This window comes from Aquarana catesbeiana, linkage group LG01 (assembly GCF_042186555.1).
Source record: "Aquarana catesbeiana isolate 2022-GZ linkage group LG01, ASM4218655v1, whole genome shotgun sequence".
Lineage (NCBI taxonomy): Eukaryota > Metazoa > Chordata > Amphibia > Anura > Ranidae > Aquarana > Aquarana catesbeiana.
In genome coordinates this window covers 970,896,072-971,007,605 of record NC_133324.1, presented here as the reverse complement: position 1 = coordinate 971,007,605, position 111,534 = coordinate 970,896,072, and the positions used below count along the sequence as shown (strand labels likewise).

General features: G+C 46.2%; 1 protein-coding gene across 1 annotated transcript; it reads right to left on the bottom strand.

The window, feature by feature from the left end:
- Window positions 1-1,458: 1,458 nt before the first annotated feature.
- Window positions 1,459-77,640, bottom strand: LOC141122958 (uncharacterized). The gene is made up of 9 exons (XM_073612019.1): window positions 77,496-77,640; window positions 57,574-57,861; window positions 55,088-55,138; window positions 41,036-41,086; window positions 40,732-40,776; window positions 37,927-37,977; window positions 23,660-23,753; window positions 4,581-4,696; window positions 1,459-1,638 (listed from the first exon to the last, which is right to left on the bottom strand). Exons 1-9 carry the CDS (start codon window positions 77,536-77,538, stop codon window positions 1,625-1,627), a joined length of 753 nt encoding a protein of 250 aa, XP_073468120.1. The 5' UTR covers window positions 77,539-77,640; the 3' UTR covers window positions 1,459-1,624.
- Window positions 77,641-111,534: the final 33,894 nt, after the last annotated feature.

Sequence of the window (111,534 nt, the reverse complement as noted above, 5' to 3'; positions counted from 1 at the left end):
CTGTGAGCAGGACGCACTGCACTAAATGTAAATAGTCTAGAAGATAACAGGAACGGATCTAGCTAAACTGAATACAGTGTATATATATATATGCAACACCTGGGATGCATATATATACACAATACACTTTAAGTGCAGCTAACTGACTGACTGTCCTGTCTAATCTAGCTAACTCAAATGAAATGACACTGTCTCTCTCTCTCTCTAAGCACACCGGAACACACTGCACAGGGCCGCCGTGCAGGCGGCCTTATATAGTGTGGGGCGTGTACTAAATCCCCTGAGCCATAATTGGCCAAAGCCTCCTTGGCTTTGGCCAATTACGGCTCTCTGTTCAGGCGGCTCTGTGATTGGCCAAGCATGCGGGTCATAGTGCATGCTTGGCCAATCATCAGCAAGCAATGCACTGCGATGCCGCAGTGAATTATGGGTCGTGACGCGCCACATGAATTTGGCGCGAACGGCCCATATCGTTCGCAATTCGGCGAACGACCGAACAGCCGATGTTCGAGTCGAACATGGGTTCGACTCGAACACGAAGCTCATCCCTAATATATATATATTGTCTCATTCTATTGGGGACTCTTTTCTGGGTCTTTTGGGGTGTGGCTGTATTCCATTGTTCTATTGTGTCTGTCTGCCTTGGGTATTATGTGATGTGTATGTGTGATTGCTGTGAGGAGGGAGGGGGGAATTCCTCCAACAGCTCTCCTCTCCCTGCTCATTGTACAGCCTGAATGCAAAGGGAGGGTTACCTCTGTGTACCTGTGTTTCAGAAAACAGTTCATGTTGAGCAACCAAAACAAGTACTGCCTCACGCGGAGTGTGGGACGTTTCATTACAGATTTTATGACAATCAAATATTTTTTTACAGAGAGGTATGGTTTCTGTTTTATATGGCTGGTATTACCTGTGAACATCCACGAAGGAGAGAGCTGAGCTGTGAAAGCCATAAGGATATCCATCCATCCACACGCACAGATCTCCATTTATCCCTCAAGGGGAACTGTATGCTTTGACTCTCTGGTAAAGCAGGAGCTGTAGGTGAGCTGCTAGAGAGCACTGGTGGTGGATTTCAAGAGCACCTGTTTTTGATTTATTGTGATCGTTGATCTAAGGATTTATTTGATTTTTCTTTCTAGTTTTGAAAGGTTTTGTTGTTTTCACATTTCTGGGAAGAAGACGTGAATTGTGTTGATATGATCGAATATTAAGAGACTTTTTCTTTTTGTTACATTTATATTGTGTTTTATGTATGTTATATTACTACTTTACTGATGATTGCGCTGTACTAAATTTATCCTATACAGATAAGAATGTTCACCCAACACTAATTGTTCTTCGCGTATTCGAAAATTAGGAAGGTCGAAATATGAGGGCAGTTGCTCACGCTGACCAACACATATGACCACCTAAAGTGATTGAATGGACTATCTCGGTACTGATACAATGACAAGATTAATGTGATAAAAATCAAATTTTAATACATAGAAACCATACAAAAATATTATTAAAAAAGTATACACCACAAATAACTAACTACTAAAGGTTTCCCCCGTAGAGTTTCTATTGGAATGGAGTATAGGTTGTTTCCTCTACCGGTTTCACGGTCTAAACCGCTTCTTCAGGAGGAGTGGTCTATGAAATAGATAATACATTAAGACAAAACATATTTATGGAGCAAAATAAATTTTAACAACATACCACAATCAATGTTAAAGTAGAAAGACCTGCTCATCCGATTGGACAAAACCGACTAGCGACAGGACCCGACAAATTCCCCCCGCGGCGGACAAGGGGGATTGTGAATGACAATCTCTGATTAGAAGGTAATAATAAAGGTTGGGGTATAAAAAAGTTTTTATAAAAAGGTGGTGTAGTACAGTGGTGGAGGAACCAAGATGGTGCTGCTGTGGGACCGAATGGGGGAGGGGAAGGGAGGGGGGAAGAGGGAGGGAAAGGTGGGGAGGGAAGGGGGCGGGGACAGGATGAGGATGACAAAAGAAGTGAGGGAAGGGACAACTGGGATGAGGGGGAAGGGAGGTGGGAAGAAATTACCAAGGGAAAAAGGGGGGGGGGGATGAAGAGGGAAGGAGGGGGAAAAAAGAAAGGAAAGACAAGAGGGAGAAGGAAAAGGAATGAAAAAAGGAAAAGGGGGAAGGGGGGAAAGAGGGGGAAAAAAGAGAAGGAAGAAGGAGAAGGAAGGGCCAGAGGAGGGGAGAGTGGGGACAGGGGGAGGGGAGAGGAAAACAGCAAGCCAGGGAGGAAAGGGTAGGAACCAGAGAGACAGGGGTAAAGGGAAGGGGATAATGGAAGAGGAAGGGGCAGGAGGAAGGGGATAGGGGAGAGTACTGGGACAGGACATAAAAGGGAGGGGAAGGGGAAGGGAGGGAAACCTAAACAGAAAGGGGACAGAATATGGGGTGAAAAAAAAGGGGGGAGGGGGGAAAAGGAAAGGGAAGAGGTAGGGGAGGACAGGACAGGGAGCAACAGAAAATAAAGAAGTGAGACTATGAAAGTGAGGAAATAAGTGAGGACAAAAAAGGGGGGGAGGAAAGGGGGAGAAGAGGAAAAGGGGAAACCAAGGGGTGTGAGGGAAGGGGGGGGGTTAGATGGTGATGGAGTAATAGAAGTGAAAGCAAAGTAGTGTGGAGGAGGGGGGGGAGAAGAAAGAGGAAGTGCGGACAGTGTGGAGGGGGGGGGGGAAGAAAGGGGAAGTGCGGACAGTGTGAAAGGCAAAACACCATGCCCACCACAGTGGCATATGTTAAGGTAAAGCAACTCACCAGGTTGTAAAAATAACCATAGTAAGGTAGTTGCAAGGGCTGGATGTAATATAGGGCGGAACAGAGTTAGATTAGATGGGAGCACAGTCAAAGGTATCTCTCCTCTCCCTGTTGATTGGACAGTCTGAATGCAAAGGGAGTGTTACTTCTGTGTACCTGTGTTTCAATAAACAGTTTGTGTTGAGCAACCAATACGAGTACTGCCTAGTTATTGGTTGTCAGCAGTTTGGAATATCTGATATCTATATTCAGACTGGAGTTATATGATGAAAGCACTCACACGGAGTGTGGGACGTTTCATTTAAAATTTTATGACAATAAAATATTTTTTTACAGGGAGGTATGTTTTCTGTTTTATATGGCTATTACATGTGAACATCCACGAAGGAGAGAGCTGAGCTGTGAAAGCCATAAGGATATCCATCCATCCATCCATCCGCACAGATCTCCATTTATCCCTCAAGGGGAACTGTATGCTTTGACTCTCTGGTAAAACAGGAGCTGGAGGTGAGCTGCTAGAGAGCACTGTTGGTGGATTGTACAAGCGCCTGTTTTTGATTTATTGTGATCGTTGATCTAAGGATTTATTTGATTTTTCTTTCTAGTTTTGAAAGGTTTTGTTTTTTTTCACGTTTCTGGGAAGAAGAAGTGAATTGTGTTGATATACTCGAATATTAAGAGACTTTTTCTTTTTTTCCTTTTTCTTTTTACACTTATATTGTGATTTATGTATGTTATATTACTATTTTACTGATGATTGCGCTGTACAAAATTTGTCCTATACAGATAAGATTGTTCACCCAACACCGATCGTCCTTCGCGTATTCATTTTATACGCCCATGGATACCGTCAAAGAGCGACCATGATGTGTGCCGCCATCCATATTACCCAATCCAAAATCAGCTCTTATCTTAGATGAAATGAACCCCAGTTTGGTTGATATGATTGTCGCACTGCCAGTACTGTCACCAGTCTGCTTTTGCGTTCATTAGTGGGACTGTATAGTAGACATGTGCACTGCTAATAAACAAGTTCAGATTATTCGGAATTTGTAAATTTCGTAAAACCCAAAAATAAGAAAGGAAAATTCGGAAGAACGAAAATCCCAAAATTCAAAATAATAACTAACTAATAATAACTATTAAATTATAGGTATTGGAATTTCCTTTCAAATTTGTCTGTTAGTGAAAATAACGAAATACAAATATATCTGAAGTTATGAATTATCCGAAATAAAGAATGCCGCATCTAAACAAATGGAACGGAACAAAATAATAATAAATAATTATACGTTTTTATTATTGTTATTTATTATTATTAATTTGTTACATTCCCTTCGTTTAGATGCGGCATTCGTTATTACGGAGGATTCGTAACTTCAGATAAATTCGTATTCGTTACGCTCACTAATGGACAAATTTGAAAGGAAATTCCTATACCTATATTTAGGTATATATATATCTATATATATATATATAGATATATATATATATATCTATATATATATATAGATATATCTATATATATATATAGATATCTATATATATATATCTATATATATATATAGATATATATATATAGATATCTATATATATATACCTAAATACTTATAATTTAATAGTTAGTTAGTTATATACCTAAATACCTATAATTTAATAGTTAGTAATAGTTAAGATATTATTAGTTAGTTATTTTTTCAGATTTTCACATTTTTGAATTTTCGCTCTTATTTTCGTTCTTTTGAATTTTCTGATTTTCTAATTTTGGAAGAACATCCGGCATTTCCTCCTTACTTTGTGCGTTTCTCTTTGTCCTTTGACCGAGGGAGTAGCCAGCCAGAATGAGCAGAAGCACAATGAGGGAGACCATGATGGTGAAGGTGGTGATGGTGGTGTACAACGGTGCCGAGCTGAAAGAGAGGAACGAGGAGAACATTTACCTCATTGTACCAACAGGATACGATTTCTGTGAATATAGCTGAACTCAGATATAATAGGACACAAATTCATGTAGTTCTGTAATTATCTATACATCATTAGAGGCCTATTTACACGTCCACAATGTGGAGACACATACACAGCAGCTCTTGTTACATCCATTGCTGCAATGAACGGCATCCCAATGCACGAAGACAGGTCACCTTCCTTGCAGCATATGGTGGTGCTCTGCGGTGAATTGCATAACAGAAAAATGTTCATGGATTTCTCTCATTGCAGTAACAGACCCCTTACCATTCATATCCACATTGCACAGCAACACACGTTAACCAATTCCGGACCGCCGCACGCCGATATACGTCCTAACTTTGAAGAGGAATATCGTTGTTATGGCAGCAGCTATCTACCATAACCCTGGTATCCTCTTCTTCGGGTGGCGATCCGGTCCGTGATATTAGTGGTTTCTGCAGCGGATTCGCCGCAAGGTCACTTTTATTGGCGGCGGGGTAGGGGCCCCCCTTCCACCGCGCTCCGGTGTCCTCCACCGCTTACCAATGCCGCAGGCAGTGGCGGAGGAGATCGGATCAACTCACATTAGTGGCATGGAGAGGAGTGAGGGGAAGATGGCCCCCAGCCGTATTCATACCATTGCAGAGTGGAAGCGACGTCATAACTTCACTTCCGCCCGTAGCTCTTAAAGGGCCATTTTTTTTCAAATGACAAATTTTTTCTTTATATTGCATTTTAGTGTAAATATGAGATCTGAGGTCTTTTTGACCCCAGATCTCACATTTAAGAGGTCCTGTCATGCTTTTTTTTCTATTACAAGGGATGTTTACATTCCTTGTAATAGGAATAAAAGTGACACATTTTTTTTTTAAAAGAACAGTGTAAACATAAAAAATCAAAAAGGTAAAATAAATAAGGAAAAAAAAAATGTAAATGCGCCCCGTCCTGTCGAGCTCACGTGCATAAGCGAACGCATACGTGAGTAGCGCCCGCATATGAAAACGGTGGTCAAACCACACATGTGAGGTATCGCCACAATTGGTAGAGCGAGAGCAATAATTCTAGCCCTAGACCTCCTCTGTAACTCAGAATATGCACCTGTAGAATTTTTTAAACGTCGCCTATTGAGTCGAGCGGGCGCAATTTTGAAGCGTGACATGTTGGGTATCAATTTACTCAGCGTAACATTATCTTTCACATTATAAAAAAAAATTGGGCTAACTTTACTGTTTCTTATTTTTTAATTAAAAAAAAGTGTATTTTTTCCAAAAAAAAGACTTGCGCTTGTAAGACTGGTGCGCAAATATGGTTTGCCAGTAGGTATTGCAGCGACTGCCATTTTATTCTCTAGGGTGTTAGAAAAAAATGTATAATGTTTTAGGGGTTCTAAGTAATTTTCTAGCAAAAAAAACCTGATTTTAACTTGTAAACAACAAATCTCAGAAAGAGGCTCAGTCCTTAAGTGGTTAAATGCATTGGTGCATTGTGAATGAATGGCACCCCCACACACCTGCAGGTGGACATGCATTGCAGAACAGAGCAACACACTAATGTGCATTGCAATGTGTTGAGCTGTCAAAAAACAGTGCATGAACGTCATTTGGCAGTACACAGATATACATTTTATTGTGTTACTGCATTCGCAACATCCACCATTCATTATAAATGCAGAAAGAAGCACAGGCACCTTCTAAGTGTAGCTACTAGACGGTATTTATTAAAAATGAAAAAATACTCACAAATGTAGCATAAAAAGCAAGCATGAAGCTCATGGCACTGGGTAGGGTGGTCCTCAGCAGCATAGTCTGGGGGATCCACAAGGGACGTGACCGTATGTCAGGTATTGCTGGAGGCCGGCGCCGGTGGATACCAACGCTTCCTGGTCCCTGGAATGCACTGGCAGAGCGGGGGGTGGCATCACTTCCCTGATGCGGCGGCGACACGTTTGAGGAGCATGTGCTCCTTCAGATATGAAGAACTCCTCTCCAAAAAAAGACTTGCTCATCCATGTCTTTATGGACCTTGCTTTGTGCACTGGTGGGCAGTCATGATGGAACAGGAAGGGGCCGTCCCCAAACTGTTCCCACAAAGTTGGGAGCATGAAATTGTCAAAAATGTCTTGGTATGCTGATGCCCTAAGAGTTCCCTTTACTGGAACTAAGGCCAATCCCAACATCTGAAAAACAACCCCACACCATAACCCCCCTCCCTCCACCACATGATTTGGACCAGTGCACAAAGCAAGGTCCATAAAGACATGGATGAGCAAGTTTGGGGTGGGGGAACTTGACTGGCCTGCACTGAGTCCTAACCTCAAACCGATAGAACACCTTTGGGATGAATTTGAGTGGAGACAGCGAGCCAGACCTTCTCATCCAACATCAGTGCCTGACCTCACAAATGCCCTTCTGGAAGAATGGTCAAACATTCCCATAGACACCCTCCTAAACCTTGTGGACAGCCTTCCCAGAAGAGTTGAAGCTGTTATAGCTGCAAAGGGTGGGCCAACTTAATATTGAACCCTACGGACTAAGACTGGGATGCCATTAAAGTTCATGTGCGTGTAAAGGCAGGCGTCAAAATACTTTTGGCAATATAGTGTAATTTGTCACTTTGTTTTGCACAATAATGGACTACATAAGGAGTATAGACTTATGAAATATGTTTTATTATGTACTATTTACACATGGATTTCTCTTTTAATTAGTCGGTATTGAAGTATATTTATTGCAGTTTGGTCTGCCTTGTTTCATATATTTGTGGGGTGTGGAATGATATTTTTGTTTATTTTTGTACATGTGTCTATTTTATGAAATGAGTGTCATTTAATAAAACAGAACACCTTCGTTTGATTTATTGAGTGTATAGGACATACTTGAGATATCGGTGACACTTAGTACACAGGGAATACAAAAGGAAGAGGAGAGGCTCAGTATAGAGGAGATCCTGGAGGTAGAGGAGAGGCTCAGTATAGAGGAGATCCTGGAGGTAGAGGAGAGGCTCAGTATAGAGGAGATCCTGGAGGTAGAGGAGAGGCTCAGTATAGAGGAGATACTGGAGGTAGAGGAGAGGCTCAGTATAGAGGAGATACTGGGGGTAGAAGAGAGGTTCAGTATAGAGGAGATACTGGAGGTAGAGGAGAGGATCAGTATAGAGGACATACTGGAGGTAGAGGAGAGGCTCAGTATAGAGGAGATACTGGAGGTAGAGGAGAGGCTCAGTATAGAGGAGATACTGGGGGTAGAGGAGAGGTTCAGTATAGAGGAGATACTGGAGGTAGAGGAGAGGATCAGTATAGAGGACATACTGGAGGTAGAGGAGAGGCTCAGTATAGAGGAGATACTGGAGGTAAAGGAGAGGCTCAGTATAGAGGAGATACTGGAGGTAGAGGAGAGGCTCAGTATAGAGGAGATACTGGATATAGAGGAGAGGCTCAGTATAGAGGAGATACTGGAGGTACAGGAGAGGTTCAGTATAGAGGAGATACTGGAGGTAAAAGAGAGGCTCAGTATAGAGGACATACTGGAGGTAGAGGAGAGGCTCAGTATAGAGGAGATACTGGAAGTAGAGGAGAGGCTCAGTAAAGAGAAGATACTGGAGGTAGAGGAGAGGATCAGTATAGAGGAGATACTGGAAGTAGAGGAGCGGCTCAGTATAGAGGAAATGCTGGAGGCAGAGGAGAGGCTCAGTATAGAGGAGATACTGGAGATAGAGGAGAGGCTCAGTATAGAGGAGATACTGGGGGTAGAGGAGAGGTTCAGTATAGAGGAGATACTGGAGGTAGAGGAGAGGCTCAGTATAGAGGACATACTGGAGGTAGAAGAGAGGCTCAGTATAGAGGAGATACTTGAGGTAGAGGAGAGGCTCAGTATAGAGGAGATACTGGGGATAGAGGAGAGGTTCAGTACAGAGGAGATACTGGAGGTAGAGGAGAGGCTCAGTATAGAGAAGATACTGGAAGTAGAGGAGAGGCTCAGTATAGAGGAGATACTGGAGGTAGAGGAGAGGCTCAGTATAGAGGAGATACTGGAGGTAGAGGAGAGGCTCAGTATAGAGGAGATACTGGGGATAGAGGAGAGGTTCAGTACAGAGGAGATACTGGAGGTAGAGGAGAGGCTCAGTATAGAGGAGATACTGGAGGTAGAGGAGAGGCTCGGTATAGAGGAGATACTGGAGGTAGAGGAGAGGCTCAGTATAGAGGAGATACTGGAGGTAGAGGAGAGGCTCAGTACAGAGGAGATACTGGAGGTAGAGGAAAGGCTCAGTATAGAGGAGATACTGAAGGTAGAGGAGAGGCTCAGTATAGGGGAGATACTGGAGGTAGAGGAGAGGCTCATACTGGAGGTAGAGGAGATACTGGATATAGAGGAGAGGCTCAGTATAGAGGAGATACTTGAGGTAGAGGAGAGGTTCAGTATAGAGGAGATACTGGGGATAGAGAAGAGGTTCAGTACAGAAGAGATACTGGAGGTAGAGGAGAGGCTCAGTATAGAGGAGATACTGGAGGTTGAGGAGAGGCTCAGTATAGAGGAGATACTGGAGGTAGAGGAGAGGCTCAGTATAGAGGAGATACTGGAGGTAGAGGAGAGGCTCAGTACAGAGGAGATACTGGAGGTAGAGGAAAGGCTCAGTATAGAGGAGATACTGGAGGTAGAGGAGAGGCTCAGTATAGGGGAGATACTGGAGGTAGAGGAGAGGCTCATACTGGAGGTAGAGGAGATACTGGAGGTAGGGGAGAGGCTCATACTGGAGGTAGAGGAGGTACTGGAGGTAGAGGAGAGGCTCAGTATAGAGGAGATACTAGAGGTAGAGGAGAGGTTCAGTATAGAGGAGATACTGGAGGTAGAGGAGAGGCTCAGTATAGAGGACATACTGGAGGTAGAGGAGAGGCTCAGTATAGAGGAGATACTGGATATAGAGGAGAGGCTCAGTATAGAGGAGATACTGGAGGTAGAGGAGAGGTTCAGTATAGAGGAGATACTGGGGGTAGAGGAGAGGTTCAGTATAGAGGAGATACTGGAGGTAGAGGAGAGGCTCAGTATAGAGGACATACTGGAGGTAGAGGAGAGGCTCAGTATAGAGGAGATACTGGATATAGAGGAGAGGCTCAGTATAGAGGAGATACTGGAGGTAGAGGAGAGGTTCAGTATAGAGGAGATACTGGAGGTAGAAGAGAGGCTCAGTATAGAGGACATACTGGAGGTAGAGGAGAGGCTCAGTATAGAGGAGATACTGGAGGTAGAGGAGAGGCTCAGTAAAGAGGAGATACTGGAGGTAGAGGAGAGGATCAGTATAGAGGAGATACTGGAAGTAGAGGAGCGGCTCAGTACAGAGGAAATGCTGGAGGCAGAGGAGAGGCTCAGTATAGAGGAGTTACTGGAGGTAGAGGAGAGGCTCAGTATAGAGGAGATACTGGAGGTAGAGGAGAGGCTCAGTATAGAGGAGATACTGGAGGTAGAGGAGAGGCTCAGTATAGAGGAGATACTGGAGATAGAGGAGAGGCTCAGTATAGAGGAGATACTGGGGGTAGAGGAGAGGCTCAGTATAGAGGACATACTGGAGGTAGAAGAGAGGCTCAGTATAGAGGAGATACTTGAGGTAGAGGAGAGGCTCAGTATAGAGGAGATACTGGGGATAGAGGAGAGGTTCAGTACAGAGGAGATACTGGAGGTAGAGGAGAGGCTCAGTATAGAGAAGATACTGGAAGTAGAGGAGAGGCTCAGTATAGAGGAGATACTGGAGGTAGAGGAGAGGCTCAGTATAGAGGAGATACTGGGGGTAGAGGAGAGGCTCAGTATAGAGGAGATACTGGGGATAGAGGAGAGGCTCAGTATAGAGGAGATACTGGAGGTAGAGGAGAGGCTCAGTATAGAGGAGATACTGGAGGTAGAGGAGAGGCTCAGTATAGAGGAGATACTGGGGATAGAGGAGAGGTTCAGTACAGAGGAGATACTGGAGGTAGAGGAGAGGCTCAGTATAGAGGAGATACTGGAGGTAGAGGAGAGGCTCGGTATAGAGGAGATACTGGAGGTAGAGGAGAGGCTCAGTATAGAGGAGATACTGGAGGTAGAGGAGAGAATCAGTACAGAGGAGATACTGGAAGTAGAGGAGAGGCTCAGCATAGAGGAGATACAGGAGGTAGAGGAGAGGCTCAGTATAGAGGAGATACAGGAGGTAGAGGAGAGGCTCAGTATAGAGGAGCAACTGGAGGTAGAGAAGAGGCTCAGTATAGAGGAGATACTGGATGTAGAGTAGAGGCTCAGTATAGAGGAGATACTGGAGGTAGAGGAGAGGCTCAGTATAGAGGAGATACTGGAGTTAGAGGAGAGGCTCAGTATAGAGGAGATACTGGAGGTAGAGGAGAGGCTCAGTATAGAGGAGATACTGGAGGTAGAGGAGAGGCTCAGTACAGAGGAGATACTGGAGGTAGAGGAAAGGCTCAGTATAGAGGAGATACTGAAGGTAGAGGAGAGGCTCAGTATAGGGGAGATACTGGAGGTAGAGGAGAGGCTCATACTGGAGGTAGAGGAGATACTGGATATAGAGGAGAGGCTCAGTATAGAGGAGATACTTGAGGTAGAGGAGAGGTTCAGTATAGAGGAGATACTGGGGATAGAGAAGAGGTTCAGTACAGAAGAGATACTGGAGGTAGAGAAGAGGCTCAGTATAGAGGAGATACTGGAGGTTGAGGAGAGGCTCAGTATAGAGGAGATACTGGAGGTAGAGGAGAGGCTCAGTATAGAGGAGATACTGGAGGTAGAGGAGAGGCTCAGTACAGAGGAGATACTGGAGGTAGAGGAAAGGCTCAGTATAGAGGAGATACTGGAGGTAGAGGAGAGGCTCAGTATAGGGGAGATACTGGAGGTAGAGGAGAGGCTCATACTGGAGGTAGAGGAGATACTGGAGGTAGAGGAGAGGCTCATACTGGAGGTAGAGGAGATACTGGATATAGAGGAGAGGCTCAGTATAGAGGAGATACTTGAGGTAGAGGAGAGGTTCAGTATAGAGGAGATACTGGGGATAGAGAAGAGGTTCAGTACAGAAGAGATACTGGAGGTAGAGGAGAGGCTCAGTATAGAGGAGATACTGGAGGTTGAGGAGAGGCTCAGTATAGAGGAGATACTGGAGGTAGAGGAGAGGCTCAGTATAGAGGAGATACTGGAGGTAGAGGAGAGGCTCAGTACAGAGGAGATACTGGAGGTAGAGGAAAGGCTCAGTATAGAGGAGATACTGGAGGTAGAGGAGAGGCTCAGTATAGGGGAGATACTGGAGGTAGAGGAGAGGCTCATACTGGAGGTAGAGGAGATACTGGAGGTAGGGGAGAGGCTCATACTGGAGGTAGAGGAGGTACTGGAGGTAGAGGAGAGGCTCAGTATAGAGGAGATACTAGAGGTAGAGGAGAGGTTCAGTATAGAGGAGATACTGGAGGTAGAGGAGAGGCTCAGTATAGAGGACATACTGGAGGTAGAGGAGAGGCTCAGTATAGAGGAGATACTGGATATAGAGGAGAGGCTCAGTATAGAGGAGATACTGGAGGTAGAGGAGAGGTTCAGTATAGAGGAGATACTGGGGGTAGAGGAGAGGTTCAGTATAGAGAAGATACTGGAGGTAGAGGAGAGGCTCAGTATAGAGGACATACTGGAGGTAGAGGAGAGGCTCAGTATAGAGGAGATACTGGATATAGAGGAGAGGCTCAGTATAGAGGAGATACTGGAGGTAGAGGAGAGGTTCAGTATAGAGGAGATACTGGAGGTAGAAGAGAGGCTCAGTATAGAGGACATACTGGAGGTAGAGGAGAGGCTCAGTATAGAGGAGATACTGGAGGTAGAGGAGAGGCTCAGTAAAGAGGAGATACTGGAGGTAGAGGAGAGGATCAGTATAGAGGAGATACTGGAAGTAGAGGAGCGGCTCAGTACAGAGGAAATGCTGGAGGCAGAGGAGAGGCTCAGTATAGAGGAGTTACTGGAGGTAGAGGAGAGGCTCAGTATAGAGGAGATACTGGAGGTAGAGGAGAGGCTCAGTATAGAGGAGATACTGGAGATACAGGAGAGGCTCAGTATAGAGGAGATACTGGAGGTAGAGGAGAGGTTCAGTATAGAGGAGATACTGGAGGTAGAGGAGAGGCTCAGTATAGAGGAGATACTGGAGGTAGAGGAGAGGCTCAGTATAGAGGAGATACTGGGGGTAGAGGAGAGGTTCAGTATAGAGGAGATACTGGAGGTAGAGGAGAGGCTCAGTATAGAGGACATACTGGAGGTAGAAGAGAGCCTCAGTATAGAGGAGATACTGGAGGTAGAGGAGAGGCTCAGTATAGAGGAGATACTGGGGATAGAGGAGAGGTTCAGTACAGAGGAGATACTGGAGGTAGAGGAGAGGCTCAGTATAGAGGAGATACTGGAGGTAGAGGAGAGGCTCAGTATAGAGGAGATACTGGAGGTAGAGGAGAGGCTCAGTATAGAGGAGATACTGGAGATAGAGGAGAGGCTCAGTATAGAGGAGATACTGGGGGTAGAGGAGAGGCTCAGTATAGAGGACATACTGGAGGTAGAAGAGAGGCTCAGTATAGAGGAGATACTTGAGGTAGAGGAGAGGCTCAGTATAGAGGAGATACTGGGGATAGAGGAGAGGTTCAGTACAGAGGAGATACTGGAGGTAGAGGAGAGGCTCAGTATAGAGAAGATACTGGAAGTAGAGGAGAGGCTCAGTATAGAGGAGATACTGGAGGTAGAGGAGAGGCTCAGTATAGAGGAGATACTGGGGGTAGAGGAGAGGCTCAGTATAGAGGAGATACTGGGGATAGAGGAGAGGCTCAGTATAGAGGAGATACTGGAGGTAGAGGAGAGGCTCAGTATAGAGGAGATACTTGAGGTAGAGGAGAGGCTCAGTATAGAGGAGATACTGGGGATAGAGGAGAGGTTCAGTACAGAGGAGATACTGGAGGTAGAGGAGAGGCTCAGTATAGAGAAGATACTGGAAGTAGAGGAGAGGCTCAGTATAGAGGAGATACTGGAGGTAGAGGAGAGGCTCAGTATAGAGGAGATACTGGGGGTAGAGGAGAGGCTCAGTATAGAGGAGATACTGGGGATAGAGGAGAGGCTCAGTATAGAGGAGATACTGGAGGTAGAGGAGAGGCTCAGTATAGAGGAGATACTGGAGGTAGAGGAGAGGCTCAGTATAGAGGAGATACTGGGGATAGAGGAGAGGTTCAGTACAGAGGAGATACTGGAGGTAGAGGAGAGGCTCAGTATAGAGGAGATACTGGAGGTAGAGGAGAGGCTCGGTATAGAGGAGATACTGGAGGTAGAGGAGAGGCTCAGTATAGAGGAGATACTGGAGGTAGAGGAGAGAATCAGTACAGAGGAGATACTGGAAGTAGAGGAGAGGCTCAGCATAGAGGAGATACAGGAGGTAGAGGAGAGGCTCAGTATAGAGGAGATACAGGAGGTAGAGGAGAGGCTCAGTATAGAGGAGCAACTGGAGGTAGAGAAGAGGCTCAGTATAGAGGAGATACTGGATGTAGAGTAGAGGCTCAGTATAGAGGAGATACTGGAGGTAGAGGAGAGGCTCAGTATAGAGGAGATACTGGAGTTAGAGGAGAGGCTCAGTATAGAGGAGATACTGGAGGTAGAGGAGAGGCTCAGTATAGAGGAGATACTGGAGGTAGAGGAGAGGCTCAGTACAGAGGAGATACTGGAGGTAGAGGAAAGGCTCAGTATAGAGGAGATACTGAAGGTAGAGGAGAGGCTCAGTATAGGGGAGATACTGGAGGTAGAGGAGAGGCTCATACTGGAGGTAGAGGAGATACTGGATATAGAGGAGAGGCTCAGTATAGAGGAGATACTTGAGGTAGAGGAGAGGTTCAGTATAGAGGAGATACTGGGGATAGAGAAGAGGTTCAGTACAGAAGAGATACTGGAGGTAGAGAAGAGGCTCAGTATAGAGGAGATACTGGAGGTTGAGGAGAGGCTCAGTATAGAGGAGATACTGGAGGTAGAGGAGAGGCTCAGTATAGAGGAGATACTGGAGGTAGAGGAGAGGCTCAGTACAGAGGAGATACTGGAGGTAGAGGAAAGGCTCAGTATAGAGGAGATACTGGAGGTAGAGGAGAGGCTCAGTATAGGGGAGATACTGGAGGTAGAGGAGAGGCTCATACTGGAGGTAGAGGAGATACTGGAGGTAGAGGAGAGGCTCATACTGGAGGTAAAGGAGGTACTGGAGGTAGAGGAGAGGCTCAGTATAGAGGAGATACTGGAGGTAGAGGAGAGGCTCAGTATAGAGGAGATACTGGGGGTAGAGGAGAGGTTCAGTATAGAGGAGATACTGGAGGTAGAGGAGAGGCTCAGTATAGAGGACATACTGGAGGTAGAGGAGAGGCTCAGTATAGAGGAGATACTGGATATAGAGGAGAGGCTCAGTATAGAGGAGATACTGGAGGTAGAGGAGAGGTTCAGTATAGAGGAGATACTGGGGGTAGAGGAGAGGTTCAGTATAGAGGAGATACTGGAGGTAGAGGAGAGGCTCAGTATAGAGGACATACTGGAGGTAGAGGAGAGGCTCAGTATAGAGGAGATACTGGATATAGAGGAGAGGCTCAGTATAGAGGAGATACTGGAGGTAGAGGAGAGGTTCAGTATAGAGGAGATACTGGAGGTAGAAGAGAGGCTCAGTATAGAGGACATACTGGAGGTAGAGGAGAGGCTCAGTATAGAGGAGATACTGGAGGTAGAGGAGAGGCTCAGTAAAGAGGAGATACTGGAGGTAGAGGAGAGGATCAGTATAGAGGAGATACTGGAAGTAGAGGAGCGGCTCAGTACAGAGGAAATGCTGGAGGCAGAGGAGAGGCTCAGTATAGAGGAGTTACTGGAGGTAGAGGAGAGGCTCAGTATAGAGGAGATACTGGAGGTAGAGGAGAGGCTCAGTATAGAGGAGATACTGGAGATACAGGAGAGGCTCAGTATAGAGGAGATACTGGAGGTAGAGGAGAGGTTCAGTATAGAGGAGATACTGGAGGTAGAGGAGAGGCTCAGTATAGAGGAGATACTGGAGGTAGAGGAGAGGCTCAGTATAGAGGAGATACTGGGGGTAGAGGAGAGGTTCAGTATAGAGGAGATACTGGAGGTAGAGGAGAGGCTCAGTATAGAGGACATACTGGAGGTAGAAGAGAGCCTCAGTATAGAGGAGATACTGGAGGTAGAGGAGAGGCTCAGTATAGAGGAGATACTGGGGATAGAGGAGAGGTTCAGTACAGAGGAGATACTGGAGGTAGAGGAGAGGCTCAGTATAGAGGAGATACTGGAGTTAGAGGAGAGGCTCAGTATAGAGGAGATACTGGAGGTAGAGGAGAGGCTCAGTATAGAGGAGATACTGGAGGTAGAGGAGAGGCTCAGTATAGAGGAGATACTGGAGGTAGAGGACAGGCTCAGTATAGAGGAGATACTGGAGTTAGAGGAGAGGCTCAGTATAGAGGAGATACTGAAGGTAGAGGAGAGGCTCAGTATAGAGGACATACTGGAGGTAGAGGAGAGGCTCAGTATAGAGGACATACTGGAGGTAGAGGAGAGGCTCAGTATAGAGGAGATACTGGAGGTAGAGGAGAGGATCAGTATAGAGGAGATACTGGAGGTAGAGGAGAGGATCAGTATAGAGGAGATACTGGGGATAGAGGAGCGGTTCAGTACAGAGGAGATACTGGAGGTAGAGGAGAGGCTCAGTATAGAGGAGATACTGGATGTAGAGGAGAGGTTCAGTATAGAGGAGATACTGGAGGTAGAGGAGAGGCTCAGTATAGAGGACATACTGGAGGTAGAGGAAAGGCTCAGTATAGAGGAGATACTGGAGGTAGAGGAGAGGCTCAGTATAGAGGAGATACTGGAGGTAGAGGAGAGGCTCAGTATAGAGAAGATCCTGGAGGTAGAGGAGAGGTTCAGTATAGAAGTGATACTGGAGGTAGAGGAGGGGCTCAGTATACAGGAGATACTGGAGGTACAGGAGAGGCTTAATATACCGGAGATACTGGAGGGGCTCAGTATAGAGGAGAGGCTCAGTATAGAGGAGCAACTGGAGGTAGAGAAGAGGCTCAGTATAGAGGAGATACTGGATGTAGAGTAGAGGCTCAGTATAAAGGAGATACTGGAGGTAGAGGAGAGGCTCAGTATAGAGGAGATACTTGAGGTAGAGGAGAGGCTCAGTATAGAGGAGATACTGGGGATAGAGGAGAGGTTCAGTACAGAGGAGATACTGGAGGTAGAGGAGAGGCTCAGTATAGAGAAGATACTGGAAGTAGAGGAGAGGCTCAGTATAGAGGAGATACTGGAGGTAGAGGAGAGGCTCAGTATAGAGGAGATACTGGAGGTAGAGGAGAGGCTCAGTATAGAGGAGATACAGGAGGTAGAGGAGAGGCTCAGTATAGAGGAGCAACTGGAGGTAGAGAAGAGGCTCAGTATAGAGGAGATACTGGATGTAGAGTAGAGGCTCAGTATAGAGGAGATACTGGAGGTAGAGGAGAGGCTCAGTATAGAGGAGATACTGGAGTTAGAGGAGAGGCTCAGTATAGAGGAGATACTGGAGGTAGAGGAGAGGCTCAGTATAGAGGAGATACTGGAGGTAGAGGAGAGGCTCAGTACAGAGGAGATACTGGAGGTAGAGGAAAGGCTCAGTATAGAGGAGATACTGAAGGTAGAGGAGAGGCTCAGTATAGGGGAGATACTGGAGGTAGAGGAGAGGCTCATACTGGAGGTAGAGGAGATACTGGATATAGAGGAGAGGCTCAGTATAGAGGAGATACTTGAGGTAGAGGAGAGGTTCAGTATAGAGGAGATACTGGGGATAGAGAAGAGGTTCAGTACAGAAGAGATACTGGAGGTAGAGGAGAGGCTCAGTATAGAGGAGATACTGGAGGTTGAGGAGAGGCTCAGTATAGAGGAGATACTGGAGGTAGAGGAGAGGCTCAGTATAGAGGAGATACTGGAGGTAGAGGAGAGGCTCAGTACAGAGGAGATACTGGAGGTAGAGGAAAGGCTCAGTATAGGGGAGATACTGGAGGTAGAGGAGAGGCTCATACTGGAGGTAGAGGAGATACTGGAGGTAGAGGAGAGGCTCATACTGGAGGTAGAGGAGGTACTGGAGGTAGAGGAGAGGCTCAGTATAGAGGAGATACTGGAGGTAGAGGAGAGGCTCAGTATAGAGGAGATACTGGGGGTAGAGGAGAGGTTCAGTATAGAGGAGATACTGGAGGTAGAGGAGAGGTTCAGTATAGAGGAGATACTGGAGGTAGAGGAGAGGCTCAGTATAGAGGACATACTGGAGGTAGAGGAGAGGCTCAGTATAGAGGAGATACTTAATATAGAGGAGAGGCTCAGTATAGAGGAGATACTGGAGGTAGAGGAGAGGTTCAGTATAGAGGAGATACTGGAGGTAGAAGAGAGGCTCAGTATAGAGGACATACTGGAGGTAGAGGAGAGGCTCAGTATAGAGGAGATACTGGAGGTAGAGGAGAGGCTCAGTAAAGAGGAGATACTGGAGGTAGAGGAGAGGATCAGTATAGAGGAGATACTGGAAGTAGAGGAGCGGCTCAGTACAGAGGAAATGCTGGAGGCAGAGGAGAGGCTCAGTATTGAGGAGTTACTGGAGGTAGAGGAGAGGCTCAGTATAGAGGAGATACTGGAGGTAGAGGAGAGGCTCAGTATAGAGGAGATACTGGAGATACAGGAGAGGCTCAGTATAGAGGAGATACTGGAGGTAGAGGAGAGGTTCAGTATAGAGGAGATACTGGAGGTAGAGGAGAGGCTCAGTATAGAGGAGATACTGGAGGTAGAGGAGAGGCTCAGTATAGAGGAGATACTGGGGGTAGAGGAGAGGTTCAGTATAGAGGAGATACTGGAGGTAGAGGAGAGGCTCAGTATAGAGGACATACTGGAGGTAGAAGAGAGGCTCAGTATAGAGGAGATACTGGAGGTAGAGGAGAGGCTCAGTATAGAGGAGATACTGGGGATAGAGGAGAGGTTCAGTACAGAGGAGATACTGGAGGTAGAGGAGAGGCTCAGTATAGAGGAGATACTGGAGGTAGAGGAGAGGCTCAGTATAGAAGAGATACTGGAGGTAGAGGAGAGGCTCAGTATAGAGGAGATACTGGAGGTAGAGGAGAGGCTCAGTATAGAGGAGATACTGGAGGTAGAGGACAGGCTCAGTATAGAGGAGATACTGGAGTTAGAGGAGAGGCTCAGTATAGAGGAGATACTGAAGGTAGAGGAGAGGCTCAGTATAGAGGACATACTGGAGGTAGAGGAGAGGCTCAGTATAGAGGACATACTGGAGGTAGAGGAGAGGCTCAGTATAGAGGAGATACTGGAGGTAGAGGAGAGGATCAGTATAGAGGAGATACTGGAGGTAGAGGAGAGGATCAGTATAGAGGAGATACTGGGGATAGAGGAGCGGTTCAGTACAGAGGAGATACTGGAGGTAGAGGAGAAGCTCAGTATAGAGGAGATACTGGATGTAGAGGAGAGGTTCAGTATAGAGGAGATACTGGAGGTAGAGGAGAGGCTCAGTATAGAGGACATACTGGAGGTAGAGGAAAGGCTCAGTATAGAGGAGATACTGGAGGTAGAGGAGAGGCTCAGTATAGAGGAGATACTGGAGGTAGAGGAGAGGCTCAGTATAGAGAAGATCCTGGAGGTAGAGGAGAGGTTCAGTATAGAAGTGATACTGGAGGTAGAGGAGGGGCTCAGTATACAGGAGATACTGGAGGTACAGGAGAGGCTTAATATACCGGAGATACTGGAGGGGCTCAGTATAGAGGAGAGGCTCAGTATAGAGGAGCAACTGGAGGTAGAGAAGAGGCTCAGTATAGAGGTGATACTGGATGTAGAGTAGAGGCTCAGTATAAAAGAGATACTGGAGGTAGAGGAGAGGCTCAGTATAGAGGAGATACTGGAGGTAGAGGAGAGGCTCAGTATAGAGGAGATACCGGAGTTAGAGGAGAGGCTCAGTATAGAGGAGATACTGGAGGTTGAGGAGAGGCTCAGTATAGAGGAGATACTGGAGGTAGAGGAGAGGCTCAGTATAGAGGAGATACTGGAGGTAGAGGAGGGGCTCAGTATAGAGGAGATACTGGAGGTAGAGGAGAGGCTCAGTATAGAGGAGATACTGGAGTTAGAGGAGAGGCTCAGTATAGAGGAGATACTGGAGGTTGAGGAGAGGCTCAGTATAGAGGAGATACTGGAGGTAAAGGAGAGGCTCAGTATAGAGGAGATACTGGAGGTAGAGCAGGGGCTCAGTATAGAGGAGATACTGGAGGTAGAGGAGAGGTTCAGTATAGAGGAGATACTGGAGGTAGAGGAGAGGCTCAGTATACATGAGATACTGTAGGTAGAGGAGAGGCTCAGTATAGAGGAGATACTGGAGGTAGAGGAGAGGCTCAGTATACATGAGATACTGTAGGTAGAGGAGAGGCTCAGTATAGAGGAGATACTGGAGGTAGAGGAGAGGCTCAGTATAGAGGAGATACTGGAGGTAGAGGAGGGGCTCAGTATAGAGGAGATACTGGAGGTAGAGGAGAGGTTCAGTATAGAGGAGATACTGGAGGTAGAGGAGAGGCTCAGTATACATGAGATACTGTAGGTAGAGGAGAGGCTCAGTACAGAGGAGATACTGGAGGTAGAGGAGAGGCTCAGTATAGAGGAGATACTGGAGGTAGAGGAGAGGCTCAGTATAGAGGAGATACTGGAGGTAGAGAAGAGGCTCAGTATAGAGGAGATACTGGAGGTAGAGTAGAGGCTCAGTATAGAGGAGATACTGGGGGTAGAGGAGAGGCTCACTATAGAGGAGATACTGGAGGTAGAGGAGAGGCTCAGTATAGAGGAAATACTGGAGAGGCTCAGTATAGAGGAGATACTGGAGGTAGAGGAGAGGCTCAGTATAGAGGAGATACTGGAGGTAGAGGAGAGGCTCAGTATAGAGAAGATCCTGGAGGTAGAGGAGAGGTTCAGTATAGAAGTGATACTGGAGGTAGAGGAGGGGCTCAGTATACAGGAGATACTGGAGGTACAGGAGAGGCTTAATATACCGGAGATACTGGAGGGGCTCAGTATAGAGGAGAGGCTCAGTATAGAGGAGCAACTGGAGGTAGAGAAGAGGCTCAGTATAGAGGAGATACTGGATGTAGAGTAGAGGCTCAGTATAAAGGAGATACTGGAGGTAGAGGAGAGGCTCAGTATAGAGGAGATACTGGAGGTAGAGGAGAGGCTCAGTATAGAGGAGATACCGGAGTTAGAGGAGAGGCTCAGTATAGAGGAGATACTGGAGGTTGAGGAGAGGCTCAGTATAGAGGAGATACTGGAGGTAGAGGAGAGGCTCAGTATAGAGGAGATACTGGAGGTAGAGGAGGGGCTCAGTATAGAGGAGATACTGGAGGTAGAGGAGAGGCTCAGTATAGAGGAGATACTGGAGTTAGAGGAGAGGCTCAGTATAGAGGAGATACTGGAGGTTGAGGAGAGGCTCAGTATAGAGGAGATACTGGAGGTAGAGGAGAGGCTCAGTATAGAGGAGATACTGGAGGTAGAGCAGGGGCTCAGTATAGAGGAGATACTGGAGGTAGAGGAGAGGTTCAGTATAGAGGAGATACTGGAGGTAGAGGAGAGGCTCAGTATACATGAGATACTGTAGGTAGAGGAGAGGCTCAGTATAGAGGAGATACTGGAGGTAGAGGAGAGGCTCAGTATAGAGGAGATACTGGAGGTAGAGGAGGGGCTCAGTATAGAGGAGATACTGGAGGTAGAGGAGAGGTTCAGTATAGAGGAGATACTGGAGGTAGAGGAGAGGCTCAGTATACATGAGATACTGTAGGTAGAGGAGAGGCTCAGTACAGAGGAGATACTGGAGGTAGAGGATAGGCTCAGTATAGAGGAGATACTGGAGGTAGAGGAGAGGCTCAGTATAGAGGAGATACTGGAGGTAGAGAAGAGGCTCAGTATAGAGGAGATACTGGAGGTAGAGTAGAGGCTCAGTATAGAGGAGATACTGGGGGTAGAGGAGAGGCTCACTATAGAGGAGATACTGGAGGTAGAGGAGAGGCTCAGTATAGAGGAGATACTGGAGAGGCTCAGTATAGAGGAGATACTGGAGGTAGAGGAGAGGCTCAGTATAGAGGAGATACTGGAGGTAGAGGAGAGGCTCAGTATAGAGAAGATCCTGGAGGTAGAGGAGAGGTTCAGTATAGAAGTGATACTGGGGGTAGAGGAGGGGCTCCGTATACAGGAGATACTGAAGATACAGGAGAGGCTTAATATACAAGAGATACTGGAGGGGCTCAGTATAGAGGAGAGGCTCAGTATAGAGGAGTAACTGGAGGTAGAGAAGAGGCTCAGTATAGAGGAGATACTGGATGTAGAGTAGAGGCTCAGTATAAAGGAGATACTGGAGGTAGAGGAGAGGCTCAGTATAGAGGAGATACTGGAGTTAGAGGAGAGGCTCAGTATAGAGGAGATACTGGAGGTTGAGGAGAGGCTCAGTATAGAGGAGATACTGGAGGGGCTCAGTATAGAGGAGATACTGGAGAGGCTCAGTATAGAGGAGATACTGGAGTTAGAGGAGAGGCTCAGTATAGAGGAGATACTGGAGAGGCTCAGTATAGAGGAGAGGCTCAGTATAGAGGAGATATTGGAGGTAGAGGAGAGGCTCAGTATAGAGGAGATACTGGAGGTAGAAGAGAGGCTCAGTATAGAGGAGATACTGGAGGTAGAGGAGAGGCTCAGTATAGAGGAGATACTGCAGGTAGAGGAGGGGCTCAGTATAGAGGAGATACTGGAGAGGCTCAGTATAGAGGAGATACTGGAGTTAGAGGAGAGGCTTAGTATAGAGGAGAGGCTCAGTATAGAGGAGATACTGGAGAGGCTCAGTATAGAGGAGATACTGGAGAGGCTCAGTATAGAGGAGCCAGAAGGAATGTCCCTACCGTGCAATGCAGACGGCCAGGCATGGTCACGCCCAAGGGGCTCAAGGAGGTATTGAACCTATGACTGCCTGTTTATTGCTCCTGTTACTTTGCCTCTGAGCCACACCTCAGTTCATTTCAGCCTGCTTTCCAGCTATGCCTAGTTCTGCATGAAGTACTGAGGGCGATACTCTGATTGTACCTGTCACTCCTGGTTCAGCTGAGGCAGTTTATCCAATCAGCTGAGTATAAAACACTACCTCACTCTGAGGGCTTTGTCAGTTCATTGTCTCTTGTTTCCTGTTTTGCCTGTTTTCTGTTACAGCGTTCCAAGACTGACTCCGGCTTCTGACCCTGGCTCTGCTTATCATTTACTCTGTCTTCTGGAATCCCTGACTACGACTTTACCTTGACTATCCTTTGGCAAATTCCTGTCAAGCCCCCGTGCACAGATTCACAGCCCAGGTAGCTTATTACCCTGTTACCGTGGGCTGTGTGTATTAGCAAGGGTGAGAATACATCTCTGCATCATGGACTCCAACCTAGGTAAGCCCTTACAGTCAGCAAAGCAAGTCTTTAAACAAGAAAGCAGGAGATAGTTTCTGTGATGTTGACCAAGGTGAAGGCAGAGATCCTTTGGGCTGGATGGCTTAAGTAGGCAGGACTGACGAGCAGGATATCATCAACAGCTGAGTAACTGTGGAGAGATAGGAGCTGGCAATTAGCCGACAGGTGAGCTGCCAGCTTTGAGAAGGAAGGGCTGAGCCCAGCCCTGACAGGAAGAGGAGAGGTTCATTATAGAGGAGATACTGGAGGTAGAGTTGTGTATTTAATACATTCCTCTGCCACCCTCCCAACCCCTTCCAACCCTATTTTTAGCTCAACTATTCTAACTGGCCTGTGGACCTGTTAGAAGATCTTGTTGCCTTTTTATGTATTTTTGCCACCTATGAAAAAGTAATGGAAAAATATTAGTGAGATATCCACAGCTTCTCACCTATTGTTTTTATCATTACGATCATCATCCTTCTTCTCATTCTCCTCATCATCATCCTCATCATCATCGTCGCTAGGATCGCTGGTTTCCTTATCTTAAAAGAATTAAAACAAAGCAGAGTTTACACAGCTCCTCCACACGTTGGTCTGTAGTTCCCCTGAAAGTCATTTTACCAGATCAACAAGATTTACTAACATTTTGTAAGCCATCTTTCCTTTTCTCTTAAAGCCCCAAATCATAGAAAAGGACAGAACATCTATCTCAGAGAGCTCTTTGCTGATCCGGCCTTATATCTGCCTGGGCAGGAGACGAATGTCATATAGAGTAATGTTTTGTCTACTGATATATGTGAGAGCTTCATTCTTCCCCTGTTAGAGGTTGTGAAGGAAGCAGCAGGCACCAGCCATGTCTTTAGCAGTCAGTGACATCATCGAGCCCCATTCACTTGCTGGCCAGGAATTTCCAGCCATGTAATCAAAGGGGCGGAGATAGCACTGACATCACTGACCAAATATGGTCATGTCAACAGCTACAGGAGATGACCTCATTTCCCAGATATAGCCACCTGGCCATATTTTGGGAATACCCCACCCTATTGTTTACATTTAGTAGACAGGACCAGAGCTGCCATTGTTGTGAGTGTAGCGATGGGATAAGACAAGCCCATCAGTTGGCAGGTTTTTTTCTTTTAGCAAGTTGGCGGGCAATGTTCATCTTGATTGTCCCTGGATGATGTGAGTGACAATGGATTTTCATAATGGGACATTTTTTTTTTTCATAAAACACTTGTCAAAAGGTGTGTTTTTATTTACATGTGTTTTGTGACTGTGTACCCCTTTCTCTTTCACATGGAGGGGCTGGTATTTAGGGGCCCTTTTATTGTTAACCACTTCAGCCCCGGAAGGTTTTACCCCCTTCCTGACCAGAGCACTTTTTACAATTCGGCACTGCGTCGCTTTAACTGCTAATTGCGCGGTCATGCAATGCTGTACCCAAACGAAATTTGCGTCCTTTTCTTCCCACAAATAGAGCTTTCTTTTGATAGTATTTGATCACCTCTGCCGTTTTTATTTTTTGCGCTATACACGGAAAAAGACCGAAAATTTTGAAAAAAAATGATATTTTCTACTTTTTGTTCTAAAAAAAATCCAATAAACTCAATTTTAGTCATACATTTAGGCCAAAATGTATTCGGCCACATGTCTTTGGTAAAAAAAATGTCAATAAGTGTATATTTATTGGTTTGCGCAAAAGTTATAGCGTCTACAAACTAGGGTACATTTTCTGGAATTTACACAGCCTTTAATTTATGACTGCCTATGTCGTTTCTTGAGGTGCTAAAATGGCAGGGCAGTACAAAACCCCCACAAATGACCCCATTTTGGAAAGTAGACACCCCAAGGAATTTGCTGAGAGGCATGTTGAGCCCATTGAATATTCATTTTTTTTGTCCCAAGTGATTGAACAATGACAAAAAAAAAAAAAAAAAAAAAATTACAAAAAGTTGTCACTAAATGATATATTGCTCACACAGGCCATGGGCATATGTGGAATTGCACCCCAAAATACATTTAGCTGCTTCTCCTGAGTATGGGGATACCACATGTGTGGGACTTTTTGGGAGCCTAGCCGCGTACGGGGCCCCGAAAACCAAGCACTGCCTTCAGGATTTCTAAGGGCGTACATTTTTGATTTTACTCCTCACTGCCTATCACAGTTTCGGAGGCCATGGAATGCCCAGGTGGCACAAACCCCCCCCAAATGACCCCATTTTGGAAAGTAGACACCCCAAGCTATTTGCTGAGAGGCATGGTGAGTATTTTGCAGCTCTCATTTGTTTTTGAAAATAAAGAAAGACGAGAAAAAAAATTTTTTTTTTTTCTTTTTTCAATTTTCAAAACTTTGTGACAAAAAGTGAGGTCTGCAAAATACTCACTATACCTCTCATCAAATAGCTTGGGGTGTCTACTTTCCAAAATGGGGTCATTTGGGGGGTTTTTTTGCCACCTGGGCATTCCATGGCCTCCGAAACTGTGATAGGCAGTGAAGAGTGAAATCAAAAATTTACGGCCTTAGAAAGCCTGAAGGCGGTGCTTGGTTTTCGGGGTCCCGTACGCGGCTAGGCTCCCAAAAAGTCTCACACATGTGGTATCCCCATACTCAGGAGAAGCAGCAGAATGTATTTTGGGGTGTAATTTCACATATTCCCATGGCATGTTTGAGCAATATATCATTTAGTGACAACTTTGCGCAAAAAAAAAATAAAAAAAATAAAAAATTGTCTCTTTCCCGCAACTTGTGTCACAATATAAATTATTCCATGGACTCAACATGACTCTCAGCAAATAGCTTGGGGTGTCTACTTTCCAAAATGGGGTCATTTGGGGGGGTTTTGAACTGTCCTGGCATTTTATGCACAACATCTAGAAGCTTATGTCACACATCACCCACACTTCTAACCACTTGAAGACAAAGCCCTTTCTGACACTTATTGTTTACATAAAAAAATAATTTTTTTTTGCAAGAAAATTACTTTGAACCCCCAAACATTATATATTTTTTTTAAAGCAAATGCCCTACAGATTAAAATGGTGGGTGTTTCATTTTTTTTTTTCACACAGTATTTGCGCAGCGATTTTTCAAACGCATTTTTTGGGGAAAAAACACACTTTTTTACATTTTAATGCACTAAAACACACTATATTGCCCAAATGTTTGATGAAATAAAAAAGATGATCTTAGGCCGAGTACATGGATACCAAACATGACATGCTTTAAAATTGCGCACAAACGTGCAGTGGCGACAAACTAAATACATTTTTAAAAGCCTTTAAAAGCCTTTACAGGTTACCACTTTAGATTTACAGAGGAGGTCTACTGCTAAACTTACTGCCCTCGATCTGACCTTCGCGGCGATACCTCACATGCATGGTGCAATTGCTGTTTACATTTGACGCCAGACCGACGCTTGCGTTCGCCTTAGCGCGAGAGCAGGGGGGACAGGGGTGCTTTTTTTTTTTTTTTTTTTTTTTTTTTTTTTCTTTATTATTATTATTTTTTTATCTTATTTTTAAACTGTTCCTTTCATTTTTTTTTTTTTAATCATTTTTATTGTTATCTCAGGGAATGTAAATATCCCCTATCATAGCAATAGGTAGTGACAGGTACTCTTTTTTGCAAAAATTGGGGTCTATTAGACCCTAGATTTCTCCTCTGCCCTCAAAGCATCTGACCACACCAAGATCGGTGTGATAAAATGCTTTCCCAATTTCCCAATGGTGCTGTTTACATCCGGCGAAATCTAAGTCATAAAATGCTCGTAGCTTCCGGTTTCTTAGGCCATAGAGATGTTTGGAGCCACTCTGGTCTCTGATCAGCTCTATGGTCAGCTGGCTGAATCACCGGCTGCATTTTCAGGTTCCCTGTTGAGACAGGAGAGCCAGAGAAAAACACGGAAGACGTTGGGGGGGAGGGGCATTCCCTCCCACTGCTTGTAAAAGCAGTCTAGAGGCTAATTAGCCACTAGGATTGCTTTTACATGAAAGCCGACCGCTGGCTGAAAAGAATGATACCAAGATGATACCTAAACCTGCAGGCATCATTCTGGTATAACCACTCAAAGTCGTGAATGGCGTACCTGAAGACAAAAAAATGGTTAACAATAAAGCACAGTAAACGGTAAGGTATAAAAAATTGCATACCTGAAAAGCAAACATGATAAAACATAATAACAATAAAACATTGCAGAATAGAATACAGTAAAAAAGAGCAGAACAATAGAGAGAGAATAGAGAGAGAGAGAACAATAAAACGACAACTATTTTTTTTTATTTTATATTTTTGTATGTGTTTTTTTTTTTTTTTTTTTTACACTTTTTTTTGTAACTAACTTTTATAACTGTAACCGGTTCCAGGTTCGGGTCTCTCAAAATGCGATGGCATCTTGGGAGAACCTGTGAAAGTGTGCCTAGTCTGTGCAATGCTGTACCCTACGCTAATACTCAACTAGTGTATGGTAGCGTTCAAAACATTCACCAATGCAAAGACCAGGATTGTCAGGACAGGAGGGACAATAATAGAGGGTGTCACGCCTATATCCGCGCTTGCTGCAGACACGACATCTTTTTTGGGGGGGTTCGTTGGGTAGGGGTACTCGGGAGGACATAAAGAAAATGCCTCTCATGCAGCCGACTGCATTTGGTTGGGGATGTGAATGGGGGAAGTACGGGCGCTGCAGAAGCGGTGGGTTCCCAATTAGGATTGGCGAATGCAGCAGGAAGGGCACTATGGGCACGACGGGCCTGTGTTTGTCTTCTTGGTGGCAGCGGGACACTACTTGTGCTTGCCACCTCACCAGCTTGAACTGCACTTATGGGACTCGCCACGTCACCAAGTGTTACTGCAGTGCTGGTTTGACTACGACCGGGGTGTACTAGGCCGCTGGTGCTTGCCAGTTCACCAAAACGCTACCAAAAAAACTGTTAGCGATCGCAAGGATCAGGCCTGACTCTGCGAACGCTGCAGTTATGCGTTTAGTGTTTTGTAAGTGTCAGTGATCGATCGATACTGCACTTGGGTGGGCTGGGCTGGGCCGGGCGGAGGGGCAAAACGCAGGTGCTAGCAGGTATCTGGGCTGATCCCGCTAACACTGCGTTTGTGGGAACCCTAAACTGCTGGGGACGCTAGTATAAATCTGATCGGATCAGATATTGATCCGATCAGATACTATACCACTAAGGGAGGCGTATGCTGCGTGCGTGGGTGTTAGCGGTACTGGCGCTAACCTGACACTGCTTGGGGCTGGTGCTTGCCAGTTCACCAAAACGCTACCAAAAAAACTGTTAGCGATCGCAGGGATCAGGCCTGACTCTGCGAACGCTGCAGTTATGCGTTTAGTGTTTTGTAAGTGACAGTGATCGATCGATACTGCACTTGGGTGGGCTGGGCAGAGGGGCAAAACGCAGGTGCTAGCGGGTATCTGGGCTGATCCCGCTAACACTGCGTTTTTGGGAACCCTAAACTGCTGGGGACGCTAGTATAGATCTGATCGGATCAGATATTGATCCGTACAGATACTATACCACTAAGGGAGGCGTATGCTGCGTGCGTGGGTGTTAGCGGTACTGGCGCTAATCTGACGCTGCCTGGGGGGACGCATATCACCGCCGGGCGATCAGGGGGCTAAACTTTTATTCGGTAATAAACGGCGGGTGCCCTGACACTATGAAAAATAAACAAACTAACCAGCGTCACCCGTAACAGTTATACGGTGATCAGTGGTGAAAGGGTTAACTAGGGGGCAATCAAGGGGTTAAAACATTTATTAGGTAGTATATGGGGGTCCCTGACGCTATAAAACGCTGACGGCAAACCTAAATATTTACCTCACTAACTAGCGTCACCAGCGACACTAATACAGCGATCAGAAAAATGATCGCTTAGTGACACTGGTGACAGGGGGTGATCAAGGGGTTAAAACTTTATTAGGGGGGGTTAGGGGGGTATCCTAGACCTAAAGGGGGGTAATATTCACTGCCCTAACACTGTAACTGTCACAAACTGACACTATGCAGTAATCAGAAAAAAAAAAAAAAAATACTGCTAATGTCAGTTTGTGACAGGGGGGGGGGTGATTGGGGGGGGATCGGGGGGCGATCGGGGGGGGATCGGGGGTGTAAGGTATGCCTGGCATGTTCTACTGTGTGTGTTTGTGTTGTGCACTTACATGTCTTCTCTCCTCGGCGCTGGACGGAAACTGCCAGACCGAGGAGAGATGACATCACATCCTCTGCCTGTGTGAAACTACACACAGGCAGAGGAGGATTCCCATTGGCTGGGAGCGATCGCGAGGGGGGGGCCACGATCGGATGGTCTCCCCCTCGCCTCCCGACGCTCCCAGTCAGATGCCGACCGCCGCTGGCACCGGGGGGGGGTCCGATCGGACCCCCCGCCCGCGGGAGGCAGATCACGTATATATACGTGATTCTGCCTGCCCGTGCCACTCTGCCGACGTATATCTACGTTAGGCGGTCGGCAAGTGGTTAAAGGGACTTCGATTCTGATAACCCCCCCACCCACAGATTGGGCCAGGGTTTTGGGGAGGAGGCGCTTGTATTCATCAATATGGGGACAAGGTGCTTTGCTATGGGAAACACCACTGGAATGGTACCCTCCCTATATTGAGGGTGTCACGGGCATGGCCAGAGCGGAGGCTGTTGGAGAGGACTGTGTGCAAGCCTGTTGCCCACCGATTATGGGCCCTAGCATTTGAGGTGAATGAGAAATCCAGTCTGAACTGTATTAATCGGACTCAGTCATGTATATATTGTATGGGGACTCCTTACTGTATATTTGTGTCCCTGAAGAGGGAGGGGGGATTCCTCCAGCAGCCCCCTGCTGATAAGACTGATTCATTCTGCTGGGACACATCCTGTGAGGAGATGCTGGTGTTATCAACATGTGTTTATGTTAATTAAGAGAGCTGATCACATTAGCCACCAGCACTGGCTAATAGACGAATGGTCTAGGCTGAGGAGGGGGGAGATTGTTGTTTGTATTGTTAATTGTATTAATGTGTGAAGCTCGGTGCCCACAAGACTGTCATCTGGTCTGGGTACATTTTGTAGTAAATTAGGTCATGTTAATTAGGTTAGCTTTGAGTCATCCCTGCTGTATAAAGGTCTGTGAGATCTCAAAATAAAGACAGTTCTGATGTACTCCAAGACTGGTGTTGTCTAGTTCTTGGGGTTCCTATGGCCAGATCCATTGGACTCATGTTCCAGAACTTAGGAAGCGGTATATGACGGAAGCACTCAAGCGGAGTGTGGGGCGTTCCGTGACATTGGTGGCAGCAGTGGGATAGCTTCCTGAAGTCTGAAGTCTGGGACATCCAAACCTCCAACTGGATCCAAGATCAGCATAGCAGACTTCAGTCACCCCAGCGGAGATATGGACCTGGCATCAGAATTCCCGGGGCTGCTGCGGATCATCCTTTCAACGTACACCAGGACTGTGTCTGAGGATGAATACCTGGAGCTCAGGCAGCTGATTCGGGTGGAGCTCTGGATTGCAGCCCTCCGTCTCGCTGGTATAAAACAGGGCAAGTGCTTTCCAACCCAAGAGCAACGGGCCAGTGACCAACGGGCATTGCGGATGGCATTCCTGGGAGAGCAGCCCCAGGAGCAATGGGTGACTGAGTTGGACAGGTTGGTCCAGCAGGAGATAGAGCTGGACAATCGATATCGGGCTCTGCAATGGCACGCAGAGGAGGGATATTTAGGGGAGACAACAGAATGCTCTCCGGAGGGATATGACTTTGGCGGCCCTGGATTGCTGTGGGAGAACCTTACAGATCTTTTTATGTTTGGCGATGAAGGGGAACCTGACCTTGAGGACATGAGAGACTATAGAGAGTCTATGCTCGGTCTTGCAGGGGTCTCAGAGCTCAAACCTGATCTGGACCATTTGCTAAGGAAGGAACAGCATCTGGAAAGGGCATACAGGAAACTGCTAGAACAAGTTCAGCAGCATGCCAGAGAATCGGCAGTGGAAAATCCGGAGATTGCCGTCCCCAAACCTGAAGTGCTGACAACAGGGCAGAGCTCTGCTAACCTCTGTCCAGAAATGATAACATCTTCTGGGTTCCATGGACAGGAGATGGTGAACCCCTATTCCCCGACATCAGTTGCAGAGACATGGGATTTGATAGACTTTTCTGCTGAGGAAGAACAACCTGATGAGCCTCCAGCAGAAGAGCTGCTATCAGGGCCAAAGTTCACTGTGTTCTGCCCAGCACCAACAGTGGCTTCGGCCTTCCTGAGAGAAGAGGTAGTCGGCCTTTCTCCCACAACACTGACAGGGACATGTGATTTTCTGCCAGCAGCATCTATGGAGTTAAAACAAACTTCTCCAGCTGAAGATCTGGTAACTGAACAGAGGGTCCAAGACCTCTGTCCCACACTTTTACCACTTCCAGAGACTGGGGATTTAATAGACATTTCTGTAGAGGAGGAACCACCTAGCAAACCCCCAGCAGAAGTGCTGGCAACCGGACAGAGGGTCCAAGACCTCTGCCCCACACCTGCAGCAATTGTGGAGGCTCAGGGTGAGAAGATGGCAATCACTTCCCAGCAGCAGATACAGGGGGAGAAGGGAGAGGAGGTGTGTGTTGTCCCTCCCCAACAGTTGGCCAGGGTGGAGGAAGTGGGCTTTCCTCCCCAGCAAAGATCCGTGTACCTGGGAGACAGTACCATCGACATGTCGTCCCAGCAGCCAGATGAGGGAATGGAAAAGGAAGCAGCCGGCTCACCTCCCCAATGGCAGCTACACAGTTTGGGAGTGGAGGAAGCCAGCTGCCTGCCCCAACAGTTAGCCGGAGCAGAGGATGCGGAGTCCCCAGCAGAAGTGCTGGCAACAGGGCAGAGTGCTACCAACCTCTGCCCAGCACCGGCAACAACTACAGAGTTCCAGGGAGGCGGGGCAGTCGGCCTCCCTCTCCAACAGTTAGCCGGAACAGATGGTGTGGGGTTTCCAGCAGAAGGGCTGGCAACAGGGCCGAGGACTGCTGGACTCTGCCCTCAACTAACAGAGGATGGATTTCCTGTGAAGGTGGATGGGACTTCAGTCTCCACCTGTATACCCCAGGGATGCTGGGCAGTGGGCCCAGATCCCCAACAGCATGACAGAGTGAGCCCAGTCACCCTGTCTTCTCTCCAGCGGCAGAAAGGATTCCAGGGAGAAGGGCCAGTCCGGGCCTCTCCCCAGCGGCAGATATGTTCTCTGAGAGAGGCAGAGGATGGCTGGGTGAGTGATACTCTGTTTGGGATGATTTGCTTGGGGTACTGTGTGGGTACAGGCAGTAGAGGACTGGAACTATGGACTAACTTCGGAGTCAACCCGTCTGGGGTCTCCTCCTGTGTTAGTCTCCTGCCGAAAGGGGAGAAATGTCACGGGCATGGCCAGAGCGGAGGCTGTTGGAGAGGACTGTGTGCAAGCCTGTTGCCCACCGATTATGGGCCCTAGCATTTGAGGTGAATGAGAAATCCAGTCTGAACTGTATTAATCGGACTCAGTCATGTATATATTGTATGGGGACTCCTTACTGTATATTTGTGTCCCTGAAGAGGGAGGGGGGATTCCTCCAGCAGCCCCCTGCTGATAAGACTGATTCATTCTGCTGGGACACATCCTGTGAGGAGATGCTGGTGTTATCAACATGTGTTTATGTTAATTAAGAGAGCTGATCACATTAGCCACCAGCACTGGCTAATAGACGAATGGTCTAGGCTGAGGAGGGGGGAGATTGTTGTTTGTATTGTTAATTGTATTAATGTGTGAAGCTCGGTGCCCACAAGACTGTCATCTGGTCTGGGTACATTTTGTAGTAAATTAGGTCATGTTAATTAGGTTAGCTTTGAGTCATCCCTGCTGTATAAAGGTCTGTGAGATCTCAAAATAAAGACAGTTCTGATGTACTCCAAGACTGGTGTTGTCTAGTTCTTGGGGTTCCTATGGCCAGATCCATTGGACTCGTGTTCCAGAACTTAGGAAGCGGTATATGACGGAAGCACTCAAGCGGAGTGTGGGGCGTTCCGTGACAGAGGGCATGTGGCTTGGTATGGTTCAGGAAACGGGGTGGAAGCACATGATTGACCCCCTACTTTTCTTGGCTGCCAGGCTACATTGTTTTCCAGGATCTGCTATGGATTTTGTTTTGGAGTCCTCATCATCATGCCAGACCCCCATCATCCTGCCAGACCCCCATCATCCTGCCAGACCCCCATCATCCTGCCAGAGCCCCATCATCCTGCCAGAGCCCCATCATCATACCAGACCCCCATCATCCTGCCAGACCCCCATCATCATACCAGACCCCCGTCAAGATAAGGGTCTAGTATGTATTTTTACAAGACCCTCATGTAGGGTAATGGTCTGGTGTGAATGAAGGGAATCCCCAGCCATTTGTTTACAATCAAAAGTAAGAGGCTGGAAACTGTAATTAGCAGATTCTTATAAGCCCCCCATCCACAGACTGGGCCAGGGTTGTGGGGAGGAGGCTCTTGTATTCATCATCATGGAGACAAGGTGTTTTGCTATGGGAAACACCACTGGAATGGTACTTTCCCTATATTGAGGGCATGTGTCCTGGTATGGTTCAGGAAGCAGGTTGGAAGTGCGTGACTGACCCCCTACTTTTCTGGCCTGCCAGGCTGCATTGATATATAAGGATCTGCTATGGATTTTGCTCTTGCTTGGATTCCCCCTTGGAATTCATACCAGACCCCCCATCATCATACCAGACCCCCCATCATCATACCAGACCCCCATCAAGATAAGGGTCTGGAAACTGTTATTTTCCAGCAATTTAACAGCATTTTTTCTTTGTAAATGTCGGTGTTGCCAGGGAATCCCCAGACATGTTATTTAACCACTTCCCGCCCGGCCTATAGCAGATAGAAGATTGGTGGCCGGGAAGTGGTTCTGTTATTCTGACTGGGCGTCATATGACATCCAGCAGGATAATATGCTGGCACGCACCCGCAAGTGCGTCATGTCAGTCTGACACTGCATCTCTGATCGTGGTAAGAAGCCTCTGACGCAGACACGTGATCAGCTGTGACCAATCACAGTTGATTATCGCGTGAACCAGGAAGTGCCGGTAAATGGCATTCATCGGTTTGCGCTGACTGGGAGAGCCGATCGGCGGCTCTCCCTGTCAGAGGGGGGGTCTGTGCTGACAATCAGCACATTGATTATCAGCACAGCCCCTATCAAATGTACCCATCAGCTGCCAATTAGTGCCCCATCATTAACTCCTGTCAGTGCTCAATTAAGTGCCAGTGCCAACCACAGTGCAAATCAGTGCCCACCATAGTGCCAATCAGTGTCCATCACAGTGCCAATCAGTTCCCAGCATTAACAATTGTCAGTACCTGCCCAATTGGTGCTGCCCATCAGTGCCATCTATTAGTGTCCATCAATGCCACCTGTCAGTGCCAATCAGTGCTGCTTATCAGTGCCAATTAGTGCTGCCTGTCAATGCCCATCAGTGCCCATCAGTGCTGCATATCATTGCCACCTATCGGTGCCCATCAGTGCTGCATATCAGTGCCTCCTATCAGTGCCCATCAATTCTACATATCAGTGCCTACTCATCAGTGCCCATCAGTGCCACCTTATCAGTGCCCATCAGTGCCGCCTCATTAGTGCCCATCAGTAAAGGAGAAAACCAAATTTTATAACAGAAACAAAGAAAAACTTTTTTTTTTCAAAAATTTCGGTCTTTTGTAGCAACAAAATAAAAACCCCAGAATTGATCAAATACCAACAAAAGAAAGCTTTGTTTGTGGGAAGAAAATGATAAAAATTTAGTTTGGGTGCAGTGTTACGTGACTGCGCAATTGTCATTCAAAGTGCGACAGCGCTGAAAGCTGAAAATTGTCCTGGGCAGGAAGGGGGGGAAGTGCCCGGTATTGAAGTGGTTAAAGGAATTTTGCATTTTAATGTTTTACTTGAACCATTATTAAAATTGTTGCTCCCACCAAACATTTTTTTTCTTGCTTGCTTGGTGTTGATCCCACATGGCAGTACCCAGCCTCCCATGACTCCCATTGACTTTAATGGGGTTCAGATGTGGGAATTTGGCACCAGATCATCAGTAAGCTCCCTGAACCCCTCCCAAACCAAACCCAGCTATATTCATCTGATCCCTACTTCTGACTGACCTACTCCAACAAAACACAGGCTGCTCCTTCCTTATTATAGGATAACTTCATTCAATCTGAGAAAAGAACAGCTGCTGCAAGCACTGGGGAAGGAGGCAGAGTCTCTTAAAGTGGACCTGTCAGTATCTTTACACATCTGCATGAATACATCTCTGACAGCATCAGTATAATTTTTCTAATCAATGCTCCACCTTTTTTCCCATCAGGAAGCCCCCCCTTCCCCTGAGCTTCAGTTCAATTACTGTGCCTAGAGTGAGATGATGTCATCAGGATTTACATGATTGTGTCATCTCTGAACAAGAATCTCAGTCCAGGAGGTAGACAGTGACCTTGGATTATGCCTGAAAGAAGATGTCACCATCCTTCTAGAGAGAAAAGTAGATACAGTCATAAGCAGGGGCGGTGATGTGACATTTGTGAAAGGGAATAGATGTCCAGATCTAGTCCAAAAAAAAAAAACAGCTGGCAACTCCATGAACCTTAAACTTCTTTATTATGCCATCCCAGTGAGTAGACAGACAGTGGCAGACGCGTTTCAGCGATAAGCCTTGTTCACAGCACAACTATTGCCGAAATGCATCTGACACTGTCTGTCTACTCCCTGGGATGTCATAATAAAGATGTTTGAGGTTCTTGTCAGCTGTTTTTTTTTTTCTGTTGACTATATTGTCTTTTGGTGGATGGGAGGATACAACAGCTTGGTCACCAGGAAAGGAATACAGCTTCCAGCTACATACCATGGCTCCACTGCTCTGAGCGATGCATTGCTTCTGTTTGAGATGCCCCAATCTGTTATCCCAGCTAACTGGGCACAATGTTTTCAGGTGCTGATTGGGTTGAATAATGGTTCTTCAGACACATCGAGTATTTCAACCAAATGGCATCCATCTGCACATTGCGTCAACATATAGTGAGCTTCAGCTTGGTAGCCTACTCATGGGAGAACCCACTCTAATGCCCCGTACACACGGTCGGATTTTCCAATGGAAAATGTCCGATCGGAGCGTGTTGTCGGAAATTCCGACCGTGTGTGTGCTCCATCACACATTTTCCATTGGATTTTCCGACACACAAAGTTGGAGAGCAGGAGATAAAATTTTCCGACAACAAAATCTGTTGTCGGAAATTCCTATCGTGTGTACACAAATTCGACGGACAAAGTGCCACGCATGCTCAGAATAAATAAAGAGATAAAAGCTATTGGCCACTGCCCCGTTTATAGTCCTGACGTACGTGTTTTACGTCACCGCGTTCAGAATGATTGGATTTTCCGACAACTTTGTGTGACCGTGTGTATGCAAGACAAGTTTGAGCCAACATCCGTCGGAAAAAATCCTAGGATTTTGTTGTCGGAATGTCCGAACAAAGTCCGACCGTGTGTACGCCCTATAACATGTTTCACTCAGTAAAGGCCTCAACAAATAAGGTCCTTCTACTCACTGGGATGAAATTAAAGAAGTTTGAGGTTCATGGAGTTGCCAGCTGTTTTTTTCTGTTGACTAAATTGGGGCATCTATTCTCTTTCACAGAGGTCACATTACTACCCCTGCTAATGACTTTATCTATTTTTCTCGTTAGAAAGATGATGGCATCTTCTTTTAGGCATCATCCAAGGTCACTATCTACAACCTGGACTGAGATTCTGGTTTAGAGATGACACAATCATGTAAATCCTGATGACATCATCCCACTCTAGGCCTGTAGGAACTGTAGGAACTACAGTTCTCATCATGCCTAGTCATGTCTGTGAATGTCAGAGTTTTACAATGCCACAATGTTTGTAGGTGCTGATTGGTTTGAATAATGGTTCTTCAGACACATCGAGGACTTCAACCAAATGGCACCAATCTGCACATTGCCTCAAAATTTAGTGAGATTCAGCTTGGTCTCCTACCCATGGGAGAACCCACTCTAACATGTTTCACCCAGTAAAGGCCTCAACTATTAAGGTCCTTCTGTTCACTGGGATGGCATAATAAAGAAGTTTGAGGTTCCTAATTCTCGTTTCACTGCTAAGTGACCCAGAGAAAGCATGTAGCCAGTGAAGCTCCCCAGTACTTGCTCTACATTCTATTTTCTCAACAGTTTGCGCAGCGCTTTACAATGTAGGGAGACAATACACCAACAGTACAATTCAAAATAAGAGGGTTAGAGAAGCCCTGCTCCTGGGAGCTTACAATCTAAGGGGGGGGGGGGGGCTGGTGAAACTAAAGGTAGGGACTGTGAGGGATGAACTGATGAGGGGAGTGGAAGATTTGGTTGTTGGCTGGAGGCCACCCTGAAGAGATGTGTTTTCAGGGATCGCCTAAAAGTGGACAGAGTAGGAGATAGCCGGACAGATCGGGGTAGTGCATTCCAGAAGATGGGAGAGGCTCAGGAGAAGTCCTGGAGATGAGCATGAGAGGAGGAGACAAGGGAGCTAGAGAGCAGAAGGTCTTGGGAGGAGCGGAGAGGACTGACTTATTTATTTCTATCCTTGGAATTCCTGTAAAAGCAGATCTGAAAGCAAGCACATGTGAACTGTATATGTGTGGTATACAATACCTGGGAAGAATTGTTTGAATCTACTCAGCCAGTCCTGGGATTCAGCCAGCTCTGCCAGAAAGAATAAATTGATTAATGATGTCATTTTTCTCCACTCAAATAAGCAATACAACTTGGTCAGAGACCCGCCACTGAATGGTATCTTCTCTCTGCTCACTCCTCCTGTCAGCAAACTGTCAGCATGACTCACAATGCCGGCCTTCCCTCTCCTATGCCCAGAGAATTACCATCAGATAACACAAAGACAGATAGATAATACAACTAGTTATATCCAACATTGATCAGACGGGAGATAGAGAGATACAAAGTAACATTGTTTATAAACATTGCTCAGGCGGTAGATAGAGAGATACAAAGTAGCATTGTTTATAAACATTGCTCAGATGGGAGATAGAGAGATACAAAGTAAAATTGTTTATAAACATTGCTCAGGCGGGAGAAAGAGAGATACAAAGTAACATTCTGTATAGACATTGATCAGACAAGAAATAGGTACAAATTAACATTGTTTATTATTATTATTGTTATACAGGATTTATATTGCACCAGTGCTTTACAACATGGGGGCAGACAGTACACTTACAATACAAATCAATACAGGAGGGATCAGAGGGCTCTGCTTGTTAGAGCTTACAATCTAGAAGGGAGAGTCAAGTGGAACAAAAGGTAATAACTGTGGGGGATGAGCTGATGGAGAAAATACAGTTGTTAGGTGTGGGTAGGATAGGCTTCTCTGAAGAGGAGGGTTTTCAGGGATTGTCTAAAAGCTAATAGAGTAGGAGATGATCGAACAGATTGGGGTAGGGAGTTCTATAGGATTGGAGAGGCTCTGGAAAAGTCCTGGAAGCGAGCATGGGAGGAGGTGACAAGGGAGCTAGAGAGCAGGAGGTCATGAGAGGAATGAAGAGAGCGAGTAGGTTGGTATTTAGAGACTAGGCTAGTGATGTAGCTGGGGGCTTTGTACGTAGTTGTTAGTATTTTGAATTTAATTCATTGGCTGACCAGAAGCCAGTGGAGGGATTGACAGAGAGGAGTAGCAGAGACAGAGCGATTGGTCAGGTGGATGAGTCTGGCAGCACCATTCATGATGGATTGGAGAGGTGATAGACTATGTAGAGGTAAGCCAATGAGAAGGGAGTTGCAGTAGTCGAGGCGAGAGATGACTAGCAAGTGAATTAAGAGCTTTGTTGTGTCATTGGTTAGAAAGGGGCGTAATTGGAGATGTTGCGGAGGTTGAGGCGGCAGGATTTGGACAGTGATCGGACGTGGTGCTTAAAGGAGAGTTTAGAGTCCAGGACTACACCTAGAACCTTGGCATGTTGGGAAGGGCTGATAGTTGTGCCATCAATTTTGACAGCGAGATCAGGGGAAGGGAAAGGGGCACATGGGGGGGATTATAAGTTCGGTTTTGGAGAGATTGGGTTTGAGGAAGTGGTGTGACATCCAGACTTTATAAACATTGATCAGACAGGAGATAAGGAGATACAAAGTAGATAACTTTGCAATTCTTTGTACCAGAAGCATCATTGTGGTGCCATTTTTTAACAAGACGATCTATACAATAGAATGTATGTTTAACTACAAAAATACAAAAGTTAAATAATAGTTAAAGACCGTCCGCTGCAGTTGTACTGCGGCAGGTTGGCTCTTCTGCGAGAATCACCGTACATGTACTGCGGCTCGTGCAGGAGCAGTTGCGGGCGGCGGACTCTTGTGCCCTCTGCACACTGCGAGAGCATGCCCACGGGTCGGGGGGAAGGGACGCGATCGCCTAGTACAGAGTCAGAATGGGGATCTGTCTTTGTAAAAAAGCAGATTCCTGTTCTGCCTAGTGACATGGCAGATATCTGCCGTCCTCAGTGATCGGGAACAGCGATCTGTGTCATGTCCCAGGCAGCCCATCCCCCCTACAGTTAGAACACACTGAGGGAAAACACTTAACCACTTTAATCGCCCCCAGTGTTAACCCCTTCCCTGCCAGTGCCATTGATCAGTGCATTTTTATAGCGCTGATCAATGTAATAATGTCACTGGTCCCCAAAAAGTGTCATTTGGGTTCAGATTTGTCCGCTACAATGTCGCAGTCCTGCTAAAAATCGCAGATCGCCGCCATTGCCAGTAAAAACAATAAAAAAAATTTTAAGGGGAACCCCGTACCATAAAAAAAAATAAAAGTCCCCAAATCTATCCCATAGTTTGTAGACGCGAGAAATTTTGCGCAAGCCAAACAAAATACGTGCATTGCAATTTGTTTTACCAGAAATATGTAGAAGAATTCATATTGGCCTAAACTGATGAATAAATTCGTTTTTTTTATACCTTTTTTGGGATATGTATTATAGCAAAAAGTAAAAAAAAAAAATTTTCAAAATTATCTTTTTTTGTTTATAGAGCAAAAAAAATTAAAACAGCAGAAACAATCAAATACCACCAATAGAAAGCTCTATTTGTTTGGGTACGTGGTCACATGACCACGCAATGGTCAGTTAAAGCGACGCAGTGCCGTATCGCAAGAAACGGCCTGGTCATTAAGGGGGAAAATCCTTCCGGTCCTCAAGTGGTTAAACTGACATCAAGTGTAAAATAAAATAGCTTTTTTATTTTTGTCTTTTTTTTTTTTTGTCTAATGTTTGCATAAAATATTAAATAACTTTTGCTAGACAATATTACCAAAAGGAAGTCGTGTTTATCCCAAAAAAGTTGTATTTTTTTGAAAATCGGGGTAAAAGTTATTGCCTAGTAAATTGGCTCATACCAGAAATGTATACTGTAATATATATAATATATATTTTAAAATGTACATACTTTTCCAGAAAGTGTCTCCCAATAAGTCTCGTGGTCTACGAATTCCTGCCAGACAACATATACAGGTCAGAGATCTCAGGTTTCTCCAGTGTTGTGAATCAATACAGGTTAGTCACCTAAATGTCCCAATCCTAATATCCTAATTTTTCCATCATGCATTGCAGTAGAGACCGATCAACTCAGGTCCCCCCTCCCCCCGGCCTGATTTCTAATTAGCAGAGATCACAACACGCTAATACAGAGAGAGATTGAGAGACTACTAAAAGTTGTAATAAAATATACATTTTAAATTAAAAATACATACCTTCCCAGAATTCCTCACTTTTGTTCAGCCACTCTTGTACTCCAGGCACCCCTGCCAGACAACATAGACAACTTAGTGACATCACTTTTCTCCATTATACATGTAAGGACCCTGCCATGAGTCGGAGTGTAGTTTAGATTTAGTGTAGCCAGCCTGAGCTCTGTTCATGTTATCTGGGTTTGGTGGTTTTTAGACATGTGCAGTTCGTTTCGTTCCAAATTCAGACGCATTTTAGTTTTTTGGAAATTGGGTCTGTGAGTGCACATAGGCTGCGAATGCACGTGGGTCTGTGGGTGCACGTATGTCTGCGGGTGCACATAGTCTGCGGGTGCACGTGAGTCGGCGGGTGCACGTGAGTCGGCGGGTGCACGTGGGTCTGCGAGTGCACAAGGGTCTGCGGGTGCACGTGGGTCTGTGAGTGCACATAGGCTGCGAGTGCATGTGGGTCTGCGGGTGCACATGGTTCGGCGAGTGCACGTGGTCTGCGACTGCACGTGGTCTGCGGGTGCACGTGGTCTGCGGGTGCACGTGGGTCTGCGAGTGCACGTGGGTCTGCGGGTGCACCTGGTCTGCGGGTGGACCTCTGAGCTGAGACCAGCAATTAGACGTGAATCTTTGAGCAAGAGATTAGCAATTGTTAGTAGTAGCCATTTGAGCGGAGACAAGCAATTAGTATTAGTGGAGCTTTCAGCTAAGACCAGCATTTAGTAGAAGTTGACCTTTGAGCTAAGACCAGCAATTGGCAGTAATGGACGTTTGAGCTGAGACCATAATTTATTAATAGTGGGTATTTGAGCCCAGACCAGCAATTGGTAGTAGTGTACCTTTGAGCCCAGTCCAGCAATTGGTATTAGTGGACCCTTGAGCTAAGACCAGAAGTTGGTAGAAGTGCACCTTAGAGCTCAGACCATAATAATCTTTTGGGCCCAGACCAGCAATAGTTAGAAGTGGACCTTTGAGCCAACACCAGTAATTAGTAAAAGTGGACCTTTGAGCTGAGAACCAGCAATCGGTAGTGATATCCTGTGTGCGCAGGAAACACACTTCTGCGCCACTGCACAGCCCAAATACTTACACAAGAACTACCCATACAACTTTACCGCAAACGCTGAGGCAAAGAAAAGGGGGGTCCTCACAGCAATCAGAGACATGGTCTCATTCCAGCTCCATGAAGAAATTCAAGACCCCAGTGGCAGGTACCTCATTTTGATATGTGACATCAACTCTACCACATATAAAATCACAAATGTTTACACCCCCCAACTCCCATCAAATTAAATTCCTTAACAAGTTGTTAAAGAAGATTGACCTACTCAGGAGAGGGGCCCTAGTGATTTGTGGTGATTTTAACCTTGCTCCAGATAAAACCATAGACTCAACCTCTACATCCACTCGTACAGGCCCTTCTCTTCAAAACTCACTTCATCAACATGGCTTGTATGACGCGTGGCGTTGTTGCAATGCAGGTGAAAGAGATTTCACCTTTTTTTTTCTGCAACCCACCATTCTTACTCCTGCATTGACCTCTTCCTAGTGGACCAAGGTCTCCTAACCCGAACCATCAAAACGACGATTAACAATATTACCTGGTCAGATCACGTGTCAGTGACTCTAACTATAGCAGACTCCCTCTCATCTGGGGTTAACCCAGTCTGGAGAGCAAACCCATCCATCCTGCAGAGAAAAGATACTAAAATTAGAAGAAAAGAGGTTTCTATTCTATTTTTTTCTATTCGAATTTCAGAAGTTGGTTATTTTCTTTCTATTTTATTCTATTCTTTTTTTTTTATTCCATTCTATGCTATTCGTTTCTATTTCTATTTGATTCTATTCTGTTCTTTTATTTGCAATTTTGTTCTGTTTTATTCTATTATATTCTATTTTTTTATTTTCTGTTATATTCTTTTCTTTTCTATTCTATTTTTTTGTATTCAATTCTTTTATTTTCTATTCTATTTTATTCTCTTTGGAAATTGGAAAACAAATCAAAAACAATTTGAATTCAAATCGATTCGAATGCAGAATTCAGAAAATGCAAATCAATACGAATAAACAAAACTAATCCCGAAAACCAATTTAACTAAACAAATTTATATAAATAACCAATCGAAATTAAACAAAACAAAACTAATTTTTTAATTCTGCACATGTCCATTAGTTTTCTCCTAAGAACAATGGGGTCATGAACGTTTATCCAAGCTTGGTCAATCACTGAGTATTTTATGTCAGTGATTTGGGCTAGGAAAGAGAATAAATAACTGAAGAAACCTTCTAGAAGGATGTTTTTTCCTCAGGCTTAGCCTGGAAAGAGGTCCTGTTGGAAGATTTTTGTTGCCTGTTAGACCTGCTGCCTGAGATGAAGAGGAGTCTAAAGGGATTTTGCTCCCAGGCTTTCTGCCTAGGTAGGATCTGTGAAATCCAGTTCATGTTTCTGCAACCCCTTCTCTGCCGGAGGAAGCTAAAGGTGAAAAAGAATTCTGTTTAATCAATTTCTGGTTTTTGTACTATGACCAACTGCTGGTATAGGCTCTAAGGTCTACTAATACCAAATGCTGGTCCACACTCAAAGGTCCATTACTACCAATTGCTGATCTTAGCTCATATATTTACTACTACCAATTACTGGTCTCAGCTCAAATGTCCTTTTTTTTTTTTACCAGTTGTTGGTCTCAACTCAAAGGTCCACTTCTACTAATTATTGTTCTCAGCTCAAATTTCTACTACTACCAATTTGTGGTCTCAGTACAAAGGTCTACTTCTACTTATTGCTGGTGGTGGCTCAAAGGTCCACGTCTATGAATTCTTGGTCTCAGCTCAAGGGCCCACTTCTACGAATTGCTGGTCTCAGATCAAAGAGTCACTACTAGGGATGAGCTTCGAGTTCGAGTCGAACTCATGCCGAACAGCGAACAATTTGGGGTGTTCGCGGCAAATTTGAATGCCGCGGAACACCCCTTAAAAGTCTATGGGAGAAATCAAAAGTGCTAATTTTAAAGGCTTATATTCATGGTATTGTCATAAAAAGTGTTTGGGGACCTGGGTCCTGCCCCAGGGGACATGGATCAATGCAAAAAAAAGTTTTAAAAATGGTCGTTTTTTCAGGAGCAGTGATTTTATTAATGCTTAAAGTCAAACAATAAAAGTGTAATATCCCTTTAAATTTCGTAGCTGGGGGGTGTCTATAGTATGCCTGTAAAGGGGCGCATGTTTCTCGTGTTTAGAACAGTCCGAGAGCAAAATGACATTTTAAAGGAAAAAAGCCATTTAAAACTACTCGCAGCTATTAATGAATTGCCGGTCCGACAATACACATAGAAGTTCATTGATAAAAACGGCATGGGAATTCCCCACAGGGGAACCCCGAACCAAAATTAAAAAAAAAAAATGACGTGGGGGTCCCCCTAAATTCCATACCAGGCCCATCAGGTCTGGTAGGGATATTAAGGGGAACCCCAGCCAAAATTTATAAAACAAAATGACGTGGGGGTCACCCTAAATTCCATACCGGCCCCTTAGGTCTGGTATGGATTTTAAGGGGAACCCCGTGCCAAAAAAAAAACGGCGTGGGGTCCCCCCAAAAATCCATACCAGACCCTTATCCGAGCACACAACCTGGCAGGCCGCAGGAAAAGAGGGGGGGACGAGAGAGCGCCCCCCCCTCCTTAAACGTACCAGGCCACATGCCCTCAACATTGGGAGGGTGCTTTGAGGTAGCCCCCCAAAACACCTTGTCCCCATGTTGATGAGGACAAGGGCCTCATCCCCACAACCCTGGCCGGTGGTTGTGGGGGTCTGCGGGCGGGGGGCTTATCGGAATCTGGAAGCCCCCTTTAACAAGGGGACCCCCAGATCCCGCCCCCCCGTGTGAAATGGTAAGGGGGTACTTACCCCTACCATTTCACTAAAAAACTGTCAAAAATGTTAAAAATGACAAGAGACAGTTTTTGACAATTCCTTTATTTAAATGCTTCTTCTTTCTTCTATCTTCCTTCATCTTCTTCTTCTTACATAGTTACATAGTTACATAGTAGGTGAGGTTGAAAAAAGACACAAGTCCATCAAGTCCAACCTATGTGTGTGATTATGTGTCAGTATTACATATCCCTGTATGTTGCGATCATTCAGGTGATTATCTAATAGTTTCTTGAAGCTATCAATGCTCCCCGCTGAGACCACCGCCTGTGGAAGGGAATTCCACATCCTTGCTGCTCTTACAGTAAAGAACCCTCTACGTAGTTTAAGGTTAAACCTCTTTTCTTCTAATTGTAATGAGTGGCCACGAGTCTTATTAAACTCTCTTCTGCGAAAAAGTTTTATCCCTATTGTGGGGTCACCAGTACAGTATTTGTAAATTGAAATCATATCCCCTCTCAAGCGTCTCTTCTCCAGAGAGAATAAGTTCAGAGCTCGCAACCTTTCCTCTTAACCAAGATCCTCCAGACCCTTTATTAGCTTTGTTGCCCTTCTTTGTACTCGCTCCATTTCCAGTACATCCTTCCTGAGGACTGGTGCCCAGAACTGGACATCATACTCCAGGTGCGGCCGGACCAGAGTCTTGTAGAGCGGGAGAATTATTGTTTTATCTCTGGAGTTGATCCCCCTTTTAATGCATGCCAATATTCTGTTTGCTTTATTAGCAGCAGCTTGGCATTGCATGCCATTGCTGAGCCTATCATCTACTAGGACCCCCAGGTCCTTTTCCATCCTAGATTCCCCCAGAGGTTCTCCCCCCAGTGTATAGTTTGCAGTAATATTTTTGCCACCCAAATGCATTATTTTGCATTTTTCTACATTGAACCTCATTTGCCATGTAGTCGCCCACCCCATTAATTTGTTCAGGTCTTTTTGCAAGATTTCCACATCCTGCGGAGAAGTTATTGCCCTGCTTAGCTTAGTATTGTCTGCTAATACAGAGATTGAACTGTTTATCCCATCCTCCAAGTCGTTTATAAACAAATTAAATAGGATTGGTCCCAGCACAGAACCCTGGGGAACCCCACTACCAACCCCTGACCATTCTGAGTACTCCCCATTTATCACCACCCTCTGAACTCGCCCTTGTAGCCAGTTTTCAATCCATGTACTCACCCTATGGTCCATGCCAACGCACCTTATTTTGTACAGTAAACGTTTATGGGGAACTGTGTCAGATGCTTTTGCAAAATCCAGATACACCACGTCTACGGGCCTTCCTTTATCTAGATGGCAACTCACCTCCTCATAGAAGGTTAATAGATTGGTTTGGCAAGAACGATTCTTCATGAATCCATGCTGATTACTGCTAATGATATCATTCTTATTACTAAAATCTTGTATATAGTCCCTTATCATCCCTTCCAAGAGTTTACATACTATTGATGTTAGGCTAACTGGTCTGTAATTCCCAGGGATGTTTTTTGGGCCCTTTTTAAATATTGGTGCTACATTGGCTTTTCTCCAATCAGCTGGTACCATTCCAGTCAATAGTCTGTCTGTAAAAATTAGGAACAACGGTCTGGCAATCACCTGACTGAGTTCCCTAAGTACCCTCGGATGCAAGCCATCTGGTCCCGGTGATTTATTAATGTTAAGTTTCTCAAGTCTAATTTTAATTCTGTCCTCTGTTAACCATGAGGTGCTTCCTGTGTTGTGTCATGAGGATAAACACTGCAGTTTTGGTTACTGAAGCCCCCTGATTCACTCGTGAAGACTGAGGAGAAGAATAAATTCAATACCTTTGCCATCTCCCCATCCTTTGTAACCAGATGTCCTTCCTCATTCTTTATGGGGCCAATATGGTCTGTCCTCCCTTTTTTACTGTTTACGTACTTATAGAATTTCTTGGGATTTTTTTTGCTCTCCTCCGCTATGTGTCTTTCATGTTCTATCTTAGCCGTCCTAATTGCACCCTTACATTTCTTATTGCATTTTTTATAAAGTCTGAATGCTGAGGATGATCCCTCAACCTTGTATTTTTTGAAGGCCTTCTCCTTTGCTTTTATATGCATTTTTACATTGGAGTTAAGCCATCCAGGATTTTTGTTCGCTCTTTTAAATTTATTACCCAATGGGATACATTGGCTAATGCCCTTATTTAATATGCTCCTAAAGCAAACCCATCTCTCCTCAGTATTCTTTGTTCCTAATATTTTATCCCAATTTATGCCTTTTAGCAAGGTTTGTAGTTTAGGGAAGTTGGCTCTTTTGAAATTCAGTGTCTTTGTGTTCCCTTCATGTTTCCTATTTGTATGATTTATACTGAAACTAATTGACCTGTGATCGCTGTTACCTAAATTGCCCCGTATTTCCACATCTGTGATCAGGTCTGTATTGTTGGTAATCAGTTGATCCAGTAATGTTTTATTTCTAGTTGGTGCGTCTACCATCTGACCCATAAAATTGTCCTGCAAGACATTAAGGAACTGGCGAGCCTTAAATGAATGCACGGTTCCCTCCGCCCAGTCTATGTCTGGATAATTAAAATCCCCCATTATGATAACACTTCCCATCCTTGCTGCTAATCCAATTTGTGATAGGAGATCCGTCTCCACTTCCTCCCTCAGGTTAGGGGGCCTATAGCATACTCCCAGTATTATTTTCCCCTTAGCTTCATCCCTTTGGAGCTCTACCCATAAAGATTCCACCTCCTCTCTAGCTCCCTCAGTGATGTCATCTCTCACATTCGCTTGTACATTATTCTTGATATATAGGCATACCCCTCCCCCTTTTTTACCCTCTCTATCCTTGCGGTATAGGGTATACCCTTGAATGTTTGCCAGCCAATAATGAGAGCTGTTGAACCAGGTTTCTGAAATTCCCACAAAATCCAAATCCTCCTTGTACAACAGTATCTCTAGTTCACCCATCTTGTCCGCCATGCTCCTGGCATTAGTGAACATGCCACATAGTTTAGACCGGTCGCATATTGTCCTCGTATTGGGTGTTTCAAGATTGCAACTAGGACTTGCTACTATACTCACCTTGTGTTTTTGTGCTTTGGTTAACCTACCACTAATGCCCCCAATACTACCCTCTGGAATATCTTCTGCGCTGGCTATCACTGTCTCTGGACCCTCCCCCCCATCGCCTAGTTTAAAAACCCCTCTAACTTTTTGGCCATCTTCATTCCCAGCAGATCTGCACCCTCCTCATTTAGGTGCAGTCCGTCCCTTCTATAGTACCAGTTACCGACTGAGAAGTCGGCCCAGTCCTCCAGGAACCCAAACCTCTCCTTACTACACCAGCTCTTCAGCCACTTGTTTACTTCCCTAATCTCCCTCTGCCTTTCTGGTGTGGCTTGATGTACCGATAGTATTCCTGAGAACACTACCTTGGAGGTCCTTTTCCTCAATTTAGCACCTAAATCCCTAAAATCGTTCTTTAGGACACTCCATCTGCCTCTGACTTTGTCATTGGTGCCAACGTGCACCATGACAGCCGGGTCTTCCCCAGCCCCTCCCAGTAATCTGTCCACAAGATCTGTGATGTGCCGAACCCGAGCGCCCGGTAGACAACATACTGTTCGGCGCTTCAGGTCTTGGTTACAGATTGCCCTCTCTGTCCTTCTAAGAATTGAGTCCCCTACCACCAGAATCTGTCTTTCCTTTCCCTTTGCTGCCCCCCCACTCTCACTGGGGGAGTTCTTCCACTGGCAGCTAGGAGAGTCCCTCATCTCCAGCAGTGCTGGTCCCTGACTGGTTTCACCAATGTCACTCAATGGAGCGTACTTATTGGGATGCTCCAGTCCTGGATAGGCCTCTCTGGCACTTCCCCCTCTACCCCTCCTGACTGTCACCCATCTACTCTTTGCTAGTGCCTGCACCTCTTTGTCTCCACCCGCCTCTGTGCTGGCCCCTGCCGGCACCTGCCGTGTACGTTCCTGGCTCACCTTTAGTATGGAGGGACTTCTCAGTGCTGACAGTTGCTTCCCCAGATTCAGAACCTGGGCTTCCAGGGAAACAATGTGCTTACATCTTGCACAGCAGTATTCGCCCTCGATCGGATGATCAAGGAACGCATACATGCGGCAAGATGTACAAAGAGTCGCCTCTCCACACCCGCCGGGCATCGTACCTATTGAATATAGTGAGGATTTGGGGATTTTACCCTGTCCAAATTACCTAACAGCTAGCTTCCTGGCACTAATACTCAAGACAATACACAGGTACACAACAAGACAATACACAGGTACTCAACAAGACAATACACAGGTACTCAACAAGACAATACACAGGTACTCACAGACCTACGTGCACTCGCAATACACAAGTATACAGTACACAATACACAAGTACTAACGATCCACACACACTACTCAGACAACACTCAGATACTCACACTACACAGGTACTATGACCCCTGTTATAACCTCCTGTTTTAAACTCTGTTTTTTTAACTCCCACTTATTCCAGCTCCACTTACACCAAGTTCCACAGCTTCAGACTGAGCACGCTCAGACTGAGTCCTACAACCAGTTAAATAGGCACCTGTGAGCAATTAACCACACCCCTTAATTGATGGAACCAGAGAAAAAAAAAAAAAAAAAAGAAGCTATTTAAAAAGTGACAGCAAAAGGCAAATTAAAAACTAAAAGGAAAAGCCCCAAAAATGCAACCCAGTAAACAAACAGCAAACAAACAGCAAACAAACAGCAAGACTTGTACACTCTAACTCTGGTTTTTTAACTCCCACTTATTCCAGCTCCACTTACACCAAGTTCCACAGCTTCAGACTGAGCATGCTCAGACTGAGTCCTACAACCAGTTAAATAGGCACCTGTGAGCAATTAACCACACCCCTTAATTGATGGAACCAGAGAAAAAAAAAAAAAGCTATTTAAAAAGTGACAGCAAAAGGCAAATTAAAAACTAAAAGGAAAAGCCCCAAAAATGCCACCCAGTAAACAAACAGCAAACAAACAGCAAACAAACAGCAAACAAACAGCAAGACTTGTACACTCTAACTCTGGTTTTTTAACTCCCACTTATTCCAGCTCCACTTACACCAAGTTCCACAGCTTCAGGCGGAGCGGCCCGAGGAGAAGAAGATAGAAGACGCAGCGGAGGAGATGCTGGACAAGAACGCCGGAGGAAGAACCAGAAGAAGAAGAAGAAGATGAAGGAAGATAGAAGAAAGAAGAAGCATTTAAATAAAGGAATTCTCAAAAACTGTCTCTTGTCATTTTTAATATTTTTGACAGTTTTTTAGTGAAATGGTAGGGGTAAGTACCCCCTTACCATTCCACACAGGTGGGGCTGGGATCTGGGGGTCCCCTTGTTAAAGGGGGCTTCCAGATTCCGATAAGCCTCCCGCCCGCATACCCCACAACCAACGGCCAGGGTTGTGGTGATGAGGCCCTTGTCCTCATCAACATGGGGACAAGGTGTTTTGGGGGGCTACCCCAAAGCACCCTCCCAATGTTGAGGGCATGTGGCCTGGTATGGTTCAGGAGGGGGGCCACTCTCTCGTCCCCCCCTCTTTTCCTGCGGCCTGCCAGGTTGCGTGCTCGGATAAGGGTCTGGTATGGATTTTTGGGGGGACCCCACGCCGTTTATTTTTTTTGGCGCGGGTTTCCCCTTAAAATCCATACAAGACCTGAAGGGCCTGGTATGGAATTTAGGGGGACCCCCACATCATTTTTTTTTTAAATTTTGGATCGGGGTTCCCCTGTGGGGAATTCCCATGCCGTTTTTATCAATGAACTTCTATGTGTATTGTCGGACCGGCAATTCATTATAGCCGCGAGTAGTTTTAAATGGCTTTTTTACTTTGAAATGTCATTTTGCTGTCAGACTGTTCTAAACACGGGAAACATGCGCCCCTTTACAGGCATACTATGGACACCCCTCAGCTACGAAATTTAAAGGGATATTACACTTTTATAGTTTGACTTTAAGCATTATTAAAATCACTGCTCCTGAAAAAACGGCCATTTTTAAAAGTATTTTTTGCATTGATCCATGTCCCCTGGGGCAGGACCCAGGTCCTGAAACACTTTTTATAACAATAACTTGCATATAAGCCTTTAAAATTAGCACTTTTGATTATTCATGTTCGTGTCCCATAGACTTTAACGGTGTTCGCGTGTTCGAACTAACTTTTTTCCTGTTCGCATGTTCTGGTGCGAACCGAACCGAACCGAAGTCACTACTACCGATTGCTGGTTCTCAGCTCAAAGGTCCACTTTTACTAATTACTGGTGTTGGCTCAAAGGTCCACTTCTAACTATTGCTGGTCTGGGCCCAAAAGATTATTATGGTCTGAGCTCTAAGGTGCACTTCTACCAACTTCTGGTCTTAGCTCAAGTGTCCACTAATACCAATTGCTGGACTGGGCTCAAAGGTCCACTACTACCAATTGCTGGTCTGGGCTCAAATACCCACTATTAATAAATTATGGTCTCAGCTGAAACGTCCATTACTGCCAATTGCTGGTCCTAGCTCAAAGGTCAACTTCTACTAAATGCTGGTCTTAGCTGAAAGCTCCACTAATACTAATTGCTTGTCTCCGCTCAAATGGCTACTACTAACAATTGCTAATTTCTTGCTCAAAGATTCACGTCTAATTGCTGGTCTCAGCTCAGAGGTCCACCCGCAGACCAGGTGCACTCGCAGACCCACGTGCACCCGCAGACCCACGTGCACCCACAGACCCACGTGCACCCGCAGACCACGTGCACTCGCAGACCACGTGCACTCGCCGAACCATGTGCACCCGCAGACCCAAAAGCTCCACTAATACTAATTGCTTGTCTCCGCTCAAATGGCTACTACTAACAATTGCTAATCTCTTGCTCAAAGATTCATGTCTAATTGCTGGTCTCAGCTCAGAGGTCCACTACTACCAATTGATGGTCTCAGCTCGAAAAGGCTACTACTACCAATTGCTGGTCTCAGTTTAAAGGTCCTCTACTTCCAATTACTTCCAAACATGAGTTCGACTCGAACATTGGCTGTTCACCGAACAGCGAACAATTTGGGGTGTTCGCGGCAAATTCGAAAGCCGCGGAACAACCTTTAAAAGTCTATGGGAGAAATCAAAAGTGCTCATTTTAAAGGCTTATATGCATGGTATTGTCATAAAAAGTGTTTAGGGACCTGGGTCCTGCCCCAGGGGACATGCAAAAAAAAGTTTTAAAAACGTCCCTTTTTTCGGGAGCAGTGATTTTAATAATGCTTAAAGTGAAACAATAAAAGTGAAATATTCCTTTAAATTTCGTACCTGGGGGGGTGTCTATAGTATGCCTGTAAAGGGGCGCATGTTTCCTGTGTTTAGAACAGTCTGACAGCAAAATTAAATTTCTAAAGGAAAAAAAGTCATGTAAAACTACTATCTCTACTATCAATACTACCTGGGGGGTGTCTATAGTATGCCTGTAAAGGGGCGCATATTTCCTGTGTTTAGAACAGTCTGATAGCAAAATTACATTTCTAAAGGAAAAAAAGTCATGTAAAACTACTATCGCTACTATCACTACTAACTACTGTAAAACTACTATCGCTAGCGCCGGCTATAATGAATTGTCAGTCCGGCAATACACATAAAAGTTCATTGATAAAAACGGCATGGGATTCCCCCACAGGGGAACCCCGAACTAAAATTTAAAAAAAAATGCGTGGGGGTCCCCCTAAATTTCATACCAGGCCCTTCAGGTGTGGTATGGATATTAAGGAAAACCCCACGCCAAAATGTAAAAAAAAATGGTGTAGGGGTCCCCCTCAAAATCCATAGGCCGCAGGAAAAGAGGGGGGGACGAGAGAGTGGCCCCCCCCTCCTGAACTGTACCAGGCCACATGCCCTCAACATTGGGAGGGTGCTTTGGGGTAGCCCCCCAAAGCACCTTGTCCCCATGTTGATGGGGAGAAGTGCCTCATCCCCACAACCCTTGCCCGGTGGTTGTGGGGGTCTGCGGGCAGGGGGCTTATCGGAATCTGGAAGCCGCCTTTAACAAGGGGACCTCCAGATCCCGGCCCCCCCGTGTGAATTGGTAAGGGGGTACAAATGTACCCCTACCATTTCACAAAAAAAGTGTCAAAAAGGTTAAACACAAGAGACGGTTTTTGACAAGTCCTTTATTAATTTATTCTTCTTTCCGCTTCTTCTTCCATCATCTTTCTTCTGATCTTCCTTTGGTGTTCCTCTTCTTCCTCTATCTTCTTCTTCTCCATCTTCTTCTTCCTCCGCTCTTCTCGTCCCGCATCTTCCTCTGGCTTCTTCTCCACTCCGTCCGCACAAGCTGCCTCAGTGGGAGTCTTCCGTCGTGTGATGCTTCGTTTCTTCTGACACTTCTTATATAATGGAGGGCGGGGCCACCCACTGACAACACCCTCCTCTGTCTGGGAAGTCCCCGCGAAGTCCCCACGTGTCAGAGGAGGGCGGGGTCACCGGGTGGCCCCGCCCTCCGTTATATAAGAAGTGTCAGAAGAACCAAAGCGTCACACGGCAGAAGACTCCCACTGAGGCAGATCGTGCAGACGGAGCGGAGAAGAAGCCGGAGGAAGTTGCGGGACGAGAAGAGCGGAGGAAGAAGAAGATGGAGAAGAAGAAGAATACCAAAGGAAGACCAGAAAAAAGAAGATGGAAGAAGAAGAAATTAATAAAGGACTTGTCAAAAACCGTCTCGTGTTTTTTAACATTTTTGACACTGTTTTTGTGAAATGGTAGGGGTACATTTGTACCCCATTACCAATTCACACGGGGGGGCAGGATCTGGGGGTCCCCTTGTTAAAGGGGGCTTCCAGATTCTGATAAGCCCCCGCCCGCCGACCCCCACAACCACCAGGCAAGGGTTATGGGGATGAGGCCCTTCTCCCCATCAACATGGGGACAAGGTGTTTTGGGGGCTACCCCAAAGCACCCTCCCAATGTTGAGGGCATGTGGCCTGGTACGGTTCAGGAGAGGGGGGTGCTCTCTTTTCCCCCCCTCTTTTCCTGCGGCCTGCCAGCTTGCTCGGATAAGGGTCTGGTATGGATTCTTGGGGGACCCCACGCCATTTTTTTTTTTTTTACATCTTGGCATGGGGTTCCCTTAAAATCCATACCACACCTGAAGGGCCTGGTACGGATTTTGAGGGGGACCCCCACGCATTTTTTTTTAAATTTTGGTTCGGGGTTTCCCTGTGGGGGAATCCCATGCCGTTTTTATCAATGAACTTTTATGTGTATTGCCGGACCGACAATTCATTATAGCCGGCGCTAGCGATAGTAGTTTTACAGTAGTTAGTAGTGATAGTAGCGATAGTAGTTTTACATTACTTTTTTTCCTTTAGAAATGTCATTTTGCTGTCAGACTGTTCTAAACATGGGAAACATGCGCCCCTTTACAGACATACTATAGACACCCCCCAGGTACGAAATTTAAAGGGATATTACACTTTTATTGTTTCACTTTAAGCATTATTAAACTCACTGAAAAAACAGCTGTTTTTAAAACTTCTTTTTGCATTGATCCATGTCCCCTGGGGCAGGACCCAGGTCCCCAAACACTTTTTATGACAATAACTTGCATATAAGCCTTTAAAATGAGCACTTTTGATTATTCATGTTCGTGTCCCATAGACTTTAACGGTGTTCGCGTGTTCGAGCGAACTTTTTTCCTGTTCGCGTGTTCTGGTGCGAACCGAACAGGGGGGTGTTCGGCTCATCCCTAATTGCTGGTCTCAGCTCAAAAGTCTACTAATACTAATTGCCAGTCTCATCTTAATGGTTCACAACTACATTTTGCTGATGTCAGCTTATTGGTCCATTTCTACAGTTTATCATTATTGGCTTAAAGATCAAATACTAGCTTGTCAGAGGGGCTGAAGATGCTTGAAGGTAGCTGTCTGGCCTACTGATTCTTCATTAGCCTATGACAGGTTAAAGATACTACAAGATAATGTTGAGTGGAGGGAATTGTTTTATGTTGCTGTTTCGAGGTTTCCGGCACCCCTAACCCAGCTGAGCCAATAAAATGTTAAGAGAAGATTGACAGGGTGGAAATCTGTCTGTCAGTTGTCATCAGTAGGTTGTTGAGTATTTTGGTTTAGCTACAGGACAAAGCAAATACAAAGACAGGTTCTAAAATATACATACCTTCTAAAATCTTGGCCACATTGTTTTTCCAGTCTTGTGATCCGGGTTTACCTGTCAGACAACACAGAGAGGTCAGTGGCTTCACTTTTTAATTTGACGAGCTTATTATGCACAGTGTTACAATACCACCCCCTGCAATGTAGTACTGCCTGGTTCACTGCTCTGCCCCTCCCCCCCTCACCCTGCCTGAATTCTGTTGTATAGAACATTATTAAAGGAAACGTTTTTGCACTCATGTTAAAAAACAAATTTTAAGCCTGAAGATTATTTAAAACCATTAGGCTTGGTTCTCACCAGTGGTGGCCCGTCCATGGAGGGTCCAGGGGCACCGCCCCCTGTCCATGCGTCCGGCCCCCTAATTTACATGCAGAACACCGGACGCATTGATTTCTTTTTTTTTTTAAGCACGTGATTAGAACTTGAGGCTCTAATTGGCTTCAAAAAAGGGGTGCTCGGGGTGCAAAAATGCGAATTAATATTCGCTATTGTCTTCCTGGTTCTCTTCCCGGGCCAATCAGGAAACCACGATTGGCCAGGGAGTCTTGGCCAGGGTTAGGAGTTAAGGGTTAACCACTTCAGCCCCAGAAGGTTTCACCCCCCTTCCTGACCAGAGCATTTTTTGGGATACGGCACTGCGTTACTTTAACTGACAATTGTACGGTATTGCGACAATGTACACAAATAAAATTGACGTCCTTTTGTTCCCACAAATAGATTTTTATTTTGGTGGTATTTGATCACCTCTGCGGTTTTTATTTTTTGTGCTATAAACAAAAAAAAAGAGCGACAATTTTGAAAAAAAATAAAAACTTTTTACTTTCTGTTATAAAACTTATCCAATAAAAAAAAAATGTAAAAAATCAAATTTCTTCATCAGTTTAGGCCAATATGTATTCTTCTACATATTTTTGGTTAAAAAAATCCCAATAAGTGTATATTGATTGGTTTGCGCAAAGTTATAGAGTCTACAAACTATGGGTAATTTTTATGGCATTTTTTATGATAGTTTTTTTTTTTTACTAGTAATGGCGGTGATTAGCGATTTTTAGCAGGACTGCGACAATGCCGCGGACAAATCGAACACCAAGTGACACTTTTTGGGGACCAGTGACACCAATACAGTGATCAGTGCTAATAAAATGCACTGTCACTGTTCCAAGGGTTAAGTGTGCTCCTAGGGATTGTTTTCTAACTGTATGGGGGGGATGGCTTAGCTGGGGGAAGACAGAGATCTGTGTTCCTGCTTAGCAGAAACACAAGATCTCCATCTTCCTCTGTGACAGAACGGCGGTCTGCCTTGTTTACATAGGCAGATATCCGTTCTGTCTCTCCTATCAATGATCAGCGAGTCACTGCGGACAATCCATCCACTGTAGATCAGGGGGCCGGATGCATGGATAGGGGGGGCGGCGCCTGTGCGCCCCTAGTTGACGACCCGCCCCTGGAGAGAAGGTATTGATCCTGTGTTTCTGCCAAGCAGGGACATGGATCCAGGCCTTCCCCTAGTAAAAGCACCTCCCTTACAGTGAGTAAGCACAGGTTAGGCACACAGTTATCCCTTTGATCACCCCTGATGTTAACCCCTTCCCAGCCAGTGTCATTAGTACAGTAATGCCCCGTACACACGATCGGACTTTCTGACGGAAAATGCGCAATCAGAGCTTGTTGTCGGAAATTCCGACCGTGTGTAGGCTCCATCTGACTTTTTCCATTGGAATTTCCGACTCACAAAGATTGAGAGCTGGATCTAAAATTTTCCGACAACAAAATCCGTTCGTGTAAATTCCGATTGTGTGTACACAATTCCGACTCACAAAGTGCCAGGCATGCTCGGAATCAAGCAGAAGAGCAGCACTGGCTATTGAACTTCATTTTTCTCGGCTCGTCGTAACGTGTTGTACATCACCGCGTTCTTGACGTTCGGAATTTCCGACCATCCTTGTGTGACCGTCAGCATGCAAGACAAGTTTGAGTCAACATCCGTCGGAAAAAATCCATGGTTTTGTTGAAATGTGCGATCGTGTGTACGAGGCATGACAGTGTATATTTTTAGCACCGATCACGGTATTGGTGTCACTGGTTCCCAAAAAGTGTTAAAAGTGTCAGATTATACACCGCAATATCGCAGTCCCGATATAAGTCGCTGATCATCCTCGCCATCACTAGTAAATAAATAAATACATCTATCCCATAATTTGTACACGCTATAACTTTTGCACAAACCAACACGCTATAACTTTTGCACAAACCAATCAAATAAAGAAAGCTGTATTTGTGGGAACAGAAGGACGTCAATTTTATTTGGGTGCAGCATCGCACGACTGAGCAATTGTCAGGTAAAGCAACGCAGTGCCGGATCGCAAAAAATGGCCTGATCATGAAGGGGGTAAATCTTCCAGAGCTGAAGTGGTTATTAATGTCATTATCATGTGGATGAGGGAAAAAGGGGTGCCAGGGAACGTGAAATGTAAGCAGATTTAACTTACCTGGAAGAGCGGAAAGGAGAGCTGATATGTAGAGGGGCTTTTCTATCTGACAATAGTAAGTCTTGCGTTTTCCCTCTCCTGATTTCCGTGTCTTGCATTTGACTTCCTGGGGTTTCATATCATTGCTGACATTGTTCAGACTTACTGGGCAGATGATTTCTTTGTTATCACACCATAAATGAATTTCCTTCTCATAACCTTCCGTAGGGCTCTGGTGGTCATCACTGCAGGTGACTGAGACCTTCTTTCCCCTCCTGAGACACATTACAGATTCTCCATCAGAGAGTCCTGGAAAAGGAAATTAGGTTTAAATATGATGCAGTGTAGTCCATGGCTCACCCGAGGAAAGAAGGAGGTCAGAGGAAACAACCTTTACTGTAATAAGTATAAGGAAACCCCAAAAAGAAGACAAAGTGATATACAGTATATGATATGCTGAAATTCAGACCGATACATGGATAAAAACATTTTGAAGTTTTATTCCATCACATAAAACAAAGCTTACTTAATAAATGTGTCTATAAACGAGGGGCATTCAAGTGGGACTTTTAATTTTACAGATACAAAAACAGGATGCTAGCGTAGCATGGCTGTACTACATGCAGTAGTTAGTGGCAAGCGTGTCCTATTACTGATAGGTGGCGCACATGTCACGGGCCATCAGCATGGATTCATGAAGAATCGTTCTTGCCAAACCAATCTATTAACCTTCTATGAGGAGGTGAGTTGCCATCTAGATCAGTGGTTCTCAACTCCAGTCCTCGGGACCCACCAACAGGCCAGGTTTGCAAGATAGCTGAAATACATCACAGGTGATATCACTTGCTGCTCAGTGATTGCAGTATTCTAGTCTGCAACTCCCCAAGGTAATACTTAAAATCTGGCCTGTTGGTGGGTCCTGAGGACTGGAGTTGAGAACCACTGATCTAGATAAAGGAAGGCCCGTAGACGTGGTGTATCTGGATTTTGCAAAAGCATTTGACACAGTTCCCCATAAACGTTTACTGTACAAAATAAGGTCTGTTGGCATGGACCATAGGGTGAGTACATGCATTGAAAACTGGCTACAAGGGCGAGTTCAGAGAGTGGTGATAAATGGGGAGTACTCGGAATGGTCGGGGGTGGGGTCCCCCAGGGTTCTGTGCTGGGACCAATCCTATTTAATTTGTTTATAAACGACCTGGAGGATGGGATAAACAGTTCAATCTCTGTATTTGCAGACGATACTAAGCTAAGCAGGGCAATAACTTCTCCGCAGGATGTGGAAACCTTACAAGAAGATCTGAACAAATTGATGTGGTGGGCGACTACATGGCAAATGAGGTTCAATGTAGAAAAACGTAAAATAATGCATTTGGGTGGCAAAAATATGAATGCAATCTATACACTGGGGGGAGAACCTCTGGGGGAATCTAGGATGGAAAAGGACCTGGGGGTCCTAGTAGATGATAGGCTCAGCAATGGCATGCAATGCTGCTCCTAACAAAGCAAACAGAATATTGGCATTAAAAAGGGGATCAACTCTAGAGATAAAACAATAATTCTCCCACTCTACAAGACTCTGGTCTGGCCGCACCTGGAGTATGCTGTCCAGTTCTGGGCACCAGTCCTCAGGAAAGATGTACTGGAAATGGAGCGAGTACAAAGGACAACAAAGCTAATAAAGGGTCTGGAGGATCTTAGTTATGAGGAAAGGTTGCGAGCACTGAACTTATTCTCTCTGGAGAAGAGACGCTTGAGAGGGGATATGATTTCAATATACAAATACCGTACTGGTGACCCCACAATAGGAATAAAACTTTTTTGCAGAAGAGAGTTTAACAAGACTCATGGCCACTCATTAAAATTAGAAGAAAAGAGGTTTAACCTTAAACTACGTAGAGGGTTCTTTACTGTAATGCCCCGTACACACGGTCGGACTTTGGACATTCCGACAACAAAATCCTAGGATTTTTTCCGACGGATGTTGGCTCAAACTTGTTTTGCCTACACACGGTCGCACAAAGTTGTCGAAATTTCCGATCGCCAACCACGCGGTCACGTACACCACGTACGACGAGATTAGAAAAGGCCGGTTCAGAACCAAGCGCGGCACCCTTTGGGCTCCTTTTGCTAATCTCGTGTTAGTAAAAGTTTGGTGAGAGACGATTCGCGCTTTTTCAGACTCGTGGCTTTCAGATCATTTTCTGCCGTTCAGTTTGTGCTTGTGGGTTTGTATCTGCTCTTCAGTGCGTGCAGCAAGTTCCGCGTGACTTTAGGTAGTCATTGTATTCTTGTTCGTTTGTTACTGGTTTTCAGGTCGCTCTTCACAGGCCTTGCTGTTCTTCAGTGCGTTCTGTTACTTAGTTCTGAGCAGCCGACCGTTTTCTAGCCATGTTTCGTATGCGTACTCCTCGTAGAGTTCGTGCTGTGTGGGGGCTTGGTGTTGGGGTCCTGACCTTGACACAAGTCCAGTCCATGAACAGGGTGGGGAGGAGTTCATGGACCAAGAATTGGTTGCTTCAGCGTGACCAGTTCTGTCATATGCCTTTGCTCTGTGAGATCCGTGAGAATAATCCTGATAATTTCAGGAACTTTCTCAGGATGACGGACCCCGTATTACACCGTTTGTTGGCTTTGCTGACCCCCTTTATCAGCAGGCAGGATACCTGCATGAGGCAAGCCATCACTCCGGAGTAGAGGTTGGTCGCTACCTTGCGGTATTTGGCCACAGGGAGAAGTCTGCAGGACTTGAAGTTCTCGACAGGCATCTCCCCCCAGGCTCTTCTTTGTGGACATTTACTGCTTGTGTTTGTTTTAGCTGACCCTGACAGAAATGTGTGGAGTCCAGAAAATGTTGTGATTGTGTAACCTTATACAAAGCACTGTTGGCTGTTATTTACTAAATGCAAAGACACTTTTCACTACAAGTGCACTTGCAACTGCACTGAAACAGCACTTATAGTGCAAAGTGGATTTGCCCTTAGGAAATTACCCCCATTTTCTCATAAAACAACAATTACATCACCCCAAAAGTGTTGTAGCCTTGAGACAATAATCCACACATTCTTGATGAACAATCTTTTTAATACCTGCACAATCACATGTGCATTTACCAAAGGTTTTTCTGACAAACCAACATGTTTGTTGTATAACAATTTTTGTGGTGTCATTATCCAAAATCAAAATGTGCATTTTATAGAAAACAGGCCTGTGTAAAACCAACAAGAAAGACACAAATCTTGATCTTACAAAGTTCACATTTGGTAGAACTGGAAGGCAATATCAGACATGAGTATTTAGGAACTGTGTTTGATATTGCGTTCAGATGGGGGAAAATCACCCCTGGAAAAGCCAAATTTGGAAGATGCATGCAAATTTCCCAATGTCAACATGTGCTATCTGCCATCAGGGGGGATCAAGGGACGTGTTTTGGGGGAGAAAGCCCTTCCTCACCGCTACTTTATTATTGAGGAAGGGGTCGCACCCCCAAAACGCGTCCATTGATCTCCCGTGATGGCAGATAGCACATGTTGGCACACTGTGTGCATCCTCCAAATTTGGCTTTGAGAAAAATCACAAAAACATTTCGCACATTGTAGCAGACAAAAGAAGAAAGTGATTTGGAGGGGTTTTAAACTCGCCCCAAAACATCAATGATGTTTTTATATTTTGGAATAACATCATTGATGTTTTGCTTGATGTTTTCCAATTGTAAATTACACCCCATGATCTCCCCAATCAGGATCTGGGCACTTTCGGATGTGAAAGGATCTTCATCCACAACCTCACGATCACCTAAAAAGAGAGGAAACCCAAAATAAATTAGGTTTCCAAAAAAATGCCGCCATCCATCTCTTACGTGAGCCTGTGGTCGCAGACACTCACCTGTTGTGGTGACTAGTTCCACCATGTCTTCCTCCTCCTGCTCATCTTGTGTTGGGGGGATTTCCCCTTCTTCCAGAGGGGGGGGGGGTCTCTGGTCTCCTCGGATGAGGGGTGTCCTCCGAGTCTTTTCTCCCCTATGTAAAACAAAAATGGTATAATTAGCACACAGATATTTAATGTCAGAACTATAAAGATGAAACATTGCTTGGAAGTGGGGTACAATTATCTATTTTAGCAGAGTTCCAAGATGTAGCTTTTTTAGTGTCCTTTGTCAAGCTGCAATACTTTACCTGTTTAGTACAAGCTTCACAGATGGAGACCCCCCTATAGTATACACTGGAGCACCTGTGTGCCCCCCCTAATAAAAATGGTGTTCTGGGGTCCCACACTAGTGCTCCAGTGTCCAGATGTGAAAACAGCTGCTGAGTGTCCTCTCCTTACACACAATCTAGTTTGCATTTCATTCTAGTAACAAAGCCCTCTACACAACCCAATTCTTTGAAGCCAAGTATAGGGCGTCAAAATGGTGGCCAAATGCATATGGGCTAAACAATGGTATTGTATAGTCCGAAATAAAAATGTGTGATCCGAACGAATAATGTGCCCATGAACATTTTAAACATTTTAAACTGTACAACAGTTCCTAAAAGCACATGGAGCAGCACGAACGTAATAAACCCAAAAAGAATAGGAACACAGCACAACTACTTACTTTTTTGCAGCACTCTCCGGATCTTTCTGTACTGCTCATGTTCTCGTAATTTCAGGTCCGACCACCGCTTCCTGAGCTGATCTTTCGATCGTCGTACCCCGAATTTCCGGTGCAGACTCCTGACCACTTTCGCCATGATCTTGGCCTTTCGGACATTGGGGTTGGGGTAAGGCCCATACTTTCCATCATAGTCGGCCTTCTTCAGGATGTCCACCATCTCCAACATCTCCCCAAAGGACATATTTGAGTCCTTCAATCTCCTTCTGGATCGGGAAGTTTCAGGCTCCGGCCTTTCCTCCTCCTCCTCCTCCTCGTTGCTACAATTAGCACGATCCTGCTGTCTATTCGCCATGTGCTCTTCCCCCACTGCGCCGAACGAAAAGGGGCGGGGAATAGACTAGAAAGAACGTCAGGGGCGGGCGGAGTTATACGCATGCGCAGTGTGTATAAATCATAACACGCGCGCGTCTTACGTACGATCTGTGAGCGGAGGAAGGAGCATCAGAGACGCCGATCGTGATAACGAAGGTAGGATCTAAACTTGTGCCTATACCAGGGCTGTGTTTTGGCCTAGGCCGACAAGGCCTAGGCCTAGGGCGGCACTTTGCGGGGGGTGGCAAAAAAAGCCGCCCCCCCGCATAAGAGAAAGTCCCCCCACCCGATTCCCGGCTCCCGCGGCCGCCCCCCGCACACATGCAGCCCACGGCGGCCGCCTTGCTGTAGCGGCGCTGTTGTGTATGGGCGTGCTTGGCAGAGGGTGGAGGGGCGTGTGTATGGGCGTGCTTAGCAGAGCTCACGCCCCTCCACCCTCTGACAAGCACGCCCATACACAGCAGCGCCGCCCGCTACAGCAAGGCGGCTGCCGTGGGCTGCATGTGTGCGGGGGCGGGCGCAGGAGCCGGGAATCAGGAAGACGGGTGGGGGGACTTTCTCTCATGCGGTGGGCGGCGTGTGACTCACGCCCCCATGAGTGGGCGATGACTGGTGGAGGTGGAGCCTTATGCTCCGCCTACCCTCCTCCACACTGCTTGACCCTTCTCCTCGGCACTGGGGCAGGGTTTGGCAGTGATGTCAGGAAGAGAGAAACAGAGAGAGAGGCACAAGGGAACCCAGGTAAAGTTATTGAATAAATTATAAGAGTTTTATGGGAACAGTGTTGGCATTTGATGGCACAGTGGCTACAATTGATGGGGCACAGTGACAGCGTTTGATGGGGCACAAAGGCTGCGTTTAAAGGCACAGTGGCTGCAAATGATGGGGCACAGTGACAGCGTTTGATGGGGCACAATGGCTGCGTTTAAAGGCACAGTGGCTGCAAATGATGGGCACAGTGACAGCGTTTGATGGGGCACAATGGCTGCGTTTAAAGGCACAGTGGCTGCAATTGATGGGGCACAGTGACAGCGTTTGATGGGCACAGTGGCTGTGTTTGGTGGGCACAGTGGCTGCGTTTGGTGGGCACAGTGGCTGCGTTTGATGGCACAGTGGCTGCGTTTGATGGCACAGTGGCTGCGTTTGGTGGGCACAGTGGCTGCGTTTGGTGGGCACAGTGGCTGCGTTTGATGGCACAGTGGCTGCAATTGATGGCACAGTGGCTGCGTTTGGTGGGGCACAGTGTCTGCGTTTGGTGGGGCACATTTGCTGCAATTGATGGGCACAGTGGTTGTGTTTGGTGGGCACAGTGGCTGCGTTTGGTGGGAATAGTGGCTGCGTTTGATGGAACAGTGGCTGCATTTGATGGGACACAGTGAGGCTGCAATTGATGTCTTTTTTTCTGAATTTCTTAGTTTGTTTGCACCCCCCCCAAAAATTTTCAGCACCAGCCTCCACTGGCATGTGCAAAGTGCTCCATGCATGCTAAAATCAATGCAAACCCTTTAAACAGTCCACATTTAGTTGCAGTCTCCAGGAAGTGGGGAAGGGTACCTGTTCCCCCCTCCCCCCTGAAAGGTGCCAAATGAGCCTAAAGAGGAAGGGGTGTGGTTTACAGATGATAGGGTTGGCCTTAAACAGGAAGGGGTGTGGCCTTGGCAGCAAGGGGTGGGTCGTATTTAAATTAGGGGGGTGCATGAGTTTAGTCAGGCCTAGGGCAGCACAAAACCTAAATACACCACTGGACTATACTGCTTCGAAATGGAAGCCTATATTGTAACAAGATTAGGGGAGTTTGGCCTGACATTAGGGTTTGTCTTGTGTGTGGGTTCAACGACCACAATTTCCTGCCCCTGTTTATTGACAAATACAGGGAGCTGCCCTGTCTGTGGCAGGTCAGACACCCCCACTATAACCATAAACAGAAGAGGCAGGCAGCGCTGGAGAAACTGCTAGAGTTGGTGAAGCCGGTGGTCCCCACAGCAACTATCCCTTATTTAAAAGCTAAAATTGGTGGTCTGAGGAGCACTTATCTTAGGGAGCGCAAGAAGGTCACAGATTCCCAGAGGTCCAGAGCTGCAGCAGATGACGTTTATGTCCCCAGGCTGTGGTACTATGAGAGACTGCGATTTCTGTCAGACCACACTGAAGTCAGGGAATCCCTCTCCACTCTTCCTTCCACGCTTCCTTCCATACCAGCTGAGGCTTCTGATGTCCAACCTGGGCCTTCCAGCCAGGAAGAAGTGGAGGAGCCCAGCTGGAGTCAGGTATAGCATTCTTCTACAGATTTCTGGGCAATAAATAAATGATGTTTACTAGATGTTATTATTGATCACTAATTGCTGATTAAAAAAGTGTTTTACATATCAATAGACAGTAGTGGGCACCCAAAATTGGGACAAGAATGAAAACTGCTGGGCTCAGAAGGATAGTCTGTTATATTTGTTAACATTCAATTTGCAGCAGTCAGGAGGTGAAAATTGTGTGTGATTGATGGAAAAAATACTAAAACTATGTCCCTTTTTCATACACAGGAAAACCTCAGCCAGGAGGAGGTTGTGGAATGTGGCAGCCAGGAGGAGGCGGGGATTAGTGGCAGCCAAGAGGATTTGGGGATTAGTGTCAGCCAGGAGGAGGCGGGGATTAGTGTCAGCCAGGAGGAGGCGGGGCTAAGTGTCAGCCAAGAGAAGCCTGGGACAAGTCGCAGCCTGACTGAGTCTCAGGTTCCTCCCCTCCGCCTGCCATACAAAAGGGCCAGGAAGGCCACTCCCAGTCCTGTGCAGGATTCAGCATACAGGCTGATCCAGGAGGCTTCTGCGTCCCTCAGAGCCTTCCCCAGTCCTGAAGAGGCCTTCACTGCATGGCTGCCACCAAATTGCAGGGCATGCAGGAGGGCCAACGCAAGCTCTCTGAGGACCTGATTTATAAAGTCCTACGTAAGGGGGAGAGTGGGGAACTGACACCCAAGACGGATGTCATTGAGATCGACGATCCTCCTCCGCCTCCTCCTCCTCCTGCTGCCACAACTCCACCACCACAGCCACAGCGTGGAAGGAAGCGTGGAAAGAAGACCAAAGAGTGATTGCCCTGGGTTCAGTCTGGTCTGACAGAAGATGCAGTCTCTCGTATGACCACAGCCTGGGGACACAGATGTCATCTGCTGCTTTCCGGATCTCTGGGACTTCTGGACCAGACTGCACTCCATTAGATATGGACTCCTCAGGCCACCAATTTTGCTTTTAAATAATTGATGTCTGCCCTGGGGGTCCAAGGCTTCGCCAATTTCTGCAGTTTCTCCAGCGTTGCCTCCCTCTTTGTTTTTTTATAGTTGTGACCCCTTAATAAAATTTTTTTAGGTAAATTCTACTCTCCTGTGTGTGTTTTCATCCAAAAAGGACAGTTTGTTGGTGACGATTCAGGTACATTTCTAAAGTACAATGTGAAATTAACAAGGGACAACAACACCAAACAATCTCCTACAGATTAAATAGAACAACATATCAATGGTGTTGTGGGAACTTGTCACAAAAAACACACAAACATTTTCGGGAGTACAAATCCAAATCACCAAAAAAAAAAAAAGAGAAACACAAAAAAAGATTCTACATTAAAGACAAAAAAAAAAAAAATATATACAAAAATATGTTGTCAGATGTGAGAAATCAAAATATATTGAGGGAATCCCGATAAATAGTAACGAAATAAGTTTGTGAGAAGTGTGTGTGAATATGAGCAGCAAAACTACTTAATTCTTGTCACATTATAAAGAAGAAGAGAGTGCGCTGTATTAAACCATTTTGAACATTGCAGCGTGACGAAAGTGCTATATCCATTGCGAACGCTAAGTTTACCAGAACGAGCTGTCCCGTCTCGGAATTTCTTCTGAGCATGCGTGGCACTTTGTGCGTCGGAACAGGCCACGCATGCTCAGAAGAAATTCCGAGACGGGACAGCTCGTTCTGGTAAACTTAGCGTTCGCAATGGATACAGCACTTTCGTCACGCTGCAATGTTCAAAATGGTTTAATACAGCGCAATGGTCGGAATTGACGCGATCGAATTTTGTTGTAGGAAAATTTTATCTCCTGCTCTCCAACTTTGTGTGTCGGAAAATCCAATGGAAAATGTCCGATGGCGCCCACACGGTCGGAATTTCCGACTACACGCTCCGATCGGACATTTTCCATCGGAAAATCCGACCGTGTGTACGGGGCATAAGAGCGGCAAGGATGTGGAATTCCCTTCCACAGGCGGTGGTCTCAGAGGGAAGCATCGATAGTTTCAAGAAACTATTAGATAAGCACCTGATTGACCGCAACATACAGGGATATACAATGTAATACTGACATATAATCACACACATGGGTTGGACTTGATGGACTTGTGTCTTTTTTCAATCTCGCCTACTATGTAACTATATCTTCAGACCCTAGTTGTTAGTCCCTCCAGCCTCCATGTGTCATTGTATCTTCAGACCCCATTAGTCAGTCTCTCCAGCCTCCCACGTGGCATATCTTCAGACCCTAGTTGTTAGTCCCTCTAGCCTCCCATGTGGCATATCTTCAGACCCTATTTGTTGATCCATCCAGCCTCCATGTGTCATTGTATCTTCAGACACCATCAGTCAGTCCCTCCATCCTCCATGTGTGATTATATCTTCAGACCCCATCAGTCAGTCCCCTTCATCCTCCATATGTCATTATATCTTCAGACCCCATCAGTCAGTCCTTCCAGCCTCCATGTGTCATGTCTTCAGACCCTGTCAGTCAGTCCCTCCAATGAGTCATTGTATCTTCAGTCCCTCCTCATCTACGTTCTGTCAGTCTCTCCATCCTCCATGTGTCCTCAGCCACCATTAGTCAGTCACTCTATCCTCCATGTGCCTTCAGATGCCCCCAGTGCAGCAGGTGGACAGAGCCCTGCAGAATCCAGGCACAGAGGCAGCAGCAGACGCAGTTGCCCCCCCGGGAGGAGATGGGCTGTGGTCAGTGAACACCCAGCTGAAGCTGAGGCTCTGGGTGAGCGGGGAGGGAAGCAGCACCAGCAAATAGGTGGGCCAGAAGCAGCTGAGCCGGTGCTTCTGCAGGTAATCCACTGCCAGCCACAGGTCAGATGCGCTGCCCAAGAAGAAGACCAGCAGAGCCACCACCACCCATAGCCTATCCCAGAGAGTAACGGGGGTAACAGGGAGCAACAAGACTACTGTCCAACTCTGTCACCATCATGGGAGGAGACCACTTTCGGGGCCACACCTGGCTCTGCTGACATCCATGAGGGACTCTTACTGTGTCATGATTATGCAGTAGTGTTTGTCTGTCAGCTTACCTCTCCATGTGTTCAGATTAAGAGGCCAGCCACTCTCACCTGGCTGCTTAAATAATCTCTAGTCAAAGCATGGCTCCACCCCAGCCCCTATTAGGGAACTCTATAATACCTGTGCACTGCAAGCCAGCCCCACTGATCAACCATTGTGTGTTTAGCTTCCATGTGTAACTTGCTGTTTCTCCTACATCTGATTCCAGTTACTGATCTTGGCCTGTTCTCGACTATTCCTGTCTGCTTATGACCCTGACCTTTGGTGTGTTCTATGTTTATCCTTGTCTGCTAGTCGCCCCGACCTTGGCTTATCCCTTTACTATCCTTGTTGTTCCAGCCTGCTGCTTCCTTCCTCTTTCTCCTGTAGTCTACTGTGAGCGTGAGCTGTGAGACCCTGGGGGCTGCGACCTGGTGTTACTTTCTCGGTCCTCACCCGAGGCTGGGGTTATACAGCCACATGCCTGCTTGATCTCCCGAAAAGAGATCTGAGGAGTCGGTAAGGGGCCATCTTCTTACATAGGTGGAGGAGCTTTCCTGTCATCACTGAATCCTGGGTGATCTAGCCATATGTCATACACCATTCGGATGCTCATCACTCTCTCCCTGGCATAAATCTTGCACCTATATGAACTGTACACTTTTGTGCACTCTGCATTTTGGACTTTACGTTTTTTATTAGCATTTTTTCTTTGGTTATTGTGTGGGTCATAATATCACTGCTATAATTTACGTACAGATATTTATATTGTACTCTTCAGGATGTACTCACTACTTTATTTGTCTTATGTCACTTATTGCAGCGCAGCCTTTTAATTTTTGATCCTGGATAATCAATGCACAAGATTGATTGAAAAATGTGTGAAATTGCACAAGAGATGAATCTTTCTGTGGGAACGGTTAACATAATCTTTCACGAAAATTTAGCGCATGCTGTGTACCAAGATAGCATTATGCTTTGGACAGCCACAGAAGAGTTGAGGGCCAGGATTTTCTGGATTTCATCATTACATGTGACCAAACCTGGGCATATCAGTTCCCCCCGGAGTCAAAACGAGCATCAAAGCAGTGGAAGTGTGAAATGTCGAACAATTGCGTCTGCAGGTAAAGTGATCGCAAGTGTTTTCTGGGACAAACGTGGTGTTATTTATGTGAATTTTCTACTCCGCGGTGCCACTATCAACAGGGAATACTATTGTCGTGTTCTGAGAGATGTGCATACACGTCTGCGGAAAACACGACCAGGTTTGATCACTAAGTGGGTCCTGTTTCTCCAGGACAACTCACAAGCTCATACTGCTCACCGCACTATGTGCAAATTCCAGGAAATCATCTGGGAGGTATTGCCATATTCCCCTTACAGCCCGGGCCTCGCTCTGAGTGATTTCCACCTATTTGGACCCCTAAAATAGTTCCTCGGAGGTCAGAATTTTAGCAATGATGATGAAGTGAAGCAGGCTGTCCTAGGATGGTTCAGGCGTACTGACAAATCTTTCTATGCAGATGCTTTCCAGGCATTCATTAAATGCTGGGATGAGTGGATACAGTAAATGTAGCAGGGGAGGATATTGAAAATTAATGCAATTTCCGCTACTTGAAATTTGTTCTTTTATTATATCAACTCACAGGGTTTGACTTGAACGCCCCTCGTAACACCATCAATTTACCAACATGACACAATTACATCAGGCCCTGCCCCCCAAGGACCCTATTGGGGTGATTTGAGGAGCAGAGGTACAGGAATTAGGTTGATCTGAGGTGTGAAGATTCAAGAATAGGGGTTGATCTGAGATGTGAAGATGCAGGAATTGGGGTGATCTGAGGTGTGGGGTGAAGGTGCAGGAATTTGTGTGATCTGATGAGATAAAGGTTCAGGAATTGAGGTGATCTGGGGGGGTGAAGGTGTACAAGTTGGGGGGATCTGAGGTGTGAAAATTCAGGAATTGGGGTGATCTGAGGGGTGAAGATGCAGGAATTGGGGTGATATGAGGTGTGAAGGTGCAGGAATTGGGGTGATCTGAGGGGTGAAGATGCAGGAATTGGGGTGATATGAGGTGTGAAGGTGCAGGAATTGGGGTGATCTGAGGTGTGAAGGTGCAGGAATTGGGGTGATCTGAGGGGTGAAGGTGCAGGAATTGGGGTGATCTGAGGGGTGAAGGTGCAGTAATTGGGGTGATCTGAGGGGTGAAGGTGCAGGAATTGGGGTGATCTGAGGGGTGAAAGTGCAGGAATTGGGGTGATCTGAGGTGTAAAGATGCAGGAATTGTGGTGATCTGAGGTGTGAAAGTGCAGGAATTGGGGTGATTTGAGGTGTGAAGGTGCAGGAATTAAGGTGATCTGAGGTGTGAAGATGCAGGAATTGGGGTGATCTGAGGTGTGAAGGTGCAGGAATTGGGGTGATCTGAGGGGCGAAGGTGCAGGAATTGGGGTGATCTGAGGGGTGAAGGTGTAGGAATTGGGGTGATCTGAGGGGTGAAAGTGCAGGAATTGGGGTGATATGAGGTGTGATGGTGCAGGATTTGGGGTGATATGAGGTTCTCACTGGATCTGACATGGATCACAGTAATGCCCCGTACACACGATCGGACATTGATCGGACATTCCGACAACAAAATCCATGGATTTTTTCTGACGGATGTTGGCCCAAACTTGTTTTGCATACACGCGGTCGCACAAAGTTGTCAGAATTTCCGAACGTACACCACGTACAACAAGACTATAAAAGGGCAGTTCAGAACCAAGCACTGCACCCTTTGGGCTCCTTTTGCTAATCTCATGTTAGTAAAAGTTTGGTGAGAGACGATTCGTGCTTTTTCAGACTCGTGGTTTTCAGATTGTTTTCTGCTGTTCAGTTTGTGCTTGTGGGTTTGTATCTGGTCTTCAGTGCTTGCAGCGAGTTACCCTTGACTTTGTCATTGTGTTCTTATTCGTTCGTTACTGATTTTCAGGTCGCTCTTCACAGGCCTTGCTGTTCTTCGGTGCGTTCTGTTACTGCGTTGTGAGCAGCCGACCGTCTCCTAGCCATGTTGCGTGTACGTACTCATCGTAGAGTTCGCGCTGTGCGGGGGCTTGGTGTTGGGGTCCTGACCTTGACACAAGTCCAGTCCATGAACAGGGTGGGGAGGAGTTCATGGACCAAGAATTGGTTGCTCCAGCGTGACCAGTTCTGTCATATGCCTTTGCTCCGTGAGATCCGTGAGAATAATCCTGATGATTTCAGGAACTTTCTCCGGATGACAGACCCCGTATTTCACCGTTTGTTGGCTTTGCTGACCCCTATATCAGCAGGCAGGATACCTGCATGCGGCAAGCCATCACTCCGGAGCAGAGGCTAGTCACCACGTTGCGGTACTTGGCGATGGGGAGAAGCCTGCAGGACCTCAAGTTCTCGACAGGCATCTCCCCCCAGGCTCTGGGGATCATTATTCCAGAGACCTGTTCTGCCATCATTCAGGTCATGCAGAAGGAGTATATTAAGGTAAGATTTATCCTTTAACATCACATTTTATTGTATATAATGTTTGATAATATATTGTATTTCTTTCCTCATTCCCTAATTACCATGATTGGAATATGCTGTGAATGTCCCCTTTGTCCTCATGCATGCTGTAATTTTTTTGAATTTTTTTTTTGCCCTTCGTACATATTTGCCTTCACTTACCTCCCCAGCATGCTCTCCTGGCCCTATATTCACCTAGTGTAGTCACTTAACAATGTATTTTGTCAGCTCCATAGTAGTGCTTTACCCGAAATGCCTCCTAAAATGTTTTAAATTGTGATTTGTGCTTTAAATTCAGGCAGAGTGCCAGATTTTTTTTTTATGTCTCAAAATCATTTGGAACCCTTCCCCCCCCCATTGCTAACTCAGCTGATACTAATCCTCTATCTGCTGACTTTGCCAAACCCATACACACTATACCCACCTCTTTTGTGGTCAGATTTCTGGATGAATTCCCCAAAGCATGTAGTGCAAGGGCCTACCTGAATACTTTAAAATTGTACTTTTTTAAGTTTCTGTATCATATTAGTATCTTGATAGGTAATAACAGAATGTAAAAATGTGCTAAAATGTGTACAGTGTGTATTTATATCTTTGTATTATGACACTTCTTACCTGTCCAGTGGGCTGCCAATAGTGTAAGTAAGGAGGGGCTGGCCAAAGTAATACACATTATTTAGGCATTCATCTCTCAATGAAGTGGAGAGGGTTACCTGTTCAAAACATCTCCATCCCCCCCATAAAATTTATAAAATGGCCCATGGGGGGGGGGGATCTGATAGGTGGACCTTATACCTTTGTCTTTAAATACTCCCTAAAATAAATGTAATACTGATGTTGGCCAAGAATGTTTGTGTCTAATCTGCTCTCCATGTTTATGTGCAAAACGAATAATTTTTATTTCTTGTTTGACTCCACAGTTTCCTTCCAATCCACACGAATGGCAGACTGTGGCCTCCCACTTTGCCCAGCGGTGGGACTTTCCTAACTGCGGAGGGGCAATTGATGGGAAACACATCCACATCGTCCCACCACCCAACTCTGGGTCGTACTATTTCAACTATAAGGGGTTCAATAGTATAGTGATGTTGGCGGTGGTGTCGGCTAATTACGACTTCTTGTATGTGGACGTGGGGAAGAATGGCCGGATGTCCGATGGTGGAGTCATCGCCCAGACGGAGTTTTACAGGCGTCTCCAGAATGACAGCTTGGACTTGCCACCTCCAGAGGACAATGTGGAAGGACTCCCATTCGTCTTCGTTGCTGATGAAGCGTTTGTGCTGGGGGACCATCTTATGGGGGCCATTCCCTATGAGGACCCTCACCCCGGAACAGAGGGTTTTTAATTACCGGCTGGCCAGAGCCCGAAGAGTGGTGGAGAATACATTTGGAATCCTGGTCAGCCGGTTCCGCCTATTTCTGACACCCATCCATATGGCGGAGTATAAACTTAATCATATAATCATGGCGTGCTGTATTCTCCATAACTTTATATGCAAACATTCGGCCAACTATGCTGGCTCAGTTGGGCCTGAGGCCGGAATGATACCTGAAACAACACTGACGGCGCTTGAAAGTGGCCGTCCTGGCTTGCCCTCCCTGAGTGCCCATGATGTCCGGTTACGATACCTGGAGTTCTTTGCAGGTAGGGGGCCATCAATATGCCAGAAAATTTGCGAAACCTTTATCAAATAAAAAACCAAAAAAAAAGAAAATCTTTGTGGACATTTACTGCTTGTGTTTGTTTTAGCTGACCCTGACAGAAATGTGTTGAGTCCAGAAAATGGCGTGATTGTGTAACCTTATACAAAGCACTGTTGGGTGTTATTTACTAAAGGCAAAGACACTTTGCAATACAAGTGCACTTAAAACTGCACTGAAACTGCACTTGTAGTGCAAAGAGGATTTGCCCTTAAGAAAAAAACCCAATTTTCACAGAAAACACCAATTACATCACCACCAAAGTGTTTTAGCGTTGACACAATAATCCACACATTCTTGATTAACAAACTTTTTAATACCTGCACAACCACATGTGCATTTAGAAAAGGTTTTTCAAACAATATATATGTATAACAATTTTTGGGGTAGCATTATCAAAAATAGAAATGTCCATTTAAGATAAAACAGTCATGTGTAAAACCAACAAGAAAGACACAAATCTTGAACTTCCAAAGTTCACATTTGCTATAATTTGAAGGCAATATCAGACATGAGTATTTAGGAACTGTGTTTGATATTGCGTTCAGATGGGGTGAAGTCACCCCAGGAAAAGGCAAATTTGGAAGATGCACACCAATTTACCAATGTCAACATGTGCGACCTGCCATCACAGGGGATCAATGTAGGCATTTTGGGGGAGAAACCCCTTCCTCTCAGCTACTTTATTATTGAGGAAGGGGTTGCACCCCCAAAATGCCTACATTGATCTCCCGTGATGGCAGATAGAACATGTTGGCACACTGTGTGCATCCTCCAAATTAGGCTTTTCTAAAAATCCCTAAGACATTTTTCACATTGTAGCACACAAAAAAACAAAGGGATTTGGAGGGGCTTTAAACTCGCCCCAAAACATCAATGATGTTTTTATTTTTTTGAATAACATCATTGATGTTTTTCTTGAGGTTTTCCAATTGTAAATTACACACCATGATCTCCCTGATCAGGATCTGGGCACTTTCGGATGTGAAAGGATCTGGATCCACAACATCACGATCACCTAAAAAGAGAGGAACCCAAAAAAAAAAGGTATCAAAAATATGCCGGCATCCATCTCTTACATGAGCCTGTGGTCGCAGACACTCACCTGTTGTGGTGACTAGTTCCACCACGTCTTCTTCCTCCTGCTCTTCTTGTGTTGGGGTCTCTGGTCTCCTCGGAAGAGGGGTGTCCTCCGAGTCTTTTCTCCCCTATGTAAAACAAAAATGGTATACTTAGCACACAGATATTTGATGGCAGAACTAGAAATAGGAAACATTGCTTGGAAGTGCGGTACAATTGTCTGTTTTGGCAGAGTTCCAAAATGTAGCATTTTCAGTGTCCTTTGTCAAGCTTCAATACTTTACCTGTTTGGTACAAGCTTCACAGATGTAGCCCCCCCTTATAGTATACCCTGGAGCACCTGTGTGGCCCCCTAATAAAAATTGTGTTCTTTTGTCCCACACTAATGCTCCAGTGTCCATATGTGAAAACAGCTGCTGAGTGTCCTCTCCTTACACAGAATCTAGTTTGCATTTCATTCTAGTAACAAAGCCAGCTACACAACCAAATTAGTTTCAGACAAGTAGGGCGTAAAAATGGTGGCCAAATGCATATGGCCTAAACAATGGTGTTTTATAGGCCGAAAGAAAAATGTTTGATACGAACGAATAATGTGCCCATGAACATGAAAGTTGCCATTTAAAAATGGACACTTGTAAGAAAAGCACATGGAGCAGCACGAACGTCATAAACATAGAGAATAGGAACACAGGACAACTACTTACTTTTTTGCAGCACTCTCCGGATCTTTCTGTACTGATCATGTTCTCGTAATTTGAGGTCCGACCACCGCTTCCTGAGCTGATCTTTCGATCGTCGTACCCCGAATTTCAGGTGCAGACTCTTGACCACTTTCGCAATTATCTTGGGCTTTCTGACATTGGAGTTGGGGTAAGGTCCATACTTTCCATCATAGTCGGCCTTCTTCAGGATGTCCACCATCTCCAACATCTCCCCAAAGGACATATTTGAGGCCTTAAATCTTCTCCTTCTGGATTGGGACATTTCTGGCTCCGGCCTTTCCTCCTCCTCCTCCTCATTGCTACAATTAGCACGCATCTGCTGTGTATCCGCCATTTGCTCTTCCCCCACTGCGCAGAATGAAAAGGGGCGGGGAATAGACTAGAAAGAAGGCCAGGGGCGGGCGGAGTGTGTATAAAGTGTAACACGCGTGCGTATTACGTATGATCTGTGAGCGGAGGAAGGAGCATTGGAGGCGCCGATCGTGATAACGAAGGTAAGATCTAAACTTGGGCCTATACTGCTTCGAAATGGAAGCCTATATTGTAACAAGATTAGGGGAGTTTGGCCTGACCTTAGGGTTTGTCTTGTGTTGTGTCTTGCAGAGAAAATGGATGGCTTCAACGACCACAATTTCCTACCCCTGTTCATAGACAAATACAGGGAGCTGCCCTGTCTGTGGCAGGTCAGACACCCCCATTACAATAATAAACAAAAGAGGCAGGCAGCGCTAGAGAAACTGCTGGAGTTGGTGAAGCCGGTGGTCCCCACAGCAACCATCCCTTATTTAAAAACCAAAATTGGTGGCCTGAGGAGCACATATCTTAGGGAGCGCAAGAAGGTCACGGATTCCCAGAGGTCCGGAGCTGCAGCAGATGACGTTTATGTCCCCAGGCTGTGGTACTATGAGAGACTGCGATTTCTGTCAGACCACACTGAAGTCAGGGAATCCCTCTCTACTCTTCCTTCCACTCTTCCTTCCACCCCAGCTGAGGCTTCCGATGTCCAACCTGGGCCTTCCAGCCAGAAAGAAGTGGAGGAGCCCAGCTGGAGTCAGGTATAGCATTCTTCTAAAGATTTCTGGTCAATAAATAAATGATGTTTACTAGATGTTCTTATTGATCACTAATTGCTGTTTGAAAAAACTGTTTTACATATCAATAGACAGTAGTGGGCACCCAAAATTGGGAAAAGAATGAAAAATGCTGGGCTCAGAATTATAGTCTGTTATATTTGTTAACATTCAATTTGCAACAGTCAGGAGGTGAAAAGTGTGTGTGATTGATGACTAAGGTGTCCTTTTATGAAAGTGCGGTAAAATACCGCTTTTCAGTTCACAGGCATTCTCAGAGGATATACACTATAAATTCCTATCCTGCTGGTTTTGGCGTGTGTACTTTCTCCAGAATATCAGCCAGTTTCAGACTTCTCACTCTGATTCTCCACTTCTGAAATGGTGAATCAGAAAGTGAGAATTCTGTCACAGATCGCCAGTGAGGTGCCGAGATCGCACCTTCATAAACTGGCCGTTTCTGTGAAGTCAGTTACAAATTCTCACTGTGCTGAGATAATCAGCGGAGAACATCTTCTCCACTAATTATCTCAGTTTCATAAACTGGTAATGAGCTGAGATCAGCGGTGAGACTCGGGACCGCCGCTGATCTCAGTTTCATAAAAGGACACATAAAAAACTAAAACTATGTCCCTTTTTCATACACAGGAAGACCTCAGCCAGGAGGAGGCTGTTGAATGTGGCAGTCAGGAGGAGGCGGGGATTAGTGGCAGCCAGGAGGAGGCGGGGCTAAGTGTCAGCCAAGAGAAGCCTGGGACAAGCCTGACTGAATCGCAGGTTCCTCCCCTCCGCCTTCCATACAAAAGGGCGAGGAAGGGGACTCACATGCAGGATTCAGCGCTCAGGCTAATTCAGGAGGCTTCGGCGTCCCTCCGAGCCTTACCCACTCCTGAAGAGGCCTTTGCCTGCATGGCTGCTACCAAACTGCAGGGCATGCAGGAGGGTCAACGCCTCCTGTGTGAGCAACTTATTTATAAAGTCCTAACTAAGGGGGTGAGTGGCGAACCCACACCCAAGACCGACGTGATTGAGTTGGACCATCCTCCTCCTCCTCCTGCTGCCACAACTCCACCACCAGAGCCACAGCGTGGAAGGAAACGTGGAAAGAAGACCTGAGAGTGATTGCCCTGGGTTCAGTCTGGTCTGACAGAAGCTGCAGTCGCTCGTATGACCACAGCCTGGGGACACAGATGTCATCTGCTGCTTTCCGGATCTCTGGGACTTCTGGACCAGACTGCACTCCCTTAGATATGGACTCCTCAGGCCACCAATTTTGCTTTAAAATAATTGATGTGTGCCCTGGGGGTCCAAGGCTTCACCCACTTCTGCAGTTTCTCCAGCGTTGCCTCCCTCTTTGTTTAGTTGTGACCCCTTAATAAAATTTTTGTTTTGGGAAATTATACTCTCCTGTGTGTTTTCATTCAAAAAGGACAGTTTGTTGGTGACGATTCAGGTACATTTCTAACATAAAATGTGAAATCAACAAGGGACAACAACACTAAACAATCTCCTACAGATTAAATATAACAACATATCAATGGTATATCTATATCAGGTTCTCTTTAAGTTATAAATGTGGAGACTTACCTATCACACCCACAACAAGGACCCAGAAATAGAAGGTCATCATATTTCTCCTCCAGGAGGTCCGTCTGGCAATGAAGGGACGGAGGAACACGGCTCAGTCTACTCCAACAGTACTGTACGTGCCTGAGAGAGGAGCAAGTGGTCTGGTGAAAAATAGGAAGTGGTACAGGAAGGAACATTGCCTAATATTTTAAGATGAGGTGCTAAGATCCTATGAGAAATTTCTACTGAACAGCTTTAACTTCCCCCATCATAACACCCAACAGAAGAGGGGAAGTTCTATAAACCCCATGGACATCGGTGTACTGCCAATACCAGGAGAGTGACCTGAAGGTCTATAGAATGTACAGATCTTCCTCTAGGACAATGGTTCTCAACCTGGGGGTCGGGACCCCCTCGGGGGTCGAATGATTATTTGCCAGGGGTCACCAAATCCTGGGCTGTTCCTGAAGCCTGCACCGCTCTCCCAGCCTTTTCGCAGCTGCCCATTCAGTTCACAGCATGGCTGGGGGCAGAGACTAGGGGTCAGCTGACTGGTGAGGAATGTGAAGTGGGAGGGGCTGGAGGAGACCCCATCTCCTGATTTCAGCATAGGTGTCACTGCTGCAAGACACCACAAAGTAGGAGACACAGTGAGTAACATTACCTGTGATTAAAGTTGTCATTAAAAGTCCCCACTACAGTTCTCAGATCAGCAGATGCCCTACATCAAGAGCACCTAAGCACCTAATCAGAACTTCTCCCAGCACTGCCATTGATCCCACCCCCCACCAGCACTGCCACTCATCCCCCCCCCCCCCCCCACCAAGTAGTAAGAGAAGGAATAAAAATAGAGAATACATGGAAGGGAGAGGAAAAGAGGGGGAGGAACAAAGAAAAAAGGGAGAGAAAGACTAAGAAATATGGCTAGAGAGAGGGATGGGGAAAAAAAATAGGAAATTACAATAGAGAGAGATAAAAGGCAAAGAAAGGAGAACACAGAGTGGTACATCTTAAAATGTACCATAAGGGGTTTTAATACTGTACAATAGGAAGGGACTCGGGGAGCGCTAAATGTCCGTGGGTTAGGGGTGCAAATTACTTGTCTTGCTCTGGGTGCTGACAACCCACGCTACAAAAATAATTTTTATGTTAGGGGTCCCCACAACTTGGTAAATGTTATCAAGGGGTCACAGCACTGGATAGGTTGAGAACCACCGCTCTAGGAGATCTGGTAGGAGTCTAATGATAATAATAGGCACATGTTACATTAAGAATTCACAGCAGGGCTCTATTTGAAAAAAAAATGTGTTAGCTGTTCATCCAGCAAATCTGCATGCACATTCATGTTGTATTTGTAAGAAATGCTTTTTTTGCTGAACAATTGTTCTCTTATTATGGGCAGTAGTAATATACCACATTATGGCCACTAGATGGAGCTTGGGAGCATAGGATCTGTGTAACAAGTGATACAATGTAACAATTCCAAGGGTTACTTTTATTTGCTAATTCCCGCTAGTGTTCTCTAAAATTGGTACATTTTATCTCTTTTTAAAAGTTATATGTATTCCCAATGCTCCTCAGCTCCATCTAATGGCCATAATGCAGACAGTAGTCAAATACCACAATATGGCCACTAGATGGAGCTGAGTAGCATAGGAAGTGCATATATAGCAACAGATAGAATGCAACAATTCCAGTGGTTACATTTATTTGCTATTTCACTGAAGCATTCTCTAGAATTGTTACATTGTACCTCTTGTTTCAAAGATGTTTGTACAGGTATGTCCTATGTCTCTCCCCGTCTACTCGTCCTCTCCAGACTGCTCTGTGTCATATTCCTGTATGTAGAACCTCCATACATGCTGTGAAGGATCTCCAGAGATGTGGATTATGGTCATCCAGAGCATGATGGGACAGGGGAAGTGAGGTTTGAATATAACTTTATCAGGAACCATTCATCCTATGTATTTCTCCAAGAATGCTGCTCCTCTAGAAAGCACATTAATACTCTCATCAGTATTCAGCACTGAGCTCTTCACACCTTAATCACTTGACCTCCAGAATCTTTTACCCCCTTCATGACCAGGGTATTTTTTTGCTATTTAGCACTGTGCTACTTTAAACACTTTACCCAAAGTACAGTGCCTTGAAAACGCTAACAGGTTTTCTTCTAAGATTGTCCTGTATTTGTCTCCATCCATCTTCCCATCAACTCTGATCAGCTTCCCTGTCCCTGCTGAAGAAAAGCATCCCCACAACATGATGCTGCCACCACCATGTTTCACAGTAGGGATGATGTGTTCAGGGTGATGTGCAGTGTTAGTTTTCCGCCACACATAGGGGGTTATTTACTAAAGCTGGAGAAACTCTGAATAGAAATCAGCTTCCAGGTTTTATTGGCAAAGCTTAATTGAACAAACTGAGGTTAGACGCTGATTGGCTACCATGCACAGCTGCACCAGATTCTGAGTGCACCAGTTTTAGTAAATCTACCCCATAGTGTTTTACTTTTAGTTCAAAAAGTTAAATTTTGGTCTCATCTGACCAGATCACCTTCTTCCACATATTTTCTGTGTCCCCACATGGCTTCTCACAAACTGCATTTCTATGGCTTTCTTTCACCAATGGCTTTCTTCTTGTCACTCTTCCATAAAGGGCAGATTTGTGGAGAGCACGACTAATAGTTGTCCTGTGGACAGATTCTCCCACCTGAACTGTGGATCTCTGCAGCTCCTCCAGAGTTACCATGGGCCTCTTGGCTGCTTCTCTGATGAATGCTCTCCTTGCCCGGCCTGTCAGTTTAGGTGGAAGGCCATGTCTTGGTAGGTTTGCAGTTGTGCCATACTCTTTCCATTTTCGGATGATGGATTGAACAGAGCTCTGTGAGATGTTCAAAGCCTGGGAGATTCTTATAACCTAACCCTGCTTTATACTTCTCCACAACTTTATCCCTGACCTGCAGGGATGAGCCGAACACCCCCCTGTTCAGTTCGCACCAGAACATGCGAACAGGCAAAAAATGTGTTCGAACACGCGAACACCGTTAAAGTCTATGAGACTCGAACATGAATAATCAAAAGTGCTAATTTTAAAGGCTTATATGCAAGTTATTGTCAAAAAAGGTGTTTGGAGACCTGGGTCCTGCCCCAGAGGACATGGATCAATGCAAAAAAAAGTTTTAAAAACGGCCATTTTTTCGGGAGCAGTGATTTTAATAATGCTTAAAGTGAAACAATAAAAGTGTAATATCCCTTTAAATTTCGTACCTGGGGGGTATCTATAGTATGCCTGTAAAGGGGCGCATGTTTCCCGTGTTTAGAACAGTCTGACAGCAAAATGACATTTCAAAGGAAAAAAAGTCATTTAACCACTTCCCGCCCGCCCTATAGCGGATTGACGTCCGGGAAGTGGTTCTGTTATCCTGACTGGGTGTCATATGATGTCCAGCAGGATAACATGCCGCAGCGCGCCCCCGGGGGCGCGCATCGCGGTGATCGGTGGAGCGGTGTGTCAGTCTGACACACCGCTACACTGATCTTGGTAAAAAGCCTCCGGCGGAGGCTCTTTACCACGTGATCAGCCGTGTCCAATCACGGCTGATCACGCTGTCAATAGGAAGAGCCATTGATCGGCTCTTCCTCACTCGCGTCTGACAGACGCAAGTAGAGGAGAGCCGATCGGCGGCTCTCCTGGCAGGGGGGGTCTGCGCTGATTGTTTATCAGCGCAGCCCCCCCGCAGATCACCACACTAGACAACCAGGGATCGCCACTAGGACCACCAGGGAAGGGGCAACATGTGGATGGCCAGTTATGTACCCCATGGCCATCCACATGTGCCCAGTGTGCCAAATCTGTGCCAATCAGTGCCCACAAATGGGCACTGATTGGCACAATTAGGTTGCAGTGATGCCCAGTAGGGATGAGCTTCGTGTTCGAGTCGAACCCATGTTCGACTCGAACATCGGCTGTTCGCCCGTTCGCCGAATTGCGAACGATATGGGCCGTTCGCGCCAAATTCGTGTGGCGCGTCACGGCCCATAATTCACTGCGGCATGGCAGTGCATTGCTTGCTGATGATTGGCCAAGCATGCACTATGACCCGCATGCTTGGCCAATCACAGCGCCGCCTGAACAGAGAGCCATAATTGGCCAAAGCCAAGGAGGCTTTGGCCAATTATGGCTCAGGGGATTTAGTACACGCCCCACACTATATAAGGCCGCCTACACGGCGGCCCTGTGTAGTGTGTGTTCCGGCGTTCATTGAGAGAGAGAGAGAGACAGACAGTGACATTTGATTTGAGTTAGATAGATTAGGCAGAACAGTCAGTCAGTTAGCTGCACTTACAGTGTATTGTGTATATATATGCATCCCAGGTGTTGCATATATATATATATACACTGTATTCAGTTTAGCTAGATCCGTTCCTGTTATCTTCTAGACTATTTACATTTAGTGCAGTGCGTCCTGCTCACAGTGTTCAGCTAGATCCGTTCCTGTTATCTTCCTACTGACAGGCAGGCTTGTCTGGTTACAGTATATAAAGCTACCTGAAGAAAATTACTGGTGTTCTATCCCAGCTTAGTGCAGCTACAGGCCATTAGTATGTCTGGAAGGCCAAGAAGGAGAGGCAGACAGTCACAAGCCAATAAGAGAGGGCAAGCAGGCTCTGTGTCTAGTGCTGGTCGTGGAGACGGTGCATCCTCATCAGCACGTGGCCATGGGACACGCTGGGCCTTTTTTTCGGCAGCTGGCCGTGTTGAGCCGCAACATGCGGAAGACTTGGTCGAGTGGATGACCAAGCCGTCCTCATCCTCCTCATCCTCTCTCACCCATGCCCAGGGTGCTTTGTCTGGCAAAGCAGCGGCCTCTTCCCTCAGCTCAATGTCATCAGTGACTCCTTCCCTAGCTCCACCATGTCCTCATGAGGATTCCCTCGAACTGTTTGACCACAGTGTTGGGTACATGCTCCAGGAGGATGCCCAGCGTTTGGAAGGCTCTGATGATGATACTGAGCTCGATGAAGGCAGTAACATGAGCACGGACAGAGGGGGTGCCCAAGAAGGACAGCAATCTGGCAGTCATGCTCCCCCTGCTGCAGCATACTGCCAGGTTTGCTCCAGTGATGAGGAGGGAGGGGATGATGAGGTCACTGACTCAACGTGGGTGCCTGATAGGAGAGAGGAGGAGGAGGAGGAGGAGGAGGCGGCACATCACCAACGAGGCAGGATGCCCTCCAGGGGCCAGCCTAAGGGCAGCACATTGACTGCATCACACCCCAAAGCTCCACATGTGCAGGGCGCTGCAGTCTCTGCGCGTTATTCAAAAAGTTCTTTGGTGTGGGCCTTTTTTGAGACGAGTGCACCGCTGCTATTTGCAACATATGTCTCAAGCGTATCTCACGTGGCCAAAACATCTCCCGCTTGGGTACCACATGCTTGACCAGACATATGTTGACCTGCCATGCAGTTCGTTGGCAAGCGTATCTAAAAGACCCACACCAAAGAACAAAGAGGATCTCTCCTTGCTCCTCATCAGCTGAGATTTCCAACCCCACTAGACCTCCAGTCCTCTCTGAGACCTGCAGTGAGAGGAATGAAGGTGTAGAATTAGGTGTGTCACAGCCAAGTACTTGTGGGCAATCTGCTTTTGGTACACCGACGTCAGATTGTACCAGGCAAATTTCCCTGCCCCAGCTGCTGCACCGCCGAAAGAAGTTTGCTCCCAGCCATCCACATGCCCAGCGGTTGAATGCTAGCTTGGCAAAATTGCTAGCACTTCAACTGCTGCCTTTTCAGTTGGTAGACTCTGCCCCCTTCCGTGAGTTTGTGGAATGTGCGGTTCCTCAGTGGCAGGTACCCAAACGCCACTTTTTCTCACGGAAGGCGATTCCGGCTCTCTACCGGCATGTGGAAGGCAATGTCCATGCCTCGCTGGACAGGGCGGTCAGCGGTAAGGTGCATATTACCGCTGACTCATGGTCCAGCAGGCATGGACAGGGACGTTACCTAAGTTTCACGGCACATTGGGTGACTCTGCTGGCAGCTGGGAAGGATGCAGGACAAGGTGCAGTAGTGTTGGAGGTTGTTCCGCCACCATGCCTCCAAAATGCTGATTGTGACACACCTCTCTCCTCCACCCCCTCCTCTTCTTCTTCCTCCATGGCCTCTTCCTCGGAACCAGCGGTGCTCCGTAGTCGTTCAAGGGGCTACGCAAGTACGCAGGCCAAAAGATGCCATGCGGTGCTTGAGCTGGTGTGCTTGGGGGACAGGAGCCACACTGGGGCAGAGGTTCTGTCAGCTCTGCAGGGGCAGGTTCAGAGGTGGTTGACGCCACGCCAACTTAAGGCAGGAATGGTGGTTTGCGACAATGGCACCAACCTCCTCTCTGCCCTCCGACAGGGACAAATGACCCATGTGCCCTGTTTGGCTCATGTCCTTAACTTGGTGGTGCAGCGGTTCTTGGGCAGGTACCCGGGCTTACAGGATGTCCTGAGGCAGGCCAGGAAAGTCTGTGTGCATTTCCGCCGGTCATATAATGCCAGTGCTCGGCTGACGGACCTCCAAAAGGAGTTTAACCTGCCCAAGAACCGCCTAATCTGTGACATGCCCACCAGGTGGAACTCAACGTTGGCCATGCTGCAGCGGCTGCACACGCAGCAGAGGGCCATCAATGAGTACCTGTGCGACTATGGCACCAGGACAGGGTCAGGGGAGCTTGGTTTTTTTTCCCCACGCCAGTGGGCCATGATCAGGGATGCATGCACTGCCCTGTCACCATTCGAGGAGGCCACGAGGATGGTGAGCAGTGACAGTGCATGCATCAGTGACACTGTCCCCCTTGTCCACCTGTTGGAGCACACGCTGCGTGGAATAATGGACAGGGCACTTGAGGCAGAACAGAGGCAGGAAGAGGAGGACTTCCTTAGCTCTCAAGGCCCCCTTTATCCAGACAGTGTTCCTGCGTGCCCGCCGATCACACAGGAAGAGGACGAGGAGGAGGAGGAGGAGGAGGAGGAGGAAGATTGTGTCAGTATGGAGGTGGAGCCTGGCACTCAGCATCAGCAGCAGTCTTTAAGGGATCAGTCCCAAGAAACACATGGACTTGTACGTGGCTGGGAGGAGGTGGCTGCGGACGTTGTCGTCCTTAGTGACCCAGAGGACTCCGGACCGAATGCCTCAGCAAACCTACACTGCATGGCCTCCCTGATCCTGCAAAGCCTGCGTAAGGATCCTCGTATTCGTGGTATCAAGGAGAAGGACCAATACTGGCTGGCAACCCTCCTTGATCCACGTTACAAGGGTAAGGTTGCGGACCTTATCTTGCCATCGCAGAGGGAGCAGAGGATGAAACATGTTCGGGAGGCCTTGCAGAAAGGTCTGTGCAATGCGTTCCCAGAGACTGGGAGGTTACAAACTCCTGTTTCTGGACAACGTGTTGCTGAGGCTTCGGTCAGTCAAAGAAGGAGCGGTGGAGAAGGTGGCCGTCTGACCGATGCGTTCAGACAATTTTTTGGTCCGCAGCCCCAAGGTATGATCAGTTCCAGCAACCATCGCCAGCGTCTGTTTTACATGGTGCAGGAATACCTAGGGGCAAGATCAGACTTGGACACCTTTCCCACCGAAAATCCTCTGGGTTACTGGGTCTTGAGGATGGATCACTGACCAGAGCTTGCACAGTATGCAATTGAGCTACTGGCCTGTCCTGCATCCAGCGTTCTTTCGGAACGCACATTCAGTGCTGCTGGAGGCGTGGTAACCGATCACAGGGTGCGTCTGTCCACCGACTCGGTCGATCGGCTGACCTTCATAAAAATGAATGAGTCTTGGATCACCACCAGCTACCAAGCACCTGATGCTGATGTAACCGAATAATTTTTTTTTAAATCTCAGATCCCTTCAAAGACTGCCTATGCTGATGCTGAGTGACTATCCCTGAGTAATTATCCTCTTCCTCCTCAATCGTCACGCTGATAGCTTGTAAGAACATTTTTGGTTCTGGGCGCCACCACCAGTGCCTAAGGCACAATTTTTCAGCCCCTGTTTAACAGGGGCGTGTTAATTACAATTTTTGATGTAATACTTTGCAGCAGGGCTCGTTCCTGCATTCCAACTAGAGTGTCTGAGAGGGGTTGCAGTGTTGTGGCACCAGCACCAGTGCCTAAGGCCCAATTTTTCTGCCCCTGTCTAACAGGGGCATGTAATTACAATTTTTGATGCAATAGTTTGCAGCAGGGCTCGTTCCTGCGTTCCAACTAGAGTGTCTGTGAGGGGTTGCAGTGTTGTGGCACCAGCACCAGTGCCTAAGGCCCAATTTTTCTGCCCCTGTCTAACAGGGGCGTGTAATTACAATTTTTGATGCAAAACTTTGCAGCAGGGCTCGTTCCTGCGTTCCAACTAGAGTGTCTGTGAGGGGTTGCAGTGTTGTGGCACCAGCACCAGTGCCTAAGGCCCAATTTTTCTGCCCCTGTCTAACAGGGGCGTGTAATTACAATTTTTGATGCAATACTTTGCAGCAGGGCTCGTTCCTGCGTTTCAACTAGAGTGTCTGTAAGGGGTTGCAGTGTTGTGGCACCAGCACCAGTGCCTAAGGCCTAATTTTTCAGCTCCTGTTCAACAGGGGCATGTAATTACAATTCTTGATCTAATATTTCACAGCAGGGCCCTGTGAGGGCTTACAGTGTTGTGGCCACAGCAACACCTAAGGCCCAAATTTCTGCTGAGTATATAGGGCAGGACCCTACTTTCAAACATCTAACTTACAAACGACTCCTACTTGCAAACGGAAGGAGACAACAGGAAGTGAGATGAAATCTACCCCTAGGAAGGGAAATTCTCTCCTGTAAGAGTTAATATGGGAAAACAATTTCTCCTTTCCACTGATGCTTTCCAATCCTTGTTCCACAAAAAACCCAAATTTTCAAAAAACATTTTTCATTGGGACAAAAAGTGAGGTGAAATCTTCTGAAGAGGAGGAAAGACAGCAAAACAAATGTCACAGGGGTGATAACCCTTCCCTATGTTTTCCAAAAAGCTTAAAAAAGATTTTTTGGCTGGAGCTAAACGCTTTAAAAATTTACCCGTTCAAAATTACAAAGAGATTCTACTTAACAACAAACCTACAGTCCCTGTCTTGTTTGCACCGCCTGTATACTGCTGTTCAGAGTATATAGGGCCTTTCCTTATTTTAATTTGGGTGCGGGGTTCCCCTTAATATCCATACAAGACCCAAAGGGCCTGGTAATGGACTGGGGGGTACCCATGCCGTTTGTCTCACTGATTTTCATCCATATTGCCATGACCCGACATGACATTAAACCCGCAAGCAGTTTTAAATGAGATTTTTTCCTTTAAAAATGACATTTGGTGCAGGGACTGTTCTAAACACGGGAAACACGAGCCACTTTACAGGCCTACTATAGACACACCCCAGGTACGATATTTAAAGGAATATTTCACTTTTTTTTTTTTTACTTTAAGCATCATTAAAATCACTGCTCCCGAAAAAACGGCCGTTTTTAAAAGTTTTTTTTGCATTGATACATGTCCCCTGGGGTAGGACCCGGGTCCCCAAAACCTTTTTAGGACAATACCATGCAAATTAGCCTTTAAAATGAGCACTTTTGATTTCGAACGTTCGAGTCCCATAGACGTCAATGGGGTTCTAACGTTCGTGCGAACTTTCGGTCCGTTCGCAGGTTCTGGTGCGAACCGAACCGGGGGGTGTTCGGCTCATCCCTAATGCCCAGCAATGCCACCCTTAGGGGCATCACTGCAAACAAGTAATGCCATCAGTGCCACCCATCAGTGTCCATTCATGCCACCTGTCAGTGCCCATCCGTGCCCATCAGTGCCCATCAGTGCCCATCTATCAGTGCCCATCCGTGCCCATCTGTGCCAACTATCAGTGCCACCCATAAGTAACCATCAATGCCACCTACGAGTGCCCATCAATGCCACCTATGACTGCCCATCAGTGCCGCCTATAAGTGCCCATCCGTGCCACCTATGAGTGCCCATCAGTGCCGCATACCAGTGCCACCTATCAGTGCCCATCAGTGCCACCTATCAGTGCCCATCAGTGCCACCTATCAGTGCCCATCATCAGTGCCCGTCAGTGCCACCTCATCGGTGCCACCTCATCGGTGCCCATCAGTGCAGCCATATCAGTGCCCGTCATTGAAGAAGAAAACGTACTTATTTACAAAAAGTTTTAACAGAAACAAAGAAAAACTTGTTTTTTTTCAAAACTTTCGGTCTTTTTTTATTTGTTGCGCAAAAAATAAAAACCGCAAAGGTGATCAAATACTACCAAAAGAAAGCTCTATTTGTGGGAACAAAATGATAAAAAATTTGTTTGGGTACAATGTAGCATGACCGCGCAATTGTCATTCAAATTGCGACAGCGCTGAAAGCTGAAAATTGGTCTGGGCAGGAAGGTGTCTAAGTGCCTGGTATTGAAGTGGTTAAATCTACTCGCAGCTATATGAATTGTCGGCCCGACAATACACATAAAAGTTCATTGATAAAAACGGCATGGGATTTCCCCACAGGGCAACCCCGAACCAAAATTTAAAATTTCCATACCAGGCCCTTCAGATCTGGTATGGATATTAAGGGGTACCCCGCGCCAACATTTTTTTTAGAAAAGGCGTGGGGGTCCCCCTCAAAATCCATACCAGACCCTTCAGGTCTGGTATGGATTTTAAGGGGAACCCCGAGCCAAAATTAAAAAAAAAATGGTGTGGGGTCCCCCCAAAAATCCATACCAAACCCTTATCCGAGCACGCAACCTGGCAGGCCACAGGAAAAGAGGGGGGGACGAGAGAGCGCCCCCCCTCCTGAACCGTACCAGGCCACATGCCCTCAACATTGGGAGGGTGCTTTGGGGTCCCCCAAAGCACCTTGTCCCCATATTGATGAGGACAAGGGCCTCATCCCCACAACCCTTGCCCGGTGGTTATGGGGGTCTGCGGGCAGGGGGCTTATCGGAATCTGGAAGCCCCCTTGAACAAGGGGACCCCCAGATCCCGCCCCCCCTGTGTAAAATGGTAAGGGGGTACCCCTACCATTTCACAAAAAAAGTGTTAAAAATGTTAAAAATGACAAGAGACAGTTTTTGACAATTCCTTTATTTAAATGCTTCTTCTTTCTTCTATCTTCTTTCTTCTATCTTCTTTCTTCTATCTTCTATCTTCTATATTCCTTTGGTTTCATTCTCCATCTTCTTCTTCTTCTTCCTCTGATCCTCTGCTTCTTGCTCCGGTGTTCTCATCCCGCATCTTCCTCCGCGGCATCTTCTTCCCTTCTTCTTTCTCGGGCCTCTCTGCATCCAATGATGGGAGGCTCCCACTGTGTGACGCTTCTCGTCTTCCACCCGGTGACCCCGCCCCCCTCTGACGCACGGGGACTTCCCTGTCCGCCCCTTCTGACATCACGGGGAAAGCCTCGGGGAAGTCCCCGTGCGTCAGAGGGGGGCGGGGTCACCGGGTGGCCCCGCCCTCCCTTATTTAAGAATCGTCACAAGACTAGAAGCGTCACACAGTGGGAGCCTCCCATCATGGATGCAGAGCGGCCCGAGAATAGAAGAAGATGCCACGGAGGAAGATGCCGGATGAGAACACCAGAGCAAGAAGCAGAGGATCGGGGGAAGAAGAAGAAGATGGAGGAAGAAACCAAAGGAAGATAGAAGATAGAAGAAAGAAGATAGAAGAAAGAAGATGGAAAGAAGAAGCATTTAAATAAAGAAATTGTCAAAAACTGTCTCTTGTAATTTTTAACATTTTTGACACTTTTTTTGTGAAATGGTAGGGGTAAGTACCCCCTTACCATTTCACACGGGGGGGGCGGGATCTGGGGGTCCCCTTGTTAAAGGGGGATTCCAGATTCCGATAAGCCCCCCACCTGCAGACTCCCAAAACCACTGGCCAAGGGTTGTGGGGATGAGGCCCTTGTCCTCATCAACATGGGGACAAGGTGCTTTGGGGCTACCCCAAAGCACCCTCCCAATGTTGAGGGCATGTGGCCTGGTACGGTTCAGGAGGAGGGGGGCGCTCTCTCGTCCCCCCTCTTTTCCTGCGGCCTGCCAGGTTGCGTGCTCGGATAAGGGTCTGGTATGGTTTTTTGGGGGGACCCCAAGCCATTTTTTTTAAAAATTTTGGCGCTGAGTTCCCCTTAAAACCCATACCAGACCTGAAGGGTCTGGTATGGATTTTGAGGGGGACTCCAAATCCTTTTTTTAAAAAATTTTGGCGCGGGGTTCCCCTTAATATCCATACCAGACCTGAAGGGCCATTTTTTTTTTTAAATTTTGGTTCGGGTTCCCCTGTGGGGAAATCTCATGACGTTTTTATCAATGAACTTTTATGTGTATTGTCAGAATGACAATTCATTAATAGCCGCGAGTAGTTTTAAATTACTTTTTTCCTTTGAAATGTCATTTTGCTGTCAGACTGTTCTAAACACAGGAAACATGCGCCCCTTTACAGACATACTATAGACACCCCCCAGGTATGAAATTTAAAGGGATATTACACTTTTATTGTTTCACTTTAAGCATTATTAAAATCACTGCTCCCGAAAAAACGTCCGTTTTTAAAACTTTTTTTTGCATTGATCCATGTCCCCTGGGGCAGGACCCAGGTCCCCAAACACTTTTTATGACAATACCTTGCATATAAGCCTTTAAAACTCGAACTCGAAGCTCATCCCTACTGACCTGTCTGGTGTGTTCCTTGGCCTTCATGATGCTGTTTGTTCACTGAGGTTCCCTAACAAACCTCTGAGGGCTTCACAGAACAGCTGTATGTATACTGAGATTAAACTGCACACAGGTGAACTCTATTTATTAATTAGTTGACTTCTGAAGGCAATTTGTTCTACTAGATTTTAGTTAGGGGTATCAGAGTAAAGGGGGCTGAATACAAATGCCCCCCACACTTTTCACATATTTATTTGTAAAAAATGTTGAAAACCATTTATCATTTTCCTTCCACTTCACAATTATGTGCCACTTTGTGTTGGTCTATCACATAAAATCCCAATAAAATATATTTATATTTTTGGTTGTAACATGACAAAATGTGGAAAATGTCAAGGGGTGTGAATACTTTTTCAAGGTACTTTTTCTATATATCTACCAAGAATGTTACTCCTCTGGAAAGCACATTAATACTCTCATCAGTATTCAGCACTGAGATTTTCACACCTTAACCACTTGACCTCCGGAATGTTTTACCCCCTTTATGACCAGGGCATTTTTTACTATTCAGCACTTTTCTACTTTAACTGGCAACACTGTACCCAAATAAAGTATTTTTTTTTTTCACACAAATGGAGCTTTCTTTTGGTGGTATTTGATCACCACTGGGGGGTTTTATTGTTTATTATATGAATGAAAAAAAGACCAAAATTAAAAAAAAACAATATTTTCTACTTTCTGTTATAAAACATGTCCTTGTCTTTGGTGTAGCGCTACCCCCGCAGGAGCCGCTGGTGAATGTTGGTTATCTCCCACCCTGCACAGCCAGGCACATTCATTTTTCAATCACTCCTGAGACAAGAAGCAGTCCTTGGAGCTTTCTTTTATTTATTATTTAAGGCGATTGAACTTGGATGGGGAAAGGGTTATTATGGGATGCCCACTTGATCAGTAGAAATTCTTCAAGGACACAAACTATATACATCCGGTAGAAAATGGAAAAAGGATGGATGCACTCCGAAATAATGCCTTTACTGAATGAAGCTTGATCCATACATCAATCAGAGACACAGGTCCAGGTGATAGTTGACGCGTTTCGCACCGTTAATGGAGCTTAATCATAGGAAAAAATGGAGTATGGCTGGAAAGTCCTCAAAATGTAAGGCACCTCATCCCAAATATTGTTTAGAAAATTAGGAAGGGATAGGGAAAGGGGATTATAAGGGTGCCAAGAAGTATATGCGTTACAAAGAATACATAAAATTGTTTTTATAATTTTATTTGATAAAAAATATTAAACCATGAAATGCATACATAGGTGCGTGAACAATTCCAAAACAGGGAAATATACATATAACACAGACCAAGACATTTAATAGGCCAATATAGGTTACATGCAATGAATCCCTACATGTTTCGCCAAACATTGGCTTCTTCAGGGGAAATAGTGATATTGACCTGTACAAATATGTGAATTCTGAATGAAAAAACAAAGAAAAATACAAAAATTACAGCTGTAGGACTACCAATTGCAATCTGTCTTTTATACACAACAAAATGATACATGGTGGTCACCTGACCAATTGTATCTAATCTAGATAGGGATCAGCTGTGGTCCTGCAAAAACCTTTCACACATGTGGGGGAGGAGTAATCACGGAGGCGATCAAGGCAACAAATATATTAAATAATTTCAACCCATAAAAGAAAAGGGAACTAAATAATAAACATATATTATTATATTATTTAAGGGGATTGAACTTGGATGGGGGAAAGAGTTATTATGGGATGCCCATTTGAACAGTAGAAACTCTTCAGGGACACAAACTATATACATCCGGTATATACACACTCCTCTTCTACCTCCAGCACAGACTTGCTTGTAGAACTACAACTCCCAGGACCAGTTAGAACTGATGGGAGGATCTGACACTGACTTCAGTCAAATCCAAAGCAATTGCCCTTTGCAGGCAGGGACTGTGACGGGAGGGCCCGTGGAACTCAGAATCCCTTGGAAAGTAGGGGATGTCCTTGTTTCAGCTCCCCATATACATCTTATGTCTAAGTCACCCTGTGCTATCCTGGCACAGGGTGAGTGAGAAAATATATCTTGGACTACTTAAAATGGGACAGTAATATTTGTCCACAATATCTCCCAGGATGTATGTAGAGACTATTATTGGTTTGGTTGATTCTGAACTTAACCTGTTAATTGAGTGAGCTGATCACATTAGCCTCCAGGACTGGCTAGGAGACGAACTGTTGATGACAAGGCTGAGGAGGGGGGGAGATTGTTGTTTGTATTGTTAATTGTAATTAGCTCCAGCTATTGTGTTTATACTACTATGTGAAGCTCGGTGCCCACAAGTCTGTCCTACAGGTCATGTCTCTGAGTCATCTGGTCTGGATAAATTTTGTAGTAAATTAGCTCATGTTAATTAGGTTAGCTTTGAGTCATCCTGGTGTATAAATTTGTGTGAGATCTCAAATAAAGAGTTAGTCCTGATGTACTCCAAGACTGGTGTTGTCTAATTCTTGGGGGTTCCTATAGCTAGATCCATTGGACTCGTGTTCCAGAACTTAGGAAGCGGTATACTGATGGAAACACTCAAGCGGAGTGTGGGACATTCCGTGACAGGGACCAAGAGCCCCTTTTTGGTGTAGCAAAAATTTAGGTCTTTGCTGTTAGCTGTCCTAGTCCTGTGGCTGCAGCTGCCCCTTTCACTAGCCCTTCTGGCTACTTCTCCGCAGTCCTCCCAGACTGATTCTGCATCCATCCCAAACTGCTTGCACCCAGTCCCTTTGGGCATGGCTCTGACTGTAACAATCACCAGCCCTCCTGGCTATCCTCCTCCCTATAGAATTCCCCAGCAATGTCCTCCTGCTGTCCTCTCCTTGCTCCTGTGCCTCCTGTTCAGGATCCCTCCGTGTGTCATGCGAAGGGATCCCTTCACCACCAGAGACCAGGCTTGAGTTCACCCCCCCCAGACTGGGGAGCTACGCTCAATGGCCTAACACTCCATCTCCAATTTCCACCCATACTCCACACTGCCCCAACTGGGTTAACCCTGAGTATTTGAGGGGGCCTGCTCCCTGCCAACCCTTCTGTTGGGGATTGGTCAGGGAGTTTAGAAGACTCCAGCTAGCTCATTCTGGACTCCTCCCAACAGCTTTTGGAATCTTCTCCAAGTTTCCGGATAGCAGGGGAAGTCACCAGAGAAGCTGCTGAGGAGTCACCCAGCCTACCTGAGTTACTCAAACCCTGACCCAGAAAAACACACAGGCTTGGCTGCCAGCAAGCCTGAAAATTTACCAACACTAACACAAAACCTATCACTAGCACTCTAGCCACGCTAGAGGGTGCTACATTGATTAAAAAAATCCCAATAAGTGTACATTGATTGTTTTGTGTGAACGTTATAGCATCTACAAAGTATGGTATATAGTATATATTTGAAAATGTATTAATTCTGATGAACTGACGGCTTATCTCATTTCTTGGGGCCCTAACATGCCAGGACAGTACAAATACCCCCTATAAACAAGAAAAGAGTGACAATTTTGAAAAAAAAAACACAATATTTTTTACTTTTTGCTATAATAATTTTAAATTAAATTTTAAAAAAATATATAAAAATTTTCCCCAGTTTAGGCCGATATGTATTCTTCTACATATTTTTGGTAAAAAAAAATAGCAATAAGCGTATATCGATTGGATTGCGCAAAAGTTGTAGTGCCTACAAAATAGGTTATTGATTTATGGCATTTTTATTATTTTTTTTAATAGTAATGGCGGCGATCTGCGATTTTTATCGGGTGTGCGACATTGCGGCGGACACATCGGATACCTTTGACACTATTTTGGGACCAGTGACATTTATACAGCGATCAGTGCTATAAATATGCACTGATTACTGCATAAATGTTACTGGCAGTGAAGGGGTTAACACTAGGGGGCGATCAAGGGGTTAAGTGTGTCCTAGGGAGTGATTCTAACTGTGGGGGCATGGGACTGACTAGGAAAGGAGACTGATCAATGTTCCTATATACCAGGAACACACGAAAAGCATTGCCCTCCAATGCTATGGGCCATCTTCCCCTCACTTGGCATCCAGGCAGTGAGGGGAGAGGACCCGATCATCTACGCTGATACCGTTGGCTCTGGTAAGCGGCAGAGATGACTGCAGCATGGCGGGAGGGGGGGCCTCTCCCGCCACCGATAAAAGTGATCTTGCGGCAAATCTGCCGCAGAGCCCACTTTTTTTTTCTTAAAGAGAAACGCACGCCGTTCCTGAAAATACCGGGGTTATGGCAGCTAGCTCCTGCCATAACAACGGTATTTAGCATCAAAGTACCGACGTACAGCGATTTGCGTGAAGTGGTTAAAGCAGAGCTCCGCCTTTATAATAAGCCAATTGTTTGTCCTATTGGATATGCCAGTATGTCAATGATGTACAATAACCTGATTAACCAATCAGAAATCATCTCTTAGCTGGGATGAAATGATCATTATCTTACCCAGGGCACAGAGAAGGGGATCTCTCACTCCCTATAGTAAAATTAAACTTTGGAAGAAAATGACCGACAAGAGATTAGAATCATTTTCTCCTTATGTTGACATAAAGAAGAAAAGCGCAGATCACCAAAATGAGCACTACAGCCAGACAGGGATGGACTGGCCATCGGGACTACCGGGAGATTCCCGATGGGCCGATGGCTCAGTGGGCCAGTTTCAGAGACAGGGAAGGAGAGATACATAGCGCCAAATGTAGCATTAAAACAACTTTTAATCCACTTAAAAAACGTTACTGACAAAGTAGGGTGAAAGGCATTGAAACGCTGTTCAAGATCCAGGTTTGTCAACAATTTGAATTAGGAGCGGGCGGCCACCGGGAACCGATCGGGTCAGTAGATGCAGAGCGCATCGGTGTGTACTACTACTTCCTGGTGGCGGAGGAATGATGGCCTGAAGGATGCGTCACCTCTCACATCTTGCATCATTTCCGGATGATGACATCACGTCCGCCCCATCATGCGTTCCACCGCTACCAGGAAGTAGTAGTACACACCGATGCTCTGCATCTACTGGCCCGTTCGGTTCCCGGTGGCGGCTCCTAATTTAGATCAATGACAACCTGAACTCTTGCAAAGTGTTTCAATGCCTTTCACCCTACTAACTTTGTCAGTAACGTTCTTTAAGTGGAATACAAGTTGTTTTAAAGCTACAATTGGCGCTGTGTATCTCTCTCTCCTCCCCTGTCATGTTGTGTGTTGGGGGGGTTACAGAGCTGGGTTGGAGGTGCCCATCAATTCCTGTAGCAGCACTGCATCTGCCATCTGGTGACAAGTGACTTGGCAGGATACAGGCGACGGGGCAAGTGATATGCGGCATTTGGTGGCAGGCGACATGGCAAGTGACAAGCTGCCTCTGCTGACAAATGATGTGGCAAGTGACGTTTTGCACCTGGTGGCAGGTAACGTGGCAAGTGACATGTGGTATCTGGTGGCAGGCGATGGTGGCAAGTGACATGCAGCACCTGGTGGCAGGCGACGTGGCAAGTAACACGCTGCATCTGGTGGCAGGCGATGGTGGCAAGTGACATGCAGCACCTGGTGGCAGGCAATGTGACAAGTGACATGCAGCATCTGATGGCAGGCGATGTGGCAAGTGACAAGCTGCCTCTGCTGACAAGTGACGTGGCAAGTGACGTTTTGCATCTGGTGGCAGGTGACGTGGCAAGTGACATGCGGCATTTGATGGCAGGCGACGTGGCAAGTGACACGCTGCATCTGGTGGCAGGCGATGGTGGCAAGTGACATGCAGCACCTGGTGGCAGGCGACGTGGCAAATGACAAGCTGCCTCTGCTGACAAGTGACGTGGCAAATGACATTCTGCATCTGGTGGCAGGCAACGTGGCAAATGACAAGCTGCCTCTGCTGACAAGTGACGTGGCAATTGACATTCTGCATCTGGTGGCAGGTAACGTGGCAAATGACATGCAGCATCTGGTGGCAGGCGACGTGGCAAGTGACAAGCTGCCTCTGCTGACAAGTGCCGTGGCAAGTGAAACACTGCATCTGGTGGCAGGCGATGTGGCAAATGAGGTGGCAGGTGACACACTCAAGGCTCCCACTGATTCTGCATTATGGTGAGTTGAACTATTTCATGTTATATTACAATGTAATAATAGAAATAATGCGCTTCAATCATCCTGACACCATATGAACCATGGTGCCGAGAAGATTGAAGCGCCAACACCAGGTGTTTGGAGTAAAGTGGGCCGGTCTGGATGAAGTCCAGGGCCAAATTTTTGTCCCAGTCCAGCCCTGCAGCCAGACAAGAAAGGACAATCTTCAGAATTTTAGACCTGAAACAGAATACCAGCTTAACCGCTTGCCGACCAGCCGCCACAGTTATACTGCGGCAGAATGGCACAGGCAGGAGAATCGCCGTCATGTTACGTCGGGCGCGCGGCCGGCGGTGGGGGGGCGCGCCGGCTGTGACGATCGGATTCGATCAGGAACCGATCAATCCCCAGGCCCAGGCCAATGAAATCTGACCTGGACCTGGTGATCGGTCCTGGTGAATGAGATCCTTCCCCTGTCTGTGTAACTGTAAACACTGACAGGGGAAGTGATGTCATCTCTCCTCATGTCGGTCTTTTCCCGTTCCAGACCGAGAGGAGAGAAGACATCTCAGAGTGAGTTGCACAACACTACACTGTCACCAGGTCACGTAGGCACACAATTCACCCCCCGATCACCCCCCAGTTAACCCCTTCACCCCCTGTCACTGTGTCACCCAGCACAGCATTCAGATTTCTTTTTGATCGCTGTACTGGTGTCATTAATGACACTAATCAGTGTTAGGGTAATTAGTCTTAGGCTCGGTTAGGTCTAGGGACCCCTCTAACCCTCCCCCAATAAAGGTTTAACCCCTTGATTACCCCCTGTCACCTGTGATCACTGTAAAAGTGTCATGGGTAACGCAGTTTAGCTAGTTTTTTTTTATAGCGTCAGGGCACCCGCCATATTTTACCCAATAAAGGTTTAACGGCGGGTGATTAAAGTTAGGTTTTAGTGTCAGTCAGGGTCTGGGTCGCCCCAGGCAGCGTCAGATTAGTGCCAGTAGCGCTAACACCCACACACCATACACCTCCCTTAGTGGTATAGTATCTGAACGGATCAATATCTGATCCGATCAGAACTATACTAGTGTCCCCAGCAGTTTAGGGTTCCCAAAAACTCAGTGTTAGTGGGATCAGCCCAGATACCCAGCCCACCCAAGTGCAGTAACGATTGATCACTGACACTTACAAAACACTAAACACACATAACTGCAGTGTCAGGCCTGATCCCTGCGATCGCTAACAGTTTTTTTAGTAGCGCTTGAATCAGTCGCTGACAGTCTTTTTCCTGTGAGTCTCACTAGTGTACCAGTAAATTTAGAGACCAAAATGGCAAATCGAAGGTAAAGTACTGAAGAGGCCTACACGTTTCTGAGCATGACAGATAGTGAAGAGGAAGTCACTCATCTGTCAGATTCAGGCTCAGAATACGATCCTGTAGAGGACAGTGGCTCCATGACAGATAGCTCTGATGACGGAGTTGTGGTCCCTGCCAAGGTCAGGCGTACCAGACCCCAATCTTCTTCTGCTGTCGTTGAGGTGCGGTGCAAGAACCGCAGGTCCCTCGTATGGAGCAGAGAGCCAGTACTAGTGTCGCTCGTCCTTCTGGTGAACTGGCAAGTACACCCCGGTCCTAGTCAAACCAGCACTGCAGTAACACGTGGTGATGTGGCGAGTCCCATAAGTGCAGTTCAAGCTGGTGAGGTGGCAAGCACGAGTAGTGTCCCGCTGCCACCAAGAAGAAGACAAAGACAGCCCCGTCGTGCCCATAGTGCCCTTCCTGCTGCATTCGCCAATCCTAATTGGGAGCCCACCACTTCTGCAGCGCCCGTACTTCCCCCATTCACTGGCCAACCCGGCATTCAGGTGGAAACAGTTGATTTTACGTCACTTGATTTTTATTTGCTGTTTTTCACCGAAGATCTCTATAGATCTATTGTGGACCAAAGCAATTTGTATGCTGGTCAATTCATTGCTGCTAATCCCCAGTCCTCCCTTGCCAGAGATTGGAGACCAATTACGGTTTCCGAATTTAAGATCTTTCTGGGTCTATCCCTCCTCATGGACATAACCAAAAAGAGTGAGCTGCGGTCATATTGGTCCACTGACCCAATTTCCCATATGCCACACTTGTTCTCTGCCTCCATGGCCAGGGCACAATACGAGCAGATCTTGCGGTTCATGCACTTCAATGACAATGAACTCTGTCGTCCTCGTGGAGACCCTGAATACGATCGGCTCTACAAAATTCGTCCCCTCGTAAACCACTTTAACCAACGTTTTGCAGCCATGTTTACTCCCCATCAAGTTGTCTGCGTTGATGAGTCCCTGATTAAGTTTTCTGGCCGCTTGTCATTCAAACAGTACCTTCCCAGCAAGTGTGCCAGATACGGGGTCAAGATGTATAAGCTCTGTGACAGGGCCACAGGCTATACATGTAGTTTTATGGTTTACGAGGGAAGAGGTAGTTACGTAGAGCTGGAGAACTGCCCTGACTACATAGGAAGCGCTGGCAAGATTGTGTGGGACTTGGTGTCACCCTTATTCGGAAAGGGGTACCACTTGTACGTGGACAATTATTACACGAGCGTGCCACTTTTTAGTCACCTTTTTGATCAACAGATTGGAGCATGTGGCACCGTGCGACCTAATCGCCGGGGCTTTCCCCAGCGGCTTGTAGATTCCCATCTTAGGCTGGGGGAGAGAGCCTGCTTGAGAAGTAATAATTTGCTCGCAGTGAAGTGGAGGGATAATAAGAATGTTTTCTTTCTGTCCTCCCTTCATGCAGACAGGACGGTCCAAATTCCTACGGCGACTGGTGTTGTGGAGAAACACCTCTGTATCCACGAATATAACCTTAACCACGTCAGCCCCGGAAGATAAGGCTGCTGAATGACCGGGCCATTTTTTGCGATTCGGCACTGCGTCGTTTTAACTGACAAATTGCACGGTCGTGCAATGTTGTACCCAAACAAAATTTACGTCCTTTTTTTCCCACAAATAGAGCTTTCTTTTGGTGGTATTTGACCATCTCTGCGGTTTTTATTTTTTGCGCTATAAACAAAAAAAAAACAACAATTTTGAAAAAAACACAATAGTTTGTACTTTTTGCTATAATAAATATCCCCATTTTCTTTTTAAAAAGCTATTTTTTCTCAGTTTAGGCTGATATGTATTCTTCTACATATTTTGGTAATAAAAATCACAATAAGCGTATATTGATTAGTTTGCGCAAAAGTTATAGCGTCTACAAAATAGGGGATAGATTTATAGCATTTTTATTATTTTTTTTTTTACTAGTAATGGCAGTGATCTGCGATTTTTATAGTGACTGCGACATTATGACGGACACATCGCACAATTCTGACACATTTTTGGGACCATTGGCATTTATACAGCGATCAGTGCTATAAAAATGCATTGATTACTGTAAAAATGTCACTGGCACTGAAGTGGTTAACACTAGGGGGCGATCAAAGGCTTAATTATGTTCCCTGCTACGTGTTCTAACTGAAGGGGGGATGGGACTTGCTAGGGGAAGAGATAGATCAGTGTTCATACTTTGTATGAACACACATTCTGTCTCTTTTCCCCTCAGAGAACCGGCATCTCTGTGTTTACACACAGAGATGCTGGTTCTCTCCGAGTCACGAGTGAGCCCAGCGGACATCGAGACTGCCGGGTACTCGCATCGGCTCTGGGGGTGAGCAGCGGCCACCAGAAGAAGCAACGTAACATGATGGCGATTCGCGCAGCGGAGCTATGTTGCCGCAGTATAACTGCAGTGGCTGGTCGGCAAGCGGTTAAAGGTAACCACCTTCACCTGTTATCTGTTTGCTTGTAATTGGTGTGTGTGTATAAAAGGTCAATAAGTTTCTGGCCTCCTGACAGACCCTCGCATCTTTCATCCAGTGCTGCACTGACGTTTCAAAAGAATTGTCAAAGGATCTGTGGGAAAAGGTAGTTGAACAGTATAAAACAGGAAAGGGATATAAAAAGATATCCAAGGAATTGAGAATGACAATCAGTAGTGTTCAAACTCTAATAAAGAAGTGGAAAATGAGGGGTTCTGTTGAAACCAAACCACGGTCAGGTAGACCAACTAAAATTTCAGCCACAACTGCCAGGAAAATTGTTCGGGATGCAAAGAAAAACCCACAAATAACTTGAGGTGAAATACAGGACTCTCTGAAAACATGTGGTGTGCCTGTTTCAAGATGCACAATAAGGAGACACTTGAAGAAAGATGGGCTGCATGGTCGAGTCACCAGAAGAAAGCCATTACTACGCAAATGCCACAAAGTATCCCACTTACAATACGCCAAACAACACAGAGACAAGCCTCAAACCTTCTGGCACAAAGTCATTTAGAGTGATAAGCCCAAAATTGAGCTTTTTGGCCACAACCATAAACACTACATTTGCAGAGGAGTCAACAAGGCCTATGATGAAAGGTCCACCATTCCTACTGTGAAACACAGAGGTGGATCGCTGATGTTTTGGGGATGTGTGAGCTAGAAAGGCACAGGAAATTTATGCGGTATGTTATCAAAATATTTGCAGTCATCAGCCAGGAAGCTGCGCATGGGATGTACTTGGACATTCCAAAATGACAATGATCCAAAACACAAGGCGATCTCGCAGTGCATTATGGGGCGTTCTGCTGTGCTTGATTTTCGCGCAAGCGTCCCATATTGTTCGCTGTTCGGCGAATAGGCGAACATCCGATGTTCGAATCGAACTTAAGTTCGACTCAAACATCAAGCTCATCCTTATGCACTATGTACAGCCACTATGTAAGCACCCTTTGGCCAATCATCGAACCTATGTTTGACTCAAACATCGTGTTCATCCCTAGTAGTAAGGTACAATGTCGTTTAGAATGCATAGGAGACAAACTTCAGGGGTTCCCTGGGCATGAAAACCCAGGTGGGTATCCAACACAGATAATAAACTGGTCCAGAAACACATCAATCATGTCCAGGCATCACCATACCTGGGACACTGGGAATGGGACTCATACACTCCATACACCTAGATTTTGGATTTTCTAGCCAATATGCAGCAGAGGGTAAAGGTTGGTAGTTGCTACTCATCAACACTGACCCCTTAGTACAGGGGTGCCATAATGATGTGTGTGGTGCCCCTTTTTGTTACTTTATATACTTATGATTGCGTCTCTTACTTCAAGGTGAACTCTATTCTACAGTGTTGCCTTCTGGTAGGAGATTTAGGAAGATTTCCTTTTGTATCATCGGGCTGCAAAACAGCTTCTTTCCATGGTCCATATGCTTTTTAAATGCTAGAGGCTTTTTAAGGTTGAATTAAAAGTGAAGAATGACTTTTTATGTTGTGATGCTAGGGGGGCCCAGTGGAACCCAGAATCCCCTGGAAAGGTTGGGAAACCCTTGCTTCAGCTCCCCATGCACCTCCTATGTCTAAGTCACCATGTGTCTATTAGGGGCACAGGGCGACCGAGACCCCAGTCTGATCTGTACTAATCAGACTCACTGTACAACCACACTGGAATGTTTTGTGTATATATACAGTATATATATATATATATATATATATATATATATATATATTAGGGATGAGCCGAACACCCCCCGGTTCGGTTCGCACCAGAACCCGCGAACGGACCGAAAGTTCGCACGAACGTTAGAACCCCATTGACGTCTATGGGACTCGAACGTTCGAAATCAAAAGTGCTCATTTTAAAGGCTAATTTGCATGGTATTGTCCTAAAAAGGGTTTGGGGACCCGGGTCCTACCCCAGGGGACATGTATCAATGCAAAAAAAACTTTTAAAAACGGCCGTTTTTTCGGGAGCAGTGATTTTAATGATGCTTAAAGTAAAAAAAAAAAGTGAAATATTCCTTTAAATATCGTACCTGGGGGGTGTCTATAGTATGCCTGTAAAGTGACGCGTGTTTCCCATGTTTAGAACAGTCCCTGCACCAAATGTCATTTTTAAAGGAAAAAATCTCATTTAAAACTGCTTGCGGGTTTAATGTCATGTCGGGTCATGGCAATATGGATGAAAATCAGTGAGACAAACGGCATGGGTACCCCCCAGTCCATTACCAGGCCCTTTGGGTCTTGTATGGATATTAAGGGGAACCCCGCACCCAAATTAAAATAAGGAAAGGTGTGGGGCCACCAGGCCCTATATACTCTGAACAGCAGTGCAAACAAGACAGGGACTGTAGGTTTGTTGTTAAGTAGAATCTGTTTGTAATTTTGAACATTTTTAACGTGTTTAGCTCCAGCCAAAAAATCTTTTCTAAGCTTTTTGGAAAACATAGGGAAGGGTTATCACCCCTGTGACATTTGTTTTGCTGTCTTTCCTCCTCTTCAGAAGATTTCACCTCACTTTTTTGTCCCAATGAAAAATGTTTTTTGAAAATTTGGGTTTTTTTGTGGAACAAGGATTGGAAAGCATCAGTGGAAAGGAGAAATTGTTTTCCCATATTAACTCTTACAGGAGAGAATTTCCCTTCCTAGGGGTAGATTTCATCTCACTTCCTGTTGTCTCCTTCCGTTTGCAAGTAGGAGTCATTTGTAAGTTAGATGTTTGAAAGTAGGGTCCTGCCCTATATACTCAGCAGAAATTTGGGCCTTAGGTATTGCTGTGGCCACAACACTGTAAGCCCTCACAGGGCCCTGCTGTGAAATATTAGATCAAGAATTGTAATTACATGCCCCTGTTGAACAGGAGCTGAAAAATTAGGCCTTAGGCACTGGTGCTGGTGCCACAACACTGCAACCCCTCACAGACACTCTAGTTGGAACGCAGGAATGAGCCCTGCTGCAAAGTATTGCTTCAAAAATTGTAATTACACGCCCCTGTTAGACAGGGGCAGAAAAATTGGGCCTTAGGCACTGGTGCTGGTGCCACAACACTGCAACCCCTCACAGACACTCTAGTTGGAACGCAGGAACGAGCCCTGCTGCAAAGTATTGCTTCAAAAATTGTAATTACACGCCCCTGTTAGACAGGGGCAGAAAAATTGGGCCTTAGGCACTGGTGCTGGTGCCACAACACTGCAACCCCTCACAGACACTCTAGTTGGAACGCAGGAACGAGCCCTGTTGCAAAGTATTGCATCAAAAATTGTAATTACACGCCCCTGTTAGACAGGGGCAGAAAAATTGGGCCTTAGGCACTGGTGCTGGTGCCACAACACTGCAACCCCTCACAGACACTCTAGTTGGAATGCAGGAACGAGCCCTGCTGCAAAGTATTACATCAAAAATTGTAATTACACGCCCCTGTTAAACAGGGGCTGAAAAATTGTGCCTTAGGCACTGGTGGTGGCGCCCAGAACCAAAAATGTTCTTACAAGCTATCAGCGTGATGATTGAGGAGGAAGAGGATAATTACTCAGGGATAGTCACTCAGCATCAGCATAGGCAGTCTTTGAAGGGATCTGAGATTTCAAAAAAAATTATTCGGTTACATCAGCATCAGGTGCTTGGTAGCTGGTGGTGATCCAAGACTCATTCATTTTTATGAAGGTCAGCCGATCGACCGAGTCGGTGGACAGACGCACCCTGTGATCGGTTACCACGCCTCCAGCAGCACTGAATGTGCGTTCCGAAAGAACGCTGGATGCAGGACAGGCCAGTAGCTCAATTGCATACTGTGCAAGCTCTGGCCAGTGATCCATCCTCAAGACCCAGTAACCCAGAGGATTTTCGGTGGGAAAGGTGTCCAAGTCTGATCTTGCCCCTAGGTATTCCTGCACCATATAAAACAGACGCTGGCGATGGTTGCTGGAACCGATCATACCTTGGGGCTGCGGACCAAAAAATTGTCTGAACGCATCGGTCAGACGGCCACCTTCTCCACCGCTCCTTCTTTGACTGACCGAAGCCTCAGCAACACGTTGTCCAGAAACAGGAGTTTGTAACCTCCCAGTCTCTGGGAACGCGTTGCACAGACCTTTCTGCAAGGCCTCCCGAAGATGTTTCATCCTCTGCTCCCTCTGCGATGGCAAGATAAGGTCCGCAACCTTACCCTTGTAACGTGGATCAAGGAGGGTTGCCAGCCAGTATTGGTCCTTCTCCTTGATACCACGAATACGAGGATCCTTACGCAGGCTTTGCAGGATCAGGGAGGCCATGCAGCGTAGGTTTGCTGAGGCATTCGGTCCGGAGTCCTCTGGGTCACTAAGAACGACATGGTCCGCAGCCACCTCCTCCCAGCCACGTACAAGTCCATGTGTTTCTTGGGACTGATCCCTTAAAGACTGCTGCTGATGCTGAGTGCCAGGCTCCACCTCCATACTGACACAATCTTCCTCCTCCTCCTCTTCCTCCTCGTCCTCTTCCTGTGTGATCGGCGGGCACGCAGGAACACTGTCTGGATAAAGGGGGCCTTGAGAGCTAAGGAAGTCCTCCTCTTCCTGCCTCTGTTCTGCCTCAAGTGCCCTGTCCATTATTCCACGCAGCGTGTGCTCCAACAGGTGGACAAGGGGGACAGTGTCACTGATGCATGCACTGTCACTGCTCACCATCCTCGTGGCCTCCTCGAATGGTGACAGGACAGTGCATGCATCCCTGATCATGGCCCACTGGCGTGGGGAAAAAAAAACAAGCTCCCCTGACCCTGTCCTGGTGCCATAGTCGCACAGGTACTCATTGATGGCCCTCTGCTGCGTGTGCAGCCGCTGCAGCATGGCCAACGTTGAGTTCCACCTGGTGGGCATGTCACAGATTAGGCGGTTCTTGGGCAGGTTAAACTCCTTTTGGAGGTCCGTCAGCCGAGCACTGGCATTATATGACCGGCGGAAATGCACACAGACTTTCCTGGCCTGCCTCAGGACATCCTGTAAGCCCGGGTACCTGCCCAAGAACCGCTGCACCACCAAGTTAAGGACGTGTGCCAAACAGGGCACATGGGTCATTTGTCCCTGTCGGAGGGCAGAGAGGAGGTTGGTGCCATTGTCGCAAACCACCATTCCTGCCTTAAGTTGGCGTGGCGTCAACCACCTCTGAACCTGCCCCTGCAGAGCTGACAAAACCTCTGCCCCAGTGTGGCTCCTGTCCCCCAAGCACACCAGCTCAAGCACCGCATGGCATCTTTTGGCCTGCGTACTTGCGTAGCCCCTTGAACGCCTACGGAGCACCGCTGGTTCCGAGGAAGAGGCCATAGAGGAAGAAGAAGAGGAGGGGGTGGAGGAGAGAGGTGTGTCACAATCAGCATTTTGGAGGCGTGGTGGCGGAACAACCTCCAACACTACTGCACCTTGTCCTGCATCCTTCCCAGCTGCCAGCAGAGTCACCCAATGCGCCGTGAAACTTAGGTAACGTCCCTGTCCATGCCTGCTGGACCATGAGTCAGCGGTAATATGCACCTTACCGCTGACCGCCCTGTCCAGCGAGGCATGGACATTGCCTTCCACATGCCGGTAGAGAGCCGGAATCGCCTTCCGTGAGAAAAAGTGGCGTTTGGGTACCTGCCACTGAGGAACCGCACATTCCACAAACTCACGGAAGGGGGCAGAGTCTACCAACTGAAAAGGCAGCAGTTGAAGTGCTAGCAATTTTGCCAAGCTAGCATTCAACCGCTGGGCATGTGGATGGCTGGGAGCAAACTTCTTTCGGCGGTGCAGCAGCTGGGGCAGGGAAATTTGCCTGGTACAATCTGACGTCGGTGTACCAAAAGCAGATTGCCCACAAGTACTTGGCTGTGACACACCTAATTCTACACCTTCATTCCTCTCACTGCAGGTCTCAGAGAGGACTGAAGGTCTAGTGGGGTTGGAAATCTCAGCTGATGAGGAGCAAGGAGAGATCCTCTTTGTTCTTTGGTGTGGGTCTTTTAGATACGCTTGCCAACGAACTGCATGGCAGGTCAACATATGTCTGGTCAAGCATGTGGTACCCAAGCGGGAGATGTTTTGGCCACGCGAGATACGCTTGAGACATATGTTGCAAATAGCAGCGGTGCGATCTGATGCACTCATCTCAAAAAAGGCCCACACCAAAGAACTTTTTGAATAACGCGCAGAGACTGCAGCGCCCTGCACATGTGGAGCTTTGGGGTGTGATGCAGTCAATATGCTGCCCTTAGGCTGGCCCCTGGAGGGCATCCTGCCTCGTTGGTGATGTGCCGCCGCCTCCTCCTCCTCCTCCTCCTCCTCCTCCTCCTCCTCTCTCCTATCAGGCACCCACGTTGAGTCAGTGACCTCATCATCCCCTCCCTCCTCATCACTGGAGCAAACCTGGCAGTATGCTGCAGCAGGGGGAGCATGACTGCCAGATTGCTGTCCTTCTTGGGCACCCCCTCTGTCCGTGCTCATGTTACTGCCTTCATCGAGCTCAGTATCGTCATCAGAGCCTTCCAAACGCTGGGCATCCTCCTGGAGCATGTACCCAACACTGTGGTCAAACAGTTCGAGGGAATCCTCATGAGGACATGGTGGAGCTAGGGAAGGAGTCACTGATGACATTGAGCTGAGGGAAGAGGCCGCTGCTTTGCCAGACAAAGCACCCTGGGCATGGGTGAGAGAGGATGAGGAGGATGAGGACGGCTTGGTCATCCACTCGACCAAGTCTTCCGCATGTTGCGGCTCAACACGGCCAGCTGCCGAAAAAAAGGCCAAGCGTGTCCCATGGCCACGTGCTGATGAGGATGCACCGTCTCCACGACCAGCACTAGACACAGAGCCTGCTTGCCCTCTCTTATTGGCTTGTGACTGTCTGCCTCTCCTTCTTGGCCTTCCAGACATACTAATGGCCTGTAGCTGCACTAAGCTGGGATAGAACACCTGTAATTTTCTTCAAGTAGCTTTATATACTGTAACCAGACAAGCCTGCCTGTCAGTAGGAAGATAACAGGAACGGATCTAGCTGAACACTGTGAGCAGGACGCACTGTACTAAATGTAAATAGTCTAGCTGCCTGACCGTGGTACTAATAGGATCAAATAGAACACCTGTAATTTTCTTCAGGTAGCTTTATATACTGTAACCAGACAAGCCTGCCTGTCAGTAGGAAGATAACAGGAACGGATCTAGCTGTACACTGTGAGCAGGACGCACTGTACTAAATGTAAATAGTCTAGCTGCCTGACCGTGGTACTAATAGGATCAAATAGAACACCTGTAATTTTCTTCAGGTAGCTTTATATACTGTAACCAGACAAGCCTGCCTGTCAGTAGGAAGATAACAGGAACGGATCTAGCTGAACACTGTGAGCAGGACGCACTGTACTAAATGTAAATAGTCTAGCTGCCTGACCGTGGTACTAATAGGATCAAATAGAACACCTGTAATTTTCTTCAGGTAGCTTTATATACTGTAACCAGACAAACCTGCCTGTCAGTAGGAAGATAACAGGAACGGATCTAGCTGTACACTGTGAGCAGGACGCACTGTACTAAATGTAAATAGTCTAGCTGCCTGACCGTGGTACTAATAGGATCAAATAGAACACCTGTAATTTTCTTCAGGTAGCTTTATATACTGTAACCAGACAAGCCTGCCTGTCAGTAGGAAGATAACAGGAACGGATCTAGCTGAACACTGTGAGCAGGACGCACTGTACTAAATGTAAATAGTCTAGCTGCCTGACCGTGGTACTAATAGGATCAAATAGAACACCTGTAATTTTCTTCAGGTAGCTTTATATACTGTAACCAGACAAGCCTGCCTGTCAGTAGGAAGATAACAGGAACGGATCTAGCTGAACACTGTGAGCAGGACGCACTGCACTAAATGTAAATAGCAGGAACGGATCTAGCTGAACACTGTGAGCAGGACGCACTGCACTAAATGTAAATAGCAGGAACGGATCTAGCTGAACACTGTGAGCAGGACGCACTGCACTAAATGTAAATAGCAGGAACGGATCTAGCTGAACACTGTGAGCAGGACGCACTGCACTAAATGTAAATAACAGGAACGGATCTAGCTGAACACTGTGAGCAGGACGCACTGCACTAAATGTAAATAGCAGGAACGGATCTAGCTGAACACTGTGAGCAGGACGCACTGCACTAAATGTAAATAGCAGGAACGGATCTAGCTGAACACTGTGAGCAGGACGCACTGCACTAAATGTAAATTGCAGGAACGGATCTAGCTGAACACTGTGAGCAGGACGCACTGCACTAAATGTAAATAGTCTAGAAGATAACAGGAACGGATCTAGCTGAACACTGTGAGCAGGACGCACTGCACTAAATGTAAATAGCAGGAACGGATCTAGCTGAACACTGTGAGCAGGACGCACTGCACTAAATGTAAATAGCAGGAACGGATCTAGCTGAACACTGTGAGCAGGACGCACTGCACTAAATGTAAATAGCAGGAACGGATCTAGCTGAACACTGTGAGCAGGACGCACTGCACTAAATGTAAATAACAGGAACGGATCTAGCTGAACACTGTGAGCAGGACGCACTGCACTAAATGTAAATAGCAGGAACGGATCTAGCTGAACACTGTGAGCAGGACGCACTGCACTAAATGTAAATAGCAGGAACGGATCTAGCTGAACACTGTGAGCAGGACACACTGCACTAAATGTAAATTGCAGGAACGGATCTAGCTGAACACTGTGAGCAGGACGCACTGCACTAAATGTAAATAGTCTAGAAGATAACAGGAACGGATCTAGCTGAACACTGTGAGCAGGACGCACTGCACTAAATGTAAATAGCAGGAACGGATCTAGCTGAACACTGTGAGCAGGACGCACTGCATTAAATGTAAATAGTCTAGATAGAAGATAACAGGAACGGATCTAGCTAAACTGAATACAGTGTATATATATATATGCAACACCTGGGATGCATATATATACACAATACACTGTAAGTGCAGCTAACTGACTGACTGTTCTGCCTAATCTATCTAACTCAAATCAAATGACACTGTCTCTCTCTCTCTCTATCTCTCAGCACACCGGAACACACACTACACAGGGCCGCCGTGCAGGCGGCCTTATATAGTGTGGGGTGTGTACTAAATCCCCTGAGCCATAATTGGCCAAAGCCACCCTGGCTTTGGCCAATTACAGCTCTCTCTACTGACGGCGCTGTGATTGGCCAAGCATGCGGGTCATAGTGCATGCTTGGCCAATCATCAGCCAGCAATGCACTGCGATGCCGCAGTGAATTATGGGCCGTGACGCGCCACACGAATTTAGCGCGAACGGCCCATAACGTTCGCAATTCGGCGAACGATCGAACAGCCGATGTTCGAGTCGAACATGGGTTCGACTCGAACACGAAGCTCATCCCTAATATATATATATATATAGTATATTGTCTCGTACTATGGTATGCTCTCTGTTGGGTCGTTTGGGGTGTGGCTGTATCCCATTCTTCTTTTGTGTCTATCTGCCTTGGGTATTATGGGATGTGTATACGTGTTAGCTGTGAGGAGGCAGGGGGGAATTCCTCCAATCAGTCTCCCACTTTGGATCCTGGGCAGGGTAGACTGTCCATTCAGCAGGGAGAGCTGTTGGAGGAATTCCCCCCTCCCTCCTCACAGCAAATACACATCCCATAATACCCAAGGCAGACAGCCACAATAGAACAATGGAATACAGCCACACGCCAAACGACCCAACAGAGAGCACACCATAGTATGAGGTAATATACAATATATATATATATATATATATATATATATATATATACAAAACTCCAGTGTGGTTGTTCAGTGAGTCAGATTAGTACAGATCAGACTGGGGTTCTCGGTTACTCTGTGCCTCTAATAGACACAGGGTAACTTAGACATAGGAGGTGCATGGGGAGCTGAAGCAAGGGTTTCTCAACCTCTCCAAGGGATTCTGGGTTCCACGGGCCCCCCGCCCAAAGTGACTCCCATCACATATGTGATGTACTGTAAGTGTTATTTTTATAAAGTGTTACACGTGAGGTATGTGATGTCTTTTATTGTGAAGGGGGATGATTCATTTTTTCTGGTTCTGCTCCTGACATTGTAATTTGTTTGGTGTATCCTGCAGGGGATGAATGAATTTAAAAGAATTTAATATTTTAACTTGTAGGCAGGTGCTGTTATCTGTTTGCCACTAGGTAGCTCTGTACCAGAATAGTGTCTGGTTACAGCAGACAGTGTCATCAGGTGCTAAGCCCATTTAGTTAGAGCCCCGCTGCAGTGATGTCATGGATAAGTCAGGGCCCAGTAATTAGCCAGGTTGGGAGTGCTAAATCAAACAAAGGTGTATATTGCACAAAGTTCATATGTGAAATTCTGTTATTATCCAAAAGCACATATTGATATTGCATAAATACAAGCACTCAGGATGAAAAAAAGTCCCTCTAGCCCTGAGAATGATGAAAGTAAGGATAGAATGGTGTCACCAATCAAAATAAATGCAGCCGCAATTACCAGAGGATGTGTGACCTGCTAATAAGAGTAGTCAAATGCGCTCAATTACAATATCCAGGCTGCAGTATCCGGTATCCGGGTCTAGTGGCTCTACAATCAGAATGGAGAGTCTTTTCAACCAGCACCAAAATGGCGGAAACCAGGATCTATACCGACCTGACCTGCTTTTGGGGGATAAATACTTTATATCTCCTCTAGAGGCTCTGTGAATATATACCACAGTCAAATATCTAGGCTACTGGCCTTTCCTTAGTGGTACTATTCTGTCCTATGTGGATCACTGGTTGTCGCTAACTTCCTGGTCTGATGCCTGTGCGTGGCTTTGATGGACAAATATTTCTTTCCATTATTGAGGTATGACCTCTCTCTGTCTGGGTGGAGCACTAACACTTGGGATTTAAGCTACAGATTTGGAACTTGCAAGCCCTTTGACCCTAAAGAAGATCTGCATGTTGTTTTTTTCGAAACGCGTTGGACGCTCTGTCTGTTTGACAGTTTTGGGCTTTCTTTTCAGCTGTTTCCATTTCTGCTCCCAACATATGTGTTTGTTTTTAGTTCCACTCTGATGTTGTTGATTGGTATTTATGTCCAATAAATTTGTATATTTTTACATAAATACTGTTTGTGGTCCATTTAAAGTCCCAATTTGAGGAACCTGCTTTTACTCTATGTATCAGGAATGTGATCCACAATCAGTATAGTCAGCTAGTTGTGGCTGTGACGGGGGTCACTTTGGGTCGGTGGGGTTTGTGCAACTCAGCTTACCTTGGAGAGCTGTGGAAACTCTGTGTCCAGCTTCCCCAGGTCTTCTTATGTGTACATCACCCTGTGTCTCTAATAGGGGCACATGGTAAATGAG

Bases quoted from the DNA above. Each gene is read 5' to 3' on its own strand.
- LOC141122958 (XM_073612019.1), bottom strand. From the start codon at position 77,538: ATGATGACCTTCTATTTCTGGGTCCTTGTTGTGGGTGTGATAG. The intron at 40,777-41,035 runs GTATGTATTTTT...GTTGTCTGGCAG, and splicing joins AAGTGAGGAATTCTGGGAAG to GAATTCGTAGACCACGAGAC. The intron at 4,697-23,659 runs GTGAGAAGCTGT...CCTCTCTTTCAG, and splicing joins CGTAATGATAAAAACAATAG to CTCGGCACCGTTGTACACCA.